Source organism: Jaculus jaculus, chromosome 15 (genome assembly GCF_020740685.1).
Source record: "Jaculus jaculus isolate mJacJac1 chromosome 15, mJacJac1.mat.Y.cur, whole genome shotgun sequence".
Classification (NCBI taxonomy): domain Eukaryota; kingdom Metazoa; phylum Chordata; class Mammalia; order Rodentia; family Dipodidae; genus Jaculus; species Jaculus jaculus.
In genome coordinates this window covers 36,410,061-36,551,546 of record NC_059116.1, presented here as the reverse complement: position 1 = coordinate 36,551,546, position 141,486 = coordinate 36,410,061, and the positions used below count along the sequence as shown (strand labels likewise).

The following is a 141,486-nucleotide window of genomic DNA, read 5'->3' as shown; positions in this document are numbered from 1 at the left end:
CCATCTCTCCAGCCCCAAGTCCAATAATTTTAACCAGCAACAAGTCTCTGGCATTCCAATTCTGCTCCTCTAGCTAGGCTGCTCACAGTCCCAGAAAACTTCATTGGGGTCGGCAGCTTTCCTTAGCATCCATCTCATGGTCCCGGCATCTCCACTAGGTCTCCACTGCAACTCATGGTTCATCCTCATGGCTCCAGTGGGTCTCCATGCAGGCATCCAGCAAACCTGCATCCCACTGCCCATGGCTATTTCCAAAACACAAGACCGTGTTGCAAACTCAATGACCCTCTATTTCCTGCATTTCTTATACTCCACAATACCAGGTAGGGTACCAATTTGTTAGTCCAAGGGGGAATAAAGCAGATTTTGAAGAACAGGACACTTCTTGAGCACTCAGACTCCTTCAAAAGAGTCTCCATTCTTCCTGTTGCTCCAGTGCAGGTCAGCTGGCCCAGTCTCAAAGGTTGTAATCTCTCTATTGCAGCTGAACCAGCAGCAGTTCACGCAAAGATTTCTTTTCTTTCTCTTTTTTTTTTTCTGTGCCATATCTCTCTGCTCACACCAGTTCATTTCTATGCAATGCAACCGTGCACAACTTCTCAGGACATGGGCATAACAACAAGCTTCTCACACAAACTGCTAGCCCAGTCCAAGCAAAGCTCTTTCTCACCCTCATAAGTCAAACCTCACAGTCCATAGTTCTTACTGCATTCAGGTCTCTAACCAGAATAGTTCATCAAGCTGTACTTAAAACACTGCAAGGCATCTCTTGGGCCAAGGTTTCAAATCCTTCCACATTCCTCTTGAAAATCAGCTCTAAAAGACCAAAGCCACGCAGTCAGGTGTCTAGAAGCAATCCCAGTCCTCGGTACCACTTTACTGTTGCAGTCAGGTTCGCATTGCTGGTAGAAGTCACCCAACCAAGAGCAGCTTGTGGAAGATCAAGGGGTTTATTTTGGTTTACAGGCTCTAGGAGGAAGCTCCATGATGGCAGGGAAAATGATGCTTGATCTGAAATTCACTATGTAGTCTCAGGGTGGCCTTGAACTCACTGTGATCCTCCTACCTCTGCCTCCCAAGTGCTGGGACTAAAGGTGTGTGCCACCACCAGCTTGCTTGTGTATTTTTGTTGTGGACAAAAGGTCTGGTGCATGCTAGGTCAGTACTGTATCACTGGCCACGCCCCCAGCCCTCACTGTGGGTTCTAGGCTGTCACTCTACCTCTGACCACGCCCCCACCCCCCACTGTGGATTCTAGACTGTCACTCTACTGCTGACCACACCCCCAGCCCTCACTGTGGATTCTAGGCTGTCACTCTACCTCTGACCACGCCCCCAGCCCTCACTGTGGATTCTAGGCTGTCACTCTACCTCTGACCACGCCCCCAGCCCTCACTGTGGGTTCCAGGCTGTCACTCTACCTCTGACCACGCCCCCAGCCCTCACTGTGGGTTCCAGGCTGTCACTCTACCTCTGACCACGCCCCCAGCCCTCACTGTGGGTTCTAGGCTGTCACTCTACCTCTGGCCACGCCCCCAGCCCTCACTGTGGAGTCTAGGCTGTCACTCTACCTCTGACCACGCCCCCAGCCCTCACTGTGGGTTCCAGGCTGTCACTCTACCTCTGACCACACCCCCAGCCCTCACTGTGGGTTCTAGGCTGTCACTCCACCTCTGACCACGCCCCCAGCCCTCACTGTGGGTTCTAGGCTGTCACTCTACCTCTGACCACGCCCCAGCCCTCACTGTGTGTTCTAGGCTGTCACTCTACCTCTGACCACGCCCCCAGCCCTCACTGTGGGTTCCAGGCTGTCACTCTACATCTGACCACGCCCCCAGCCCTCACTGTGGGTTCCAGGCTGTCACTCTACCTCTGACCACGCCCCCAGCCTCACTGTGGGTTCTAGGCTGTCACTCTACCTCTGACCACGCCCCCAGCCCTCACTGTGGGTTCTAGGCTGTCACTCTACCTCTGACCACGCCCCCAGCCCTCACTGTGGGTTCCAGGCTGTCACTCTACCTCTGACCACGCCCCCAGCCCTCACTGTGGGTTCTAGGCTGTCACTCTACCTCTGACCACGCCCCCAGCCCTCACTGTGGATTCTAGGCTGTCACTCTACCGCTGACCACGCCCACAGCCCTCGCTGTGGGTTCTAGGCAGGAGCTGTGCTACTAAGCCATGTCCTTCCTCCACTCTGCTGCTCACAGGAAACATGACTAACCATTGCATATTTCTGCCAATCTCTGCACATCCCTGTCTCCTCTTTTTACCTTTCTCTCTTTTTTCCTGTAGTCCCACAGACCTGCAGGGAGTCAGCCACAGTGAGAGACTGTACTACATACTCTGGGCCAAACCAGTCTACTCTTCTGTTTCAGGCTCTCCCTGCCTGTCCTGGCTGTCCCTGTCTCCACTCTGGCTGCACATGCACATCCCAGCAGCCTACCAGGCACACGCTGCACAGTGGCATTAGCAGCCACTGCCTCTGGTCTCCTAAACACTGCTGCTCATGCGGATCCTCGACCAGGCCACCTGTACCAGCCAGCATGGTGATAAAGACAGGTAGGAACGTGTCACTTCATACCTGGGTGCTTTACAATGTATTTAATAAAACATACCGTTTTTTGAGATAGTGAAGGAGAAATAGGAGAAAGCTAGGTTGTTTTAGAGAGTTTCAGTTAGGAACAAAAGTTGGCAAGAGAGAACCACCATGAGATGCCATCCCACATGCCAACCTGCCTGGGCACGAATGAAACTCAGGAATGGAACTCGTATCTGATCGCGACTCATCTACATCAGCTGTGGTGACCCTTGCTGCCTGCAGTCTAGCTAACTATCTACATGGGCAGCCTTCACTACCCAGGTGGGCTGGCCCTGGGGTCTGTCCCTTCAAATCTACAAACAGGGGCTGGAGAGATGGCTTAGCGGTTAAGCGCTTGCCTGTGAAGCCTAAGGACCCCGGTTCGAGGCTCGGTTCCCCAGGTCCCACGTTAGCCAGATGCACAAGGGGGCGCACGCGTCTGGAGTTCGTTTGCAGAGGCTGGAAGCCCTGGCGCGCCCATTCTGTCTCTCCCTCTGTCTTTCTCTCTGTGTCTGTCGCTCTCAAATAAATAAATAAGAATAAAAATTAAAAAAAAAATCTACAAACAAATTGGGTCTTCCCCTTTGTATACCAGAATCTGAGGACAGAATCCACTTTCTTTTTTTAAAATATTTTATTTATTTATTTGAAAGAGACAAAGAGGCAGATAGAGAGAGAATGAGCGCACCAGGACCTCTAGTCACTGCAAACAAACTCCAGACACATGTGCCACCTTGTGCATCTGGCTTACGCGGCTACTAAGGAGGAATCGAACTTTAGTCCGTAGGTTTCACAGGCAAGCACATTAACCGCTAAGCCATCTCTCCAGCCCCCCAGAAGCCATTTTCAATCCACTATAAAGGCTATTCCGAGGCTTCCTTTGCTCTTTCTCACCCCCTTGCTTTGCTCTGTGGCCTCTGCTTGGATACATGTGAGTGGCTTCCTGTGTCACCCAGCCTGGCTGAGGGAGAGGAGAGAGAGCAGAATACTGCTTGGTCTGGGTGGTTTCTCTGCTTGCCTCTGTTTTATAGTTTGGGGTAACTTCTCCCTTTAATTACATGTATGATTTTCTTCTTGTCTCTGAGTCTACCATGGGCATATTTCCCTTACATTCCAGATTTGACCAGGTGGGTGCTTTCTCTCAATATAATATATAATCTATCCCTCTTGAATCCATTTTTATCAACTCTGTTAAAAATTGGGGTTCATAAATTTGGGGGTCCCTCCTGAACTCCAAAATCCTGCATGAATCGGGTCTCACTGTAACCCAGGCTGATTGGGAACTCCCTCTGTAGTCCCAGGCTGGTTTCAAACTCATGGTGTTTGTGGTGGTTGGAGGCCCTGGTGCACCCATTCTCTCTGCGTACCTCTTTCTATCTCTTTTAAATGAGTAAAGTAGCCAGGCATGGTGGTGCACGCCTTTAATCCCAGCAGTTGGGAAGCAGTGGTAGAATTGCCATGAGTTTGAGGCCACCCTGAGACTACATAGTGCATTCCAAGTCAGCCTGGGCTAGAGTGAGACCCTACCTCGAACAACCAAATAAAAATAAAGTAAATCTTAAAAAAAAAAGGTGGTCAGTGATTCTGAGGATGATGCCTAAGACTGTCCACTGGCCTCTAACTACATGTACATACACGTACACCCCCAACGTGAACATAGACACAAACTCATACACACAGCAGAAGTACTTAAAAAGTCTGGAAAGGAGATGTTAAAATCTGAGATGTAGGAGCCGGTGCATTCTCACCGTGACGATGTCTTTCTGTGTGCGGTGCTGTGAGTAAAACCCAGGGTCTCCCACATGCTCTTGCTGACCTCCAGCCCCAGCCTGGGAGATGTGGAGAGGAACAGTGCACACATAGCCCATGCAAAGGCCGTGGGGCAGGGTGAAGGATGGCATAGTGGAGGGGCAGTGAGGAGTCTAGGCAGTGGAGGCAGGGAGAGGATGGGGCCCTGAGGGCTCTTTATGAAAAAAAGAGAGGTTGGGTGTGGTGGCGCACGCCTTTAATCCCAACACTCGGGAGGCAGAGGTAGGAGGATCGCCAGGAGTTTGAGGCCACCTTGAGACTACATAATGAGTTCCAGGTCAGCCTGGACTGGCATGAGACCCTACTTTGAAAAACAAAATCGAAACAAACAAACAAAAATAGGCTGGATGTAATAATGCATGCCTTTAATCCCAGCACTTGGGAAGTAGTGGTAGAATTGCCATGAGTTTGAGGCCACCCTGAGACTACATAGTGAATTTCAGGTCAGGCTGGGCTAGAGCAAGATCCTACTTTGAAAAACTGAACAACAACAACAACAAAAAATTGCAAGGACAAAGAGGAAAGAGAGAGAATGAATGAGTGTACTAAGGGCCTCTTGTCTCTGCAAACTGGACTCATGTGCCACGCTGTGCATCTGATCTTGTGTGGGTGCTGGGGAATTCAACCTGGGGCTGTCAGGTTTTGCAAGGAAGCGCCTTTAACTGCTGAGCCATCTCTCCAGCCTATGTTTTTAATTTAATTTAATTTAATTTATTTATTTTTCTGTGCTGTCCACCCTGGCCTCAAACTCGTGATCTTCCTACCTACACCTTGAAAGTGCTGTGATAACAAGTGTGCACCACCATTCCTGGCAGCCAAGGGACATTGGGGATAAATATCCCCTGGAGAGAGATTCTCTTGCTCTCATTTCATATCACAGGCAATGACAGAAATGTTTTCCCTGAGCCTCCTCACGACACGGTTTCCTCTGCAGAGGACAGCTTGTTCACTGGGGAAAAACACATCATGATCTGGTTTCTGAGAAACAATCTCAAGGTGTCTCCCTCTGATTGCAGCCACCAGTGAGATTCTTCTCTTCTAGCTCAGCCAGAGCTCTCCGTGGATATCTTGGCTCCGTGCATCTGCTCAACCACCCACATCTGTGTTCCAGCACGTGTGTGCTACAGGCAGAAGAGAACCCCACTAACGCCATTTTGCAGACATGTAGTCTGATGTGGGAGATAACTCAACCACAGGTGTGGTCAGGGACAAAGGAAACATAGATTGGCCCTCACTGGGAAGGAAGAGGGAAGCTAGCAGATGCTGTGGCCATAGTGCTAAATCTTAAAGGTTGGGTGGGGACTTTTCAGTGAGGGATGTTCCAGAAGGTTTTAGGTATCTGGCTTTGTAGCCATCCTCAGACATAGCAGAATAAATAATAGGGTAAAATAATAATAAATAAATTGCAGAGTGAGTTCTAGATCAGCTTGGGCTAGAGTGAGACCCTACCTCAAAATAAAAAACACAAATAAATAAATAAATAAATAAATAAATAAATAAATAAATAAATAAATAAATAAAAACCCAGGGTATTGTTATTACTGGTGATGGGGCATGAAGGAGATTTTGCTAGTTTGTCCCCAAGAATTTTTTTTTTTTAAATTTCATGTGATCAGGTCAGATGGAGAATAGGGCTGAAGTCTTTTCTGGTAGATTGAGGCATGATATCACTGTGTGGCCCAGGCTATCCTCCTGCCTCATAACCCTAAGAACTAGGATGGCAGGTGGGAGTTTCTGAGCCTGGCCCTTGAATTCTCCAAGGACTTCAGAGGGGCCGGCAGGCTGGGAGGCCTCCTCCCAGCATGGGGGTGCAGTACCCGCGGGGAACGGCAGGGGGCAGCAGCACCACCCTTTATCACGCTATTGGGTTTACAGGCACTTGCTCCCATTCTGGGTTCTAGAGGGAAAGTCTTAAAGATGGCTCTTTCCAGGTGGGAGAAACCCTCAAGATAAGGTGTGTGTGCGTGCGCGCGCGTCAGAGCTTCTTGTCACCAATGAACGCCAGATGCTGGCACTACTTTTTGCATCTGGCTTTACATGGGTGGTTGGGGAATCGAACCCCGTGGCAGCAGGTTTTGCAAGCACTGCGCCTTTAACCCCCGAATCATCTCCTCAGTCTCTAACGTTGTCTTGAGACAAGGTCTGTCCTGGCCTTCAACTCATGGCAATCCTATTGTCTCAGATTTCCAAGTGCTAGAACCACAGGCCTGCTTGGCCCTCCCGCAGCACTGGCCATTTCTGTTCACCACTCCCTCCATGGATGGGCCTGGGTCAGGGTCGCGCTGACTTCAGCAGGGGAAACCGGGTGCTCCTGTGGTCAGGACTAGGGTCCCCTTGTGCTCCAAGATCAACCATGGAGGACTCCGTTGTTGGAGGCAGATGTGGGCTGGGGGATGAAACGCAAGTATTGCCATCCTCCTGACGGTGCTTGCCTGTTGCCATGGTAGCCAAAACCACTCTGTTCTGAAGGACCCATTAAAGGCCAGGAAGTAATCAAGGCTCTCTGGGTGGCCCCCATCCTCCCTGGAGGGAGGTGACCTCCATGGGTGCCAACAGCGCCTGTACAGGGGACCAGGTAGCCACCCCCCAAAGTAAAGCTCTCTGAAATACACATGGGGTCCCAAGCATGCAGCAGCGAAGTCACTGGGTGTGAGGTTTGTGTTAAGCTGTGGCTAGGAATGGCTCATAATGATCCCAGTCCCTTCTTATATATCAACATGGTGACATCCTACCTGGAAAATGACAGAGGGACACGTTATGGATGCTGCAGTCTAGTCAGGCTCCAGGATGCATGGCTGTCATCCCAGCACTCAGGAGGCCGAGGAAGGGGGATTGTGAGCTTGAGGCCAGCCTGGGCTACATAGTAAGACCACGTCTCAACAATAGCAACAAAGAAAAACCACATTGTGCCTGAAACTCACAGATCCTGGCTCCAGACCATGGGTTCAAATTTTGCCCCTACTGCCTGCTGTGCATTCTAGGCCACTTACTTTCCGTCTCTGGGCCTCAGCTTCCTCTTCCGTAAAGAACCTCGTAGGTCATTATGTATCTTCAGCTACTGAAGCAGTGGCTGGAGTTGGGAGATGCTCAGAAGGTAAAGTGCTTGCTGTGCAAACACAAGGGCATGAGTTTGCATCTCCGAGAAGCTGCCCCTGTGGTGTGCATCTGTGATCCCAGTGCTGGGGAGGTGGGGACCAGAGGATGCCTGGAGCTCGCTGACCAGCCAGTGCAGCTAAATGAGTGCTTGCTAGGTTCCCTGAAGGAGCCCGCCTCAAAGAGTAATGCGGAGAGTGACTGGGGAGGGTGCTCGCCATTGCCCACATACACACCTACACAAGCACCTGGACACACATGTGCATTCACACCGAAATGAGCATGCATTTACATCATATGCCACACTTACCTGTGCAGTACACATACAAAAAAGGGGGGCTGGAGAGATTGCTCAGTGGTTAAGGAGCTTGACTGCAAATCTTAAGAACCCAAGTTCAATTCCCCAGTACCCACATAATGACAGATGCACAAGGTGGTGCATGTGTCTGGAGTTTGTCTGCAGTGGCTGAAGGCCCTGACGCTCCCATTCTCCTTTTTTCTCTCTGCTTCTGTCTGTCCTTCTCTCTAAAATAGATAAATATTTAAAATGGTTTGTTTTTATTTATTTATTTGACAGGGAAAAATAAATAAATAAAAATAAAAATGAGCTGGGCGTGGTGGCACACGCCTTTAATTCCAGCACTCAGGAGGCAGAGGTAGGAGGATTGTCTAGAGTTCGAGGCCACCCTGAGACTACAAAGTGAATTCCAGATCAGCCTGGGCTAGAGTGAGACCCTATTTCCAAAGACAAAATAAATAAACAAATAAATACTTATTTGACAGAGAGAGAAAGAGAGAGAGAGAGAGAGGAGAGGGAATGGTGTTCTAGAATTTTACTGTGGAAATGGCTACAGAACACAGGGCATGTAACTTGTCAGCTTAAAATGGTTTAAATGGAAAATTTTTAAATTCATTTTTATTTCTGAGGAGAGATAGAGAGAAAGACACACACACACACACACACACACACACACACACACGGAGGGAGGGAGAGAATGGGTGCACCAGGGCTTCCTGCACTGCAAACGAACTCCAGAGGCATGCTCCACCTTGTGCATCTGGCTGTATGGGGTACTGGGGAATCACACCCTGGTTCCAGCCTTTGTAAGCAAGCACCTTTAACCCTGAGCCATCTCCCTGGTCCCTTAAATGGGTAGTTTTATTTTTGTTTTGTTAGATGGAGTTTTGGGGTGTGGAAAAGACTTCATGATGAACTTGGGGTATGAGAGTTGGAATTCAATGTCTCCCAGCTTGGAGGGAGAGAAGGCAGAACAGGTGCCATTTAGCCTTCCAGAGCTTGGGAGCATGGGGGAGCTCCTTAGAGACTGGCTGATTGAAATAAAAGCCTGTCCAGTGGCAGAGGTCTGCCTCCAGATGTTGTGTGTCACTGTGACCCAGGTGTGTGGAGTGGCTCAGGCAGCGACAGTCCCAGGAAGGAAGGAGTTGGGTTGGATATAATCAAACTACAGCCAGGCCCTCCAAGCTGGATCAGGACAGCATTAAGACCAGGCACAGTGAGGCAGGCCTGGCATCCCTGCATGTGGGAGGCTGAGGCAGGAGGATCATGAGTCCCAGGCAAGCCTGGGCTATGGAGGGAGACTACATGGTCACAGAGTAGAACGCTATGATTGCACTCTGGTGACTTCATAAGAAGCGGGAGAGACAAGTGGGAATGAAGGCTCATGCCTTAATTCTAGCTCTCAGAAGACTGAGGCAGGAGGATTGCTGTGAGTTCCAGGTCAGTGTGAACTAGAATGAGACCCTATCTTAAAAAGCCTCCCTCTTCCCCTCCCCAATAAAAGGGCTGGGGAGATTGCTCAGTGGTTAATGGCACTTGCTTGCAAAGCCTGCTGGCCTAGGTTTGATTCCCCAGCACCCACATAAAGCCAGATGCAAAGTGGTTCCTGCATATGGAGTTTGTTTGCAGCAGCAAGAGTCCCTGGCACACCCACACATGCATACACAAAAATAATAAATACCTAAAAAACAAGCTGGGTGTGGTGGCTCACACCTGCAATCCCAGTACTTGGGAGGCTGCAGCAAGAGGATCTCCATGGTTTGAGTACAGCCTGGCAGCCTGGTCTGGAGACTCTACCTCAAAAACAAGCATCCAGGGCTGGAGAGATGGCTTAGTGGTTAAGCGCTTGCCTGTGAAGCCTATGGACCCTGATTTGAGGCTCGATTCCCCAGGACCCATGTTAGCCAGATGCACAAGGGGGCGTACGTGTCTGGAGTTCATTTGCAGTAGCTGGAGGCCCTCTCTATCTAGCCTTTTTCTCTGTCTGTCTGTCTGCCTGTCACTGTCAAATAAATAAATAAAAATAAAAATAAAACATCCAAAAAAAAAAAAAAAACCCACAGAGAAATCAGAAGATACATGGACACACACTTAGGTACCCTGTCTCTCATCAGGTGGTGTTCTGACAGCAAGAAATCCATGACCTACCTTGAGCCAAAAAAAAAAAAAAAAAAGAACCAGAACCAAGAATGAAAATAAACCACTTTGATAAAGTCCCTTGGCTTCACACAAACTGTTATAGTATGGTTTAATATGGAGACTACATGTGCCTTCATCCCAGGTTGCGAGGACACAGGGATTCAAGACTCTCCCAACATTGCCTCATGCATGTTTTCTTTGGTTTATCTGACTGCAGCTGTTCTAATGTAGTTGTCCTCTGCCCAGCACTGCCCTGGGTTCAGGGGTCAGTTCCACTAAGGAACCAAGTCTGAGTAAGCCATGAGAATTCCTGAATTGTCTAGAGGTGTGGATGGCCTGAGGACTGGAAGTAGGGACTGGTACCTTTAACCTGATCACTGTAAGTGTGTAGACAGATCCCAGGGCTGGAAGACATAGTCTATGGGGAAACTTGGCAAAATGAGAGCTCCAGGGCCAGCCTCAGCATGAGGGTATGGAGGTTATTGGGGAGGGGTGGCCTTAAGTTTTTTCTTTTTTGTTTATTTAAGGTAGGGTTTTGCTGTAGCCCAGGGTGGCCTTGAACTCATGGCAATCCCCCTACTTCTGTCTCCCAAGTGCTGGGTTTAAAGGTGTGCACCAACCACACCCAGCTAGGTTTTTATTTTTATTTTTATTTTTTTTAATATTTTTTTGTTCATTTTTTTATTTATTTATCTGAGAGTGACAGACACAGAGAGAAAGACAGGTAGAGGGAGAGAGAGAGAATGGGCGCGCCAGGGCTTCCAGCCTCTGCAAACGAACTCCAGACGCGTGCGCCCCCTTGTGCATCTGGCTAACGTGGGACCTGGGGAACCGAGCCTCGAACCGGGGTCCTTAGGCTTCACAGGCAAGCGCTTAACCGCTAAGCCATCTCGCCAGCCCTTATTTTTATTTTATTTATTTATTTATTTATTTATTTATTTATTTATTTTTTGAGGTAGGGTCTCCCTCTAGCTCACACTGACCTGGAATTCACTATGTCATCTCAGGCTGGCCTCAAACTCATGGTAATCCTACATCTGCCTCCTGAGTGAGAGCTGGGATTAAAAGCGTGTGCCACCACGCCCAGCTGGAAATCTTAAAATTGTATGGGTGCCCTTTGCTGTCTCCCACCACAGATGCTGCTGCTGAATTTTCCAGAAAAATTTCCCATTATGAGACCTAACCCAGACATTGAACCCCACTCTGGACACCCCATTCATGAAGCGCCTCTGACGTTGAGGTGTCTCATAATCATACTCCCCTGCTTCCAATGGAGACATCAAAGAACTGCTGGGAGAGAGGACATTCCATTCATCCGGTGTGGAGGAGTGAGGCAGAGCCTGCTCGCACTAATGAGGGATCGAAACCTCTTGATTGTTAATTAACCAAGGCTGGCTCTCTCCTTGGGCTGTTTGCTGGCACCATCCACTGAGTGTCCAGATTTAATTATAGTCCCTCAGTAGACACCTGCCCCCAGCTCCCTCGTAGGAAACACCGAAGAGCCTTTGTCAGATGTGTGGGGAGGCTGTGGAGTCATTTATCAAGACAGTATTGCTTCATTCTCTGATGACTTTATTGAGTCAATGCACATTTATTGAGCACCTGCTGTGTGTAGGTTGTGGAGTGGACACAGCACATAAAACACTGAAAATACAAACATTTTGCAGGTGTGGGGGATAGTCATCACCCCAGCTCATCAGGAGGATCCGAGTTCAAGGCTGCAGACCAAGATCTTGTCTCTAAATTAAAGGTTATGAAAAAAAGGACTAGGGGCGTGATCAGCGGTAGAGTGACAGCCTAGAATCCACAGTAAGGCTGGGGGTGTGATCAGTGGTAATGCAGTTGCCTAGCATGCATAAGGACCTGGGTTTGATCTCTGACATTGCATGAACTGGGCCAGTGTTCACTCCTGTAATCTCAGCATTTCCAAGGCAGAGGCAGGAGGATCAAGAGTCCCAGACCATCCTGAACTACATAGTGAGGGGGAGGCCAGCTTGGACTATATGAGACCCTATTAAAATATAATGGACGCTGGGCACAGTGGTGCATGCCTTTAATCTCAGCATTTGGAAGGCAGAGGTGGGAAGATTGCCATGAGTTCAAGGCCACCCTGAGACTATATAGTGAGTTCCATGTCAACTTGGACTAGACTGAAACCCTACCTCAAACGAACAAACAACAACAACAACAACAACAAAAACCCTGGCGTTGTGGTACACGCCTTTAATCCCAGCAATTGGGAGGCAGAGATAGGAGGATCGCTTTGAGTTCGAGACCACCCTGAGATTACATAGTGAATTCCAGGTCATTCTGAGCTAGAGAGAGACCCTACCTCAAAAAAATGTATCATATATGTATATATGAATAAATTGGGTATGGTAGCACACGCCTTTAATCCCAACACTCCAGAGGCAGAGGTAGGAGGATCACTGTGTGTTGGAGGCCAGCCAGAGACTACAGAGTGAATTCCAGGTCATCCTGAGATAAAGTGAGACCCTACCTCAAAAGATAAAAAGAAAATAAAAGAGGAAAAGCAGGAAAGGAAAGGAAAATAAAGGAAAGGAAAGGAACGGTGTCCTTGGTCCTGGTCTAGGAAGCGGACCCAATTCCATCCCCTTTTTGATTTTTTTCCAAGAAAGCATCATGAGGTGGTCCAGACCTCTCATCTTAGAATTAGATTTTTTTTTTTTTTGAGATAGGGTCTTGCTGTAGCACAGGCTTACCTGGAACTCACTATGTTGTCTCAGGGTGGCCTCGAACTCACAGCAATCTTCCTACCTCTGCCACCTGAGTGCTGGGATTAAAGGTGTATGCCACCATGCCCAGCAGAATTAAGTATTTTGAATCTGTGTTCTGTAGAGTGACAGCCAACAACACATAGCAGCAGACTCAATTTGACCCGGTGTCCCTTTCCCCCTACCCACGTGTCCCATGGAGTTAGCGAGACCCCTCCCAGGTGAACACGCTGCTGCCTTATTCCCTGTGCTCACAGGTGTTTCCATTCCAGGAGATGGTCGATGGGAATCCGCGCTATGAGGCCGGCTGTGACTTGTTGTCGTGCTAGACCAGAACAACAAAATCACTAGTCTTCCACACAGCACTGGACCACGCGCCACAGGCTCCGTCTTCCTCGCGAAGCCCCACGTCTGAGATCCTCTGCACTTGAACCGAGCAAGCAAGTTGGAATCACAGTACCTGAGGCTGGATCTGTTCTCCAAGGATTCACCTTGCACTCAATAAAATGGGGTGCACGCTTGTCATCCCAGCACTTGGGGGGCTGAGTTTCAAGCCATTTTGGGCTACACAGATTCTGTGTTAGGCCAGGTGTGGTGGCGCATGCCTTTAATCCCAGCACTCGGAAGGCAGAGGTAGGAGGATCGCCATGAGTACAAGGGCAGCCTGAGACTATAGGGAAAATACAGGTCAGCCTCTGCTGACAATGAGATCCTATCTTGAAAAAGAAAAACCAAACCCACACAAATAACATCAACAAAAATATTTTGTCTTAGGGCTGGAGGGATGGCTTAGCAGTTAAGGCATTTGCCTACAAAGCCAAAGGCCCCAGGTTCAATTCCCCAGGACCCACATTAGCCAGATGCACAAAGGGGCACATGTGTCTGGAGTTTGTTTGCAGTGGCTGGAGGCCCTGATGTGCCCATTCTCTCTCCCTCTCCCTCTGTCATATATATAAATAAATAATAAAAAAATAATAAAATATTTTAAAAGATTCTGTCTTAGAATTTTGTTTTGTTTTTCAAGGTAGGGTCTCACTCTAGCCCAGGCTGACCTGGAATTCACTAAGGAATTTCAGGGTGGCCTCGAACTCACAGCAATCCTCCCACCTCTGTCTCCCGAGTGCTGGGATTAAAGGCGTGCACCACCACACCCGGCTGTCTTAGAATTTTTAAGAAATGTGAACTTTGGAGTTGAGTGGATGTGGATTTATTTACCGCTATCACATCATGTTGATGATTACTCTGTCCCAATTCAGGGACATCAACACTGTCAGGTGACACTCAGGTTACAGACATAATGCACGTGAAACACCTGACCCAGTGCTTCTCCCTGAAATCTGGAAGGGAACAGTTATGTCAGCCTCACTGAGTTGTGACGCGCACATGGCCATTTTACCCGTTGATTGTCACAGACTTCTGTGTGTACTTTTTAATCTCACCTATCCGCAATTCAGTTTTTCAATACTGTATATGAGAGAGCAAGTGTGCGGAGCCATCAGAAATCTCAGGCCACCCTTTCCCAGCACACAGTGTAGGCAAAGCAGAAACACCCCCCACACCTCCGCACCAGGGTACTGTGCACAGTACTGGCGCTGAAATCCAAGTAGTGAAGGGAATCCGCGAGGAGCTGTCCACCCACGCGTGCTGAAACAGCTCGCTACCTCGCGGGTGGCCCTTGGAGCGCTGTCCACAGCTCCGGTTCTGAAACAGGACCGACCACGGGCCCAGGGGAGCTGTCCCTGAGGCGCGTGCTGAAGCAGAGTGCTCTGCCCTCCAGGGCCCGGGGAGCTGGCCTCAGCTCTAGTGCTGAAACCGTCGGCGCTCTCGGCTCAGCCTTGGGGTTAAAGGAACCTTGCCTTGCTTCCCCCACTTCTTCATTCTCGGTCCCCTCTCGTCCTCAGCGCCTCCCCCCAATTTCTGGCCCCTTCCTGAGGAGTTTCGAGATGGCAAATGTGTGGGGACAGGTGAGGAAACTCACGCTAGCTCAACTTACCTCCGAAGTCTCAGATGCACCCTTCCTGCAAATCAGCACTGTGCCCAGGTCCCCGTACCATCTAGGCCGGTCTCCCCTTCCCCCTCCCCCGGTGCCCCCGTCCCTTCCAGCCCCAGCCGCCTCACCTGCTTCCACCCCTGTGGCCAGATGCAGGTGTCCTGAGGCTGGGGACACACGCTTTTATGCGCTCCGGGGAAGGCGGGGCGCCGGGAACCCGGGGTGTGGCTCTGCTGGCCGACCAATGGGATTCCAGCTCGCATGAAGCACCCAGGATTACCTCATGGGCTGCGGCGTCGGCTTTTCAGAATAAAAGTCCTGGCACCTGCCCAATCCAACTTGTTTCCTAGATGGGGAGAGTGCACTCCTCTGGATCACCCCCACTGCCCCCCCACCTCCGTCTCCACATGGGCCCCCTTCCTTGGGTCTCTGAGCTTCCAGAGGTCTTAGAAAGCTTCCAGCTTATATCGCTGCTGGGCCAGTGAAGCCTGTGTTAAGGAAAACTAAGGGATGTTGAGAATAAAGTCATCTGCACCTACGGAAAATGAGGATTTTTAAGAAAACTGGTGAAGGCCAACATTGAGCCTTTAATTTTGTTTTGGTTGTTTTTTGAGGTAAGGTCTCACTCCAACCCAGGCTAACCTGGAACTCACTCTGTAGCTGAGGCTGGCCTTGAACTCACCACCATCCTCCTGTTTCAGGCTCCCCAGTGCTGTGATCAAAGGTGTGCACCATAAGTTCCAGTTCAGCTTGTACACTTCCCCCACACTTCCTTCCTCCTTCCTTCCTTCTTTTCTTGACTCTCGGTCTCTCTCTTTCTCCCTCCCTCTCCTTTCTCTCGTGTGCTAGGGATTGATCTACGGCCTTGTGTTCCACCAATGACCTACTCAGATGCCTTCTCCAATTCTCTTTTTAAGTCTTTTAAATTTTTATTTATTTATTTATTTGAGTGTGTGTGTGTATATGTGTGTATGAGTGCACCAGGATCTCTTCCTCCTACAAACCAACACCTATCTGGCTTTACTTGGATGGCTGGGGAATTGAAACCAGGCAGATAGGCTTTGAAGGCAAGCCCCTTTAACCTTTGTAATCCATTCCCCCAACTCCTATTTTAAGCTTTCTTATTTTTATTTATTTATTTATTTTTTTGGGATTTTTGATGTAGGATCTCACTCTATCCCAGGCTGACCTGGAGCTCACATTGTAGCTTCACCCTGGTCTGAACTCATGGTGATCCTCATACCTCAGCCTCCTGAATGCTGGGATTAAAGGCATGTGCCACCATGACCAGATTATTTTAAGATTTTAAAAAACTGAATTCTTTTAAAAAATTTTATATTTATTTATTTGAGAGAGGGAGAGAATGGGCACGCCAGGGCCTCCAGCCACTGTAAACAAATTCCAGATGCATGTGACACCTTGTGCATCTGGTTTATGTGGGTCCTGAGGAACTGAACTGATGTCCTTTGGCTTTGCAGGTAAGTGCCTTAACTGCTAAGCTATCTTTCTAGACCCAAAAAGAAATCTTAAAACGTCTTAAAATAAGCAACTTGAGAGATGGCTTAGCGGTTAAGGAGCTTGCCTGCAAAGCCAAAGGACCCAGGTTTGATTCCCCAGGACCCACATAAGGAAGATGCAGAAGGTGGCACATGAATCTGAAGTTTATAGCAGCTGGAGGCCTGGCACGCCCATTCTCCCTCTCTCTCTCATGCTCTTTCTGTCTCTTTGCTCTCTTTCAAAACAAAACAAAACCCTAAATTTAAAAAAGAATTCTTTTTGGACTGGGGGGTACTGCTCAGGGTTTGAGTCCTTACCAAACATGTACTAGACTTTGGATTCTATTCCAGCACCAAAATAATATGACATAGAATAATAATATTTTTTCAAGTCAAGCATGGTGGCTCATGCTTGTAGTCCAGCATTCAAGAGGCTGATGCAGGAGGATCACTGTGAGTTCAAGGCCAGCCTGGGCTACACAGTGAGTTTCAGGTCAACCTGGGCTACTGTGAGACCCTGTCTCAAACATACACATACACACACTCTTCTAGTCAGGTGTGGTGGTGCAAGTATGTGATCGATCACTTGCCCCAGGGCATGGAGGCAGGAGGATCAGGAGCTGTGATAGTCACCTTCTCATTGCTGGGACAAAACAAGTGACCAGGGGCAGAATAAAAGGTTTATTTCTCACTTTCAGTTTGGAAGGGACATTCCATCCTGGCACAGTCAGGCATCACATCTCTATGGCAGCAGGGAGAGCAGAGAGTGAGCTGGGCACGGCCAGCAGAGCTGGGCTATGACACCACAAGGCTGCCCCCAGAGGCACACCTCCTCCTGCAAGGTGTTACTTCCCCTAGGATCAACCAGTTGGGATTAAGTAGGAGACTTCATTGCCAACACAGGAGCTATGAGGGCTATTTTATATTCATACCACCACTGGCATTCAAAGTCATCCTTGACTACCTAGCAAGTTCCAAGCCAGCCTGGGCTACATGAAACCATGTTTCATTAAAAAAAAATGATGGCCCAGCAGTTAAAACACTTGCCTGAAAAGCCTAACCTCTTTGGTTGGATTCCCCAGTGCCCATGTCAAGCCAGATGCACAGAGTTGTGCATGTGTCTGGAGTTCCTTTGCAGTGGCTAGAAGCTCTGGTGTGACCATTCTCTCTCTCTCTCTTTCTCTCTCTCTCTCTCTCTCTCTCCTTGCAAATAAATAAATAAATAAAACACAGGGACTGGAGAGATGACTCAGCAATTAAGGTGCTTGCCTGAAAAGCGTAAGGACCCGGGTTTGATTCCCCAGTACCCACATAAAGCCAGATGCACAGGGGGTACATGCATCTAGAGTTGATTTGCTGTGGCTATAGGCCCTGGTGCAACCATTCTCTCTCTCTAATAGACAAAATATTTTTTAATTTTTAAATTATTTATTTATTTACTTGAGAGAGAGATAGAGAGATAGAAAGAGTGTATGTGTGAAAATTGGCATGCCAGGGCCTCCAGCCACTGCAAAGGAACTCCAATGCATGGGCCACCTTGTGCATCTGGCTTATGTGGGTCTTGGGGAGTTGAACCTGGGTCCTTTGGCTTTGTAGGCAAGTGCCTTACCACTAAGCCATCTGTCCAGCCCAGTAAAACTATTTTTAAAAATCTGCTATATTCATGTGAATGCTTCAGTGTGGGTGATGGTTTTATTTCTTTTCATTTTATTTTTCTGCTCTTTTTTGCATGTGTATATGTGCGTGGTGTGCATATTCATGTTTACATGTGTGGGCACACACGTGTAAGTGTGTATGTGAAGGCTAGAGATTGGCATTATGTGTCTTTCTTTTCCTTTTTTTTTTTTTTGATTTTTCGAGGTAGGGTCTCACTCTAGCCCAGGCTGACCTGGAATTCACTATGTAGTCTCAGGGTGGTCTTGAACTCACAGTAATCCTCTTACCTCTGTCGCCCAAGTGCTGGGATTAAAGGCATGTGCCACCATGCCCAGCCCTATCTCTTCCTTACTTTTGGAGACAGGGTCTCACATTGAACCTGGAGTTCTTTGATTGGGTCAGGCTAGCTGGTCACTGAGCCCAGGCATCTTCTTGTCTCCACCTCCTCAGTGCTCAGTGTTGGGGTTATAGGTGTGCACCACCATACTCAGCACTTTATGTGGGTGCTGAAGATTCGAACTTAGATCCTCACACTTGCGTGGAAAGAGCTTTGCGCTGTGACCATGAATGGTGTTTTCCTTTCTTTCTTTCTACAGTGTAGCCCAGATTGGGTGTGCACACCTGATCCTCCTATTTCAGCCTTCTGAGGGCTGGGGGACAGGGCTGTGCCACCAGGTTTGGCCCTGTTTTCACTTCTTCAGCATAAATACCTGGGTGAAAGGTGACTGATCATGTGGTTACATACATTTAACTTTGTAAAGGAACAGCTGGGGGAGGGGCATGGTGGCACATGCCTGTCATCTTTGCACTTGAAAGCCTGAGGCAAGAGGGTCACAGGCCAGGCATGGTGGCACTTGCCTTCAGTCTCAGCACTTGGGGGAGGATTACTTTGAGTTTGAGGCCAGCTTGAGACTACATAGTGAATTCCAGGTCATCCTGGGCTAGCGTGAGACCTTACCTTAAAAAAATTACAAATCCAAGGCTAGCCTGGGCTCTAGGGTTTTAAGACATTCTATCTTTAAAAAATAGGAGGGGATGGGCTGGAGAGATGGCTTAGCGGTTAAGCGCTTGCCTGTGAAGCCTAAGGACCCCGGTTCGAGGCTCGGTTCCCCAGGTCCCACGTTAGCCAGATGCACAAGGGGGCGCATGCGTCTGGAGTTCGTTTGCAGAGGCTGGAAGCCCTGGCGCGCCCATTCTCTCTCTCCCTCTATCTGTCTTTCTCTCTGTGTCTGTCGCTCTCAAATAAATAAATAAAATATTATAAAAAAAAAATAGGAGGGGCTGGTGAGATATCTCAATGAATAAGGCAATTGCCTGCAAAACTTAACAATCTGGGTTTGATTTGCTACTACCCACTCCAAGGTGGCTCATGCATCTGGGGTTCGTTTGCAATGGCCAGAGGCCCTGGCATGCCCATTATCTCTATTTCTCTCTGCTCATAAATAAATAAAGTATAAAAATGGAATGTGTCTCTTCTTTAATTAATTAGTTAATTTGATTGATTTTATTTTATTGTATTTTATTTTTGTTTTTCAAGGTAGGATCTCACTCTAGCCCAGGCTGACCTGGAATTCACTATGTTGTCTCATGGTGGCCTCAAGTTTATGGGGATCTTCCTACCTCTGCCTCCCAAGTGCTGGGATTAAAGGTGTGTGCCACTATTCCCAGCTTTGAATAAATTTTTTGATACAAGTTCTCATGTAGCCCAGCTGGCCTCAGATTCTCTATGTATCTGAGAATGATCTTGAATTCCAGATTCTTCTGCCTCCACCTTCCCCAGTGCAGGGTGGGGAGATGGGGGTGGGGTGAGGGATGAGTGGGGTGACTCTACCCAGCTCCTAGCTGGGTTTGACATCACTCCTAAATCCATTTATTTTGCTAATTCAGGCTCTCCTGGGAACCAGGGAGGCCCCATTGTTCAGGTTTTTCCCCCTGGGATGGCCCGAAATCTGTAATCTCTCTGTCTCAGGAGAAAGGCAGGTGTGGGAGACATGAGTGAAGGAATCTCTAGTAAATGTCCCCCCAGGAAACTGCAGGAAGAGCAGTCGCTGAGGGCTGGGAGGTGGCTCGGTGGATAAGGGGACTCCCTCATCTGGATCTCCAGGTCAGACGCTGTAGCAAGTACCACTGCAGCAATGGAAAGATGGGTGACAGGGACAGGAACATCCATGCAAGCTCACGGCGAGGTAGGCTGGCGGAAGGAGCAGAGAACCATGTGGAACCCTGCCTCAAACAAGGTGCAAGGAAATGACGGGTGCTCAGGGCTATCCTCTGATCCCCACGCTTTCATACATGAGCACACATACAGACAAAAAGATTAAAACAACACTGGCTAAACATGGTGGCTAGGCCAGTGACCCTAGCATTCATGAGGTGGAGGCAGGAGGATCAGGAGTTCAAAGTCAGCCTCAGCTACATAGCAAGTTTGAGGCCAGCCTTGAGGTTACATGAGACCTGGTCTCAGAAACAAAAGTAGCTAAGTTCCCCCAAAGATTAAAAAATAGCAAATAGGGCTGGAGAGATGGCTTAACGGTTAAGCACTTGCCTGTGAAGCCTAAGGACCCTGGTTTGAGGCTCGATTCCCCAGGACCCATGTTAGCCAGATGCACAAGGGAGTGCACGCATCTGGAGTTCATTTGCAGTGGCTGAAGGCCCTGGCGTGCCCATTCTCTCTCTCTCTCTATTTGCCTCTTTCTCTGTCTGTCTTTTGCTCTCAAATTAAAAACAAAGCAAAACAAAGCCCAGAAAATAGCCAAGAGTGGTAGCACACGCCTTTAATCCCAGCACTTGGGAAGCAGAGGTAGGAGGATTGCTGTGAGTTCGAGGCCACCCTGAGACTACATAGGTAATTCCAGGTCAGCCTGGACTAGAGTGAGACCCTGCCTCAAACAATCAAAAAACAGCAAATATTGGGCTGGAGAAATGCCTTAGTAGTTAAGGTTTTTGCCTGTGAAGCCTAAGGACTCAGTTTGAAAAATTCCTCAGTACCTATGAAAGCCAGATGCACAAGGTGGCATGCGTCTAGAACTCGTTTGTAGTCACTGGAGGCCCTGGTGCACCCATTCCCTACCTGCCTCTCTCTCTCTCTCTCTCTCTCTCTCTCAAATAAATAAAATAAAATAAAACCCAGCAAATATCAATGAAAGGAAAACAAAAAATGATCTAGATCTTTTTCTTCATCTCTTGCCTGACACACACACACCCACGTACTACCAGCAGCCCCTTCCTCAACGTTGCTATGGTGACCTACCCCCCCTCCCATGAGCCTTTACAAAGCAAGTCCTCACAGATGGTGGCCTCAGCCAGCCTGCTGTTCTCTGTGGAAGCGACTGTTTCTGCAGCCCTGAGGATTAAGGAACCAGCTGCTCTGGACAACATCTGCCTGGGGCCCCCTGAAACCTGACCCTGTGCCTGGCCAGGGGAGGATTAATACACCAGACAGGTGCGGGGACAGGACAGTACCAAAGACCACCCAGCACACCTGAGGCCACCAGGAAACTCACAAGAGTCTCAGTGTCTGGACTCCTGAGGGAGGATCACTGCCAACACCAAAAGCTTCAATACTAGGACCTAAGGTGAAAGAAAGGGAAGAATTTTAGGAACTGTCCCAGCATGGTGACAGGAATGCAGGCTGGGGATACTGAGCCCCAGCTCTCTCCCAGGTGCTGTCCTGGGTTCTGTACAGACCATGAAGGAGGCAATGTTCCTCTGTCATCCACTGTGTGCAAAGAAAGGTTGAAATTCTTTTTTATTTTTATTTTATTTTTTTTGGTTTTTCAAGGTAGGGTTTCACTCTAGCCCAGGCTGATCTGGAATTCACTATATAGTCTCAGGGTGGCTTCAATCTCTTGGCAAGCTTCCTATCTCTGCCTCCCAAGTGCTGGGATTAGAGGCATGCACCATCACATCCAGCTGAAATTTTTCCCTTTTCTTTTTTTTTAATTTTATTTATTTATTTATTTGAGAGCGACAGACACAGAGAGAAAGACAGATAGAGGGAGAGAGAGAGAATGAGCGCGCCAGGGCTTCCAGCCTCTGCAAACGAACTCCAGACGCGTGCGCCCCCTTGTGCATCTGGCTAACGTGGGGTCTGGGGAACCGAGCCTCGAACTGGGGTCCTTAGGCTTCAGAGGCAAGTGCTTAACCGCTAAGCATCTCTCCAGCCCAAATTTTTCCCTTTTAATATTTATTTTTTCAAAATATTTTATTTATGGGGGCTGGAGAGATGGCTTGCCTGCAAAGCCTAAGGACTCATGTTTGACTCTAGGTCCTATGTAAGTCAGACGCATAAGGTGATGTAAGTGCGCGAGGTTGCACATGTGTACAAGATGGCGTATGCATCTGGAATTCGATTGCAGTGGTTGGAGGCCCTGGCATGCCGATTCTTACTTTATGCTATTTGCCTCTTTCTCTCTCTCAATTAAATAAAAATATTTTTGAATTTCTTATATGAGAGACACAGAGGGAGAATTGGCATGCCAGGGCTTCTAGCCACTGCAGAGTTCCAGACACATGCACCACTTTGTGCATCTGGCTTACATGGGCACTGGGGAGTCTATCCTGGCTCCTTAGGCTTTGCAGGCAAGTGCCTTAACTGCTAAGCCATCTCTTCAGCCCTATTTATTTATATGAGAGATGGAGAAAGGTGCTCCAGGGCCTCTTGCAGCTGCAAACAAACTCCAGATGTATGAGCCACTATGTGCGTCTGGCTTTAGTGGGTACTGAGGAACCAAACCTAGGCAGGCTTGCTTTGCAAACAAGCAACTTTAACCAGTGAGTGATCTCTCCAGTCCTCCTTTTCTTCTTTTCCATTTTTCTGTATGGCTTGCCGTACATCAACCTTGTGGGCCCCTACCTGTGTGAGGTCTCGCCAGCAGCTTCAGGGATGTAAATCAAGAGCCCAGGCTGTCTCAGCCAGTGACAGACACACCTGCACTCACAGTGCTACAGCCGATGCACAGGGAACAGCTTCAAGAGGCCCACAGAGGGGCTCACCAAGACTTGGGACCTCCCATTTGTGGGACTAGAGACTAAGTTCAATGAAGCTTAGAGTCTCAGCACAGCCCCTGGCTTGGGTGTGTTTACCTCATTGGGGGTGGCATTAGTCACGGTCACTCTGATGGCAGTGTGTAGCCCTCAGTGGTTCTCCCCTTGGGGCTGACTCTGCACCCCAGGCATCCTGGGTCATATGTGAAGATATGTGTGACCATCACAGGTGGTGAGGCTCCTGGGATGGGTTGATGGAGGCCAGGGATGCGTGCAGCACCCTGCAGGGCCCAGGACGTGCATATATCACATGTCAGTCACTGAGGGTGAGGTTCAAAGAGCAATGTTTCTACAGGGTTCACTTCTCGCATAGAGCACCCATAGCTTGCTCCAGCATTGTGTGCTGTCCCCTGACTTCTCAAAAGCCTCATTTGGGCTGGAGAGATGGCTTAGTGGTTAAGGCACTTGCCTGCAAAGCCAAAGGACCCAGGTTTGGTTCCCCAGGACCCACGTAAGACAGATGCACAAATTGATGCATGCATCTAGAGTTCACTCACGGTGGCTAGAGGCCCTGGTGTGCCCATTCTCTTTTTTCTTTCCTCTCTCTCTCCCTCCCTCTCTCTGCTTCTTTCTACTCTCTCTCAAATAAGTAAATAAAATATTTTTAAAAACTGTTCTCAAAAGCCCTATAGATTCAGAGTGTGATCTAGTAGAGTGCTTACCTAGCATGTAGGAAGTACTAAATTCTGTCACTATCACTTCACATAAGCAGTTAACAGATGAATTTTATTCATTTTGAATATTTGTATTTACTTATTTGCGGGGTGGTGGGGGGGCCACATCAGGGCCCCTTACTAATATAAATGGATGCATTTCTGGATTAAAGGTGTGCACTATCACACCTGGCTCCATCCACCCCCCCTTTTTTTTTTTCCCTTGTTTTTTCAAGGTAGGATCTCACTCTAGTCTAGGCTGACCTGGAATTCACTCTGTCCTTGAATTTATGGCAATCCTCCTACCTCTGCCTCCATTGCAAGTGCTGGGATTAAAGGTGTGTGCCACCATCTCTCTCTTTTTTTGGGGGGGGGGATGCTGTCTCTCATTGGCATGGAGCTCACCCATTAGACTGGACTGGCTGGCACTGAGCTCCAGGCTCAGCGTCCCAGAAACAGCTCAGTCAGTAGAGCAAGTTTACTCCCCACCACCCCATGTAAAGGTGCTGGGAGCAGAGGCACAATTCAGAAGTGGAGGCAGGAGGATCAGGAGTTCAAAGTCATCCTCAGCTACACAGGGATTTTCAGACTAACCTGTCTCACAAAGAAGAGTATGTTCCAGAACAATCCTGTACCCACATATGAGAAACAGCTGCAAGGGGCCAGGCTAGCAGAGAGCAGTGGATTGGAGTAGCATTTGTGGGGGTAAATGGAGAGTGGTTCTGGAAGGGGCCAGGTGTATCCACGTGAACCTGGGCCACTCTGACGGTTGCAGAAGTGCGCCAGGATAAAAGTGGCTTCATGCAGCCTGGAATATCCCTGGTTTCTCACAGGCCATATCAGAGAGCCCAGTGGACAGAAACCAGTGGTGGTAAAGGCCCCAGGCCCAGCTAATGCCTTTGTATGTTTGGAGGTCCCTGCGGAGTCAAGCAAGGCCGAGAAGAGTTTGGCGGACAGGGTCTTGTCTGGGCTCCGCTGCCTTTGAACACAGCCTGGGTTGAGGTGGGAGGTTCCAGCAACTGTCTGAATGAATGCATGAACAGGGTGTGGAGGCCCACACTTTTTTTTAAAAAAAAACTTTTTGTTTATTTTGTATTTATTTATTTGAGAGCGACAGAGAGAAAGCGGGGGAGGAGGGAGGAGAGAGAGAAAGAGGGAAGGAGAGAATGGGTGCGCCAGGGCCTCCAGCCACTGCAAATGAACTCCAGATGCGTGCGCCCCGGAGGCCCACACCTTTAATCCCAGTGTGGAGGCAGGGGTAGAAGCCTCCTGGGTTCCAGGCCACCCTGAGACTACATAGTGAATTCCAGGTCAGCCTGGGCTAGAGTAAGATCCTGTCACGGAAAAGCAAAATAAATCTTTTTTTGTTTGTTTTTATTTATTTATTTGAGAGTGACAGAGAGAAAGAATCAGATAGAGAGAGAGAATGGGTGCGCCGGGGCCTCCAGCCACTGCAAATGAACTCCAGACGGGTGCGCCCCCTTGTGCATCTGGCTAACGTGGTTCCTGGGGAGTCGAGCCTTGAACCAGGGTCCTTAGGATTCACAGGCAAGCGCTTAACCACCAAGCCAGATGACTGAAGTCACGACTCATAAGAGCCTCAGGGGTGTTGTCACCCACGTGTGTCCCCCTGTCCCTGTCTAGGCTTGACCTTAGCGCATCCACCCGGGTCGTGGTGGACGGCTCTTGAGTGTAGGGAGGACTCACTCGGGGTCCCTGGGCCGGAGGATGACCCCGCGGGTTGCTGGGGGAGGTGGCGGTGCTGTCCTAGCCCTGCCTGTCCTCCCTGTCGCCTCCCACCGCGTCCTGAGCCCCTCAGCGCATCTCCGGCACCAGGGGCTTGGAGACGCCTCGGAGGCACTTGTTGCCTTGGCAACGCCGGGATGCCCAGCAACAAGTCTTCGGTGCATGTCACCTGCTCGGCACTGACCAATCAGAACGCCCGTGGCGGGTCGGGTCGGCTGGGGCCAGAATCTACCTCCCCCCTCTGTTGCCACACCTCCACCGGAGCGCGCTAATTACCGTAATTACGGTGGAAAAGCGCGCTGCAGCTGGGGGCTGGGCTGAGGACGCCGCATCCCCAACCAGGGACGCACTAGGCGCCAATTGGTGTGCAACTTTTGCAGCTGGGAGAGCTTTGGGAAGGTTTGTAGTGAGTTTTCGCAGCCCTAGCCTGGGTAAACCTAGATTGGGAGCTGCGCGGGTTTCAAAAGGTCCCAGGTCTCATAGGAATGGCTTACAAACCTCACAATGAGACTTACTTATTTAGTTTTTGGCTGAGGAACTCTGGGCCTCACACATGATAGGTAAGCATTCATCACCACGGAACTGTACAGCCCCTGTTCCTCATAGGGACCGATCACATGCCTGTGTCCTGTGAACTCTTACTTGCTGGGACCGTGTTTCCCTAGGAGTAGCAGTGTAAAAGCTGACAACGTCTCTAGCGATGGAAAGAAGTGATATAAAAAAGACGCAGTGGGGCATGGGTACAGGCCTGTGGGTTCAGCTACTCCGGAGGCTGAGACAGGAGGATCACCAGTTTCAGGCTAGCCTGGGCTACAGAGACCCTTAGTTAAGAAGAGAAAGGAGAGCCAGGTGTGGTGGCACACGCCTTAAGATTCCAGCAGTCGGGAGGCAGAGATAGGAGGATCACAATGAGTTCCAGGCCACCCTGAGACTACATAGTTAATTCCAGGTCAGCCTGGGCCAGAGTGAGACCCTACCTCAAAAAACAAAACAAAACAAAACAAAACAAATTTAAAGAAAAAGAAAAAAGAAAGAAAAGATGGGGGGGGGGGAGAGAGGCAGTGGGGGAGAGAGAGAAGAAAAGAACCAAGGAAGGAAATAAATTAGATGTGTGAGAAGGGCTTGAATCTTACCTCTGCCGTTTTTCCACTGTGTGGCTCTAGGTGAGTCCCCTAACCTTGCTTAGCTCCAAAGTCTTCATTATTTATTTGATAGAGTGAGAACTCCAGATGCATGTGCCACCATGTGCATCTTGTTTACATGGGTTCTAGGGAATCAAACCTGGGTCCCTAGGCTTCTCAGGCAAGTACCTTAACCAGTAAGCAATCTCTCCAGCCTGTCCTCATCATTTATATGCAGAAATACATCATAAAAACATCACACTGAACCCCATTGTTCTGTAAAACTAATATACACCTAGGAGAATCTTAAGTGGGGTCTGTTTTCTAGGAGAATTGATGTGAAGTATACAGCAGATGCTCAATAAACCTCAGGTGGTCATTAGTTGCTCATTATGGGCTGCAAGACCTTCTAAGAGTTTGATTCTGGCACTAATCTTTCTTCATTCCTGTCAATGGATTTGGTTTCCTTACAGATTTTTTGTTGTTGTTTCTGAAGCAGGTCCTCCCTGTGTAGCTCAGGCTGGGCTGGCCTTGAGCAAACAGCCATCCTCCTGCCTCAGCTTCTCAAGTGTTGGGATTAAAGGCAGGTGTCACCATGCTGGGCTCAGATTTCTCTTTCTCTTTTTTTCTTTTTCAAGGTAGAGATTCACTCTAGGCCAGGCTGACCTGGAATCCACTATGTAGTCTCAGGCTGGCCTCAAACTCACAGTGATCCTCCTATCCCTGTCTCCTGAGTGCTGGGATTAAAGGTGTGCACCAACACACCCGCGCCCACCCTTCAGATTTCTCTTCCAAAATGAGCCCAATGACTGGGGAGCTGGCCTGTCCTGAAAACATGAGGACCTGAGTTCCTATCTCCACTATGCATGTACAAGTCAGACTGGTGGTACGCATCTGTAACCTCAGTGCTGTGGAGGGGGATACAGGTGGAAACCCTAGGGCTTGCTGACCATATATTCTAGGCGAGTCAGTGACCTCCAGGTTTAGAGAGACCCTGTCTCAAAAATAAGGTGGCAGATTGTCGAGGCCCTTGGTTTCCCACCAGGAATAGATGGTAAGACCCCATTGCTGAAGACTCCACATACTTGGGCTGCAAGGCCACTGAGAAATCCTGCTGGATCTGAGCTGATAATCTCTCCATGTAGACCAGCTGACAGAAAGCTGGAAGAAGCCATTCTGCATGCAGTTCAATGGGAGAAAGAGAAATCACCAGTGAAGATACTCAACAGTGGACACTGCAAGCCTTATAATTGGCCAGCCAGGCCAAATGAGCCAACGGGTGCAATAGTGGCATGTCTGTCATGGTAGAAACCAACTGCACTCCAATTGGACTGGAGGCCTGTTCCATGGGAGGGAATACATCTCTGATAGTGAAAACCTAAAACAGGGGTAGTCATGAGTCCTAGGGGTGTAACATCTGCTTCTGTCTGACTAAATGTATATACTATGCTTATCAAACTGCCCAGTAAACACTTCTCTTAATGTTCATACCCTTATAATAATGCTACTCTCACTTTTGGTAGAGACTCTTCTCTTTTCAGATGGCAGTGACCTTGGGATGACTCAGAAGGTATCATGGTGCTGGAAAGAAGTGACTGGAGTGCTCAGCACTGCAATATCTCTATCACACCTTCTGAAGTCCAGGGTCTAATGCGGAAGAGGTGGCAGAAAGAATGTAAGAGCCAAAGGAAGGGTAGGACTCCTTACAATGTGATCCTCCAGACACAAAATGGCCTGGATATCCATGACCTCACAGTGCCTGACACTTCCTACACAAGACCATCATAATAGGAGGAAAAGATCATGACATCAAAATAAAAGAGAGACTGATTGAGAAGGGGAGGGGATATGATAGAGAATGGAGTTTCAAAGGGGAAAGGAGCTGAGCGTGGTGGCTCACGCCTTTAATCCCACCACTTGGGAGGCAGTGGTAGGAGGATTGCTGTGAGTTCAAGGCCACCCTGAGACTACATATTTAATTCCAGGTCAGCCTGGGCCAGAGTGTGACCCTACCTCAAAAAAACAAAAAGAGGGGGGGGATGAAGTGGGGGGAGGGAGGGTATTACCATGGGATATTTTTTTAATAATCATGGAAGTTGTTAATAAAAAGAAAGTTAAAGAAAAAAAATAATAAGGTGGCAGGACAGATGGTTTAGTGGTTAAGGCATTTGGTGAAGCCTAAGGACCCAGATTCGATTCTCTAGGACTCACATAAACCAGATTCACAAGGTAGCACGTGTGTCCGGAGTTTGTTTGCAGTGGCTGGAGGCTCTGGTGTGCCCATTTTATCTATCTGCCTCTTTCTCTCTCAAATAAACAAACAAATAATAAATAAGGTGGCAGCTGGAGAGATGGCTCAGCAGTTAAAGGTACTTGCTTGCCAAGCCTGCAGAGCTGGGTTCAAGTACCCATACCTATGTAAAGCCAGACACAAAAGTAGTGGAGTTAGTTTTCAGTGTTAGGAGGCACTGGTGCCCCCCCTCACTTCAGAAATTAATAAATAAGATACTAGTAGTTTTTCTTTCTTTCTTTCTTTTTTTTTTTTTTGAGGTAGGGACTCACTCTGGTCCAGGCTGACCTGGAATTAACTCTGTCATCTCAGGGTGGCCTTGAACTCATGGCAATCCTCCTACCTCTGCATCCCGAATGCTGGGATTAAAGGCATGTGCCACCACGCCTGGCTTGTTTCTTTTTTTTAAACTTTCGATGTAGGGTCTCACACTAGCCTAGGCTGACCTGGAATTCCCTATGTACTCTCAGGGTGGCCTTGAACTCACCGCAATCCTCCTACCTCTGCCTCCCAAATTCTGGGATTAAAGGTGTGTGCCACCACTCCTGGCTTGATACTAGCAGTTTTTAAAAATATTTATTTTGGGTTGGAGAGATGTATTAGTGGTTAAGACGCATGCCTGCGAAGCCTAAGGACCCAGGTTCATTTCTCCAGGTCCCACGTAAGCCAGATGTGCATGGTGGCACATACGTCTGGAGTTCGTTTGCAGTGGCTAGAGGCCCTGGTGTGCCCATTTTTTTCTCTCCCTCACTATCTTTTCCCCCTCCCGTGTCTCTAATAAATAAATAAATAAAAATAAATCTTTAAAGTTTTAAAAAATAAATAAAAATATTTATTTTTATTTACTTATTAGAGACAGACATACACACACACAGAGAATGGGTGTGCCAGGGCCCCTAGCCACTACAAACGAACTCCAGATGCATATGTCACCTTGTGCATCTGGCTTATGTGGGAACTGGAGAATCAAACCTGGGTCTTTAGGCTTTGCAGGCAATCCATCTCTCCAGCCTTTTTTTTTTTTTTTTTTTTTTTTTTAAGTAAGACCCTATTTCTGAAGACTCCATATACTTGGGCTGCAAAGTCACTGAGAAAACCAACTGGAGCTGAGCTGAAAACCTCCTCCATGTACACCAGCTGACAGAAAGCTGGAAAAAGCTATTCTGCATGCAGTTCAATGGGAGAGAGAGAAATAACCAGTGGAGATACTTAACAGTGGACACTGCAAGTCTTATATTTGGTCAGTCAGGCCAAATGAGCCAATGGGCACAAAAGTGGCATGTCTGTTATGGGGGAAACCAACCACTCTCTAATTGGACTGGAGGCTGGCCCCACAGAAGGAAATACATCTCTGATACTGAAAACCTACAACAGAGGTAATCATGAGCCCTAGGGGTGTAATGTCTATTGGTGTCTGGTTAAATGTATATAGTATGCTCACCAAACTGCCCAGTAAGCACTTATCTTAATGTCCATACCCCTATATTAATGCTGCTCTCACTTTTGGTTAGAGAACTTTTCTTTTCAGAGAGCAGTGACTTTGGGTTGACTCATAAGGCACCATGGTGCTGAGGAGAAGTGACAGAGGAGTGCTCAGCACTTAAATATTTTTATCACACCTTCCAAGGCTCAGGGTCCATTGTGGAAGAGGTGGTGGAAAGAGTATAAGAGCCAAAATTAGGGTAGGACTACTTACAACGTGCTCCTCCAGACATAAAATGTTCCAGATATCTATGAGCTCACAATGCCTGATACTACCTACATAAGACCATCATAATAGGAGGAAAAGATGATGACATCTAAATAAAAGAGAGACTGATTGAGAGGAGGAGGGGATATGATGGAGAATGGAATTTCAAAGGGGAAAGTGGGGAGGGGAGGGAGGGAATTACCATGGGTTATTGTCTACAATTATGGAAGTTGTCAATAAGAATTTAATTAAATAAATAAATAAAACGAATGGCCAGGGACGATGTTTAAACACGTGCACATGTTTAATCCTGAGGGTTGCTGTGCATTCAAGAGTGTGGGCCTACGTTGAAAAACCAAAAAAAAAAAAAAAAAAAAGATGGATAATTAACAGAGCTAGACACCAACATTCTGGTCCAGTAAGTGTCTATGGCCTTGCATGGGCACACACATCACACACATGTGCACATGCCACATCACACACAAAGCAAATATATATATAAATAAGGTAGAGGCTTTACCCCACTCCTGTCTTCTCATGGCCTGGGTCTCTCTATATTCTCCCTTCCTTCTTTTATTTTTTTTAAAATACTATTTACTTACTTATTTGAGATAGAGAGAGAGAGAGAGAGAAAAAATGGGTGCTCTAGGGCCTCCAGCCACCTTGTGCATCTGGCTTTATGTGGATACTGGGGAATTGAACCTGGGTCCTTTGGCTTTGTAAGCAAGTGCCTTAACCACTAAGCCATATCTCCAGCCTCTTTTAAAAAAATGGTTTTAGTGCTCGCTTCGGCAGCACATATACTAAAATTGGAACGATACAGAGAAGATTAGCATGGCCCCTGCGCAAGGATGACACGCAAATTCGTGAAGCGTTCAATATTTTTGAAAGAATGTCAGAGTTACATGTTGGGTCATGATTTTCAGAGACATTTATCATACTAATAACTGGGGGCTAACTCCACAATGCACGACCCATTTTCAATAACAAGGAGGGTCTAATGGGAGGGGGTAGATCACAGATGAGCCTAAATAATGGTACCAAACTGCCTGTATTTACTGAAAAGAAAACTAATAAATTAAATTAAAAAAAAATGGTTTTACTTATTTGGAAGGAAAGAGAGACACAGAGAGAGAGAAGAGAGAAAGAAGAAAGACAGGGTGCACTAGGGCCACTAGCCATTGCAAATGAACTCCAGATGTGTGTACCACTTTGTGCATCTGGCTTTAGGTGGATCCTGGGGAATCAAACCTGGGTCATTAGGCTTTTCAGAGAAGCACCTTAACTTTTGAGCCATCTCTCCAGCACCTTCCTTCTCACCCACTCACTCACTCTCTGTCTCTCTTTTTAATTTTTTTGAGGTAAGGTCTCATTCTAGCCTAGGCTGATCTAGAAAATCACTATGTAGTCTCACACTGGCCTTAAGTGCTGGGATTACAGGCATGCACCACTGCACCCAGCCCTTCCTTCTCTTAAGCTCCAGATTCCCCATTCTGGGAATGCTGCTCCTGCCTCTTGGGCAAGAACTGTCTTCTTTTCTTCTCTCATGTTCTATTGTAATCTAATAAAACATGCAAACATAAAAAAAGACAAGGTTGTCGGGTGTGGTGGCGCATGCCTTTAATCCCAGCACTCGGGAGGCAGAGGTAGGAGGATCGCCATGAGTTCAAGGCCACCCTGAGACTCCATAGTGAATTCCAGGTCAGTCTGGGCCAGAGTGAGACCCTACCTCAAAAAACAAAACCAAAAACAAAACAACAAAAAAAAAGACAAGGTGGGGAGCTATTAAGGAAGACATCTGATGCCCACCTTTGGCCTCCACACATGCATATACATGAGTATGCATACATGCAGACAAAAATAAGATCAAATAAGCCAAAATTAGGGGCTTTCCCATGAAAGACTCCAGGAAGCATTCAAAGTCTTTTGTTTGTTTGTTTGTTTGTTTTGTTTTGTTTTGCAAGGTAGGGTTTCACTGTAGCTCGGGCTGAGCTGGAATTCACCATGTAGTCTCGGGGTGGTCTTGAACTCACGGTGATCCTCCTACCTCTGCCTCCCGAGTGCTGTGTTTGATATTTTTTGAGACAGGGTATCACTATGTAGCCCTGGCTGGCCTTGACTCATGAAAATCCTCCTGTTTGAGAATCCTGAATACTGGTGTGTGATCCTGTACTTGAGGTTGTTAATTTCTGTACAGGCTGGCCCCTTAAATGTCTTCTAGCTCAGGGCTTCATAAGGGTGGAGGGAGTGTTAATCAAAATTCAAGATGTTGTGAATAAGCCATATGGAAACCTACTTTTTTGGATAATGACTCACCCAGAAGCCACAGACTGTTACTAGAAAAATTTCAGTGCCAGGGATGAGATACCTTCCAGTAAGTTGTTGGCCAGGGAGGTCCCTGATGCCTCCAAAACATTACCAGCTCTTGTCAAGGCTCTTGGTTTCCCACCACAACTATATGGTAAGACTCTATTGCTGAAGGTTCCACATGCCTGGACTTCAGGTCACTGAGAAATCAAGCTGGAGCTGAGCTGAAAACCTCCTCCCTGTGGACCAGCTGACAGAAAGCTGGAAAAAGCTGTGCTGCATGCAGCCTTATGAGAGACAGAAGTCATCAGTGGTGAAAACAGTGGATACTACGAGCCTGAAGTTTGGTCCACCAGGCCAAATGACTTAATGGGAGCAGTAGTGGCATGCCTGTTATGGGGAAAACTAACCGCTCTCTAATTGGACTGGAGGCCTGCTCTATGGGAGGGAATACATGCCTGCTACTGAAAACCTAATCAAAAGCCTATGGAGGGAGAGTTCATGAGTCTTAGGAATGTAATGCCTGCTCTTGTCTGCCTAAATGCATATAGTATGCTTACCAAACTGCCCTCCAAGCACTTTAGTTAACGTTCATACCCATATATCAATACTACTCTTACTTTTGGTTAGAGAAGCTTCTCTTTTCAGATGGCGGTGACCACTGGGATGACCCAAAATGCACCATAGTGCTGAGAAGAAGTGACAGAGGGTGTTCAGCCCTGAAATGTTTCTTCTTTAAAATGTTTATTTATTTGAGGCACAGAGGGATAGAGAGAGAGAATGGCGTGCCAGGGCCTCTAGCCACTGCAAATGAACTCTACATGTGTATGCCATCATTTACATCTGGCTTACATGGGATCTGGAGAATTTAACCTGGGTCCTTAGGCTTTGAAAGCAAGCACCTTAACTGCTAATACATCTCTCCAGCCCCCCAAAATATTTCTGTCATATCTTCCAAGGCTCAGGGTCCATTGTGGAAGAGGTGGAGGAAAGAATGTAAGAGCCAAAGGAAGGGTAGGACTCCTTACAATGTAACATCCAGACAGAAATTGTCCTGGATAACCATGGCCTTGCAATGCCTAGCACTATCTTCACAAGACCCTCATAATGGGAGGAAAAGATGATGACATTAAAATAAAAGCGAAGGCTGGAGAGATGGCTTAGCGGTTAAGCGCTTGCCTGTGAAGCCTAAGGACCCCGGTTCGAGGCTCGGTTCTCCAGGTCCCACGTTAGCCAGATGCACAAGGGGGCGCACGCATCTGGAGTTCGTTTGCAGAGGCTGGAAGCCCTGGCGTGCCCATTCTCTCTCTCCCTCTATCTGTCTTTCTCTCTGTGTCTGTCGCTCTCAAATAAAAATTAAAAAAAATAAAATAAAAGCGAGGCTAACGGAGAGAGGGAACGGGATATGACGTAGTGTGGATTTGTGAAGGGGAAAGTGGAGGAGGGGAAGGAATTATCAGTTTATTGTCTGTAAGTCTGGAAGCTGCCAATAACATAAATAACATAAAATAAAATAAAAAAGAGGTGTCCAGTGCCTCAGTGGACAGGAGGTCTGGCCACTGTTCATTTCTCCAGTTCTGGTCTCTGCCTCTTGGCCTTAGCCCTTGCTGGCCCCTTTGCCCTCAGTGCTCTTTGCAGTCCTTCTATGCAAGACTGCCAGGCCCAGACGCCTCCCTCATGCCCAGCTACTATCCCATCTTTTGCCTCAGCTGTGGACACATTGTGCTCCACCACTGAAGCCAAGTGGAACTTTTCCTCCTGACCTGAAGAAGGATGGCCAGGGGGCAGACAGCTGCATGGGAGATCACTCAGGAACTCGCAACCTGTGTTTCTTTCCTGCGTGTATGCAGGCATGCGTGTGTGGTCACAGGACAACCTCCAGGTGTAGGTCCTTCTTTGGAGCCAGGGGCAGATTAACAGGACTGTGGGGATTGCTTTTGCAGCCTAATGGCCATGTTTTGTGGACCAGGACTTAGTTCCACTCAGGGCACAGGTACCTACCACAAAATGTGGCTGAAGGTGGGGATTGTGGTGTGAAATGGAAGCAGTCTCTCAAAGTCTCTGTGCCAGTTTCTTACCTATGTTGTACCATGGAGTTTGGTCAAAAGGGCTGGTGCCAGGCTGGAGAGATGGCTTAGTGGTTAAGCGTTTGCCTGTGAAGCCTAAGGACCTGGGTTTGAGACTCGATTCCCCAGGACCCAGTTAGCCAGATGCACAAGGGGGCGCTCGCATCTGGAGTTCGTTTGCAGTGGCTGGAGGCCCTGGTGTGCCCATTCTCTCCTCTCTCTCTGCCTCTTTCCCTCTCTGTCTGTCACTCTCAGATAAATAAATAAATAAAAATTTTTAAAAAATCTAGTGACCATTAAAAAAAAGGGAGGGGCTGGTGCCAAGAATATTCTCAGTACCTGGTGGCAGAAATGACCATTTAAGGGCTGGAGAGATGGCTGTGGTTAAGGCGCTTGCCTGCAAAGTCAAAGGACCCAACTTCAATTTGCCAAGACCTACGTAAGCGAGATGTACAAAGTGGGGCATGTGTCTGGCACGCCCACATATTCTTCCTCCCTCCCTCTCTGTCTCTCTGTCAAATAAATAAATAAAAATTAAAAAATTTTAAAAAAGATATTTTCATTTAAACAGGAAGGGGTTAATGTAGAGGATGGTGTCAAGGTCAGGGAAGTGCTAGGCTGCTGGAGAGTCTTCCTTTCCTGGCTGCAGCCAGCCTCTCTCCTCTGCTGTGACTTTACAGAGCTAGTTGCTCTCTGTATGACCCCCACCATCCAAATGGAACAAAACTCTTCACCTCTGCTCTGTGCAGGGAGAGAGCTTGACATCTTTACAGACCACAAGGAAGATTCTGGAAAGCCTCCAAATAGCCACAGACATCTACTGGGGGCTCAGTGTCTGGGTGTGTGGACTGCGAGACAGTCTGAATGGTCTAGTGTGTCAGGGCTGACATGCTGTGACCTGGAGAGAGGTGCCCTCCCTCTCTGGAATAAGGAATTGAGGGACAGGAGATCTGTAATGGCCAAGCCTCCTTTGTTCCTGTTTCTCCTAGGGCTCTGTTGGGATTGTTTTGGGAAGGACCCACGAGGCCCTGGCTTCCTTCCATCCCCAGCACCACAAACATAAGCAAAATTAAATAAAACCAGGCCTGGCGTGGTGGTGCACACCTTTAATACAGGAACTCAGGAGGCAGAGAAAGGAGGATCTCCGTGAATTCGAGGCCAGCCTGAGACTACATAGTGAATTCCAGGTCAGCCTGGACTAGAGTGAGACCCTACCTCGAAAATCCAAAATAGAAGAAGGGCGTGGTGGCACACACTTTTAATCCCATCACTCGGGAGGCAATGGTAGGAGGGGGTTGCTGTGAGTTTGAGGCCACCCTGAGACTCCATAGTGAATTCTAGGTCAGCCTGGGCTAGAGTGAGACCCTACCTCAAAAAAAAAAAGAAAAACCAACATAGAAAAAAAAAACCTGTAATGTTTGGTGGACTGGTTGGACATGTGGGTGCACATGTAGGTCAGATATGTGGGGTACAGAGACCTGGGATGTCATATAGCATGGCCACCTCCACAAATATGTGGACCCCAACATCGGGAGTGGGTCAGAGGTGCCCTGAGTTCACGACCACATCTCCATCCACAGGGGCCCCACTCGCATCAACAGCCTTTTTCAAAGACAGCTTCATGCTTCACGGCTTGTGTTTTTGTCACACATGGACTCGGCCCCTGTAGATAATTTTAAAATGACAAGCAAACAATAGAAGGAAAATACCACAACCACCTCAGGTAATTTTCTTTTCACTGCTAAAAATTTTAATATCCTACCCCAATTTTCCCCAGTGTGTCTTGTTCTCATTATTAAATATGAAAAAAATATCACCCAGCACATTATTTCCTATAATAGAAGAGAAACATCTTTTTTTTTGTTTCAAAGTTCTTTCCTATTTATGTCTACAGAAACAATTGTTTCCCAGCAGTTAAATCACAAATGTTACATTGTAGAACCATCTAGACTATTCAATTTAAGGCAACTTTGTAAAAGAGATCATTGGGATTAAAACTTTGTACACCCACACATTTCAGGGTTTAGTTAGCTTGTTTTTGGGTTTTTGAGGAAGGGTTTTACTCTAGCCCGGGCTGACCTGGAATTCACTATGTAGTCTCATCAGAGGATCCTCCTACTTCTGCCTCCAAAGCGCTGGGATTAAAGGTGTGCACCCCCATGCCAGGCACATTTCTGTTTTTAAGATACATTATTGTGATCCTCGCATTCAGGAGACTGAGGCAGGAGGATTGTTGTGAGATTGAGGCTAGAGTGATATTGTGCTTCAATCCCTTCCCCCACCAAAAAAGATACATTATTGCTAATTGGACCCATGACCATCATTTCAGGATTCAGGGGACTAAGAAAGGAGAATCACATACTGGAAACAATCCTGGGCTAAGCAGCTAGAGTCTGTTTCCAAAAGAAAAACAGTAAGACTAACATTTTCCCTTCCTCTTCCTCCTCCTCTTCTTCTTTTTTCAAATAGGGTCTCACTCTAGCCAAGGCTGACCTGGAATTCACTATGAAGTCAGTGTCAAGGAGGCCTCGAATTCACAGTAATCCTCCTACCTATGCCTTCCGAGTGCTGGGATTAAAGGGTTTGCCACAACGGCCGCCTCCTTCATTTTCCCCCCAATATTTTATGTACTTATTTGTTTGAGAGATAGAGAGAGAGAAGAGAGAATGGGCATGCCAGGGCTCCAGCCACCGCAAACAAACTTGCGCCACCTTGTGCATCTGGCTTACATGGGTACTGGGGAATTGAACCTGGGTCCATAGGCTTTGCTGGCAAGTGCCTTAACTGCTAAGCTGTCTCTTTTCAGTTCTAATGACATCAAACACCAGGGCCTATCTGAGCCTGGGGTGGCACATGGTGGCACATGTAATGGCTTTGAGGTCTGAGGAAACCTTGCCCATTCCAGGCAAAGTGAAGGAGGGTAGCCCAGTTCCAGGGTCTTGACTCTGGTCCTGGCTAGGACTAAGGTGTCCCTAGGGTAGGGGCACTGGGCTGGGGACAGAGAAAGTGAAGATACCCTGGGCCTCTTGCCTGTGAGGCTAGGTGGGTGGCAGGAGATTGGGCCAGGATGGGTCTCTAGGGATGGACAGAGCTTGGGTGTGGCTGGCTGGAAGAACCTGGTAGTGATGACGGCATGGTGCAGGGGGTAGAGGAAGTGCCCAGATGTCCACATCGTTTAGAGCCAGGCAGGGCTTGGGGACAAGGGGCCTCATGACCCAAACACCAGCTCTGAGCTTCCCTCTCCCACCAAGTCTCTTCTCTAGCTGGAACATACTTGGCTGGAACCAGGGGAGGGCTCTGCAAAGGTCATGATTGCAGGGCCTCCCTTTCTAGAACATTCGATGTGTTTCTACCTCCATTAAATCCAAAGCAGGAAAAATTTATATTGAATCAGTGACTGTGTGTGTGTGTGTGGGGGGGCATCCTTTGGAAACCATGGTGACCAGCGTGGCAGGAGGCGGGTGCTGGTGACATTAATAGAATTCTCTGTGTGGATTTTCCAGTCTGTGTGGCTGCGTGGGCAGTGTGTGTGCTCCTGTCTTGTCTGGAAGGAGGTGGGCAAGGGGGAAACCGGGCCCAGTAGATGAGCCTCTGCTACCAAGTGCTGCTTGGATCTGAAATGTCCCCACAAGCCAGGCATGGTGGTGCATGCCTTTAATCCATTCTTTGACAGGCCACTTGGAAGGGGAGGAGCAAGGGGTCCTGGGGACCTATTCCCTCTCTCTTGTCTCTTTGTCTCTGTCTCTTTGTTTCTATCTGTGTCTGTCTTGTCTCTGTGTCTCTTTGTCTCTGTGTTGTTTTTTTTTTCAAATATTTTTATTTATTTGCAAATAGAGATGCAAGAGAGACAGACAGAGAGTATGGGCACACCAGGGCCTCCAGCAGCTACAAATGAACTCTGGATACATGCACCACTTTGTGTATCTGACTTTACATAGGTGCTGGGGAATCAAACTCAGGTCGTTATGCTTTGTACACAAGCACCTTAACCACTGAGCCATCGCTCCAGCCTGGCTCTGTGTTTTTTTGTCCCTCTGTTTCTGTCTCTGTCATATCTCTCTGTCTGTCTTTCTGTGTCTTCCTGTCTCTGTGTCTCTGTCTCTGTCTGTCTCCATCCATGCTGGTTGCCATGAGGTCAGTGTCCTCCTTGGCCTCTACTCTGTCCCCAGGATGTCTAACTTCACCCCAGTCATGTTCTCAGCCTGTGGTCCCAGGACAGGATGCTGACATCACATGTGTCACTGTGTTGCTTCATGAGGGGGTGTGTGCTGGAGGATGAGGGTGCTTGGTCAGTGCACACATGCGGTGTTCTTGGGCATGCCTGTGTGTGTGTGTGTGTGTGTGTGTGTGTGTGTGTGTGTGTGCACATTTGTGTCAGCATTTGAACCTCTGAATGTACATGTGTGACTATGCATGTCCTGTGTATGTGTGACAGCAGGTCTATGCTCTGTCCACACATGGTTTTCTGAGATAGGGTCTCACTCTAGCTCAGGTTGACCTGGAATTCACTATGGAGTCTCAGGGTGGCCTCGAACTCACAGCGATCCTCCTACTTCTGCCTCCCGAGTGCTGGGATTAAAGGCATGTGTCACCATGCATGGCGAAAAACAATTTTTATTTTATTTTTTTTGGTTTTTTGAGGTAGGGTCTCACTCTGGTCCAGGCTGACCTGGAATTAACTCTGTCATCTCAGGGTGACCTTGAACTCATGGCAATCCTCCTACCTCTGCCTCCCGAGTGCTGGGATTAAAGGCGTGCACCACCACGCCCGGCAAAAAACAATTTTTAAAAAAGTATTTTTGTTTTGATTTTTCAAGGTAGGGTTTCACTCTAGCTCAGAGTGGCCTGGAATTCAAACTCATGGTGTTCCTCCTACCTCTGCCTCCCAGGTACTGGGATTAAAGGCATGTGCTACCACACTCAAGAATAAACAAAATCTTTTTTTTTTTTTTTCCCAATCTGAGGATAAATAAACTAGACATGGTAATGCTCACCTTTAATCCCAGCACTTGGGAGGGTGAGGTAGGAGGATCATTGTGAGTTTGAGGCCAGCCTGAGATTACATAGTGAGTTCCAGGTAAACCTGGACTTGAGTGAGACCCTACTTCGAAAACCCCCCCCCAAAAAAACTGAGGATAAGAAAAAAACCATTTCACACGTGTGTGTGTGTGTGTGTGTGTGTGTGTGTGTGTTTGTGTCTGCTCAAAATAAGCATAAGAAAATGGGAAAATGGCACTAGCTGGCTGAGGCCCTGGTGTGATTGTCACTGAGTGCTGGGGTCAGGGCCTCAGTGAGGAAGGTGGAGGTCCCGCCTGGCTCAGCCAGGCAGCTGTGGGGTGCATTAGGCTGATGGCCACCTGGTGACCTGAGAGGGGGCTGGGAACACTATCTGGCTGGCTGTGGGGCTTGACAGGTGGAGGTCAGGACAGCTAATCAAGGTGCCAACATCGGGGACAGTGAAAGGTGTGGGGCGTGAGGGACTAGACGGAGCAGCTAATCCTGGTGTCTGGTGACCACCTGCCACCCACCGCTGGGGCCCCAGATCTGAGGATGGGGAAGGGAAACGGGAGAGCATGGGCACCTGGAGAAGGAGGTGAGATGGGGGACATGGGACTAGGGGACAGAGTGGGACTGGGGGCCTCAGCAGAGATAGAGACAGATGGGCGCCACTTGATGTCTGGATTTTTAATGCATTTTGAGGCAGAGGATGATAATTTGTGGGAGGTTAGGTTGCAGCCAGAATCGGGCCTTACTCTACCCCTAGTGGGTAAACTCAGTCAAATGGTGAAAGGGCCTGGCCAAGGTTCTAGCTGGGCCAAGGACAGAGAGGAGAGAGGAGTATGTGTGTTGCGGGGTGGCTGTCCACCCCGAAGCGGAACAGTGGGTAATTCTGACAGTTCTGATAGGCTGAGCAGAGCCAGCCCTGAGGGACAGAGACCAGGAAGAGGCCACTGTGCTTAGGACCCCTGGTGCTGTCATGAGAAGTGTGTTCAAGAAGCAGATCGGGAAGAGGGCAGGTGTGGGCTGGGGCTCAGTGGGAAAGTGCTCCTCCAGCATGCGCGAAGCACTGGTGGCAAGCGGGAAATCAGGGGTTCAGTTACATAGCAAGTTTGAGTTTGAGGCCAGCCTGGACTACAGGAGACCTGGTCTGAAAAACAAAACAGCAGAAAAACAACACAGCAAGGCGTCTTGGGGAGATGGCTCAGAGGTTAAAGGTGCTTGCTTGCAAAGTCTGCCATCCTGGGTTCAACACCTCAGGGTCCACATGGAGCCAGATGCACAAAGTGGCACAAGTGTGTGGAGTTCGTTTGTAGCAGCTAGAGGCCCTGACACACCCATTCTCTCTCACTCTGTAGCTCTCTCTGTTTGCAAATAAGTAAATAAAAATATATTTAAAAAAAACAACAAGGGCTGGAGAGATGGCTTAGCGGTTAAGCGCTTGCCTGTGAAGCCTAAGGACCCCGGTTCGAGGCTCGGTTCCCCAGGTCCCACGTTAGCCAGATGCACAAGGGGGCGCACGCGTCTGGAGTTCATTTGCAGAGGCTGGAAGCGCTGGCACGCCCATTCTCTCTCTCCCTCTATCTGTCTTTCTCTCTATGTCTGTCACTCTCAAATAAATAAATAAAAAATTAAAAAAAAAAAAACACAACAAAACACAGCAAGAAGCCTGGCCCACGCCTTTAATCCCAAGACTTGTGAGGCAGAGCTAGGAGGACTCCATGAGTTCGAGGCAACCCTGAGACTACATAGTGAATTCCAGGTCAGCCTGAGCTAGAGTGAAACTCTACCTTGAAAAACCAAAACAAACAAACAAACAAACAAACAAAAATAACAACAAAAAACACAGCAGGCTGTCAAGAGCCTTAGTGGGTAAGGTGCTTGCCAGCAAAGCCAAAGGACCCAGGTTTGACTCCCCAGTACCTACGTAAAGCCAGCTGCACAAGGTGGCACATGTGTCTGGAGTTCATTTGCAGTGGTTGGAGGCCCTGACACACCCATTCTCTCTCTCTCACACATAAATAAATAAAATAAGTTTAAAAAACACAGCCAAGAAAAGAGAAGAAGAAGAAGAAAAGAAGAGACCAAGAGGGATGTCATTCTCATCCAATGATATCTTGTGCCCCTTGGGGAGACTGCAGAGTCCCTCCTGCAAGAAGTTCCTCCCCAGGTGTTTGTTCACACTTCATCCTGACCTCCCCAGCTGTCAGAACTGGGAACCAACTGAACCTCTCTATAAATTACCCAGTCTGTGGCATTGCATTACAATAGACACTCAAGCAGGTGCTAAGGTTTGCGGTCCAGCAGGTGGAAGGCAGAGCCTGCCAGAAGGAAGGAGTTCAAGGGACAGGTCACTAGGCACAACTGTTTCTGATCTTGCTCTCTCTTCTTCCTGATTTATGATACGAACAGCCTTGTTCCCATGATGACTTGAGACCCTCTGAAACTATGAGTCCAGAGAAAATCATTCTTTTTTTTTTTAATGTTTATTTGCAAGCAGAGATCAAAGAGAATTTTCAGGGCGTCCAGCCACTGCAAATGGACTCCAGATGCATGCGCCACTGCATGCGGCATTACGTGAGTCCTAGGGAATCGAACCCAGGTCACTAGGCTTTGCATTCAAGCATTTTAGCCACTAAGCCATCTACCCACCACAAGAAAGTTTTTTTTTTTTTTAATTTTATTTATTTATTTATTTATTTGAGAGCGACAGACACAGAGAGAAAGACAGAGGGAGAGAGAGAGAGAGAATGGGCGCGCCAGGGCTTCCAGCCTCTGCAAACGAACTCCAGACGCCTGCACCCCCTTGTGCATCTGGCTAACGTGGGACCTGGGGAACCGAGCCTTGAACCGGGGTCCTTAGGCTTCACACGCAAGCGGTTAACCGCTAAGCCATCTCTCCAGCCCAAGAAAGTTTTTTTAATTTTAATTTTTTTAAATTTATTTGAGAGTGACAGAGAAAGAGGCAGATAGAGAGAATGGGTGTGCCAGGGCCTCCAGCCACTGAACACAAACTCCAGATGCATGTGCCCCCTTGTGCATCTGGCTTATGTGGGTCCTGGGGAATTGAACCTCAAACTGGGGTCCTTAGGCTTCATAGGCAAGTGCTTAACTGCTAAGCCAGCTCTCCAGCCCCTTTTTATTTTTTAAATAGGTATTTATTTGAGAGAGAAGGAGGCAGAGAATGGGTGTGCCTGGACCTCTAGCACACTGCAAACTCCAGAAGCATGTGCCATCTTGTGCAGCTGGCTTACGTGGGCACTGGGGAATCAAACCTGGGTCCTTAGCTTTCCCAGGCAAGTGCCTCAACCACTGCCATCTCTCCAGCCCCAAGTTTAATTAATAAAGGCTGGGCCATTAAAATCATTCTTTTTTTTAAAAAAAATATTTATTTATTTATTTGCAAACAGACAAAGATACAGAAAAGAGAGACAGACAGAGAAAATGGGAACACCAGGGCCTCCAGCTGCTGCAAATGAAATCCAGATGCAAGCGCCAGTGTGCCTCTGGCTTTGCATGGGTACAGGGGAATGGAACCTCGGTCCTTAGGCTTTACAGGTAAGCACCTTAACCACTGAGTCTCTCCAGCCCAAGAAAATCATTCTTAAATTTTGTTGCTGCAGTTGTTGTTTTAGAGGCAGGGTCTTGCTCTAGTCCTGGCTGACATGGAATTCACTTTGTCTCAGTTTCATGGTGCCCTCGAACTCATGGCAATCCTCCTACCTCAACCTCCCACATGTTAGGATTAAAGGATGTGCCATCATGCCCGGCATCCCTATATTTTTGACCCCTCCATCTCTTCCACTCATTCTTTCATCAGGATCACCTCCCTGAGTCCCATCCCTCCCTGCCTCTGGTTTACAGATCTTTCCATCTGCCACTCTGTCTCCCTCCCTCCTTGTTCCTCTTTGCCTGCTCCCTGTCCCCCTTTCCCTTGGATGTTCTGTATTTCCCCATGGGCTCCTGGAGTCTCTCTTGGCTCTGTGGGAAACTTCTGTCTTCTACTGTCTGGTGTCTCTCCAGTCACTGTCAGGGCAGACAGGAAGAACTGCGGTGTTCACCCATGGTAACCAGGTGTCAGGTAAGGTGGCTGTGGGCTCATTCACACTGGGCTGCCTGGAAATGTGTGTGTGACTTATGCCAACTGCAGGTGATGGCTGGGCCTTTCTGCCTTCCTGGCATGAGCTCTTGGTCAGGAAGGTCCATGAGGTCCCCAAAATAATACAGGCCATTGCCAAAAGCACTGTGTCATAGACAGGTCCAACATTGCTGAGATGAGCATCCAACCAGACGCAGGAGGAAGGGATTGATCTCAGGCTTACAGATCCAGGGGAAGTTCCATTAATGGTGAAAGAAGCAGGCTCCCATTCATAAATCCAAGCAGAGAGACAGCACCACCACCAGCACACACACCACCCACCAGAATGCAAACCTCTGCACCCCTGTGAGGTGGACTTCAGGTTCTCCCCAGTGACATGCCCCCTGTAGTAGGAGTCTGCCTGCCAGAGGTGGAAGCTGCAAACTCAATTTTAATAAAACACCTGAGGGTGGGGGGAGGGTTAATCAAAATTCAAGATGTTAAGATGGGCGTGGTGGCGCACACCTTTAATCCCAGCACTCGGGAGGCAGAGTAGGAGGATCGCTGTGAGTTCAAGACCACCCTGAGACTCCATAGTGAATTCCAGGTCAGCCTGGGCTAGAGTGAGGCCATACCTCGAAAAACAAAAACAATAAACAAACAAAAAAAAATCAAGATGTTGTGAATAAGCCATATGGAAAACTACTTTTTGGGATAATGGCATACCTAGAAGCCATAAATTATTACTAGAAAATTTTCAGTGTCAAGGATGGGATGCCGTCCAGTTGGCCAGGGAGGTCCCTGATGCCTCCAAAACATTACAGGCCATTGTCAAGGCTCTTGGTTTCCCACAAGAACTAGATGGTAAGACCCTATTGCTGAAGATTCCACATGCCTGGGCTGTAGGTCACTGAGAAATCAAGCTGGAGCTGAGCTGGAAACCTCCTCCCTGTGGACTAGCTGACAGAAAGCTGGAGAAAGCTATGCTGCATGCAGCCCTATGGGAGAGAGAAGTCATCAATGATGAAAACAGTGGACACTGCAAGCCTTAAGTTTGGCCAGCTAGGCCAAATGACTGAATGGGTGCAATACTGACAGGTCTGTTATAGGGGAAACCAACTGTTCTCTAATTGGACTGGAGGTCCTCTCCAGGGGAGAGAATACATGCCTAGTACTGAAAACCTAATCTCTCTCTTAGGCACACTGATGCACGCCTTTAATCCCAGCACTAGAGTGGCAGAGGTAGGAGGATCACCGTGAGTTCGAGGCCACCCTGAGACTACATAGTGAATTCCAGGTCAGCCTGGGCTAGAGCAAGACACTACCTTGAAAAATAAAAACTTTTTAAAGAGCCTATGGTTGGTGAGGTCATGATCCCTCGGAGTATAATGCCTGCTGTTGTCTGGCTCAGTGCACATATTATGCTCATTAAACTGCCCTGTAAGTAAGCACTTTACCTAAGCACTTTACACATATATTTAATTTTTTTTTCGAGGTAGGGTTTCACTCTAGTCTAGGCTGACCTGGATTTCACTATGTAGTCTCAGGGTGACCTCGGACTCATGGAGATCCCCTACCTCTGCATCTTGAATGCTGAGATTAAAGGCGTATGTCACCACGCCTGTCATACCCATATACTAATGTTACTCTCACTTTTGGTTAGAGAAGTTTCTTTTTTCAGATGGGGTGACCACTGGGATGATCCAAAAGGCACCATAGTGCTGATAAGAAGTGATGGGGGGTGTTCAGCCCTGAAATACCTCTATCATATCTTCCAAGGCTCAGGGTCCACTGTGGAAGAAATGGCAGAAAGAATGTAAGAGCCAAAGGAAGGGCAGGACTGCTTACAATGCAATCGCTCAGATAGAAATTGGCCTCAATATCCATGACCTCGCAGTGTCTAGCACTACCTTCACAAGACCCTCATAATAGGAGGAAAAGATGATGACTTCAAAAGGAAAGAGGGACTATCTCTCTATCACAAGGCCCAGTAGCCAGGAAACATTGCAGAGGAAGTGAGGGATTAAACACAACTGCTAACTCTCACTGCCAGCCTGACAGCCTCCTCCAGGGAGATGGCGATAGACACTGAGGGACCTTCAAATCCATCAAAGCAGAAAATCAGAGGCTGTTGAGAGCTCAACACTAAATCTGACTTATAACACACCTGCCAAGTCTCAGGGAACATCACAGAACAGGAAGCAGAAAGATGGTAAGAGCCACAGGGTGGGAAGGAGTATCCTGAGTCATTGTTACCCCACCACACACACAGAGACTGACTGGTGCATTCGTGACCCCACAGAGAATACTAACAACCTCAGAAAAGTGGCACTGTTCTGAGCCCATCATCATTTTGACATGGAGGACGAGGGGGGCAAAAGGAATGAGGAAACAAAACAGAGAACGGACTATCTAGAAAGAGGAGGGTCTTCAGTGGAAGCAAGGCAGGGAACAGGGGACATAAGAGGATAAAGGGGGGTTGGAGAACTGGTTTAGCGGTTAAGCGCTTGCCTGAGAAGCCTAAGGACCCCGGTTCGAGGCTCGATTCCCCAAGACCCACGTTAGCCAGATGCACAAGGTGGCGCACTCGTCTGGAGTTCATTTGCAGTGGCTGGAGGCCCTGGCGAATTCATTCTCTCCCTCTCTCTGACTCTTTCTTTCTCTGTTGCTAACAAACAACAACAACAACAATAATAATAAAAGAGGACAATGGGCTAGAAACACAATTCAATTATAGCATATATGCTTAAGTTCTCAATTTAGAAATTCTCTCAAATTCTCAAATCTCAAGAGCATTTCTGCATTTATTTTAATCTTGTCTTCCTATATTTTGTAGATTTAAGTTTGGAGGCAAGTTCTTACTGTGTAGTCCAAACTAGCCTGGGACTTGTGGCAATCCTCCTGTCTCAGTTTTCCCAGTGCTTCCTATTTGATTTTCTTGTTTTCTTTGCTTGTCCCATGGTCAAGGTACAGTGTCAGTGTATACTTAGGTTCATGTGGATTTCACTTGTAGCCCAGGTTTACCTTGAACTTGGGGAGATCCTCCTACCTCAGCATTCCTTAGTGGTGCCATTAAAGATGTGTGCCATCATGGTCTGTTCTACTTTGTTAAACGGGATTTATTTTTTTTTAAGCTCTTTGAGGGAGGTTTCGCTGAACTGGAAGTCACTATGTAGTTTCAGGGTGGCCTCAAACTCACAGTGATCCTCCTACCTCTTTATGTCCCAGTGCTTGGATTAACGGTGTACAATGTACGCCACTGCGCCCGGCTAAACGAGAATTTTAAAAGCGATTTTTGAAATAATTGAATTGCACTGCTATGTCATTCAATTCTCGGGACAGGAAAATAAACTGTATTGCGTTGGCCGGGAATCGAACCCGGGTCAACTGCTTGGAAGGCAGCTATGCTAACCACTATACCACCAACGCCTTAGGAAAAACTGCCCTGTCTAATCCTTTTAAATGAATATTCTGACGTTTTTGTTGGGGCGATACCAAGAGGCACAGAGGTGTCCGTTTTCAAATTCTTTGGCGGCGAGTCTCCCCCCAGCTCCGGGACAGGTTGGTACGGGCCAGACTTTATCCAATCAGAAGCCGCCGGTTGGGCAGCTCAACTTCCGGGTCAAAGGCGCCTGAGCCGGCGGGTCCCCCGTGTCCGCCGCCGTAGCTGTCCCCCGCGCCCCGCACTTCCGGGGCCGCAGTCCGGGGCATGGAGCCTCGAGCGTGAGGCGCCGCCGGCCCCGGGGACGCCCTGCCCAGCCTGGCCGCCGCCCCGCGCCCCGGTGAGCAGCGCCCGCCCCCGCCGTCCGCCCCTGACCCCGTCCGCGACCCCGCGTCCGGGTCCCAGCCCGGCCCTGCCCAGCGGCCGCGCCCCGGAGCGTCTGCCGCAGCCCCGCATGGCGCCGGGAGCCGGGGCTGCGCGTGCGCCCACGGACCCCGCAGTTCTCCCCCGCCGGATGGCAGCCAGGTGTTGACCCCCCAGTGCTGACCCCCCAGGCTCACCCCCAATTTTGATCCCCAGTATAGATTCCCCAGGCTCACCCCCAATATTGATCCCCAATATCGATCTCCTTCTGCTTCCCATTATTGATCTCTGCCTGATCCTACTGTTGATCGTCTGGCCTAATCCCCCAATAGTGGCCCCTAATATTGATCTCCCGCCTCGTTCCCAGTATTGATCCTGCAGTATTGACGCCCCCATCCCTAATGTTGATCTTCCCAGCCTTATTCTCCATCCTTATCCCTTCAGTATTAATACTGATCCCTCTCCCCCGATGTGGATCCCCTAGACCTGCCTGACTCCCTCAACTTGCATCCCACAAGACTATACTCGGCCTGGGTCTTCTGAACTGCCGCTCCCCCTCGCATCTTTATTTCCTCCCAAAGTCTCCCACTTCATCCTCATCCTCTGCCTCGGCTTCCTGTGTTGTCCCCCCTTCCTGCCTTGTCCCCCCACTCCAAGCCTCCCCACCTTTGTTAGGGTCCCAAGCCTTAGATCCACCCTAGCCTCAGCCCAGTTTCTTATGCAGTGGTCCTCTCCTTCCAACCCCCCCATACCATCCCCCTTGAGAGGGAGGGGTGAAACAGTCCCTGCCTCAGTGGCAGACACTAACCTGCTTTCTAGGAGCTGGGACTAGTGCCCAGGAGGTGTGGCCCGCAGTCACCACATTTTGGCTGTGGCCTGGAGAGACTGGGCATCTAGGGACGCTTTGCTCACAAGTGTCTTGCGTATAGCACTGGCAGCCTTATGCTGGGAGGCTTAGCCAGTATCTAGCTCAGTTGACAGGGTTAGGCCCCCGTTGGCAGGACTCTGCTCCTTATGGCTAGTGCCTAGCCAGTCCCTCTGTCTAGCTGCTGCCTTAACGACACGTTTGTTCAATCAAGGTCTGTGCCCCTCGCTGCTGCCATGGACACCGCTTGGACTCTCTAGAAGGTCAGTGATCCTGAACACAGTGGGCTGGGGGATTCAGTCTTGTGCTCTGGAATGAAGAGGTTGAAAGGAAATGGCTTTGTGTGGCCTGGAGTCACTGACCCTGGGTGATGGCTGCCACGACTGCCTTTTCCTTCCACAAATTGTCTTCCTCCAACTGCTCCTGTTAAGAGCTCCCTGAGGGATCCCAGGGGAAGAAGGGGACAGGGGCCATCCAGTGGGTTTGAGGCATAGCTGGTCCCTCCCCCACTCTGACTCATGTAACTTAGTCGCCCATGGGTGTGGTAGAGACTGTCTCAGAAAGGGACTTCTGTTCAGATATCCCGTGGTGGGATTTTAAATAGGCTTGTTCAGCTGACAGCATTATCTGTCGTTTGTTTCCAGTATCATTGTAAATGTTTTATGTGTGAGGTCCTGTTTAGTAGCCCAGGTGTTGGTACTGTAGTTCCTTTGGGAGACTGAGGCACAGAGAAGTTCTATGGCTTCCCCAGGGTCACACAGCCCAGAAGTGGCCAAGCTGGGGTTGAACATGGGAGCTCACACATTTTGGCACTGGCCTGAAAACACAGGCCACAATCATGTCCTTTCTCCTATTATGACCCATAGTGTCCTTTTCTGTGTCCAGGTGCTACCTGGCTAGGTAGAGGCTGGGCAGTGACGGTCAGGGTCTCTGTGACTGTGGATCATCTTCAGGAGAGGACAATGCCTGTGACTTTAAGCTTAGCATTGTGGACACAGGGCCGGGTCATTCTCTGTAGGATGTCCTGGGTTCAGGAGCTCCCAGAATCATGATAGCCACGCATGTCCCAGGGTCCCTTGATGACAGAGCCATCTGCTTGGACCCTCCCTCTCAGGGGGAGGTTGGCATGAATACCCCTTTGGGTTGGTGTCCATGGGGTCGTTTGTAAGAGAAAGCAGGCTGGGGCACAAATCAGTGCAGAGAGCTTAAAGAGCATGCTCACGGCCCCAGGTTTGATTACTAGCACTGCAGGAATTAAAAATATAAAACAAACACAGGGCCGGGGAGCCAGCTCAGTGAGAAGAATGCAAGCATGAGGACCTGAGTTTGGATTTCTAGAACCATGTAGGAGCCAGGTGTGGCTGTGGCACCTGTGACCCCAGTGCTGGGGAGGTGGAGACAGGAGGATCCCTGAGGCCTGCTGGCCAGCCAGTTTAGCTGAATCAGTGAGCTCCAGGTTTAGTAAGACTTGGTCTCAAAAAAATAAGGTGGAAAGTGATTGAAGAAGACCCTGACGTCAACCCCTGGCTTCCATGTGCACATACATGTGCACCCTCATGCATTTGAACATATATGTACATGCAAAAAAAGTTACGAAAAGAAAGGCTCTGTGAAAGCTGTGGTTTTCCCATGGGTTTGTATAAGGACCTGGCTCCTCTAGCAGGATGGGTCCTGAAGCTCTGGCCCCATCAGGATGCAGTTGGCACCAGGCATGCCCAGGAGCCATGTCCCTGAGCCCTGATTCCATCTGGAGACCAGAAAGGGGCCGAGGCGAGAGCTGTGGGAGTTGCAGCCCCATCTCCGCCCTGTGCAGGCCCCACTGCCCGCCCGAGGTCCACTGTGCAGTTAATGCGGAAGGTTAAGAAACTACGCCTGGATAAGGAAAACCGAGGAAGTTGCAGAAGGTAAGGGTGGCCTTGGGGTCCCTGAAGGTTGGGGTGCATCTCAGATCCCCCAGTAGATCCCCAGGCCCAGTGGTGCTGCTCACTGTCTTTGACCCAGTGTTCTATAGTAATGGTGCTCCCAGGGGGGGGTCACTGTAGGTGTTGATCCCTGTCCCTGGCTTCCAGCTGCACATGGTACAGACTGAACACATGTCTGCTAGAGACCAACTTGCTGTGAGGTGGGAACCCCTGGCCTGCTGCCTATGGAATCCAACCAGGGTGCCTTCCTCCGTAGCCAGTCTCTAGTCCCTTATTAAGGGGACCTCAGAAGTGGCCCCTCAGGGATGCTATATTACACCTGGCACTGGATAAAAGGACCCTGTGAACATCCCCTTGCCCAGGGACCTGACCCAGCATCCATGTCTGATTGGTGTGAAGGGAGGGTCCCCTGTCTGTGGGTAACTGGGGGAACTAATGGCTGGGGGCTCACAGGGTTCTGGGTGGGCACAGGCTCCACTGAGGGTCCAGGTGGCCATGAGGGCAGTTCCAGTGGGAAGGTGGGGTGCTGTTTCCAGAACACTCCATTGTACCGTCCAGCGCCATGTATGGCAGTGTCTTGGCTCTTTCTATCCCTCCCACCCCACCATGGGTCCCTTGCAGTGGTTTCAGGCAGGCAGACACCCAGTGGGGTGGCTGGTCCCCACCCTGGAAGCAACAGCTGAGCTTGACATTGGCCACAGAAGTTCAGAACTGGCCGCTGGTGCCATCAGGTCATGAAGGCGAGTGCAGATTGGTGGGCAGCAGGTGTAAGTGGCCTGGGTTAAGTGGCCTGAAGTCTGTTCTCGTCCCCAGCTGTGTAAACTCCAGTGGGAAGGCTGGCACGGGCGGAGGCCCTGCCTGTCACCTGGTCACCTGCTCTTCTCCCCAGCCTCTCTCTGGGTCCAGCTTGGTCTCTGGCTTAGCAGAGAGGCCAACCACGCAGCCAGGCAGTAGCACCCGGCCTCAGCCCGGCCAGAGCTCACGCTGGAAGGTTCTAGACGCATCCGGAAGCTTGCTGGAGGTTCCTCCGATGTCTCAGTTCACGTCCCGCCTCCTGGACCGTGTTTCTGCGGCCTGGGCTCTCTGCGGGGAATCGAGGCAAGACCATTTCCTGTGGTTCTTGGCTGTGGAGTTACTGGGGGGCTTTCAAAGGGCTTGTGTGTGGCTCTTAGCCCTGGGTTCATTTTGGGAGTGTTCCAGGTCACCGTTTGTGTTGTACCATGAGCAAGGCTGGGACTGGGGCCCAGTCTGGGGGCACTTGAGCTGTAGATGGCTCTCCAGCTAGGTTTTCTGGGCTTTGTGCCAGCAGGATTTGGGACCACATCCTGGGCCCAGCCCCTGTGGGGCTCCCCACTACTCCCGGCCAAAATGTCTTAAGGACCCTTGGCAGGCCCCTCATCCTCTCAGGTTAGCTGTGTGATTTATGGGCCCTGTGCAGTTGACATGGCTGGCCCTTCTGGTGGAGGGTGGACACATCAGCTGGCTGTACCTTCCCAAGCCCTACCTGCTGACAACTGAGGAAAGGGATGTGTGTCCCCTTCCTTGGGGTGCTCATCCTGTAGTGCGTGTGCTCACAAGCTACCCACCAGGGGTCATCTTCCTGATGGCTCTGTGTTCTCTGTTGCCAGGGAGCCCTCTGGGAGTGTCCTTTGGTGGCGGCATTCTGGAGACTTCTTGTAACAAGGTGTCATGCAGAGTGTGGTGTAGGTGGCCTGTCACACAGTATCTTATTGGAGGTCAGAGCCAGGCACCTTCATAGAGGCCCTGTTTCTCATTCACTTGACTCTTGCCCCAGCCTCAGGTTCCCCATCTGTACACTGGGCTGTTGGGAGACAGGTAAGGTAACAGGTGCAGTTGACAGGGCCTGGTTTCTCAGAGGCATGTGGTGCCGGACTTCTCTCCAGCAGGCTAGGGTCCTTCCTCCTACAATGGTCACTGTGGGCACTTTTCTCTGGTTTTTATTGTTTTCTTTCCTTGTGTATGTATGAGTGTGAATGTGTGCTTGGGTGTGGAAGGGTATGTGTAGCCCATGTACCTGTGTGGGAAGGTCTGAAGTCAATGTAGGGTACAGGGTATCCTCATTTGCTGTCTTTTTAATTTTTGTAACATTTATTTATTTGAGAGGGAAAGAGGCAGCTAGAGAGGAATGGGCGTCAGGGCCTCTAGCCACCGCAGCAAACGAACTCCGGATGTATGCATCATCTTGTGCATCTGGTTTTATGTGGATACTGGGGAGTTGAACTGGGATCCTTAGGCTTTGCAGGCAAGTGCTTTAACCACTGAGGTATTTCTCCAGTTCCCTGTCTTATTTATTGAGAGAATCTCTCATTGGCCTGGAAATCACTGCTTCTGCTTGACTTGCTCGTCATTGAGCCTTAGGGACCCTCCTGTCTTCACTTCTCCAGGGATGAGTTACAGGCACTTGCCACCACATCTGGCACTTATCTGGGTGCTGAGACTCCAAACTCAGGCCCTTATGCTTTACTCACTGAGACATCACCATAGCCCTATTTTAAAAATTTTATTTTGATTGATTCATGTATTTGAGAGAGAGAATGGGTGTGCCAGGGCCTCCAGCCACTGCAAATGAACTCCAGACACATGTGCCACCTTGTACATCTTGTTTATGTGGGTCCTGGGGAATCAAACCTGGGTCCTTTGGCTTTGCAGACAAGTGCCTTAACCCTTAAGCCATCTCTCCAGCCCCAATAGGCCCATTAAACAAACACACACACACACACACACACACACACTCACACACACACATTTTATTTACTTATTAGAGAGAGGCAGATAGAGAGAATGGGTACTCTGGGGCATCCAGCCACTGCAAATGAACTCCAGATGCATTTGCCACCTTGTGCATCTGGCTTTATGTGGGTACTGGGGAATTGAATCCAGGTCATTAGGCTTTTCAGTCAATCACCTTAACCACTGAGCCATCTCCATTTCCCCTGTTTTTGGCTTTTGCTTTTTGGTTTTCATTTTTTGAGACAGGGTCTCACTGTAGCCCAGGCTGCCCTTAAACTTACAGTCTTCCTGCTTCAGCCTCCCAAGTGCTGGGGTCACAGGTGTGTGCTTGGTTGGCAAGGGCCAGAGGAACAGAGTTAAGGGACCCACCTGGCTGTGCCCTGAGCAGGAGCCTGTGCTGGGGCCAGGAATGGCCTGACTTGCTGCTGGGATCTCAGTGCCCTAGCTTGCTCCTCCTCTTCTACCACTGTGGTGCTTCTAGAACTGGGTCACTGCAGGCTAGGTGGCTGTTTAGATCTCCTTAAAGCAAATATTTGCCTGGCTGGCCAGGTCAGTCAAGCAGTGTGCCTAGTGCTGGCAGCCAGTGGGGGAGGGAGCAACTGGGTGTGAGGGACCACAAAGTGGCCTCCGGGAGGACCTGTGCACTTAGCCCTCCCCTGGGTGATGTTCCCTGTGGCTGTCCCCTACAGTGCTCGGAGCCCTGTGGTGAGGTTAGGATCCTCTGAGCACAGTGTATGGGCTTAAGGTTGGCTTTTCATCCGGAAGCCTTAGACCTTTTTTCCACGGCTGAGCAAGCCTCCCAGTAGTTTGGCAAGGGCTGCAGAGTGCTGGGGTCCCCTCAGGGACTGTGGACACCACTGTGAAGGAGGCTAACATAGCAGAGACAAGCGGTCAGCAAGTAACTATGGTGATCAATGCTTGGAGGGGAACAACCAGGAGGCATGTGAAAGATTATTGGAGGGACTAGCCTCAAGATGGATGGCTGCAGGAGGTTCTTGAGGACCTGTCACATTTTGGTTTGTTGTCACCCTGGGTGCTGTGCTGCTGATCATGCCCCCAGCCCTCACTGTGGAGTCTAGGCTGTCACTCTATCTCTGGCCACACCCCCAGCCCTCACTGTGGAGTCTAGGCTGTCACTCTACCTCTGACTACGCCCCCAGCCCTCACTGTGGGTTCTAGGCTGTCACTCTACCTCTGACCACGTCCCCAGCCCTCACTGTGGAGTCTAGGCTGTCACTCTACTGCTGGCCACACCTCCAGCCCTCACTGTGGGTTCTAGGCTGTCACTCTACCTCTGACCACGCCCCCAGCCCTCACTGTGGGTTCTAGTCTGTTACTCTACTATTGACCACACCCCGAGACCTGTGGATTCTAGGCTGTTATTGTACTACACTGATCACGCCCTGCCACCGCTGTGGGTTCTAGGCTGTCACTCTACTGCTGACCCAGTCCTAAATGCTGGGTTATATCCTCTGTATTGTGGGTACTAGGGAGGGTTTAAAATGAAGTGGGGGCATCCAGGCTTCTCTCAGAAGTGTCTTGGCCTTCAGAAGTGGTGACAGAAGTTCAGCACTTAAGGCGTATTTATGGAGACAGGCAGGCTGTTTGGCAGAGCTAGTCTGGAAGAGTCGGGTGGGAATAGCTCAGTACCTAAGTCACCCCTTCTCATGCACCCCTTCTGCCTCTTAGCTTATCGCACTCCCAGGGCCCTGAGAGGATGTCCAGTGGGGTCCCGCTGACTGAGCGGCCTGGGGCAGGTGACATGGATGACTCGGCCGCACGCTTCCGTGTGCAGAAGCACTCATGGGACGGGCTTCGCAGCATCATCCACGGTAGCCGCAAGTCCTCGGGCCTCATCGTCAGTAAGGCTCCCCATGACTTCCGCTTTGTGCAGAAGACGGACGAGGCTGGCCCCCACTCCCATCGCCTTTACTACCTAGGTGAGCTGTCCCCAAACCCGCTCCTTGGAAGGCTAGTGGGCCCTGTGTGGTGGAAGGTCACAGAGGCGACCTGCATGGAGTGTTTTCTCTCAGGGCTGAGACACCTGATCACCAGGGAAGGCCTGGTGTGGGTCCCCTCAAAGCTCATCTGGTCAGCTCAGGGCTGACCAGGTGGCTCTGAACCTTGAGATTGCTTCTGGCAGTCAGCTTGGTCACTTTGAGCCACCTGGTCCTTGCTGGTGGGGCTTGAGCAAACAGGACATAGATCTCCACAGGGCATATGCTACTCTGATGTGCACATGGTATGTGAAGGAGGACCCTGAGGCCAAGGAGAAGAAGTATCCATGTGTCACTCTGCCTGCCGTGGGCCGCATGTTCAACAGACCTGCTGTGGGTCCCCATGAGCTTGCTGCCTAGTGTTATGCCTTGGGTGGGTGAGGCCTCAAGGTCCCCACAGCCTGGGCAGCCAGGCCAGTATCTGGCCCCTGGCAAAGCCAGGAGCACTCCACAGTCAGTGGATTTTGCCCTGCTTGCCTCAGCGAGCTGGAAGAGAGCCTTCTCGAGGTGGGCCGGCTATTCTGTGGGAGCAGTGTGGCAGATGGCTGCTGAGCAGCGTCCTAGCCTCCATTCACTCCGTCCTTTGGGAGGCAGTGTCTTGGGAATAGGGTGGTGGTAACATCATTCTCCATGACAGTCTTTTGTCCAAGTGGCTTGCCGTGGCAGCTTCTGCCCCCAAGACTGTGAGCCCACGCCTGGCCCTCATAGCGCATGATGAGGGGACAAGTGTCATCCGCTGCTGATGATAGGGACCATCATGGATGTCAGGTGGCCATCCTTGTCCCGTAGTCCCTGCTCTTCTCCTTCAGCAGGTGATTTGGTAAAGCACTGAATTTAAAACAGAATGATTGAGAATGCAGTCCAGTGTGCATTTGCCCTGTGCCCATAAAGCTGCCACAGCAGCAGCAGTGGGGTGCCAGGCAGCCATCTCCCTGCGTGGCCTTCTGCAGACTGAGGCTTGTCCAGAAGAAAGCAGGCTTGGAGAACCTTTAGTTCTGTTCAACAGAGAGCAAGGCTGGAAGAACGAGGAGCATCCCAGCTGGGGCAGTGAGCCGAAGCCTAGGGCTTAGCCTGAGCTGTGTGCTTGCCACCTTTCTACAATGGCTCAGCCACAGACCCTGCTTGTCTGGCCTTGCATGCCACCATCCTAGGAGAGTGGTGTGACCCAATTTAAAGTGTCCAGTCTGGCGGCAGGATCCAAGGCTTCCTGCACCTGACAGAAAGCAAAAGTTGCCACTTGGCTGTTTGCCCTCCCCCCACCACTCTGGAGAAAACATCCTGCCTCTTCGAGTTTGTGGTGGCTGTGGTATCCTTGGCTTTTGGCCACATCTCTCCAGTCTCTGCCTCCATCTTATGAAGACGCATGGGGACAACTAGATCACATCCTAACTTGGAAACTTAACGTAGTCACCTGTAGAACCTGTCTTATAACCAGTGTACAGGGTGCTGATGTCCCTGTCAGAGGGTGCCGTTTTCGTAGCTTCCATAGGGCCATGGAAGGGGACAGATGCACTCTGAACTGTTCTAACCACGAAGAGCAAAACAGGATTCAGGCTTCCTTCAAGCACCTCTGCCAGGATTCCCGGCTATTACAGACCACCTGCCCCCAGCACTGCCTCCAGCCTCCAGCCAAGAGGACCAGCCCCTACAGACTGCCAGGAGGAATCTGATTAGTCACCACAGGTCAGCTGTTCCAATCAGCTGGGCTTGTGTGGTCTGAGTAGGTGGGTGGGGTCTTGCCATAACTGTGGTCTGCTGAAGGTCCTTATGGTGGACAGAGGCGGCCACCAGACGGGTGCATTTCAAACCTCAAAACATCTAGAGCAGTGGGTATGGATGTTACCAGCTGTCCCCAGCCCTTGCCTTGAACACCAGGTATTGTTAGCACTTGTGGACAGCAGCTCATCCAGGGACATGTTGCCCCTCCCCCATGTGATCACTCATTACTTAGCTGTGGGAGAGGGCACACCCATGACCCTGGGAGACCCTGCCTTGGACTTCCTGTATGGAAAGCCAGGCTCATCCAGCGGTGCTGTAAATGGCGCTATTATCCCCAGTGCAGGCCACCGCTGGGGAATAGCCTGCCCTGCATTTCTTCATCTTGTTACAGCTTGCTTTCCATCCACAATGTCACATTTGGTTTTTAAATTTTTTTTCCTTACTTCTGAGGTGGGGTCTCTGTAGCCCAGGCTGACTGGAATTCACTATGTAGTCTCAGGCTGGTCTTGGAAGGCAGCTATGCTCACCACTATACCATCAATGCTCAGGCTGGCCTTGAGCTCATAGCAGTCCTCCTACCTCAGCCTCCCAAGTGCTGGGATTAAAGGCATGCGCCTCCTTGTCCAGCCAGTATCACACTTCAGTGTGTAGGACCTAGTGGATTCTGGTAGTATAGTCAAAGAGTGGGGCAGCTGTCTATGTAGTTCTGTAACATTCTCCTCATCTCAATAAAGAACCATGTGTTCATTACCACACCCTACCCTCACCCATCACCATCGCACCTACCTCTTTCCCTGTACCCACCTGGTCGTCCTTTCTCCAACCCCCTCCCCATCATCTCCAGACCCTCATACTCTCATCCCCTTCCTCTCCATCCTTCCTCCAATCTCTCCCTGTCCAGCCTCCATCTTCCACCCTCCAAGCTGCTGGCAACCACTCACCTGTTCTCACTTTTCATGTCTGTGGAACCTTCCACATGTGCTTCCCACCTCTGCTTGACCCATGAGCCTAGAAAGAAAGGCTCGTGTGGCCTGGTGGGAAGGGTTGAGTCATGTCAGACTGCAGCAGTTCAAAGGATCAAAGGATTACAGGAGCCAGACACCCAGGCACACACCATCTTTCCCAGCTGCTTGGGAGGCAGAGGCAGGAAGGTCACTTGATGACAAGAGTGCAGGGCCAGCCTAGCCAACAACCACATCCTAGTTTTTAATTTAATTGTGTGTGAGAGGGGGTCAGATAGAGAATGGGCATATCAGGGCCTCCAGCCACTATAGATGAACTTCAGATGTGTGTGCTACCTGTGCATCTGGCTTACGTGGGTTCTGGGGGACTGAACCTGCGTCCTTTGGCTTTGCAGGCAAATACTTTAACTGCTAAGCCATCCCTTCAGCCCACACACCCTAGTTAAGAGTAAGCAGTAAAAGCCATGGGTCCTTAGTGACAAAGCTGGCTTCCCTGCACGTGGGGTCCTGTGCCTTCCACGCCTGTGTGCATCAGAAGTGAAGTTGGGTAGCTAATTAGCTTTGCAGTTTTCTTAAATCCACTTGAAAAGGAGTCCTTGTAAGGACTGCCTGAGTTTTCATGAAGTCCATCCTCTTAGCTGAGTGCGGCACATCCGCCACATATACGGAGGATGTACAGCCACTGGCCTTCAGGATGGGCCAGTTGGCCTGCCCGTCCTGCCCTGCCCTTTCTCTCCCCTGGTCTAAACCAGGCTTCTGTGCTTCTTCCCTGAGAAACTGAGGAGGAAGAGAGGAGCTGAGGCAGCAGACAAGGTAGCACACACCTGACATTTGAGCATGTCGGAGGCTGAGGCAGGAGGATTGCCATGAGTTGGAGGCCTGCCTGGACTAAAGATGGAGACCCTGTATCAAATAAAGCTGGAGCACAGCTCAGTGGTAGAGTATAGCCCTGTCATTCAGGAGGCCACGCGTTCAGTCCCCAGAGTTCCAGTGTGATGGGATTCATTCTAGGAAGTGTCATGTTCATAGGCCACTGCAAAACATCCCACATGCTGTTGGCAGTTCTGTCTAGAAGGAGCCTTGTCCTGGTCCCTGACCTGGTTGGCCAGATAGGGGAAACTGAGGCATATTGTAGCTAGCTGTCACACTGTTTCCGCCAGTAGTCAGTAGTACCACCAGTAGTACCCACAGGGATGCTGTCCATCAGACCTAAGGCATGCCCAACTGGGAGAACCACTTACTGTCAGCGTTCTGTGGCCAAGGCTTCCACTGTCTCAAAGGCAGCCAACCACAGATCCGGCTAATCAACCACAGCTCCTGCCGGCCACAAATCCAACCACCCACAGATCTAGCCAACCACAGACCCAGTTTACCACAGATGCAGCCAACCACAGATTCAATCAACCACAGGTCAAAATATTCAGAAAGCTAGGTATAGTTGTATACATATCTGCCATTTTAGCATTTAGGAAGCAGAGCCAATAGGATTGGATGTTCAGGGCCAGCCTGGGCTGTACAGGAGGCCTGTGTCAACAATAAGGCAGGAAGGGAGGGAGGGAGGGAAATGGGGAGGGACTGGAAGGCGACTCAGCACTTATGAGCACTTACCACACAAGTATGAGGACCTGTGTGTGATCTCTAGCATCCACGTAAAAGTCAGGAGTGAAAAGTCGGGCGTGGTGGCACACACCTTTAAAAACCAGCACTTGGGAGGCAGAAATAGGATTGCCATGAGTTTGAGGCTCCCCTGAGACTACATAGTGAATTCCAGGTCAGCCTGAGCTACAGAGAGACCCTACTTTGAAAAACAAAAAAAGGAGGAGTGACTGCACATCTGTAACACCAGCGCTTAGGGGGTCAGAGACAGGAGGATGGCTGGGGTTCACTGTCAGCCAGTCTCAGTCTCAAAATGGGGAGCTCCAGGAGCAAAGGACATTCTGTTTCAGGGAACTAGACAGGTGATAGTCTACGGGAACAAGAACTAAACTGGCACCCTTGGGATCTCTCCGTGGATGTTGTCACCCCAAGATCTGCACAGTTCCAACAGTGCACTCAGGACCTGTCATGGATGTCACCCCAAGATCTGCACAGTTCCAACGGTGCACTCAGGACCTCTCCATGGATATCACCCCAAGATTTGCATAATTCTCTGTACAATTCCAGTGGCACACTCAGGACCTACAGTGGATGTTGTCACCCCAATACCTGCACAGTTCTGAGGCCCAAAACATTTTGACATAGAGGACAGAGGAGGCTGGAAAGAATGAGACATCTCAACAGAAGGACTGCTTGAAAAGAGGAGGGGGCTCTGGTAATAGGGGCTGGATGTGCTGGCATACACTTTTAATCCCAGCACTTGTAGGGAGATTATTTTTGTGAATTTGAGGTCAGCCTAGGACTAGAGTGAATTCCAGGTCAGGCTGGTAGATTGAAAGCCTTCCTAAAAAAGAAAAAAAAAAAAAAAATTAGGGCTGGGGAAATTGCTCAGTGATTAATGAAACCTCTCTCTGTAATAAATAAATTAAAAAATATATATTAAAATAGGCTGGAGAGATGGCTTAGCAGTTAATGCACTTGCCTGTAAGGCTGAAGGATCCAGGTTTGATTTTCCTCAGGACCCATGTAAGCCAGGGGCACAAGGTAGTGTGTGTATCTCAAGTTTATTTGCAGTGGCTAGAGGCCCTGGTGCACCCACTTTTTCTCTGTAATAAATAAGTCAAAACTAAAAACAAAAACTGAAAAATAAAGATTCTTGCTTGCAAAGCCTGTCAGCCTGGGTTCTAATTCCCCAGTACCCATGTAAAGCCAGATGGGGCAAGAGGCACTGGAACATCCATACATTCACTCACTTTCTTTCTATCTGTTGCAAATAAATAAAAATTATTAGCCAGGTGTGGTAACTCATGCCTTATTCCTAGTACTTGCAAGGCAAAGGTAGGAGGATTGCCAAGAGTTCGAGGCCGTCCTGAGACTACATAGTGATTCTAGGTCCGCCTGAGCTAAAATGAGACCCTACCTTGAAAAACCAAAAAAATGAATTAAAAAAATGATAATAATTAGCCGGGTGTGGTGGCACATGCCTTTAATCCCAGCACTCCAGAGGCAGAGGTAGGAGGATTGCTGTGAGCTCAAGGCCACCCTGAGAGTATGTAGTGAATTCCATGTCAGACTGGGCTAGAATGAAACCCTACTTCAAACTGCCCCCCCCAAAAAATTTATTATTAAAGAGAGAGAATGGGCCCAGCAGGGCCTCTAGTCATTGCAAACGAACTCCAGATGCATGTGCCACCATGTGCATCTGGCTAACATAGGTTCTGGGGAGTTGAACCTGGGTCCTCAGGCTTCACAGGCAATACCTTAATTGCTAAGTTATCTCTTCAGCCCTAAATAAAAAGTTTTTTTTAATAAAAACTTTTAAAACATTTTAAAAAACAAAAAAAAAAAAATATTAAAAACCAAAAAAAAAAAAAAAAAGGCATGGTAGTACAAGTCTTTAATCTCAGCACTCCTAAGGCAGAGGTAGGTTTGCCATGAGCTTGAGACCAGCCTTGAGACTACATAGGTTAGCTTGGGCTAGAGGGAGACCTTACCTGGGAAAGACAAAAAAAAAAAAATTTTTTTTTTTTTTGAGGTAGGGTTTCACTCTAGCCCAGGCTGACCTAGAATTCACTATATAGTCTCAGGGTGGCCTTGAACTCATGGAGATCCTCCTACCTCTGCTTCCCGAGTGCTGGGATTAAAGATGGGCACCACCATGCTCAGCAAATTTTTTTTTTCCCAGCTTGGGCCCCTTCCTGTTTCATAGGAACTTTGCCTTCTTTCCTAGCTTTAAGTTCCACAATGTTCTATAATAAAGTCTTTCTAAACTTTAAAAAAACATTTTAAAGTCAGGCATGATGGCATACACCTTTAATCCCAGTACACAGGAGGCAGAGGCAGGGGGATCACTGTGAGTATGAGGCCAGCCTGAGACTACATAGTGAATTCCATGTCAGCATAGGCTAGAGTGAAACCCTGCCTTGAAAAACTGGGGGAAAACATGTAGATAGATAGATAGATAGATAGATAGATAGAGTACAAGTGTAGCTGAGTATGGTGGTGTACACCTTCATCCCAGCACTTGGGAGGTGGAACCAGGAGGAACAGGTGTTCAAGGCTAGCTTTGGCTACATGAGCCCTCAAAACAAGAATCAGTGAAGCCTGCAGGAGGGTGCTTTTGCAAACGGGGCCCTTGCACAGAAGAGACTTGCGTATCTTCGGGGACCAGCCCCCAGTGGGTACTGAAGGATGACTCTTTCATCACCTCTGAAGAATCCTAGCCTCAGATGAGGAAACAGGAAGCTGTCAGCTAAATGATAGGGTCTGGACTCAGTGTGACATTTGCACCAGGTGACAAAAACTCTTTTTGCGCCCACACCATTCGTTCTCAGCATCTCCTGTCACCACTCACATGTTGCAGGCATGGTTGGCCCAAATCAGGGGTGATGTTGCCCTTGAGGGCCACATGGTGGAGGTTGTGGTAGTCCCATGTTAGTGGCTGGATGCTAGGGTCAGGGCAGCGCTCAGGGTGTCTTCTCTCAGAGCCTTCCGCAGGCGTCATTGGTAAGGTGGGAGATGCTGATCACAGCACACTTGGACCTTTGCCTCCGTGTTCTTATTTTGGCCTAGCCACCTCCTTGGCTTTGACCTGGAAGGACTTTGAAACCTAACCTGCCAGGGGAGAGCGGGGTGTCTCTCTTCCTCTTGGGGTCAATTAGGCTGTGGTATATCTGCTAGCAGTATCTTAGGGGCAGGGACATGGCCACAAGCAGATGGAGCTGGCTGGGAGTTTCCCACTCTGTCTTTTCTCCAATTCTCCTAGGAATGCCATATGGTAGTCGGGAGAACTCCTTGCTCTACTCTGAGATCCCCAAGAAGGTGCGCAAGGAGGCGCTGCTGCTGCTGTCCTGGAAGCAGATGCTCGACCACTTCCAGGTGAGCACTTGTCCCTGAGGCCCTCGTGGGAGCTTTCTGAGGATTGATGAAGGGGTGCCTGTTGTATGGGTTATCCTTTTTGGCATGTCCATGTGTGTGCATGTATGTAGGGGCTAGAGGTGGGTATCACGTGTGTTCCTCCACCTTGAATGTTGAGGTGGGTCTCCTGAACCTGGAAGTCAATAGGATGGACTGGCTGTCAGCAAGCCCCAGGGATCCTCCTGGCTCCACCTCGCTGGTGCTGCATGCATAGCATTTTACATCGCTCTGGGAAGCAGAATGCAGGTCCCCTGCTGGTGCAGCACTTTTACCTGGTGGGCTGGAGTGTTGCTCAGTGGTGAGTGTCTGTCTAGCATGTGGAAAGGCCCTGGTTCCACCTCATCGTAGGGAGGGCAATAAGGCCAGCAGAATGACATACTCAGTTGGGTCATCTCCCTTACAGGGTAAATCACAGTTGATTGACTACTCGGCTTTATGCATGTCTGGCTCCTCTTCTTATTTTTGTCATTGTAAAAGATACTTTTATTTATTTATTTGAGAGGGAGAGCACCAACTCCAAACACATGCACCACTTTGTACATTTTTTCTTTTCCTTTTTTTTATATTTATTTGAGAGTTGCAGAGAGAGAGAGAGAATGAGAATATGGGTGCACCAGGGCCTCCAGCCACTGCAAACTAACTCCAGATGCTTGTGCCACCTTGTGCATATGGCTTACATGGGTCTTGGGGAATTGAGCCTTGAACTGGAGTCCTTAGGCTTCACAGGCAAGCACTTAAGCGCTAAGCCATCTCTCCAGCCAGTTTTTTTTTTTTTTTTAATGAGAGAAAGAGAAAATTGGTGTGCCAGAGCCTTCAGCCACCACAGTCGAACTCTAGCTGTGTGTGCCTCTTTGTGCACATGCATAACCTTGCACTTGCATCACCTTGTGTGTCTGGCTTACGTGGGATGGAGGAGTGCCTTAACTGCTAAAGCATCTATCCAGCCCCTGGTTATTTATTTTATTTTTCCCCTGAGGCAAGGTCTCATTTTAGCCCAGTCTGGCCTTGAACTCATGGTGATCCTCCTACCTCATCCTCTCGAGTGCTGGGACTAAAGGGGTGTGTCACTACACCTGGTCTGTATATCTGTTTGTTTATTTTATTTATTTATTTGAGAGAATGGGTGCATCAGGGCCTTTAGTCACTGCAAAGGAACTCCAGATGCGTGTGCCACCTTGTGCATCTGCCTTATGTGGGTACTAAGGACTCAAACCTGGGTCCTTACACTTCTCAGGCAAGTGTCTTAACTGCTAAGCTATCTCTCTAGTCCGTGTATGTCTGATTTTATGTGAGTGCTGAGGAATTGAATCCAGGCCAGCAGGCTTTTCAGTCAAATGCCTTTAATTACTGAGCTATCTCTTCTGTCCCTGGCTTTCCTTTTTAAGTGATTTTGCAGTACTGAGGATAGAACCCAGGGATATAACCCAGGTTAAGTATGCTCTTGCCACTGAGCCACACCCTAGCCTAGGTCTCCCTTTATTTTTCTGCATTAGAAGGCAATAGAAAAAGAATGCGCACTCGGGCCTCCTGCCTGTGCAGATGAAGTCCACACGTGCATTTTGGTGCCGAGTAGTCAATCAACTGTGATTTACCCTGTAAATCCACTGGCATTTGGCTTTATATGGGTGCTGAGTAATAGGTAAGAAGTGCCTTTAACTGCTGAGCCATCTCCCCAGCCCCATTCTCCCTTTAAGACTGTATTTCATGGAGCTGGGGCTGAAGAGATGGCTCAGTGGTTAACACACTTGCCTGCAAAGCCTAACAAACTGGATTTTGTTCCCCAGTGCCCATGTCAAAGCAGGTGCACAGTGGTATATGCATCTGTAGTTTGTAGCTGCTAGAGGCTCTGGTGCACCTATATTCATCCATTGATTCTCTCTCTGTCTCTGTTTTTATACTTACAAATAAATAAATAAAAATATTTTTAGAGCCAGGCGTGGTGGTACACGCCTTTAATCCCAGCACTTGGGAGACAGAGGTAGAGGATTGCCATGAGTCTGAGGCCAGCCTGAGACTACATAATGAATTCCATGTCAGCCTGGGCTAGAATGAGACCCTGCCTCGAAAAACTGACTGACTAAATAAAAATAAATGTATTCTATGGAACTGGGGCTGGTTACCTGTCCACACTCCAATGTGAGGCATTGGGGTGGCAGGTGTTCTAGAACTTGTATCCTTCCTTCCTCTGCAGAAAATGTGAATGTGTGGGATTGGGTGGGTTTAGGCAGGAAGGGGCTATGAATGGGGTGTGTGTGGGGGGAGACAGGGATTGGTGCAGGGAACTGGAGAGGTCCGTGCAGTCTGATACCAAGGATAGGTTTGAGAGGGTCCAGAAGGAAAGGGTTCAGGGGGGGACAAGGCTAGTTACAGCCTATCTGGAGGCCTAGACCAGAGGAATGTGAATTCTGGGCCAGCATAGGCTACTGGATAGGACCATGTCTCAAAGTCAGAAGGAAAATCAGGCTCAGGGTGGCGAAACTACATTGAGCTGGTGGCACCAAGTCTCCCTGTGTGTTTCCAGGCCACTCCCCACCACGGTGTCTACTCACGGGAGGAGGAGCTGCTCCGGGAGCGCAAGCGCCTGGGAGTGTTCGGCATCACTTCCTATGACTTCCACAGCGAGAGTGGCCTCTTCCTCTTCCAGGCCAGCAACAGCCTCTTCCACTGCTGGGATGGTGGCAAGAATGGCTTCATGGTGAGCCTCGACCCTGGCTGTGGGCACTTCTGGGCAAGGGGACCATGCCCTGATCTGTTCCTTGTCCTTAGGTTTCCCCCATGAAGCCACTGGAGATCAAGACTCAGTGTTCAGGACCCCGCATGGACCCTAAGATCTGCCCAGCTGACCCCGCTTTCTTCTCCTTCATCAACAACAATGACCTGTGGGTGGCCAACATCGAGACAGGCGAGGAGCGGCGGATGACCTTCTGCCACCGGGGTGAGGTCCTGCATTACCGGGTGGGTGGACACTGAACACACCAAGCCTGTGGCCTTGTTCATCCAGCTGGCCAGCACCTCCTGGGATGCTGTCAGGCTTCTAGAAAGCTCTCTGCTCCAGTGGACTGAGCAGAGGCCAGTGACACTACATGGTGACCCACAGAGTAAGCTCCCACCATACAAGGTCCAGCCACCACACTTTGGGCTTGGCACTGAATTCCAGGGTCACTCCTCATCATTAGGAGGCTGTCTCTCACCATGCTTGCTTTTCTCCAGGTTCAGCTAATGTCCTGGATGACCCCAAGTCTGCAGGTGTGGCCACCTTTGTCATCCAGGAGGAGTTTGACCGCTTCACTGGTTGCTGGTGGTGCCCCACTGCCTCCTGGGAAGGTGGGTTCCCTTCCCTATGTTCTTTGTTCATTTGACCTCCTGATAACCCTGCCTGTCTGTCATGCCTCCAGTTGAACCAGTTTTGCATCTCAGGAATAGCCTCAGGGGCACCAGTGAGACCCATGCAGGGGTTAGTATAAGGCAGTGGCTTCCTGTCCAGTGATGACAGGAAAGCATCAAATCAGGAGCCTTCTCCATGTTTAGAAGGGACCATGTCCCCATCCTCACTGTGGGTTCTAGGCTGTCACTCTACCGCTGACCATGCCCCCAGCCCTCACTGTGGGTTCTAGGCTGTCACTCTACTGCTGACCACGCCCCCCAGCCCTCACTGTGGGTTCTAGGCTGTCACTCTACTGCTGACCACACCCCCAGCCTTATTGTGGTTTTACTATATTCCATGGCCATGTCATGTGAGTGTTTGCTCAGACCATCATAACAAAAATGGCCATGGCTGGTTTCATTGCCTGTGGCTTTGGATGCTGTAGTTGTAGACAAGGTGTGATGGAGCTGTGTCTCCCTGAGCCTCACATGTCCCTCTTACGTAAACTGTGTTCTGACCACCTGTGACAAGGACTCTGGTCCACTGAACTGAGACCGCTCCCCGACCTCATCTTACCTGAGTCGTCCTCTCAAACTTGGTCCCCGGTACACGTACTCACATTCCAAGGCCCTCTAGCTGAGCAGTTTAATGCCTGATTGTATGCACAGCTTGGTATGTTATACTTTATCCAGCATTTGTGCCAGGTGGGCTTTTTTCTTCTGTGGTTTTTTCTTTTTATTTTTTTTGGTAATTTTTTTTTTTTTTTTTTTAATGAGAGCGTGTGCGCCTGAGAGAGAGAATTGAGAGAATTGTCATGCCAGGGTCTCCCTGCAATCAAGTTTCAGATGCGTGTGCAACCTTGTGTGCTTGTGTCACCTTGTCACTCTACTCTGACCTGGAACTCACTGTGGAGTCTCAGGGTGGCCTCAACTTACGGCCATCCTCCTACTTCTGCCTCCCAAATGCTGGGATTAAAGGCATGCGCCACCACACCCGGTTTTTTTTTTTTTTTTTTTAATATTTTTATTTATCTGAGAGCGACAGGCAGAGAAAGAGGCAGAGGGAGAGAGAGAGAATGGGCGCGCCAGGGCCTCCAGCCACTGCAAACGAACTCCAGACACGTGTGCCCCCTTGTGCATCTGGCTAATATGGGTCCTGCGGAATCCAGCCTTGAACTAGGATCCTCAGGCTTCATAGGCCAGCCCTGTTTTTTGTTATTGTTTGTTTGTTTATTTAAGTTTTATTTGAAAGAGGCAAGACAGGGTGAGTATGGGTGCACCAGGGTTTCTGCCACTGCAGATGAACTCTAGACACATGCCACTTTGTACATCTGGCTTTTTTTTTTTCTTTTTTGGTGGTTTTTATGTATTTATTTATTTGAGGATGAGAGAGAGAGAGAGCAGAGAGGGGGTATAAGAATGGGTCTCCTAGGGCCTCTAGCCACTGCAAATGAACTCCAAACCCATGTGCCACCTTGGGCATCTGGCTTTACATGGGCACTGGGAAAACAAACCTAGGTCCTTTGGCTTTGCAGGTAAGCACCTCAACTGCTAAGCCATCTCTCCAGCCTCCCCCCCCCCCCCTTTTTAATGAGAGAGTGAGAAAACGAGAGAGAATTGACATGCCAGGACCTTAGCCACTACAAACTCACTCCAGATGCATGCCCTGCCTTGTGTGCATGAGCCACCTGTGCGCATGTGTCACCTTGTACACTTGGCTTAAGTAGATTCTAAGGAGTCAGACTTGGGTCCTTAGGTTTCATAGGCAACTGCCTTAACTGCTAAGCCATTTCTCCAGCCCCTGTTTTGTGGTTTTTGAGAAAAGATCTTAATCTAATTCAAGTTGGCTTGGAGCTTATTCCGTACCCCAGGCTGGCCTCGTACTCTAGGTAATCTTCCTGCCTCAGCCTCCCAAGTTCCAGGATTAAAGGCGTGAGCTACTATGTTTGGCTTAGGATGGCTTCTTTTTCTCAGACAGCAGCCTGCCATCTGCTCTGAGTGCTAGGCCCAGCATGATGGGTGGCATGTGCATGTAGTGTGGGCCGAGGCCCAGCCCCTCAGCAGCCCTTTCCCCTCAGGTCCTGATGGCCTCAAGACTCTGCGCATTCTGTATGAGGAGGTGGATGAGTCTGAGGTGGAGGTCATTCATGTCCCATCACCCGCCCTGGAGGAAAGGAAGACGGATTCCTACCGCTATCCCAGAACAGGTGGGTCCTGGCTGGGCAGACAGACTGCCTCTCCAGAATGACTCCTCCCTCCTGACAGACTCCTCTCCCCAGACAGACTCTTCTCCCCAGACAGACTCCCCTCCCCAGACAGACTCCCCTCCGAACAGACTACCTCCACAGACAGATTCTCTCTCTAGACAGACTCCCTCCACAGACAGACTCCCCTTTCTGGACAGACTCCCTCCACAGATTCTCTCTCCAGACTGACTCCCTCCCCAGGCTGACTTCCTTCACAGACTCCTCTCCATACATAGACATACTCCCCTTCATAGACAGACTCCCCTCCCCAAACACACTTCCCTTCCTCAGCAGTGTCCTCCCCCCCACCCCCCCCAGACATAATCCCTTCTCAAGACAGACTGTTCTCACCAGCCACAGACATGGTGAGTAGATGTGTGGCTGTTCCAGCAAAACTATTGTAGTTATCTAGATGTGGTAGCACAAGCTGTCACCCCAGCTTTTGAAAGGGCTAGCTGGTTAGACTAGTGAAATCAGTGAGCTCTGAGTTCAAATGAGAGACCCTGTCTCAAACACAGAGGTGGAGGGTAATTGAGGAAGACATGATGTCAACCTCTGGCCTCCACAGAACACAGAGCTGGCTGGGGCATGGTGCCCTGAGGAGCCTTTACCATCTCATGCTGGGCCTCAAGTGCATACCCAACACCCTAGGAAAGCAGAGCCAAGCACGGTCTGGCCTTTCAGAAGTGGACATGGCAGGGCTGGGGAGATAATAGCATGAGGACCTGAGGTTGGATCCCAGCACCCATGTCAAAGCCAGGCATGGTGGTACACACCTGTAGTTCCAGGGCTGGGGAAGAGAAGATGGGGGAGTCCTCAAGGCTCGTTGGTCAGAAAACCTAGCTGCCTCAGTGAGCTCCAGGTCTACTGAGAGACCCTCTCAAAGAGTAAGGTGAAGCATGATCAAGGAAGACCTCAACATCGAACTCTGGCTTCCACATGTACAGGAACAACAGAACAAAAGAAAGGAAGTGTCGGTGACAGACATCCCAACCTTGGTCACCACCTCCAGTACTTAGCCCAGGTCACTGCCACCACCAGATAGACCTGTTACCTTGTCCATGGTGTGGGCCCTTTCTCCACCATCTCCACTGCCCAAACTCTCAGTTCCAGGCACAGGCCTGTCCTCCTGCACTTTCCAGTCACTAGGTCTCATCCCAGCCACGAGTCAGTCCCTGCCTAAAGGATGTTGTGCCATGCCAGGGAGAGGACAGGCCTGCAGACGGACCTTCAGCCACCTGCAGTCCCTTCCCCCCACTGTCACACTGGCCATTCCTCCTTTCCACAGGCATCACCCTGCATGTCAGCCTGAGTTGCCAGCCCTGCCCTCAGTTGTCCCTTCTTCCCCACAGGCAGGCATCACCCTGCATGTCAGCCTGAGTGGTCAGTCTGGTGCTCAGCTTACTCTTGTCCTCACAGGCAGCAAGAATCCCAAGATCGCCTTGAAGCTGGCAGAGTTCCAGACGGACAGTCAGGGCAAGGTAGGAGCCAGGCATGAGTGGGAAGTTTCTAGATGGGAGGAGGGGCCAGTGAGAGCTCCGGGGACTTGGGCCATTCCCAAGTGTCATAACACAAGTGGAAAGCTACCAAAGCCAAGGTCCTCAACTTCACAGAGAGTGGGCAGATTCCCATAGTAACTACATTGGGGCTGTCAGGGGTTGGGACAGGGCAGTGTTCCAGATGCTTCTGTATCCCTTCAGCAGTATGAGATGTGGAGGCCTCATCATCTGGGAAGTCATGAGCAGGGGCCTTGCAGCCACCATGGGGCATGAGGCAGCCAAAGGCAATATGGTCCCAGAGCTAAGAGGTCACTGGCGAGTACCCCCCATGCCCATGTCCCCCTCTGCACCCCCTCCAGCTGGATGTGTCCCTCTTGTAGGTACTGCCTCCCTAAGTTGAGAGGCTCTGCTGAAACTGCACTTCCCTCCATCACAGAGGGGTTGGTGACCGGCCAGTCTCTGACAGGTTTGGGGTGTAGAAAAGGGTGCTTACTAGCTTTGGGGACTCTAGCCATCCAGAGCAACCCACATCAGAGGCCCAGGAGGCCTGGCAAGGTTTTGCAACTGCCATTAGTGTTCAGGGAGAAGTCATCCCAGCACTGAGGAGGTGGAGACAGGAGGGTCAGCAGTCAAGGTCATCTCCTGGATACTAGTGAGTTCAAGGCCAATGTGGGCTACAGGAGACCCTGAAGAAAAATGAGACCAAAGGTGCATTTCTTTAGGTCTGGGGCTGGTTTGACTTTGGGGGTGTAGAGTTTTCACTCACCAAGCTGCTTTTATACAAACTTCCTTCTTTGTGTGTGTATGTGTACGTGTGTGTGCATGTTTATGTGTGTACATGTGTGCATGCATGTATGCAAGCATGTGTGTGCATGTGTATACATTTGTGTGTACATGTATGTGTGTATAAGCACATGCGTGCATGTTTGTGTACACATGTTTTTGTGTCTGCATGTTGCTATGTATATGTGTGTGCATGTTCATTGCATGTGTACACACAGGAATGTTCACATGTGTGTGTGCATTTTGTACACATATGTTCATGTGTTGGTGGACACACGTGTTGCAGGTGGAGACTGGAGACAATCTTGGGTGTCATTCTTCAGTTGCTCCCAGCTCCCTTTGAGACAGGCCTCACCCTGGTCTAGAGCTCACTGATAGGCTCAGGCAGCCCAGGATCATCCTGTCTCTACCTCCCCTGTGCTGAGATTACAGGTGTGCGCATCCATGCTGGGGAACTAAGCCAGTTTATCACACTTATGTGGCAAGCACCATACCCACTGAGCTATTGCTCCATCCCCCCTTTTGTCCAGAACATCCCTCAGACTGCAGCTGTGCCCTAAGCACCTTTGCCAGGGGTCCCAAGGTCACTGCCCACCACACTGTTTTTCTTTTCTTGGTGTCTCACCTGTGTGATGTGTGGAGCCCTGAGTTGGGTGTGACCTTTGTTTCTTAGATAGCCAGTTGGTGGATGCTGGCAACTCCTAGGGTTGGGGCTCACAGCCCTCCTCCCTTTCTCCTCGCTGTCCCCTGTAGCTAAGGCCAAGCTAGCTGAGACCCTTGGTTCTGTAAGGATAGCCCAGAACCTTCTGGGTGGGTCACTGGACTCAAGCCACCTTCTTTTTTTTTTTTTTTTTAATTTTTATTAACATTTTCTTTTTTTTTTTAATTTTTATTAACATTTTCCAATATCCCATGGTAATTCCCTCCCTCCCCACCCCCACACTTTCCCGTTTGAAATTCCATTCTCCATCATTACCTCTCCATTACAATCATTGTAATTACATATATACAATATCAACCTATTAAGGTATCCTCCTCCCTTTCTTTCTCCACCCTTTATGTCTCCTTTTCAACTTACTGTCAAGCCACCTTCTTGCTCCATTAAGTAACTCTCTCAACCAGCTAGGACACTACAGCAAAGTGCTACAGGCTGGCAGCTTAGATTCTGGAAGTCTGTTGTCCCCAGGCCTGCAGGCTGGAAGTCCAGGGACAGCTATAGGTGGTGTCAGTCCCTTGGTCTGTTCCTGCCCCTCCCTGTATCCTGAAGCTGTCCACAGGGCTCTCTGAGTGTGTGTGTTTCGCTATGCTTCTTCCATCTGAGGACACCTTGTGTTATATTCTCCTTTTCAGTGTAACACATGACATCTGCAAGGGACCTCATTTCTGAGGCCCTGGGGTGGTGTGACATTTGAGCTGGGAACACCAAGCCCCCCAGTGGGCGGGCAGGTAGGTGCAGAGGGAGTGTGATCACATCTGTCTCTGCAGATCGTCTCGAGCTGCGAGAAGGAGCTGGTGCAGCCCTTCGGTTCCCTCTTCCCCAAGGTGGAGTACATCGCCCGGGCCGGGTGGACGCGGGACGGCAAATTGTGAGTGACACTAGGGACCGGGGTGGGACTGGTGTGACCCTGTGCCTCAGTCAGAGCAGACCCCACCTCCCCACACTGCCTCCTCCAGTGGCAGGGGACAAGGAGCCACCTTTTTCAGTGACACCAGATCATTTTGACCCAGGGTCTCAGACTGGAACTCCAGTCAGGTGACTCTGGAGGGAAAGAAAGGTCACTGAGTCATGACAGGGATGTCTCTCTTTTTTTTTTAATTTATTTTATTGACAACTTCCATAAGTATAGACAATAAACCATTGTAATTTCCACCTTCCCCTTTGTAGCTCCACTCTCCATCATATCCCCTCCCTCGCTCAATCGGTTTCTTTTTTATTTTGATGCCATCATTTTTTCCTCCTCTTATGATGGTCTTGTGTAGGTAGTGTCAGGCACTGCGAGGTCATGGATAAGGGATGTCTCTTAAGTCGCGTGTAATGCAGAGCCCGCTCAGGTGTTGTGAGCCCAGCGTAGCTATGCTGATCAGTGACTTCTTCCTCCATCCAGTCCTTTATTCCTTCCCTCCCTTCTCCTCCTCTTCCCTTCCCCTCCCTCTCTCCTTCCTCTTCTCTTTCTCTCCCTCCCTCTCACTGTGTAGCTGAGGCTGGCTTAGAACTCCCTCCTGCCTCAGTTTCCCCAGTGCTTTGAGTTCTAAAGAGGGAGATTTGCTCCTGTTTGGTGTCAGTTGGAAGCATGGTTTTCAGTTACCCTGTGGACCAGCCCTGGCTCTACAGGTTTGAAGGTGTTTGCTCTTGTACCCTGTTTGCTCAGAATATCTATTTTGTCGCCTTGGGCCAGGCCAGCACTTCAGTTACTGGGACATCATTCTCTCATTTTGTCTTTTTATGCCAGCTTTCCATTTATGGTAGAAGTTAATAATTGTTCACTTAATGCTGAGCATGGTGGTGTACACCACTTTTCTCAGGCCATGGAAGGCGGGGATCATGAGTATGGGGCCAGCTTGGGTCATTGCATGAAACCTGCTGCTTGGTTTCTTTTTTCTAATTTGGTTTTTAAGATAGGATCTCATGTAGCTCAGGCTGGCTTGAAACTCACTATGTAGACAAGTTATTCTTGAACTTCTGATCCGCTTGCCTCTACCTCCCCAGTGCTGGGATGGTAGGAATGTGCTACCACACCTGAGAAGACTGTTTCAAAATAAAAATAAAAAAGAAGCTGGGCATGGTGGTGCACGCCTTTAATCCCAGCACTTGGGAGGCAGAAGTAGGAGGATCACTGAGTTCAAGGCCACCCTGAGACTACATAGTTAATTCCAGGTCAGCCTGGGCTAGAGTGAAACCCTACCTCAAAAAACCAAAAAAAAAAGGGACTTGGTGTGGTGTCATACTCCTTTAATCCCAGCACTCAGGAGGCTGAGGTAGGATTACTATGAGTTCAAGGCCAACTTGTGCTGTAGAATGAATTCCAGGTCAGCCCAGGCTAGAATGAGACTTGGCCTCAAAAAAAGGAGTGAGAGGTAGGCTTGGTGGCACACGCCTTTAATCTCAGCACTTGGAAGGCAGAGGTAGGAGGATCCCCATGAGTTCAAGGCCACCCTGAGACTACATTGTGAATTCCAGGTCAGCCTGGGCGAGAGTGAAACCCAATCTCGAAAAACCAAGGGGGAGAAAAAAAGGAGGGGTCTCTGGAGAAATGGCTTAGCAGTTAAGGTGTTGGCCTGCAAAGCCAAAGGACCCAGGTTCTATTCCCCAGGACCCATGTAAGCCAGATGCACAAGGGGGCGTATGCATTTGGAGTTCATTTGCAGCAGTTGGAAGCCCTGGCACACCCATTCTCTCTCTGTCTCTCAAATAAAATAAAATAAATAGGGGGGCAGAAGCCAGGCATGGTGGTGCACTCCTTTAATCCTAGCACTCAAGGAGGAAGAGAAAATCTCTATGAATTTGATGCCACCCTGAGACTACAGAGTGAATTCCAGGTCAGCCAGGGTAGAGTAAGACCCTACCTTGAAAAACCAAAAAGAAAAACTAAAGTAACAAAAGAGGCAGAGCTGGACATGGTGGGTGCTTGTGTTCAAAGCTCCTGGGTGCTGGACCTGGCAGCACTATTTGTTTCATCTGTCTCAGACTGTGTGCCAGCTTGTCCACCACTGTCCCCTGAGAGGCCTTGTGCCCACACCAAGGCTGGCTAGGAAAGCACCCCGTGAGGTGTCCCCACACCCGTCCTGAGGCCCGTTGTCCTGTCCTCGCCCACAGTGCCTGGGCCATGTTTCTGGATCGGCCCCAGCAGCGGCTACAGCTTGTGCTCCTGCCCCCCGCCCTCTTCATCCCTGCCCCTGAGAGTGAGGCGCAGAGACTGGCCTACGCCAGGGCTGTCCCCAAGAACGTCCAGCCACACGTGATCTACGAGGAAGTCACCAACGTCTGGATCAATGTGAGTGAGGGGATAGCGGGGATGCCCACTGCCCCTCCTGGATCCCCAGCAGGACAGAGAGCAGCTGGGCTGTCCTGCCCAGAGCCTCACAGGGACCACTCCAGTGCGTCTCTTGTCCCACACAGGTCCACGACATCTTCCACCCGTTCCCCCAGGTGGAGGGCCAGCAGGAATTCTGCTTCCTCCGCGCCAATGAGTGTAAGACAGGCTTCTGCCACCTGTACAAAGTTACTGTCACTCTCAAAGCCAACAGCTACGATTGGACTGAGCCCCTCAGCCCAGCAGAAGGTGAGCAGAGCCCGGCCATTCCCTGAGGCCACTACTAGGTGTCACCCACCAGCCAGTTAGTCTCTTGCCTTCACAGGAGGGGCAGAGGAGAGTGCACCTACCCCTTCCTACCCCATCACTGGCAGTGGTCAGCGGGTTCAGGGCCTTTGTACCACCAGAGGGCGGCAGAGCCTGGCCCATCAGTCACTTCTACCCACCTGTTTTTTTTTTTTTTTTTAATTTAAAAAATATTTTACTTTTATTTATTTATTAGAGAGAGAAGGAAAGAGGCAGGTAGAAAGAGGGCATGCCAGGGCATCCAGCCACTGCAAACAAACTCCAGACATATGCACCACCTTGTGTATCTGGCTTATGTGGGCCCTGGGGAATTGAACCTGAGTCCTTTGGCTTTGAAGGCAAGTGCTTTAATTGCTAAGCCATCTCTCCAGCCATTTTTTAAAAAAATATCGTATTTTTATTTATTAGAGAAGGAAAGAGGCAGTTAGAGAGAAAGAGGTTTTATGTGAAAGATCATCTCAGTATGTGGCCTCACTTACTCATTTGTGTTCCTTACGCTCTGAGCCTCTGTAGAAGTGGCTTTAGGGACAAGAATATAATCCCATGAAATCAAGTGCCTGCCTGGCGTCCCAGTACTTAGCTGCCTGGCCTGTCTCAAATGAAGACAGCAGAGGTCCCAGTGTTGTAGAAGGTTCTAGTGGAGCTGGCAATCATTTGAACAAGTAAAGATGGTGTCTCAAGCTTGAGGTACATGGAGAAGGTGAACACAGCAGAGGAAGAGGGAGAGAATGGCTTCGTTGTGATGCAGGTCAAGACACTTCTGGGGATGTGCCACAAAGGAGAGCACTGGCCGGTTGCTAGGGGGCCCAGAGCATAGTGCAGGCAGAGGCACAGTCTGTGCAAAGGCCCTAGGACAGCCTGTTGGCGGAGCTGAGAGGAGGCCTTTGTGGCTTGAGCAGAGGGCCGAGGGGCAGGTAGGGGAAGGTGCAGGGTAGAGAGGGCCTGGTAGGCCTCAGGGAGGAAGGGGCTTTGACTCAGGGAAGCAGGATGTGCTTGGTCTCACACTGATGTGAAATAACTGCTTGTGTTTCTGTGGGGCTCCGAGTGAAGGCAGAAGAGTAGGGGTGGGGCCAGGTGACAGTAGCCTGAGCTGTCCTGGTCCTCTTGCTTCTGGAGGTGTTCCAGTGACTTATAAGGGGCCAAGTTGGAGACAGACAGACTTGTTCAGGAACCACATTAGGGGAGAGGAGTTCCACACTGGAGCTTGGGGTGGGGGTTGCATTTCTGCACCAGACCAGCTGCTCAGCCCAGGGACAGCAAGAGTGAATACACAAGTGTGTCTGGGGACCTGCTCAGCCTGTGGCTCTGTATATAGAGGTTACCCCCCCACCCCCCGCTCTGGGTGCTGGGGACATGTGGTAAGGCATTCTCTGTGATGTCCTGGGCCCGCAGGGTACACAGCAACCTCCCCAGCCTCCACCCTTTCGGTACCAAGACCTCCCCATTTGTGACAGCCACGTGTTCCCAGCCCTGGCCCGGGATTCCTGGGGGTTGGCTCAGCCTGAGCAAGTCCCACAGACCCCAGGCAATGCTCTCCACTAAACATAGACTGAGAGGGGTGATGGCTGTGGCCAGGAGCCTGGTGGTTCCCTGGGCCCGTGTGTGGACCTGGGTGAGCTAAGGGTTAGGTTTCTGTCACTGTTGTTCCTTGTGGCGTAACACACCATCCCAGTGTATCTCCAGGGATGCTTCTGGACTTAAATAGTTGATTTTAGGTTTTGCTGGTTGGACTGTAACCAATGAAGGCACAGGCAGCTTTTTTTTTTAAATTTTTTTTTGGTTTATTTTTATTTATTTATTTGAGAGCGACAGACAGAGAAAGAGGCAGAGGGGGGGCGGTGAGGAGGGAGGGAGAGAGAATGGGCGCGCCAGGGCTTCCAGCCACTGCAGACGAATTCCCGACGCGTGCACCCCCTTGTGCATCTGGCTAATGTGGGTCCTGGGGAATCAAGCCTCGAACCGGGGTCCTTAGGCTTCACAGGCAAGAGCTTAACCGCTAAGCCATCTCTCCAGCCCACAGGCAGCTTTTTTCAAGAACCTTCATTCCAGCTCTTAGGCAGTCTGAAAGCTGTACTCCACATGACTGGTACCCCTCAGGTCAGATGGCAGCAGGTGTCTTGTGGGCCCAGGCCTCACCAGGTTCTACTGTGCCCCTACGGGCACCTCAGACATGTAGGCCAGTGCCCAGCTGTGTATAAGGGTCAGTGTGTGCCTTTCATCGTGGGGCTGTGGTGTGTGGCTAAGGTGACATGCTAAGGGACATGGCCTCAGAGCAGAAGCTGGGACTGGGCCTGTTGCTCAGTGGATAGAGCACTTGCCTAGTACCAGGGAGCCTGGGTTCCAAACACAGCAACATATAAATGGGCATGTTGCTGCACTGTCATCTCAGGAGGATCAGGAGTTCAAGGCTATCTTTGGCTACATAATTAGTTTAAAGCCAGCCTGGGCTACATGAGACCCTGTCTCAAGATGGAATCTAAAGGGTGGAGGATGACTTGGTAGATGACATCAGGAGTGGGCAGAGGGTGTCTGCATGTGCCTCACAGTCAGCTGAAGGACAGCAGGCAGGAGGGTCAGGGTCAGTGGGCCTGAGAACTGTGGTCTCTTATGGGGGGTCTGGGAAAATGGATAGAGCACCTCTCAGTGAGGGTGACAGCTCCTCCACATGCCAGAAGTTTCCACCCCCTCTAGGTTACTAGGCTAGGCATTTTGCCCTCACAGAGGTGCACCATTGTCATGATTACCTTTAGACCTAGAAGGCACAAAAGGATAGCTGGCCATCCCTCCTAAGTTGTCATGGTCCCCACCTAATGAGCGCCAGCAAACACCCTGGGTCACTGCCCATCTGACAGGCTTCAGGAGCCACTGTCACCAACATATAAAAAGCCCAGACCCAACATGGCCTATACAGTAGCACATGTGGCTGTAGCATGCCCAGTGTAGTCTTGGGGTGGGTGCACATGGGGCAGTGGCCACTTGTCAGGGCCAGAATGGGGAAATGCCCATAAAAGGCCAGAATCTTGGATTTTCTGGAGAATCTCTGGGCCTCTCACCCACCAAAGAGGAAGTAGCCTGTTGTCCCTTTGGCAGTTCCCCACCCCAGGCCCAGTCACTGGAACATGGCTGCAGTGTCACTGGGTCCCCATCACCATCTGTCCCTTCCTTTCTTCCAGATGAGTTTAAATGTCCCATCAAGGAAGAGATTGCTCTGACCAGTGGTGAATGGGAGGTTTTGGCGAGGCATGGCTCCAAGGTACCAGCGTTCACCCGCAGCCCTCCTTTCTACCTGCTGGGGACCCTCTCCCCCTCCTCACTTTGTTCCCTGTTTCCCCATTCAAGCACCCAGGGGCTGGGGATGGGTGCAGCACACCAGCAGGAGATAGAAACTTGGGACTTCAGGCCCCTATCATCAGATCTTGTCTCAGCCAAGTCACTAATGGAAGGCCTAGTCCATCCCCACTGCCACCTGAAGAGACAGGCAGCCTCCTTCACTCTCTAGAGCCTCCTCTCCCCAGAAAGCAGCTCTGTTGGGACAATTTTTCCTATGGCAGAATTGAGGGTGTCAGGCCAGGTGTGGTTGTATATGCCTGTCATCCTAGCACTCAAGCTGAGACAGGAGGATTGCCATGAGTTTGAGCCCAGCCTGGGCTGTAATGTGAGACCCTGTCTCAAAGTAAAGCATATGAGGCTGGGGTTGGGGCTGGGGCTCAGGTGATAGATACATGTCCTGTGTGGCATATCCAAGGCCCAGGGTCCCATCACCACATAAGTGGGTAATGGCACATACTTGTCATCCCAGCACTTGGGAAGCCAAGTCAGGAGGGTAACAAGTTCCAGGCCTGTCTGAGCTACATAAGTGACACCGTGTTTCAAAAGAAAACCCAGAGCTGAGCATGGTGGCCCCCACCTTTAATCCCAGCACTTGGGAGGCAGAGATAGGTGGATCACTGTGAGTTTGAGGTCAGCTTGAGACTACATAGTGAATTCCAGGTCAGCCTGGGCTGGAGCAAGACCCTATCTCAAACAAACAAAACAAAACAATTCAGTTTGCCCATCTTCATCTGTCCTCATCCCCAGTATGCTGGAGGCCTCGCAGATGGCTTCCTGGGCTCAGTACCCTGTGGCCAAGGCCTCAAGGCTGCGTTGTGGCTTCTGTAGGGTGTTTTCCTCCTGGGGTACAAGGTCAGTCCCAGACAGTTGACTGATGCTCACTTTCTGTTCCAACCCCAGGCCTGCCCTTGTCCCATGCCTCTACCTAGGTGATCATGCTTCCTTGGCCTTCTTGTCCTGGGTTCTTTGGTCATCCCAGGAATCAGAGACTCCCTCCACTTCTCAGGGGGGGGGTATAGGATGGCGCCTCCCGTCTATACAGGAGAGCAGGAGTGTGTTCTTGATCCTGCTGGACTCTAACCTCTTATTCATGTTTGAGCCAATCCCCTTAGAGTTTCTGGAACAGTCTTCTTGTAGATGGCAGGTGCCTGCTGTTTCGAGTAGCACAGCTTCTGGCTGTCAGTCACGCAGGTCTCCTGCAGGCCTGGCACTGCTTTACCCTAAGCGCCAGGGGGTGGCTGAGCAGGACAGGATCTGGCAGTCTCTGTGGTTCCTGCGGCCGATCCCCCAGGTCCTACCCTCAGGACACAAGGAGCTAGGAGCAGTGGTGACACTGGTCCTGGGATCTGGCTCACGAGGAATCGGTCTAGCAGTCTGGCTGAGTCTGGGCTGTTCCATGGAAGCAACCTTGTCTCTGCAGATCTGGGTCAATGAGGAGACTAAGCTGGTATATTTCCAAGGCACCAAGGACACCCCGCTGGAGCACCACCTCTATGTGGTCAGCTACGAGTCAGCTGGTGAGATCGTGCGCCTCACCACGCCCGGCTTCTCCCACAGTTGTTCTATGAGCCAGGTGGGTGCTGTTAGCCCCATGAGCACCTGCCCTGATGGCTGGGTATCTATGCTGTGCCCACCCTTGACTCCCAGGGAAGGGAGCATGTACATGTGACAAAACCACTCTGAGCCCATTCACAGGACCTTGTTTTGCCAGTCTGGTGACTGGGATGTGGCTCTTAGCCTTTCAGAACATCCCAGCACAACAGTGAGTGGGCACTGGGCCAGGGTGGCAGTTGATGTGTTTGCTAGATATGCAGCTCTGATGCCCGGGGGATATTCTTCCATCAGTGATGAGCCCTGGGTACCTGGCCACTGACTGTCCTCTCCCAGCCTCAGTTTTCCTATCTGTATGATGGTCCTGCAGGCGGCAGGATTGTGAGGTGTCAGGGAGGGCACTGAGGAGGGAGAGCTGCCATGAGCCGAAGGCTGGCACACCCACCCGCACCCTCAGCGCTGCCCCTGCCGTCCACAGAATTTCGACATGTTCATCAGCCACTACAGCAGCGTGAGCACGCCACCCTGCGTGCACGTGTACAAGTTGAGCGGCCCTGACGACGACCCCCTGCACAAGCAGCCCCGCTTCTGGGCCAGCATGATGGAGGCGGCTAGTGAGTACTGTGGCCCAGGGCAGACACACAGCTGAGGCTCAGGGTGACTGGCAGACAGGGACAGACATCCTGCTCTGGCCAGCACAAAGCGGGCCCAATGCCCAGTGTCTCTGCTCTGTCCTTCTGTGACTGCGGGGGGAGGGAGGATGGGGGGGTTGTGGCCGTGCAGCGCGGGTTGCCGCGAGCACTGCAGCCAGCCTTGCAGCAGCCTCGGTGACAGAAGCTATAGTTAGGTTCGTTTGTTTTTCATTTTTATTCATTTGCACCTGTGCACCTGTGTGCGCGCATGTGTGCGTATTACCCATACACATTATCACTGCAAATGACAGCCAGATGTTTACATCACTTTTTTTTGAGGCAAGCCCAACAGACTGGGCCTTTTTTTTTTTTTTAATGGGAGAAAAGAGAGAGATGGCATGCCAGGGCCTCCATCTATTGTAATCGAATCAAACTCCAGACACGTGTGCCACCTAGTACACATCTGCGACCTTGTGTACTTGCGTCACTTTGCATCTGGCTTATGTGGGATATGGAGAGTCAAACAGGTCCTTAAAGCTTCCCAGAAAAGTGCCTTAACCATTAAGCCATCTCCCCAGCCTTATACCACTTTTTGCATCCAGTTTATATGGGTGGCTATGGACTTGAATCTGGGTCAGCAGGCTTCGCAAGCACATACCAACCCCAAAAGCTGAATTTTTTTGTTGATTTGAGGTAGGGTCTCACTGTAGTGCAGGCTGACCTGGAACTCACACTGTAGCCCAGATTGGCCTTGAACTCCTGGAGATTGTCTTATCTCAGCCTCCTGAGTGCTGGGATGAGAGGTTTGTGCCACCATGCCTGGCAGAAGCTATAGTTTTGGCAGAGCACTGTGGTTGGTCACCAGAGGGGACCCAAGGAGACATGCTCTGACTGCCTGTCCCACCAAGACTCTGCACAAGTGGTCTTGGCTTCAAATCTGGTTCCATACTACATCGTCCTGAAATGTGTTTGCTTCACAGCAACGGATTAAAAACATTACATTCAATAACAACAAAAAACTGGCACTCAGTAAACAGGCCCTGACTGCCATGCTTGTAGTTTCCAGAACATTCTAGAAACTAAGAACCTCTGGCCTGCAGGGGGTGTTTTGTGGCCTGGAAAATGTTTTATTGTCATCTCAGCCCCCAGGAGGCAGAGGCAGGAGAATTGTGAACTAGAGGCCAGTCTCAGCTATGTAGAGAGACCCTGTGTCTAAAAAGAAAGCCCTTGGTTTCATAATGGCAAATGACATTCAGAGTTGCTTGGCAAAAGTCAGTGAAAACCAGACCAAGAAATGAGCTGTTTGGTCATTTTCCACAGGTGGTGTCCCCTCAATAAGCATTAGGCCATCGGCAGAATTCCTGCCACCTTTAGCTTTTTGGGGGGAGTGCCAGGGAGAATGGAGGAATGTTGGGAGGTGGCCTGAGTGTCAGTACTCTTTCTCCTTGATGGTGTCCCTCATGCCATACAGCCCCCATGGGGTCTTCTGGAGGACCCTGTCTGGCTCTTTGGCTCTTATTGAAGCTTCCAGAGCCACCTCTGAGGCTGGGTTTTGACAGATCCTGGGTGTCAGCCAGGTGTGGCACCCTCAGGTCACGTGATCACAGCCTGTATCTTCCACAGACTGCCCCCCAGATTATGTGCCTCCAGAAATTTTCCATTTCCACACGCGGTCTGATGTGCGCCTGTACGGCATGATCTACAAGCCACATGCCTTGCAGCCGGGCAAGAAGCACCCCACCGTGCTCTTCGTGTACGGGGGCCCCCAGGTGTGTGTGTAGACCTGGCCCTGTCCTGTCCCTTGGCATCTGGTCTGACCTTGCCCTGCAGCCTGGGCTTCCTATCTCATTGTCCCACCCGCCTCCCAGGTGCAGCTTGTGAATAACTCCTTTAAAGGCATCAAGTACCTGCGGCTGAACACGCTGGCATCCCTGGGCTATGCAGTGGTAGTGATTGATGGCCGGGGCTCATGCCAGAGGGGCCTTCGATTTGAAGGGGCCCTGAAAAACCAAATGGTGAGTTCTTGGCCTAGTCACTCTCAGGCTTTCCCACAGTAGACAATCTTGCTGGGCTGGTGCAAGTGAGGTGACCATTGGGGAAGATCAGGGGAAGTCCTGTGAGGTGTGGAGGTTCACCTCAGTTGGACCTGAGAACACAGGGGTGCTCTGTTAATCCTGTGCCTGAGAACACGCAGGGGAAGGATGGGGTCCCTGACGCAGCCCACATTGCTGTACCTGTCGGGTCTACAGGAAACCCAAGGACTGGGTCTGATAGGCATCTGGCCAGAGAGTGAGGCTGTAGTCAGGGTTATGGTGATAATGGTAGTGATGATGGTGAACATGATGGTGAGCATGGTGGCAAGGGTGATCATGGCACTGGTGTTAATGGTGAACAGGGTGATGGTGGTGAACGTGATGCTGGTGTTGAACTTGGTGATGGTGAACATAATGAACAGGGTGGTGATGGTGAACAGGGTGATGATGGTGAATGTGGGAGTGAACATGGTGATGATGGTGAACATGGTGATAGTGAACATGGCAGTGGTGGGAGCTGTACTTGCCTCCTTACTCTGGGACAAGACAGAGACCAGAAACAACTGCATAAGGAAAGTGTTTCATCTCAGTTTTAAGGGGGATCGTCTATGGCAGGGAGTGCATGGAGGAGCAGGAAGCTGGCTCACATTGTTACGTGTCAGGTTGGGAGTAGCAGACACACTTCTCACACTGGAAGCCGGGCTAGATTATCAAATTCCAGGGTCCCGCTGTGACACACCTCCTCCCAGAGGCTTCATCAGCTAAGGATCAGCTGTGAGGCCTGATCACAAACACATGAGGCTGTGGGCCCTCCAGATTCCAACCTCCACAGTAGGGTGTTGTTGATGGCAGTGGTGACGGTGACAGTGCCCCGGTGCATGATGACAGCAGGTTAAGTTGTACCAGGAAAGAGAGGAGCTTCCCAAATACTGCGTTCAGCCCAAGAGGAAAAGCTCACAGGGGACCCAGGGCTCTCTGGGAGGTGGTCACTGAGAGTGCCCGGCCTGTCCCCAGGGCCAGGTGGAGATTGAAGATCAGGTGGAAGGCTTGCAGTTTGTGGCAGAGAAGTACGGTTTCATTGATCTGAGCCGCGTCGCCATCCATGGCTGGTCCTACGGCGGCTTCCTCTCGCTCATGGGGCTTATCCACAAGCCCCAGGTGTTCAAGGTGGGCCTCACCCCTGGCCAGCTGGCTGGCTGCCATCCCCTACCCCCACCCTGGATCCCCACCCTGGAGGAGGCACCTTGGCAGGGGCCTTGCCACCTGGCTGTTTCTCCCCGCAGCAGCCCCGCGGGCCGAGCCCAGGATGGCATCCATCAGCAGCTCTGTGTGGGAGGCTGAGCCCGGGACCCCCGCCTCGGATGGGCAGAGGTGGGGCATGGCATCGGGGGGGCCCAGGCCCTGGGACTGGCAGGGCACTGCGGGGCGGCAGCCATGAGGAGGCGGAGGAGGCAGGAAGGTGGGACGGGCCCTCCCTCCGTGTCCTGCCCGCCCCACACAGCTTAAGGCCCACGGGGACACTTCTGAGGGCCCCCTGCCAGCCCCCACCCGTGTGCATGACCACTCCTCGCCCTCCACAGAGGCCTGGAACCACCAGCTGAGGCCTAGCTGTCAGACCAACCCCTCCTCTCTCCCTCTCTCGCCCTCTGCCCTGTCCATCCCCTATGCCCTCCAGGTGGCCATTGCAGGTGCCCCAGTCACCGTCTGGATGGCCTACGACACGGGGTACACAGAGCGCTACATGGACGTCCCTGAGAACAACCAGCAGGGCTATGAGGCGGGCTCTGTGGCCCTGCACGTAGAGAAGCTGCCCAACGAGTGAGGCTCCACCGCCCCCTCAGCCTGGCCCAGCATGCATGCTGCACCCTCCTGCCACCCCACCCACAGCGCCTCCCACCCCTGCTGGCTCCCCAGGCTTTGTCTCCTCCCACATGTGCACCCCGGGCAAGTGAACATCCAGGGTGCTTGTCCTGGGGTGCAGGAAGAAAGGAATCAGGGCCACACACCTTGTCACACCCAGTCCTTCCTGGCTCCCTGAAGTGGCCACATTGAGTACTTGCATCTCCCCTTGGACCGTCTTTTTTCATCAACAGCCATTGTGTGGCTCATGCCACTCTGTTCTGGGACATGCATGTCCACAGAGTAGCAGCACTTTCAGATACCTTGTGTCCACAGTGGCCCTCATGTGGCTAGTGCCCTAGGTTTGAGCAATCCAGCCAACTCCTCCAGGTACTCAGAGAGTAGCCTGGGTTTCCTAGTCTGTGAGAATCCACACCCATGGCCTGTGCCACCCACTTAGACACCTGTGTTTAAGTATGCCTTGCCACTCACTGAGCTAAGGCACCATGGATACAGAACAGCAGGGGCTGGGAGCCGCTGCTGCTACATGCTGGTCTTCCTCTGAAGTGCTGGAATGTTCTGGAACTAGAGTTGGATGGCTTCACCATGGTGTGAAGGTGTAAAGACTCAAATACCACCAAGTTGATCACCAGAACCATTACCTTTGCAAGTTATAAAATTGAAATAAAAGTCCTGGGGCTCAGTGGGTGGAGCACTCACCTAGTATCCCAGCACCCAGGAGGTGGTGGCAGTAGGATCAAGGCCATCCTTAGCTCCATAATGAATATGATTTTAAATGTTATGTATGTATGTACAGTGAGATTTTAATTTTTTTTTTTTAGTGTTTTGAGGTAGGGTCTTACTCTAGCTCAGGCTGACCTGGAAGTCACTGTGTAGTCTCAGGGTGGCCTTGAACTCATGGCAATCCTCCTACCTCTGCCTCCCAAGTGCTGGGATTAAAGGCTTGCGCCACCAGGCCCAGCTTATAATGAAATTTTTTAAAAAATGTTTTTATTATTTATTTGCAAGCAGAGAGAGTAGAAGAGAGAAAGAATGGGCACTCCAGGGCCTCCAGCTACTGCAAACGAACTCCAGACATGTGCCACTTTGTGTATCTGGCATTATATTGGTACTGGGGATTTGAAGTCAGGTTGTCAGGCTTTGCAGGCAAGTACCTTAACCTCTGAGCAGTATCTCCAGCCCTGTAATTAAAATTTTAAGAACCCACTTCCTCAAGGACTTCCATCACTCTGCACATATTGAGGAACCACAGGTGGCCAGTGTTGATCATGGATGGGTGGTATGCTTCTAGAACATTCCACCATGCCAGAGTACCTGGGCATGGGGCTACTTCAGAGCACCCCTTCCCCTCTGCTTCTGTGCTCTGTTGCTCTAGGGCTGGGAAGGGCCTCTGCCGGGGATGTTGCCTGCCTGTCCCCAAATAGGGACATAGTCTCATTCCCCTACCCACTGCTTCTCCTCCAGGCCCAACCGGCTGCTCATCCTCCATGGATTTCTGGATGAGAATGTGCACTTTTTCCACACCAACTTCCTCGTCTCCCAACTGATCCGAGCTGGAAAGCCTTACCAGCTGCAGGTGAGTGGCTCCTGGGGCCTCATGGCCACACCCCCATGACGACTTCCCCTGCCTCCTGCAATATGGTTGCTCCAAGGGTTCCCATGTTTGTCCAGTGTTCATTGGGCTATCGTGTATTGATGGCCACCTAGTCCCATACCCCCTTGGATGCTGGTATCACAGAGCAGGAAACCAGCTATGGCCTAGTGAGCAGATGCCCTGCTGAGGTGGTCACACGGGCTCACATTTTATCCCACCTGGGACCCTTGCTTTTTTAATTCCCTCTGTGCTCCAGACAGCTGGTAGGGTGTTAGAAATGAATGATCTAAGGTATCCCAGAAGAGAGGACAGACACTTCAGAGTGCTGGAATGAGAAGAGACTCATAACTGAAGTTAGCCTATAGAACTGATTCCTCCCCACTGGGTGGTGGGGTCTTGGCATTGGAGTGGGGCTTATCAAGGAGGGTGAGGTATCCATAGTGAGGAAGTCATCAGCCCTTGGCCATGGAACCTCTGCTGTGAGGTTGTGGCTTTGGCAGTAGAGGGGCCTCTGGTTGGGGGTGGGGCCTTGGCAGGAAGAGCTTGGGTCTCCATGTAGGGGAGCCTGTGTCTCTGTTATGCTGTGGCCAGTTTTTAGATGGGAGACGCTGAGGGTCATGGGCAAGAAGATGAGCTTCTGTGGCCAGTACAATCCACTGTCCATGTAGGATGGGAGAGCACACAGCTTTAAGGGAGGGTTGATGGGTACTCCGTCATTGCCAGCAGCCCCAGGACATGGGCTGACATGCTGAGCCCTTGCCAAGGTCTGGGCAGAAGAGGGTGTCTATGGACTCATGACCTGTCCAGAGATGGATTATAAAAAGCAGAAATAGAGGAGGGTAGCTAGAGGCAGCTGTATCTACTCCATGTCCCTGGCAGGGGAGGTGAGGTGTGGCACCTGGCCCTTCAACTAGGTGCCAGTATGGACCTGTTTAGACCCAGTGCTAAACACTCTGGAAGAGTCTGACACAGTCTTCACAAATGTCCCTTCAGCCTAGGCAGTAGGGGGCCGGTGAGGAGAGTGGCTTCATGGCCAGAGAAGCAAGGCAAGAACCCATTCTCCATCCATCCTATTACCCCAAGGTCTGGACATTGGCTGGCCTGAGTACCAGGTTGAGATTGCTCCATAAATGTGACTGTGTCCCCTCCTCCATCTTGGTCTTCTCTCAGTCAGCTGTCAGTGGATCAAGAAAACAAAGCCTAGGGTCTAGAACTCAGCCCATGACCACTGGGTAAAGCAGCAAGGCCCGGCTCATAGTCCCAAGTGTGGATCTGGGCCTAGGAGCCACAACCCACTCCCAGGCATCAGTCACACACCAGCGACCCCTCCTGAGCCTCACATGCCTGGGTAGGATGTGGGTAACCTGAGGTCCTGGGGACCCTCTCTTCACCCTCTTCCAGAAACTCAGGGCTATAAGGCAAACAACGTGGAATCCATACCCAGGCCCAGTCCTCTGCTCTGTGCCTTCACTGGGCATCCCTGGAGGGCTGTCAGACTCTGGTACCTGAGAGAGGGGCTCTTGGGGTGTTGGACAGCACCCAGCCTGTCCTGCCTGTCTCTGCAGATCTATCCCAACGAGAGACACAGCATCCGCTGCCCTGAGTCGGGTGAGCACTATGAGGTCACTCTCCTGCACTTTCTTCAAGAACACCTCTGACCACCGCGGGGCCCCGGTCCTCCATCAGAGCACAACTGGCCACCAGGGGACCAGGCGGGAGGGACCAACTGGCCCTGCCGGACAACCCTGCGGCCTACCAGCTGCCGCCTTCGCCGCCCTGACGCCTTTCATTTTTTAATTTTATTTTATTATTTTTGATGCTTCTGATGTTTTTGCTTGCTGCTGCTTGGTGCCAGGACAGAGGGTGGCGGGTCCCCATGGGCACCAACTCCTGCCAGCCCCTCACAGCCCCTGACCGACAAGAGGAGGCCACCCTGGGCAGCTGCGTGCGTCAGCCAGAGATGAGGAGGACCTGGGCGCTGGAAAGCACCCGCCATGTATGGCTCACTATGGCCTTGGGGTCCTCGGTGCAGGAGCATGTGCTGCCTGTCCCCTGCCACCCCCTCATCATAGTCGTATTGTGTTTGGGGAGCATTTTAAATAATTATTTCAAAAATGGAAAGCAAGGGGTGCTTCAATATAGAATTGGGGTCTGCCACTGGGAAGTGGGGGCCAGCCCAGCACCAGGTGTCCCCAGCGCCACCTGAAATACAGACAGCATGGAGCTGGCCCAGTGGGAACGAGGCCAGAGCCTGGCATGGGGACACCTGTGGTGAGACAGTGCTTAGATCCTGTCTGTCCCCATCTGACAGGCAGGCCTGGAAGTGTGCCAGCTTGGCTGTGCGGGTCAGTGGCTGCTGTCCCCTCCCAGCCTGGCTGTCCAGCCACATGTCTGCCTGGCCCTGTGTCCTAGGGCTACAGGGTTGAAAGTAGGAACCTTCCCCACCTCAGGGTTCTAGCCCTTTTCTTCCCTTCTCACCAAGAGGTCGGACATAAAGAAGTCAAAGGAAAGAAGAAAGAAAAGGAAAAAAAAAAAACAAAAAAAAAAACACCTCTACATATTATGGAAAGAAAATATTTTTGTCAATTCTTATTCTTTTATAATTATGCGTGTATGTAGACTCATTAAAATGTTCCAGTGGAAACTGTCCACCTGCCTGGCACAAATTGGGGATGGTGTCACGCAGTGGTGGCTGAAAAAGGCCCCGGGTTAGTCTGCTCTTGTCTTTTATCCCAGCACTCAGGAGACTGTAGCCAGGAAATGGCTGTGAGTTCGAGGCCAGCCTGGGCTAGAGTGAGACTTTGCCTGGGGATGTGGTTCAGTGGTAGAGTGCTTGCCTGGAATGCCTGCGGTCCTTGGTACAATCCCCAGTACTATGTGAACCAGCCCTGGGGCCACACACCCACCTCACAAGGCAACCCAGGACTCAGGAGCTCAAGGTCAACCTCCTTGGCCACATAGTAAGTGAGGTCAGGTTGAATCACATGAGATTCCATCACAAAAAGTTTAGCCAGGTGTGTGGTGGTGCACATCTTTAATCCAGCACTCTGGAGGCAGAGGTAGGAGGATCACCTTAAATTCAAGGCCACCCTGAGACTACATAGTGAATTCCAGATCAGCCTGGGCTAGAGTGAGACCCTACCTCGAAAAACTAAAAAAAAAAAAAAAAAAAGTTTAATCTAGTCAGGCATGATGGAGCACACCTTTAAACCCAAGTGTTTGGGAGGCAGGGATAAGAGGATCACTGTGAGTTCAAGGACAGCCTGAGACTACATAGTAAATTCTAGATTAGCCTGGGCTAGAGTGAGACCTGACAGGCTTCTGCCATCACACCTGGGCCTGTAATCTCAGCTCATGTGAGGCTAAGGCAGGAGGATTGCCTGGATTCTGGGAACTGGACCATGCATTGAGATCTGTGTCAGAAATAAAGCTCAATGCACACAGGAGACTTTGAGGTAGTGCTCCCACAGCCTTGGCCATATCCTTGCAGCAGTCATGACACGTCCACAGCCAGGAGCATGCTGGAATCTTGATAACTCAAACTGACCCGCCAAGTACTGCTTTACTGTGCTAAGATTCAGGGTGAGTCTGGGCTACAGAGACCCTGTCTAAAAAAAAAGCCTGGGAAGTTACATCATAAAGAGCTGGAGAAAGCCAGGTGTCCTGGTGCATGCCTTTAATCCCAGTACTCAGGAGGCAGAAGTAGCAGGATCACTGTGAGTTCCAGGCCAGCCTGGTCTACAGTGAAAGCATAAGGGGAGTGGGGGAGCCTGAAATGATGATTCAGCAGTTAAAGATGCTTGTTTGCAAAGCCTGACAGATTGGGTTCAATTCCCCAGTACTCATGTAAAGCCGGATGCACAAGGTGGCATATACATCTGGAGTTGGTTTGCAGTGGCAAGAGTACCTGGCATGTCTATTCTCTCTCCTGTTATCTGCATGCAAATAAAAAAGGGTAAAGGCGTGGTCAGCAGTAGAACTACTGCCTAGAAAGATGGAGGCCGGGTTTCCATCCCCATAACCACAACAAACAGAACTCTAAATACACTGTAAGTCTCCTGTTCCCTTCACCCAGCCTCCCTGAGGCCAACTTCCTTCACCAACCATAGTCCATCCTCAAGACCCGGAAGCTGCTATTGGCATACCATAAATAACCAGAATTGGGAACTTGACTGGATTTTACGGGTGTGTGCAAACATTGTTTTTGTTTTTCCGAGGTAGGGTCTCACTCTAGCCCAGACTGACCTGGAATTCACTATGTAGTCTCAGGCTGGCCTTGAACTCATCGTGATCCTCCTACCCCTGCCTCCCAAGTGCTGGGATTAAAGGCATGCATCACCCGTACCCACTTTTCTTTATTTTTAGTTTTTAATTTTTAAAAATATTTATCTACTTATTTGAGAGAGACAGACACAGAGAGAGAATGGGCACGCCAGGGCCTCCAGCCACTGCAATCGAACTCCAGACGCATGCACCCCCTTGTGCATCTGGCTAACGTGGGTCCTGGGGAATGGATCCTCGAACTGGGGTCCTTAGGCTTCACAGGCAAGCGCTTATCCACTAAGCCATCTCTCCAGCACTGTTTTTTTTTTTTTTTAATTTGAGAGAGAATGGGTGCACCAGGGCCTCCAGCCACTGCAAACAAACTCCAGATGCGTGTGTCCCCCTTGTGTATCTGGCTAACATGGGTCCTGGGGAATCGAACCTGGGTCCTTTGGCTTTACAGGCAAACGCCTTAACTGTTAAGCCATCCCTCCAGCCCCCGTACCCACTTTAAAAAATACTTGCACATATAGGTTGTGTGTGTGTGTGTGTGTGCTGTGCTCCTGAGTCTCAAGCTGCTGCAAATACACTCCAGATGCATGCACTACTTTTGTGTCTGACTTTACACGGGTGCTGGGGAATTGAACCCCAACCATCAGGCTTGGCAAGCAGTGCCTTTAGCCACTGAGCCATCTCAGCCCAATGACAGCAATCTCATACTTCCATTGTGATATTTGTATTTAATTGAAACACAAACGAAAAAGAACCAGGGTTTGAAGGTTGTTTAGACAAGAACACACAGCTTGGAGCTGAGGTACATGCCTGTCATCCCAGCCCTGGGAAGTTGGAGGCAGGAGGATCAGGAGTTTGAGTCCATCCTCAACCACACAGCAAGTTCAAGACCAGCCTATGCTACATGAGACCCCCTTCCAACAACAACAAAAAGATAAATTTATTTACCTAATGGGGCAGGACAGTTGAAAACCCTGAACTTGTCTGTTAAGTGCCCCTGCTACGGAGCCCCCCCACCCCCAGCACGTCCTGCCACCTGTATGCACATCTGGCAGGTAGAATCCTTGAAGTTCCCCAACTCAAGTTCCCCCTGGCTCAGACCAAGAATACCAGTGTAATGGCCCTCAAAACCTATTGTTTCCCTGATGGAATAATTTGAGAATTTGGCATTTCCTAACAGGCCTGTAAATGACACCAGCAGCAGCTGTTTAGACTTGTAGCTTTATGCCAAAAGCTGGGGGAGGTACTTTCCCTGGATGTGTCACGTCCCGAACTCCATTTTAAATTTTATTTGAGAGAGAATTGGCAAGCCAGGATCTCTGGCTACTGCAATTGAACTCCAGAAGCATGCGCCATCTTGTGCGCATGCGCGTCCTTGTGTGCATACGCGTGGTTTAGGTCGTACGTCCTGGGAGAGTACAGTGGTCCTTAGGGCAAGGGCCTTAACCGCTAAGCCCGCGCCCCAGCCCTAATTTTCTATTCCTTTTTTTTTCTTTTGTGGTAGCGGCTCACTCTAGCCTAGAATGACCTGGAATTCACTAAGTAGTCTCAAAAGTGGCCGAGAACTAAAGGCAGTGTTCCTGCCTCCGCCTGCCAAGGGCTGGGACTAAAGACCTGCGCAACCAAGCCCCTAACCCCCAGTCAATCATTCTTAAGCACCAGTCAGAAGAGCAGTAGGGCCGTCACGTGATACGGGAAGCCCCACCCCCCAAAGGGACGGGTCTCGCAGATCACGCCTGCGCCCTATGCTGAGGCTCCGTTCCAAGATGGCGGTCGCGAAAGGGTAGGGGGCGGGGCGTCCACATTAGTGTACTGGCAAACGCCACGTGGTGCGAGGCGCGCGCCCCACGTGTCCCTCGCCGCGCCCCGTCCGCCCTCCCTGCGCTGAGGCCCCGATCCTAAGATGGCGGCGCCCAGCGGATGCAGCGGCGCAGGCTGGTGGGCCGCATTGCTCCTGGCAGCGGTGGCGCTGGGGCTGGCGGAGGCGGTGTCTGAGCCCACGACCGTGGCATTCGACGTGCGGCCGGGCGGCGTGGAGCATTCCTTCTCCCAGAACGTTGGACCCGGGGTAGGTGGAGTCGACAACCGCGGCGGCTGAGTCGGAAGGGGGCGCGGCCAAACGGCGGGTGGTGGGGGCGTGGTCTCGCCAGGGCGGGGCCACTTGGATGAGGGAGGTTACGAGACCCCGCCTCACCTCTACCCATCCACCCGACCCTGAAGCTGGGTTGCTAATGGCCGAGTGCAGGGGCGGGGACTGATCTGTCCACGCCCATCAGGGGGCCTGGAGCGTGTGTGACGTGGAGCCTGGGTGGACGTATGTCTTCCCTTGCATGGGGAACCTTCTCGGCTCTGAGCCCCTCCCCGCAGCTTCCCCCACCCAGCCTGAAACCGTGATGACAAGCACAGGATAGGTACTTCCTTAGACATGGAGGGATCCTAGATGCCCCTGCCTCCCATGCCAGCAGCATCCCCAAGGGGTGGTTGATGGAGTGTGAACTTCCCCAGAAGCCAGAGCCCATGGGTCATAAGAGGAAGGAAGCCATGGCAACTGGAGGTGGATAGTCCCAGAGGATGCATGTGGGACTCACCTCTGGTGACATGATCATATTGGAGAATATTTAAAAATGTATTGTTATTACTGGAAGATGAAATTAAGGGCTCAGGCGGGGCTCTCATTGTACCTCTGACCACGCCCCTAGCCCTCACTGTGGGTTCTAGGCTGTCACTGTACCACTGACCACGCCCCCAGCCCTCACTGTGGGTCCTAGGCTGTCACTACCACTGACCACGCCCTCAGCCCTCACTGTGGGTTCTAAGCTGTCACTCTACCACTGACCATGCCCTGGCCCTCACTGTGGGTTCTAGACTGTCACTCTACCTCTGACCACGCCCCCAGCCCTCACTGTGGGTCCTAGACTGTCATTCTAGTGGCCACACACACCCTTTTTTTAGATGGGGTCTGAGTTGCTAGCCTGGCCTTGAATTCACATAATCCTGCCTCAGGTTTCAGATTCCCTAGTATCTAATGAGAGGCCTGTCCCATTTCTCCTGCTACCTGGGGTGGTCATTCTGGACACTTCCAAACCCTGAACAAAGCTTTACCCCTTAGTATTACTGCCTACCAAGCCTATGTTCCTTCTCTCCTCTAGGGCAAGTTTACATGTATGTTCACATATGCTTCCCAAGGAGGCACTAACGAGGTGAGTCTTCCCATTCCCACTCTTCTTGTCATATATGTTCTCCAGGGATAGTGGCTGGGGTGGGCTGGGCTACCTCTGCCTCAGTTCCTCTCCTCTGCTCCAGCCAGTAGAAACAGTATGCAGATTCAGGCCTTGCTTAGTTTTGAGAATGTCCTGGAACTCACTCTGTTAGCCTCAGAGAGCAATCTTCCTGCCTCTAGCTCCCAGTTGTTTAAATGACAAGCTACCATGCCTGACTGGGTGTGACACTTAATACTGTGTGTTGTTGTATTACTCAGTGCAGTGATGAAAATGAATGGTGGGGGCCGGAGAGATGGCTCAGCAGTTAAGGTGTTTGCCTACAAAACTTAATGACCTGAGTTTGATTCCCTAGTACCAAAGTAAAAAGCCAGATGCACAAAGTGGCATATGCATCTGGAGTCCATTTGCAGCAGCTGAAGGTACTACTGTACCCATTTTCTCTATCTGTTTTTCTTCTATCTCTCTGCTTGCAAATGAATAAATAAAAATATTTGGAGCTGGGCTTGGTGGCATACACCTTTAATCCCAGCACTTGGGAGACAGAGGTAAGAGGATCACCATGAATTTGAGGCTACCCTGAAACTACAAAGTGAATTCCAGTTCAGCCTGAGCTAGAGTAAAAAACAAACAAAAAAATTGGGAAAAAAAATGGAAAATGAACAGTGGCCCACCCAAATTACAGAGCCATTGGTGGGCAGTTATTTAGAAATGGAGGGCAGGGCTGGGAGATGGCTCAGCCTTTCAGGCACTTGCTTATAAAGCCTGATGGCCCAGGTTCAATTTCCCAGTACTCACATAAATACAATGCACAAAGTGGTGCATGTATTTGGAATTCATTTGCAGCAGCAAGAGGCCTTGGCATACCTGTACTTACTCTCTCTTTCTCTCTGCTTGCAAATAACTTAAAGCATATTAGGGCTGGAGAGATGGCTCAATAGTTAAGGCACATGCCTGCAAAGCCTAACAATCTGGGTTCGATTCCCTAATACCCATGTAAAGCCAAATGCACAAAGTGGCACCTGTATCTGGAATTCATTTGTAGAGGCTAGAGGCCTTGGCATGCCCCTTCTCTCTGTGTCTTTCCTTGTCCCTCTCTGCTTGCAAATAAATATGATTAAAAAAAAAAACATCACTACAGATGATTGGGCTTCTACATGAGAAGGAAAATAGTTGGTAGCAGAGGCCAGTAAGTTAAAAAGGAGACATAAAGGGAAGAGAAAGGAAGGGAGGAAGATATTTAATAGGTTGACATTGTATATATGTAAGTACAATGATTGTAATGGGGAGGTAATATGATGGAGAATGGAATTTCAAAGGGGAAAGTGTGGGGGTGGGGAGGGAGGGAATTACCATGGGATATTTTTTTATAATCATGGAAAATTTTAATAAAAATTTAAAAATTAAAAAAAAAAAGAAGTAAAAAGAAGTCTGGAGATACAAAAAAAAGAAAACATTTTAATGAAAATGGGGTACTGGAAAGATGGCTCAGCAGTTAAAGGTGCTTGATTGCAAAGCCTGATGGCCTGGGTTAAATACCCTAGGACCCATATAAAGCCAGATACACAGGCATCTGGAGTTCTTTTGCAATGGCTGGAGACCCTAGCATGACCATTCTGTCTGTTTACTGTATCTCTCTCTCTGCTTGTAAATATATATTTTTTTAAGTTAAAGAGCTGGGTGTGGCGGTGCACACCTTTAATCCCAGCTGTGAGTTCAAGGTCACCCTGAGGCTACATAGTGAATTCCAGGTCAGTCTGGGCTAGAGCAAGACCCTACCTCAAGGAAAAAAAAAAAAAAAAGTCAGGTATGGTGGCGCACACCTTTAATCCCAGCGCTTGGGAGACAGAGGTAGGATTGTCAGAGTTTGAGACTACAGAGTGAATTCCAGGTCAGCCTGGGATAGAGCAAGAGCCTACCTCAAAAAGGAAAAAAGAGAGAGAAAAGATGCAGCAAGGATGGCTTGCCAGTTAAGGCAGTTGCCTGCAAACCCAAAGGACCCAGGTTCAGTTCCCCAGGACCCATGTAAGCCAGATGCACAAGGTGGCACATGCATCTGGAGTTCTCTTACAACGGCTGAAGGCTGGTGTGTCCTCTCTCTCAAATAAATTTTTTAAAAATTAAAAAAAAAAATTAGAGCTGGGTGTGGTGGTACATGTCTTTAATCTCAGCACTTGGGAGGCAGAGGTAGGAGGATCACTGTGATTTAAGACTACACAGTGAATTCCAGGTCAGCCTGAGCTAGGATGAGGGCTGGGACTGGGGCTGGAGGGATGGCTTAGCAGTTAAGGCGCTAGGCTGCGAAGCTAAAGTTCCCCAGAACCCATGTAAGCCAGATGCACAAGGTGACGCATGCTTCTGAAGTTCATTTGCAGTGGCTGGAGGCCCTGGTGCACCCATTCTCTCTCTGTCCTTTCTCTCTCCCCCATTCTCTAAAATAAAAATGAAAATAAAATATGAAAAAAAATTTTTTTAAGGGCTGGAGAAATGTCTTAGCAGTTAAAGCACTTGTCTGCAAAGCCTAAGGACCCAAAGTTCTTCTTCTTTTCTTTCCTTCCTCCCTCCCGCCCTCCCTCCCTTTCTTTCTTTCTTTTGGTTTCCTGAGGTAGGGACTCACTCTAACCCAGGCTGACCTGGAATTCACTATGTAGTCCCAGGGTGGCCACGTAGTCTCAGGGTGGCCTTGAACTCTCGGTGATCCTCCTATCTCTGCCTCTCGAGTACTGGAATTAAAGACATGCACCACCACATCCAGCTCGAGACCCAGGTTTGATTCCCCTGGACCCATGTAAGCCAGATACACAAGGTGGCACGTGTTTCTGGAGTTTGTTGCAGTGGCTGGAATCCCTGTCATGTCCATTCTCTCTGCCTCCCTCTCAAATAAATAAATATTTAAAAAAGAAAAGCGAAGCTGGGCATGGGGGCGCACACCTTTAATCCCAGCACTCGGGAGGCAGAGGTAGGAGGATCACCGAGAGTTCAAGGCCACCCTGAGACTACGTTGTGAATTCCAGGTCATCCTGGGCTAGAGTGAGACCCTACCTCAAAAAAAACAGAAAACAGGGCTGGAGAGATGGCTTAGCGATTAAGCACTTGCCTGTGAAGCCTAAAGACCTTGGTTTGAGGCTCAATTCCCCAGTTCCCACGTAAGCCAGACGTATCTGGAGTTCGTTGCAGTGGCTGGAGGCCCTCGTGCACTCATTCTCTCTCTCTCTCTCTCTCTCTCTCTCTCTCTGTCTCTCTCTGTCTCTCTCTCTCTGCCTGCCTGTCACTCTCAAATAAATAAATAAAATAACCAACAAAAAAAAAAATCACCAAAAATATTTTAAGCCGGGCGACCTTTAATCCCAGCACTCAGGAGGCAGAGGGTAGGATCACTGTGCATTCAGGGCCACCCTGAGACTACATAATGAATTCCAGGTCAATCTGAGCTAGAGTGAGACCCTACCTTGAAAAAAATAAAAAATAAAAAAGTGAAGGGACCTTGTCATGAAGACATTAACCTGGAAGTGTCCAGCAGGCTCTAAACTCAGTGACTAGTAGCCTTGTGATAGATAGATAATAGGCTCAGTGGGTAGAATGCTTGCCTGGCATGCATGAGACCCTGAGTTCCAGCCCCAGTACCTCAGAAACCAAGCTTTGTATCACATGCCTATCATCCCTGTACTTGGGAGATAAAAGTAGTAGCATCAGGAGTTCAAGGTCATTGTGAGTTCATGGTCCAAAAAAAAAAAAAAAAAAGGAAAAAAATGGAAAGCTTTTGAAGTAGTATTTCACAGTCAGAAGTTTTTTGGGTGTCCAGAACCACCAGAGCCTCGAGCTGTGGACAGGTGTTTGGAAATGGAAGAAAATCTGTTGAGTCAGCGGGACACCAGGAGCTGTGAGCTGACCCTGTCATCTGTGTCTAATTGGGTTGCACATATGTGCTCCTCGGCGCCATGTATCTTTCAAAGAATATGGTCTTGTTCCTAGGGGTGGCAGAAATTCCTCCTGAGTCCTGGAAAGCCAGTTATTAGAGTCCCTTAGATCCTTGAAATAGTTCCAGAAACTGTCATGTTATCAGTGAGAATTGGCTGGGCTGGCTGGGGCCTGGGGTCAGAGCATCATAGGCCATCACAATTTGTTTGAGATTTTAAAAACTTTTTATTTATTTATTTGTTTATTTGTGTGTGTGTGTGTGTGTGTGTGTGTGTGTGTATACATGCACCATGATATCTTGCTGCTTAAAATGAAAGACCATCTAACCTTATGTGAGTGGTTGAGGAACTAAACTTGCACCAGCAGGCTTTGCAAGCAAGCTTTAACCACCAAGCCATGGTGGGAGTTACCTTTATGTGAAAGAGAACGAGAGAGAGAGGAAAGACAGAATTGGTGTGCCTGGGCTTTGGCCACTGCAGTAGAACTGCAGATGTGTGCACTGCCTTGTACATCTGGTTTATGTGGGACCAGGAGAGTCAAACATGGGTCCTTATGCTTCACAGGCAAGCACCATAACTGCTAAGCTATCTCTCCAGCTCTTTTTTTGTTTGCTTGTTTTTCGAGGTAGGGTCTCACTCTAGCTCAGGCTGTTGTGGAATTCACTGTGTAGTCTTACGGTGGCCTTGAACTCATGCTGATCCTCCTTCCTCTGCTTCCCAAGTGCTGGGATTAAAGGTATGCACTACCTCACCTGCCCCCGCTTTTTAAAAAGATTTTATTTTTATTTATTTATTAGAGAGAGAGAATGGGCGTGCCAGGGTCTCTAGTCACTGCAAGCTAACTCCAGACACATGCATTACCATGTGCATCGGGCTTACATGGGACCTGGAGAATCAAACCGGGGTCGTTAGGCTTCGCGGGCATGCACCTTAACAGCTAAGCAATCTCTCCAGCCTCACTTTTGTTTTTTTGAGGCAGGGTCTCCTGTAGCCCAGGCTGGCCTGGCACTCACTATGTGACTTTGGCTCAACTTGTACCCCTCATCCTCTTGCCTCCATCTCCCGAGTGCTGGGATCCCGGCCTGTGCCACCATATCTGACTGTTGGTTTTGGTGAAGGTTTCACTGTGTTGCTTCAGCTGGCCTGAAAGCATCAGGAGAGGCCATGTTTTATGGCTCTAAATTGAGGTGGGTGAGGTCCTTGAGCATAGATAGCACCATCCCATTGACAGGGAAGGGTATTTGGCAGGGCGGTCTGAGCAGAGGGTGGCAGGCCCCTGTCTGGAGGAGGGAAAAGGATCTCTTGCTCTGTAAAATGGGAGACAAACAGGACTCCAGGTGATCCTAGGCAGAGGGGTTCCAAGCCTCAGACCTACTTAGTGTCTCCAGCTGACCACATGTCCCTGCTGACCCACACATCTCCTCTCTTCCCAGCAATGGCAGATGAGTCTGGGGACCAGCGAAGACCACCAGCACTTCACCTGCACCATATGGAGGTGAGCTCTGGTGCAGTCCCCCCTGCTGCTGGCTTCACCGGGCAGGCAGCCCACATGCTTCCTGGGAGGCAGGAAGGAGAGGGGACCGGTGGCCCTGTACCCCTGAGCCAGAGGGGGCCAGAGTGTGTGCTGACATCCAGGTCAGGATGGGGAGGGCAGGGAAGAGCCAGGAAGGAGCTGGAGCAGTGGAGTTCCATCTTTGAAAGAATAAGGTTGCACGGCATTTAACACATTGAGAAAGGTGACTCCAGCACTGAAGAGATGTAGACAGAAGGATTAGCCTCAAGCTGCATAGTGCATTTGAGGCAACCTGGACTGCATGAGGCCCTGTCTCAGAAGAAAAGTGGGGTATGCACGTAAGTGCTTTTAACTGCTGAGGTATCTCCTCAGCACTCACATGGCTGAGGCAGAAGGATCACTATGAGTTCCAAGCCAACCTGGGCTTGAATGAGACCCCGCCTCTATAAAACCAAAAATCAAAGGGGGGGGGTGAGGCTGGGAGATAATTCAGCAGGTTTCATTATTTGCTGTGCAAGCCTGAGGCCCTGAGATGGATACTTACTCCTGTGTCAAGAGCCAGCATGGCCAGGCTTGCTTGAACCTGAGCACTGAGGGGTGTGGAGACACACAGGTTGGTCAGCCAATCTGACGGACAATGTCAGCTTTGGGTCATGGAAACCAGAAGCCATGCAGATGAGCTGTAGGGGACATCAGGCATTTTCCTCAGGCCTCCACATGCACACACAGGGCACACACATCTGCACACATGCATGTACACGTCACATACACCAAAAGCACAAAACTTGTATGGCCATCACCAGTACCCACTTCCAGAAGAGTCCATCCCCCAAAGGGAAGCTCCATTTCCATTGAGCCACCATCTGGTCCCCTCCAATGCCCACAAATGCACTTCTGTCTCTGGATTCACATTTTGTATCCTGGACTTCTACTCAGGGCCCTAGGCCCAGGTTCTGCCTGCACCTGACTTCTTGCCCTCCTCACAGGCCCCAGGGGAAGTCCTACCTCTACTTCACCCAGTTCAAGGCTGAAGTTCAGGGTGCCGAGATCGAATATGCCATGGCCTACGTGAGTACTGGCGGAGTGGGGACCGTGACACTCAGGTGGCACCCCTGCCACCCCCGACCCATGTGGCCCCCACCCGAGGGGTTCTTGTCCAGAACCACTAGAGGATGCCTGGCCATTCCCTCCAGAGCCCCCCCTACGCCAGGACCAGAACTGGCCATGTGAGGGCCGGGGAGACAGCTCAGAAGCGCAGCCCTTGCTGCACACGCGTGAGGACCAGAGTCCATTCACAGCTCCCATGTGAACTGGGTGTGGCCGTGCATGCCTGTCATCCCAGTGCTGGGGAGGTGAGACAGGATGATTGCTGGGGCTCCCTGGTCATCCAGTCTAACTAAAAATAGGGAGGCAAGTCCAGTGAGAGATCCTTCCTCAGGGACATAAGACAGAAGAGCAGTAGAGGACACCGATGTCATCCTCTGGTTTCCACACAGGATGTACACATCTGCACACCTGGAGCCAGAAACACTGGTTGTCTTCTGCAACCAGATGGTCGACTCACAACAGGTCCCTCCTGTCCCTTAAGTGAACTGGTGACAGATGGTAACCTCAGTTTCCAAATACTGTTTAATTGGGGGGCTGGGCACAGTGGCCATGCTGAGGGAACAGTTGACACACTATGGAGTGGTGCCTTTTGGCCAAGATGAAGAAAAGGAAATGTGAGGTAATGTTAGTCTGTGCACATGTGTGTTTCCACCAGGCTGGGTTGGGCTGGAGCCAGGGAGTGCACATGCCTACAATCCGTGTGCCAGGGAGTCCATCATAGCCCCTTTCTGATGGTCATGTTAGACTTACAGGGGGATGTGTTGGTGTCAGTGCTGTGAGTTACCTAAAAGTTACCTTTAAACTGTGAAAGATTCTTGTTCAAAAATTGGGCCAGGGCTAGGGAGATTGCTCAGTGGTTAAAAGTGCTTGCTTGCAAAGCCTATCAACCTGGGTTCAGCTCCCTGACACCCATATACACTGGATGCAAAAACTAGGACAAGTCTCTGGTGTTCGTTTGCAGCAGCAAGAGACCCCGGTGCACCAACACACACACACGTGTGTGAAAATTTAAAGATGAATAGAAAGCTAGGCTTAGTGGTACACACAGGTCATCTCAGCACTCAGGAGGCTGAGGCAGGAGTATCAAAAGTTCCAGGCAGCAGGCTGGAGAGATGGCTCAACAGTTAAGACACTTGCCTAAGAGTTCATGAACAAATCTCCAGGTCCCACATAGCCAGATGCACAGTGCCGCAAGCATGCAATGTTGCATGTGCACACAAAGGGGCACACACATCTGGAGTTTTTTCCCAGTGGTGGCTGAAAGGCCCTGGTGTGCCCATTCTCCCTCTTTGTCTTTCAAAAAAAATAATAAGTTTCAGGTAAGAGGCCAAATAGATTGCTTAGTGGTTAAGGAGCTTGCCTGCAAAACCAAAGGACCCAGGTCTGACTCCCCAGTACCCACATAAGCCAGATACACAAAGTGGTGCATGCATCTGGAGTTTGTTTGCAGTGGCTGGAGGTCCTGGCACACCCATTCTTTCTTCCTCTGTCTTTCTCCCCTCTCTCTAAATAAATAAATGAAAAATTAAAAAATAAACAAATTCCAGGAAGGCCTAGACTACAAAGTGAGGTCCATCTAAAAAGAAAATTATTGGGCTGGAGAGATGGCTTAGCAGTTAAGTGCTTGCCTATAAAGCCTAAGGACCCTGGTTCGAGGCTTGATTCTCCAGGACCCATGTTAGCCAGATGCACAAGGGGATGCATGTGTCTGGAGTTCGTTTGCAGTGGCTGGAAGCCCTGGTGTGCCCATTCTCTCTCTCTCTCTCTCCCTCTCTCTGTCGCTGTCAAATAAATAAAAATAAAAAAACTTTAAAAAAATAAAAAGAATATTATTTAAAGAATTTTAAAGTGTTTTTTAAGATATATTTTTAAATATTTTATCTATTTATTTGACTGAGACAAAGAGGCAAATAGAGAAAGAGAGAATGGGCTCACCAGAGCCTCTAGCCTCTGCAAACAAACTCCAGACACACGCGCCACCTTGTGCATCTGGCTTGTGCGAGTACTAGAGAATTGAACCTTGGTCCTTAGGCTTTGCAGGCAAGTGCCTTAACCACTAAGCCATCTCTCCAGCCCTATTTAAAGAATTTTAAAAGCCAGATGTGCCAGTGTGGTGGCGCATACCTTTAATCTCAGCAATCTGGAGGAGGAGGTAAGAGGATTGCTTTTTAAGGCCAGCCTGAGACTACAGAGTGAGTTGCAGGTCAGCCTGGGCTAGAAGGAAAAGCTACCTCAAAAATAAATAAATGGGCTGGAGAGATGGCTTAGCAGTTAAGGCATTTGCCTGCAAAGCCAAAGGATCCCAGTTCGACTCTCCAGGACCCACGTTAGCCAGATGCACAAGGGGGTGCATACATTGGAGTTCGTTTGCAGTGACTGGAGGCCCTGGTGCACCTATTCACTCTCTCTCTCTCTCTCTAATAAATAAAATATATTAAAAAAATAAAAATAGGGGCTGGAGAGATGGCTTAGCAGTTAAACACTTGCCTGTGAAGCCTACGGGCCCTGGTTTGAGGCTCGATTCCCCAGGACCCACGTAAGCCAGATGCACAAGGTGGCACATGCATCCAGAGTTTGTTTGCAGTGGCTGGAGGCCTTGGTATGCCCATTCTTGCTGGCTTTCTCTCTCTCTGCCTCTTTTTCTCTCTCTGTTGCTTTCAAATAAATAAATAAATAAACAATAAATAAATAAATAGCCAGGCATGGTGGTGCACATCTTTAATCCCAGAACTCAGGAGATAGAGGTAGGAGGATCACAGTGAGTTCAAGGCCACCCTGAGACTACACAGTTAATTCCAGGTCAGCCTGGGCTAGAGTGAAATCCTACCTCAAACAACTAAAAACAAAGAAAAGAAAAACCAAAAATAAATAAATATGGTGACACACACCTGTCATTCCAGCACCGGGAAGGTGGAGGCAGGAGGATCAGGAGTTCAAGGTCATCCTCAGCTATAGAGTTAGTTTGAGGCAAACCTGGTGTTGCAGTCAGGTTTGCATTGCTGGCAGAAGTCACCTGACCAAGAACAGCTTGTGGGAACAAGGTTTATTTTGTCTTACAGACATGAGGGGGAGGCTCCATGATGGCAGGGGATGGCATGAGCAGAGGGTGGACATCACCTCCCAGCCAACATCAGGTGGACAACAGCAATAGGAGAGTGTACCAAACACTGGCAAGGGAAAACTGGCTGTAACACCCATAAGCCCGCCCCCAACAATACACTCCCTTCAGGAGGCGTTAATTCTCAAATCTTCATCAACTGGGGACCTAGTAGTCACAACACCTAAGTTTATGGGGGACACCTGAATCAAACCACCACACTTGGGCTACCCAAGACCCTATCTCAGAAGACTAGAAGGCTGGGGAGACGTTACTGTGTAAAGCACTTACCTCTACACACAAGATCTAGGGACCTGAGTTTGGATCTGTAGAACTCATGCAAAATACCAGGTATACCTGTGCTCCCAGCACCTGGGAGATGGAGGCAGGAGAATCTGTGGGCTCACTGGCCAGCTGTCTCACCATGTCATTGAGCTCCAGGGTCAGTGAGACCCTGTCCCCCAGAATAAGATGGAAGGCAGCTGCCCAGCATTGACTTTGGGTGTCTACCTACTTACACCTGTGTGCATGCACACAAACATACATCCACACCCATGCAGACGTGCGTACACACAAAAAAGACCAAAAGAAAATAAATATTGAAGTCAGTAAGACTAGATTACAGCTGGGCATAGTGGCACACACCTTACTCTCAGCACTCTAGAGTCTGAGGTAGGATTGCTGTGAGTTCAAGGCCAGCCTGGGCTACAGAGTAAATCAGAGTGAGTTACAGGTCAACCTGGGCTTAAAAAAAAAAAAGTCAGTTATGGTGATCCACATCTTTAATCCCAGCACTCAGGAGGCAGAGGTAGGACGACTGCCATGAGTTCGAGGCCACCTTAAGACTACAAAGTGAACTCCAGGTCAGTCTGGGCTACAGAGAAAACCTACCTCAAACAACAACAACAAAAAAGATTTGATGAGATGTTTCTGCTCAGGACACATCCCCCCACCCCAGGACTTGGATGAAAGGTCTTGAAGTGATGTGGTGCAGCTGGGGCCCCTGCTGGCCCGCCAGCCCAGGATTGGCTGGGACAGCGGCGGAATGCAGGTGGCTTTGTTTCTTGATGGTGGTCGGGTACTAATGAAGCACTCACCTATTCTTTCAGTCCAAGGCAGCATTTGAAAGAGAAAGTGATGTTCCCCTTAAGAGCGAAGAGTTCGAAGTGACCAAGACAGCAGGTAGGTGATCCTGGAGTTGGAGGCGTGAGGTGAGGTGGGCCTATCGTCACCGTCAGGGTGATGTGTGGAGGGGAGGCAGCCCGAGGGTCCTCATAAGTGCAGATCACGTGCCATATGCTGAGCACACTCTGCTGTGGGACGTGAGTCATGGCCTCTGGGCTGGTGCAGGACCAGCCATGGCTACTGCTGCAGGTTGGTCAGTCACATTTATTTTCTGTGGCTGTGACGACAGCGCAAGGCTGGCTGCTCTGATGATGTGCCCATGGCTGGCTGCCTTGTAAAGCAGATGGTCACAGCCCAGTGCGAGGCCTGAGGGCACCGAGTTATCAGTCTGCTCTGAGAAGCAGGCAGATGGACAGCAGGAAGGAAAACCCCAGTGCCAGGTCCAGCATGAGAACTGCAGCCACAGTCATGTCACGTTCCTCATGTGCGTGTGGTGTGCATACATGTGTGGACATGTGTATGTGTGTGAGTGCACATGCATCTCTGTGTGCATGTGGAGGTAATTGCTCTCTGCCTGGATTTTCTTTTCTTTTTTTTGTTTTCTTTTTTTTTCGAGGTAGGGTCTCACTCTAGCCCAGGCTGACCTGGAATTCACTATGGAGTCTCAGGGTGGCCTTGAACTCATGGCAATCCGCCTACCTCTGCCTCCCGAGTGCTGGGATTAAAGGCATGCGCCACCACGCCCGGCTTCTTTTCTTTTTTTTAAAAAAAATTATTTATCTATTTTACTTATTTATTTGAGACAGAGAGAGGGAGAGTGAGAATGGGTGTGCCAAGGCCTCCAGCCACTGCAAACGAACTCCAGACGCATGTACCACCTTGTGTATCTGGCTTATGTGGGACCTGGAGAATCGAACCTGGGTCCTTAGGCTTCGCAGACATGTGCCTTAACCGCTAAGCCATCTCTCCAGACCTTTTCTTTTTGAGGCAGGGTCTCGCTCTAGCTTAGGCTGACCTGGAATTCACTATGTAGTCTCAGGGTTGCCTTGAACTCACAGTGCTCCTCCCACCTGTGCCTCCCGAGTGCTGGAGTCAAAGGCGTGTGCCACCACGCCTGACCACGTTTTCAGTTTTTGACACAGTGTCCCTCTAAGTTGCTCAGGCTGACCTCAACCTCCAGAGAAGCTGGAGTAAGAGGTTGCACCACTGCTTCCAACTCCCGGGGCTCTCTCCACACAGCACCCTTCCTCACCTTGCATCATGTCTTGCAGTGGCCCACAGACCTGGGGCCTTCAAGGCTGAGCTGTCCAAGCTGGTGATAGTGGCCAAGGCTGCCCACTCGGAGCTGTGACCCCCCCCTTGCCTCAGCGTTCCTCAGCGTCTCCTGAGAAGCTGCCACCTGGAACACTGCTGCCTGGCTGCTTGTCTGGGGACCCTCGGTTTGCCACTGGAATCCACACTGACCCATGCAGAGCCACCAGCCCACTCCACAGAGCCCTGTGCCTCCATGTTCTCTGAACTCGGGTCTGAGGTACCCCAACTTATTAACCAGTGAAGGCACTTAATACATGGGGGTGGGAACCGGGGAGCAGCTAGACTTTTCTGAAGCCACCAGGTTGTCCCTTTTGTCCAAGCCGGCATCCCCAGCTCAAGGACCACTTTCATAGTTGCCCTCACCCAGGGGACCTCCTTTCACAGAAGCCAGGAGGACATGAAGTCTTTTCATATTTAAATAAACAAAAGACAACCTCAGTGTGGGCCTGCCTAGGGTGTGGGGACTTGACACATGTCACATCTCCTGAGTGTCACTGGCAGTGAAGCAAGGCTTTCATGGAACTTGGGCCCATGGAGGGAACTGACACTCACCCTCTCAAGCCACCACCACCACGTGGTGGCTTCCCTCCCTGTCCCCCAGTTTAAGGTTCCCCAAAGGTTTGAAGTTGAATTACAGCAAGACATCTTTAAAAAACAGTGATAGTTCACACCTACAACACCAGCCCTTGGGAGGCTGTGAGTTCAATGTCAGCCTGGGCTCCAGTGAGTCCTTGCTTCAAACACCACTACCAACAAAACACTGCAAATGCAGCAGCCACATGGAAGGTGGCCCAGAAGCAGGCCCCCAGGTGGCCTGACCTCTGTCACTAGCCACCCAAGTGGCCCAGAGGTCACTCCCCAGGTTCCAAGTGCCCACTGCCAGGCAGGAGTGAAGAGATAGTACTATCCCTATGGGTGGCAGAGTCCTGCAGGTGGCGCTGCTACCCTGTCCCAGAACCCTGGGTATACCAGCCTGGCCATCTGAGGCAGGGTGGGAAAGAGTAACTGGAAGGGATCTGAGCCTGAGGTCCATCAGAGGAAGGAGGAAGGAGGGAGTCACGTCACCTCCAGCTCCCAGCACAGGGTTTTGTGATGGGATAGCAGAGGCAAATGCAAGTCGGGGGGGAGGGACCCACCATGGGTAACTTGGGCCACTGGTGATTTTAGGGACCCTCCTGAAGCCAAGAGTCTGAGGCTTTCACTCTAGCTCAAGCTGATCTGGAATTCACTATGTATTCTCAGGATAGCCTCGAACTCTTGGCAATCCTCCTGCCTCTGCCTCCCGAGTGCTGGGATTAAAGGCATGTGCCACCACGCCCCATCTGACTTGGGTTTTTGAATGTTTTTAATTAATTGCAAGCAGAGTGAAAACGGGCATGTCACCACCTTTTGCCACCGCAAATGAACTCCCGACATGTGCCACTTTGTGCCTCTGGTTTTACGTGGGCACTAGGGAATTGAACCCAGGCTATCAAGCATTGCAGGCAAGTGCCTTTAATCACTGAGCCATCTCTCCAGCCCCCTTTCATGCTTCTTTGACATTGAGCCTCAGGTACCCTAGGCTCACCTCTATGTATCCTGTGTACCTGAGAATGGTCTTGAACTCCTGATCCTCAATCTGGGTATTGGCATGGTGGGGCATGCACCCCCACACTTGACCTAGTGCTTTGGGATTTTGTGGTGCTTGGGAGAAACCATGGGCCTGAAGCATCTAGGCTGGCACCTACCTCTGAGCTACACCCTTAATGAAGCTTTCTACAAGCGTGTCACCTGGGGGCTGGGGAGATGGCTCAGCTGTTATGAGTGCTTTCTTGGAAAGTCTAACAACCTGGGTTCATCTCCCCAGTATCCACATGTCTGGAGTTTGTTCAGGGGCAGGAGGCCCTGGTGTACCCATACTCACTCACTCTTGTCTCTCTCAAATAAATACTTTTTTTTTTTTTTTTTTGAGGTAGGGTCTCACTCTAGCCCAGCAAATACTCTTTTTTAAAAGTGATCTGAGCCAGGCGTGGTGGCGCATGCCTTTCATCCCAGCACTTGGGTGGCAGAGGTAGGAGGATCACAGTGAGTTCAAGGCCACCCTGAGACTACAGAGTGAACTCCAGGTCAGCCTGGGCTAGAGTGAGACCCTACCTCAAAAAACAAAACAAAAAACAAAAAAAAAGGTCTGGAGCACTGGGTATGGTAGCACACACCTTTAGTCCCAGCACTCAGGAGGCAGAGGTAGAAGGATGGCTGTGAGTTTGAGGCCACCCTGAGACTACAGAGTAAATTCCAGGTCAGCCTGAGCTAGAGTGAAAACCCTACCTCAAAAAACAAAACAAAACAAAATCCCACAGGGGAAAAAAATGGGTTTGGGAGATGGTTCAGTGGTTAAAGGCACTTGCTTACAAAGTCTGGCCACTAGGATTCAATTCCCCAGCCACCCATATAAAGCCAGATACACAATGTGACACATGTGTCTAGAGTTTATTACATGTGTCTAGAGTTTATTTACAGCAATAAGAGGTACTGGTGTGCCCATTATCTCTCAAAAGTTTTTAAAGAGAGAAAGTTGATTTTTCAATTATAAAAATGATAATTTAACATGTTCATGTCTCAGGAGTCTTGTCCCTGGCTCCCAGCAGGCACTGGGAACTGGCCACATGGCAGTGTCCAGGGTTGGAACCAATTCCCCCACTGAGGGCTTTGCATTTCCAGTCACATGAGGGCCCCCTTGCTGTCAGGGCCACACTGACCTCCGGGCTCCACTCCTTCCTTTCCTGGGGTCAGAACAGCATTTGTCCCTGTTCTGAGGGTGGAAGACTATGAGTGAGGTGGGTGCAGGCCTGAGAGGCCATCTGAAGGCAGCCAAGGTCCCTGCCAGGTTGGCTCCCTGCAAGGCCTCAGGGAGAACTCATGCCAGGTCCAGCAATGGCTGAGGATCCTCTGCCTGTGGAAGCACCGCCCCTTCTCCACCTCCAGCTTAACGTGGCCCTCACCCCATGTGCCTGTGTCCACATCTCCTCTTCCATAAGGTCCTTGTTCATGTGGGATTCCATGTCTGTCCCATGCTGCTCTGACGTCATGCAAGAAATTCCACCTACAAGTGTTGCCATTTCCAAAAAAGGGCACTTGTGAGTCCCTAGGGATTCAATTGTGAATATAGCTGGGGGGGAGGTCACAATTCAGTTGACCACATCCCTTTTCTCCTAGTTTTCAGTGACCTTGTTTGAAGGAATGAAGTGTCCAGATGGGCAGGCATGGTGGTCCAGGCCTGTCACCCCAGCATTTGAGATGCTGAGGCAGGAGGATTGAGAGTTTGAATCCAGCCTGGGCTACACAGAAGTCCCACCTGGTCCATCCTGGGCTACAGAGTAAGACTGGGTCTCAAAGAGAAGAATTAAAAGGAACAAGACAACACTGGGCGGGAAGGAGCAGGATGAGGAGGCAGGGGCAGGATGTGAAACCTAGAGGCCACGCTGGTGTTTGAATCCATAGGTGCGGTTTGGCCCAAGTCCTATGAACCAGAGAGAAGAAGGTGCTGGTCCCCCATCCCTGGGTGGTATCGGGCAATCAAATGCCACCCTCATCCAGCATCTGGCCAAGCCCATCGCATATCCGCCGCAGGTGGGAGCGGTAGGGCTCAGCAGGGCTATAAAGCGCGGTCAGGAAGTCCCCATTGGCAAAATGGCTGAACACGTGGTTGATTCGGCCATGGGACTTGGCAGTGAGGTGGGCACCAGCCACTTGGTGCAACAGGTCCCGGCACTCCAGCAGCCCGGCGATCAGCACACGGCGGTCAAAGGTGAAGTCCACCTGGTAGAAGCTGACCGCAGTCATGGCCAGGCTGCGCGCCCGCCTGCGGAAGCGGCCAAGGTGTGCCAGCTCGTCGCCACCCAGCTGCCCAGCCCGCAGCAGCACAGCCAGCTTGGCAGCTACCTTCACCAGGTCCTTCACCACCCTCTGTGCCTCCTTGCGGCTGCGCGTGAACTCCTTGCTGGCCCGGTACAGCTCGTCCAGCACCTCACTGCTCGTATCGTCTGCAAACACCGCCACCATGGCCTTGGATGCCATCTTGCTCAAGAGCTTCTTCTGGGCCTGCAGGGCCAGGCTCTTGGTGCTGAATGTGTCCATGTCCCTGCTGGGGCGACACACATGGCTCATCACTGCTCATGGCAAAGACAAAGGAATGAATGTGTGACAGCACCTATCCCCTCTCCAACGGCTCTGTCCAAGAAAGACCTGGGCCCTGGAGAGATGGCTTAGTGGTTATGACATTTGCCTGCAAAGCCTAAGGATTCATGTTTGACTCCAGGTCCCATGTAAGCCAGATACACAAGATGACACAAGCATACAAGGTTGCACATGCACGCAAGGGGGTGCACGCATCTGGAGTTCAACTGCAGTGGCTGGAGCCCCTGGTGTGCCAATTCTCACACATACATAATAATAATGTGTGTGTGTGTGTGTGTGTGTGTGTGTGTGTATTAAGAAGAAGGAAAGACCCAAGACCTTGGAGGTAGCTAGCTATAGGGAGAGGCACACCTGTGTGTGTGTGGGGGGGTGGGCACTGACCAGGCATCTGTGGCTCAGAGGCCATCCAGCATGTATTTCATTGTTTATCCTTCCTGGCCTGGCCGACTCTGGAGCCTCCTTCCTACCACCTCATTCAGGGATCTTTAGAAGGACCCATAGATAGTTTTGGAGGGCCTCTGAGGACCATGCCTCACCTGATTAAACCCCCTGCCTCTTTCCTGACAAACACCTATGCATCCTTCAAAGCCCTACCCCCAGGCCCTTGATTCTTCCCAGGTGAACTCTTACACACCCTACAATGCCCAGGATCCATAAGCCCCTGGTCTCTCAGCAAAGTCATCACTCAGCCTGGGCACCACCTCCTCCAGGAAGCCATATCTTAAGTCCTAAGCTGAGCTGTGTGCCTAGCCTCCTCAGGTCCACAGAGTAGGCATGGGTCACCTACCTCCAGGTTACAGGGGAAGACCCTTATGTGGAGTCCAGAACAAAAGAAGAACTCAGCAGAGAGCCATCTGAGACCCACCCCTGGGCTTCAGCTGCTGCCCCAGGACTCAGGCCAGCATCCACCCTCACCCAGCCTTGATGGCCAGGCCAGGAATGCCTTACAGTGCCCACTCACCCCCAAAATCCCCCACAAAGCTTGCCTTTGTGTAAGCTCAGACTCCAGGAGGAGTCAGTCCTCTGCCGCCCTCTCGCCTGCCCTCTTGGGTCAGGGTGGACACAAGGATGACAGACAGGCTTCCCTGCCCCCCACCCAGTCACCAGGCAGAGGCTACAACAGGGTTGTTGACACAGGGCCACGTGGCAGCATGGTGCCAGCAGCATGTACCCATTTCAGCATTCCTGCCACGACTATTCTGTAAGGAATGCAGGCTTGGGCGGTGGAGAGATGGCTTAGTGGTTAAGTGCTTGCCTATGAAGCCTTGGTTCAAGGCTCAATTCCCCAGGACCCACGTTAGCCAGATGCACAAGAGGGCACACACATCTGGAATTCGTTTGCAGTGGCTGGAGGCCCTGGCACGCCCATTCTCTTTATATCTGCCTCTTTCTCTTTCTGTCACTCTCAACTAAACAAACAAAAAAAAACCTTAAAAAAAAAGAATGCAGGCTTGGAGAGGCCCAGTGTGAACATGCAACAGTGTGAACTGGGCTGGGCACAGCACCTAATGTCTCCCTCCTAGTCCCACTGGATCCCCAAGGCCACATAATGATAGGTCACTTTCACCACTCAGCACCCTGTAAGGTGCCCGGGGTTTCTAAGCATGGGTTCTGTCACCCTGGCCAGAGCCAAGCTCTCATTGAATGCTTCCAGCACTACCTCATTGCCTTCCTGGTCAAACGAGGAAGATGGAGCACTGGAGAGATGGCTTAGTGGCTAAGGCACTTGCCTGCAAGGCCTAAGTGCCCAGGTCCAACTCCCCAGTACCAACATAAGCCAAATGCACAAGGTGGCACATGCGTCTGGTATTCGTTTGCAGCAGCTACAGGCCCTGGCGTGCCCATTCTCTCTCTCTGCTTCCTCACTCTCTCAAATAAATAAATAAAAATAAATAAATTTATTTTTAAAATGGGGAAGATGGGGGCTGGAAAGATGACTTAGCAGTTAAGGCATTTGCTTGTGAAGCCAAAGAACAAAGGTTTGATTCCCCAGGACCCACGTAGGCCAGATGCACCAGGGAGCACATGTGTCTGGAGTTCATCTGCAGTGGCTGGAGGCCCCAGCACACCCATATATTCTGTTTCTCTCTCTCAAATAATTTTTTTTTAAATGGAGAAGATAGGAATAAGTTGATCCAAACACCAAGCCTTCCAGAATGCTGGCCAGTTTCTCTTCTAGAATACTCTGCACTGTCCCACCCACCTGGAATTTGGCATCTTCCACAACAAGAGCCATCTCCACCCCCAAGGTTTAGACCCCAGAAGTGTTTGCACCAGACAAAGGACCTGAGCAAACAGGGGCCCCAGAGGCCAGCGGGTCCCCAGAGGGCCATGGCCCTCCAAGCCCCAAGCTGTGGGCTCCTGATTTCCAGCAAACAGGAGCCCAAATAAGAATGGCCTTTGTCACAGCCCCAGAGAAAGGTCCGGAACCAGGGCTGCCTGCCCATTCCAGATGCTGGGTGACCCCAGAGAACGTGCTGCCCCTCTCTGGGCTCAACTTCCCCCATGCAGAGCTGTAGTTGGTTCACAAGGAAGCTGGTCTTGTTGACAGGATTCTGGAAGCAGGAAGAGGGGCCAGGGACAAGGCAGCTTCATCCTCTCCAGGCCTCCTGGGCCAGCTGACACCTGGGCAGCCACCTCCCCAGCCTCCCCTGCCTCCTCCTCCTCTCAACCCATTGTTCTGCCAGAAACTCCACATACAGGCAGCCAGAGTAGTATGGCCTTCCCGGGGGAGCTGGGGGGACCAGGCCAGAGACCAAAATAAATGCCGGCCTTCCTTCCTGCAGGGGCTGACGTGGTGGCAATGTGAGGCCTTCAGGCTGGGGACTTTATTAAGGACAAGGAGTCATGGCCCTGGTCATTGATGACTGACTGCCAAATAGCCCACTCTACATCAGGCTCACGGCCCCAGCCTGCATTCGTCACTCAGCAAGCATTAAGGGCACCCACAGCGGCCAAAACACCCAGGATACAGCAGTGACTTCCTGTGTGCGCCGTTCCAGGGTCTCCAGACTCAATGCCACCTTCTGAGTACAAGATAATTTGGGTGCCACCTGCCACTGTGAGTGGAATCCACAGTCTATGTCATGTCTTCCTGTACCCCAGTTTTTAAAAGTTTGTCTATTTTTTTATTTATTTGAGAGTGACAGAGAGAGAGAGAGAGAGAGAGAGAGAGAGAGAGAGAGAGAGGATGGGCGTGGCAGGGCCTTCAGCCACTGCAAATGAACTCCAGTCACGTGCATCCCCTTGTGCATCTGGCTAATGTGGGTCCTGGGGAATTGAGCCTTGAACCAGGGTCCTTACGCTTCATGAACAAGCGTTTAACTGCTAAGCCATCTCTCCAGCCCTCTGTTCCCCAGTTTTTTTTAAATATTTTTTTTGTTTTATTTTTATGTATTTACTTGAGAGCGACAGACAGAGAAAGAGGCAGGGAGAGAGAGAGAATGGGTGCACCAGGGCCTCCAGCCACTGCAGACGAATTCCAGATGCGTGTGTCCCCTTGTGCATCTGGCTAACGTGGGTCCTGAGGAATCGAGCCTCGAACTGGGGTCCTTAGGCTTCACAGGCAAGTGCTTAACCGCTAAGCCATCTCTCCAGCCCTGTTGCCCAGTTTTTTTAAAAAAAATTAAATTGTGCACACATGTGCATGCTTGTGTGTGTTCACACCAGGGTGTCTTGGTGCTTCTGGTGAACTCCGGAGTCAGATGCCACTTTGCATCTGTCTTTATGGGTGGCTAAGGAATCAGATTCACTCTTAGCAAGCTTTGCAAGCAGTGCCTTTAACCTCTGAGGCACCTCTGAGGCCCCCAATTTCCCTGCCCACCCAGGTAGAGTCTCACTGTAGCCCGCACTGACCTGCAATTCAATCTGTACTCTCAGGCTGGCCTCAAACTCACAGCAGTCCTCTTACCTCTGCCTCTGGAGTGCTGGGATTAAAGGCAAGTGCCACCATGCCTGGCAAAATTTCAGACAGGGTCTCACTGAGTAGGTCACTGACGTGGAACTCACCGGGCACTGCCTCAGCCTCCCGAGTGCTGGGATGACAATTGTGGGCCAAATGTGTCTGCCTGAAACACTGTGTTGTTATGGTAACCAAAGCCAGAGAAACCCTCCAGTTCACAGGGACACTGTCAACTGGCTGACAAACAGAAACAGGACAGCCAATAACCCCCCCCCCAAAGTCATTTCAGGGAGGGATGGGGTGACCACTTTGCAGAGTGACCCTAGGGCCCTGGGGGGTAAAGCCTGTAGAGGAAGTAGTATGGCAGGGTCTTCTTGTCAGCTGTATTGGAGACTGCAGTCCCATCCTGAGCTCTGAGGGTTCCTCTCTCACCCTGAACCTAAACTGCCTGCACACCCCTGGGCAGGGGGCAGCTTTCCCATGTCTAAAACCAACCTTCAGGGCTAAAAAGATTGCTTAGTGGTTAAGGCACTTGCCTAAAAAGCCTAAGGACCCAAGTTCAATTCCCCAGTACCCACATAAGCCAGATGCACAAGGTGGCACATGCATCTGGGGATTGTTTGCAGTGGCTGGAAGCCCTGGCACACACATATTCTCTCTCTCTCTCTCTTAAATAAATAAACAAAACTGGGCTGGAGAGATAGCTTAGTGGTTAAGTGCTTGCCTGTGAAGTCCAAGGACTCCAGTTTGAGGCTCAATTCTCCAGGACCCATGTTAGCCAGATGCACAAGGGGGCGCACACATCTGGAGTTCGTTTGCAGTGGCAGGAGGCCCTGGCGCACCCATATTCTCCCTCTCCCACCCTCCCTCCCTCTCTCTCTTTCTTGCTCTCAAGTAAATAAATATAAGTAACAAAAAATTTAAATAAATAAATAAACAAAACCTTCAGCCATGCGTACTCTTGTCTGTCTACCCCCTCCCACCCCCACATCCTGCCCAGGTCCTGGTCTGGGCCATGCCTCACCCAATCCCGGCTTCATCTTTGAGCTCTGAACTGTCTCTGTGTTGCCATGTTGGAAAATTTTGCTCCAAGGCACCCTGAAAAAGACCCTGAGCACTCCCTAGGACCTCAAGGTCTCTGCTGGGTGCCAGCCATGGCCGTGTCTGAGCCTCCTCAGGGAGGAGGCACGTGCACTGCCTTGTCACTCTCCCTAGGCGCCTTCTTTGCCCTCATCCCTTTAGGCATGATGTCTCCCCAGGACAATCCCCACCCCCCATCTCCAGCTGCCAGGTCCACAGTCCTCTGGGTCCCTGCAGCACAATGGAAGCTCAGGATACACTTGCTGCACAGAGGTCCCATTTACCAGGCTCTCTCTTGAGAAAGGCCTTCATGTAGCCCAGGCTGACCTCAGACTTGCTATGTAGCCAAGACGGCCTAGCATGCACAAAGCCCTGGGTTCCATTTTCAGTGCTGCATAAACCAGGCAGTGGGTTACACCTACCATCCCAGCACTTGGGACGTGGAGGCAGGAGCTCAGGAGGGCAGAACCTAAGACAGGAGCTGAGGAGATGGCTCAGGGCACAAAGCACTTGCCACACAACTGTCAGTATGTGAGTTCAGCTCCCCAGGCCCTAGATAAAAGCCAGAAGCTCTTGCAGGCTTTTGTGATCTGGGTGTCTGTGGTGAGAAGGGAGGTAGAGACGGGGTTTCCCAGAAGCTGGAGGAAAGCTACCAATGAATAAGGAAAGACAGATTCGGTCTCAGATGAGGGAGCCAAGGACTGACGGAAAAGTTGAGCACACACACACCAACACCATATTGAGGAGAAAAAAAAAAAAAATACTTGATGGGCTGGAGAGATGGTTTAGTGGTTAAGGCATTTGCCTGCAAAAGCCAAAGGAACCAGGACCCATGTAAGCCAAATGCACAAGGTGATGCATGTATCTGGAGTTCATTTGCAGTGGCTGGAGGCCCTGATGTACCAATTCATTTCCCCTATCCCCCTTAGGTAAATAAATGAAGTATTTAGAAAAATACTAGAACTGGGCATGGTGGCACACGCCTTTAATCCCACTACTCAGGAGGCAGAAGTACGTGGATTGCTGTGAGTTTGAGGTCACCTTGAGACTACATAGTGAATTCCAGGTCAGCCTGGGATAGAGTGAGACCCTATCTCGAAAAACCAAAAGTTAAGTAAAAAACAAAAGAGTAAAAAAAGGAAGACTGGGGCTGGAGAGATGGCTTAGCAGTTAAGCGCTTGCCTGTGAAGCCTAAGGACCCTGGTTCGAGGCTCAGTTCCCCAGGACCCATGTTAGCCAGATGCACAAGGGGGCGCACGCGTCTAGAGTTCATTTGCAGTGGCTGGAGGCCCTGGCGCGCCCATTCTCTCTCTCAAATAAATAAATAAAAATAATTTTTTAAAAAAGGAAGACTGTCAAGTTCAAGCTCTGGTCTACAGAATCAGCAAGCAATGATAAATCTTGACTGGTGTTGGCATGGGATAGTTGCCAAGTGTGACTACAGCTGCACCTGCCACCTTTGAGAAGAATATGTGTAGTTGGGAAGTACCCCAAAAGTTCCAGGATAAATTCCAAACCACAGAAATACTGGCCAGAGAAGAGAGCCCAGCAAAGTAGTCAGTTCCTAAAATCAACTCCTCATCCCAATCAGCATTTCCTATTTCCTTCTGTGCAGGGCTGGGAATGACACCAAAATCTCCAGCAAGGCAGGCAGGTGCTCCACTACTGACCATGACCCCAGCCTTTACTGTGGATTCTAGGCTATCACTCTACCACTGACCACGCCCCAGCCCTCACTGTGGGTTCTAGACTGTCACTCTTCTTTTTTTGGGGGGGAGTAGGGTCTCACTCTAGCCCAGGCTGACCTGGAATTCATTACGTAGTCTCAGGGTAGCCTGGAACTCACAGTGATCCTCCTACCTCTGCCTCCCGAGTGCTGGGAGTAGAGGTGTGCGCCACTGGCTCTGTCATTCTACTTCTGACCATGTCCCAGCCCTCACCGTGGGTTCCAGGCAGGTACCAGCCCCCACCTTTGGAATAAAATTTTGTTTTCTAGGTAGATTCTCACTCTAGCCCAGGCTGACCTGTAATTAGTCTCAGGCTGGCCTCAAACTCATAGAAAGAACTCATATTCATTTTATGTATGTGAATACTGTCTCAGTACAATTGTTATTCTAGCCAGACGTGATGGAACATGCCTTTAATTCCAGCACTTGGGAGGCTGAAATAGGAGGATCACTGGGAGTTCAAGGCCATCCTGAGACTGCAAAGTAAATTCTAGGTCAGCCTGGGTTAGAGTGAGACCCTACCTCAAAAAAATAAATACAGTTCTTATTTTTCTTTTTGGGGTTTGGGTTTTTTTGTTTTGTTTTGTTTTGTTTTGTTTTTCGAAACAGCATCTTTGTTTTGTTTTGAGACAGGACTGGTCTTGAACTCACTATGTAACTGAGGATGACCTTGAACTGAACCTCTCTATTGTACTTCCAGAGTGCTGGGATGCCAGGCCGGCACCGCTATGTCTTATATCCTCTTTATTTTAAACATGATTTACTTAGCTATGCACACACACTCCGTCCTGTTTAATTCTGGCTCTGTTGAAAAGCCAGATGGCAGAATTCCCAATAGCACAGGCATGTTTTTTTTGCGAGCTATAGCTCGTCACCAGCCCCCAGGCTACCCCACCCCTGTCCCATGAATTCTTCATGTCCCACACAAAGGGCTTCAATAATTGATAGGTCACTGGGCAGCGGGAAGCCACCACTCATCTCTGCTCTTATGTCTGGCTGCAATGTCTTGGGACGGCTTGGCAACTGGTGCCCACAAGTCCTTGTCTACCCCGCGCTCTGGAACCCCCACAGCTCTAGCCCTTTAGTTCACCAACGCGGGTGTCACCAGCCAGTACCCACTGTCATTCTGGGAAATTGGAGAGAAGGGACTCAGCCGGCTCAAGTTTGTGCAGGCAACAGTGGCTCTCAAACTGGGTTCCCCTAAGAACTCTAAGGTACCACCCCAAGGATGGCCAGGGCCCAGCTGCCTGTTCCGGGCTGTGTTGTGAAGCAGGACAGTGGGCACTGTGGCCAGGCTTCCACAGAATGACGGGGGACAAACATGAGCATTGGGAAGCCCCCAGCCAGTGACCTGCTGAGGATGAAGCCACAACTCAGCTCCTCCTCCTGAGATACTTGTTTGGTCATTAGGTCTTTTGAGGCAGAGCCTCCCTCTAGCCCAGGCTGGCCTTGAACTCACAGCAGTCTTACTGTTTCAGCCTCTCTAGTTCTGGGATTAAGACATATGCCACCACACCTGGCTTTTCACTGGAGTTTTTTTGTGTGTGTGGTTTTTTTTTTTTTTTTTTTTTTTTTTTTGAGGTAGGGTCTCACTCTAGTCTAGGCTGACCTGGAATTCTGAAATTCACTATGTAGTCTCATGGTGGCCTCAAAATCACAGCGATCCTCCTACCTCTGCCTCCTGAGTGCTGGAATTAAAAGGCGTGCACCACCACGCCCAGCTGCTCATTGGAGGTTTTTAACAGCAACGGGAAGAGTGTCACAGACCTGAGTATGCAGGTCCTCTACATGTCCATTAGGGTCGTCTATACCCTGGGCTACAGCTCCTCCACGACCCCCCATAGTCCATCCTCCACACAGTCGCCAAAGGACACCATGACCCCAAGTCTGCACCCTTCCTCCTCTACTCATAGCCCTCCAAGTCTCCCATCTCCCAGGGGTCAGAGCCCAAGTCCTCCTACAGCCACCAAGCCCTGCCCCGTCCTCCCTCTCACCTGTCCCCACTCTGCTGCAGACACCCAGGCCTCCTTGCTACTCCTCCATCACCCAGGTTTGTCCTGCCCCAGGGCCTTTGCACAGGTTGTGCCCTCCCCTTGGCTGTTTCTTCCCAGATCTCCTGTCCCCAGAACACACGCATTCCTCAGCTCTGTCATGGTCTTCATGCATTACAACTCCACAGAACAGTTTTAGGGATGACTGCATCCAGCTGTGCCAACCACAGTATGAGACGGGAGGGCGGGCATCACATTAGTTTTCATTTTTGTGGCACCTATGCACCAGGCATGACTTACTGTTGTGCTCAGAAGCTGGTTGTTGAATAACTGAACAACCTTCCCCCTAGGCTATGACTGCTGAAACCCCCGTCAGGGAAAGCCAGAGCTCCCTTATGTGCCTACAGCAACCGTGGGACCAGTCTAGGTCCTAACCCAGCCCTCAGTCAGAGCTCACCTCGCCTCACTGCAGCCCAGTGCCAATTTGGGGTTTAAACCTCCCTCTCCCAGAGCCCATCCCCAAAATGGAGGATCCTGAGAGCTCTTTTAGGAAGCTAGAAGCCAAGTGCCCTGTTCCACAGTGTCCTCAGGAGGCCTTTGATACTAAGTACCCTTACTTTCCCCAGCCTGTGTCTAGATGAGGAAACTGAGGCCTGAAGGCTCTGCCCCCAGATGATGAGGGGGTGGGCCCACAAGGAACTGCATCAAGTCCTGTCCCTGTGTACTGCCCTGGAGTGACATCCACTTGCAGCAGGGCCATTTCCATGACAACCATAGATACACTGGCTTCAAGATACCCTTTGCTGTGGCGCCATTTGACAGGGACACAGCCCTCCTCACCAGTGTTAATTCATCTCCCCCTTGTGGGCTGAGCCTTGGCTTACCTTGGATGCAGATGGGAAACTGAGGCACAGGGCTCAGACCCCTCCACACCCATCCAGGCTGTGGCACTCGCCTAGGAGGACACTCCTAGTTCAGGCTGCATGTGATCAGCCAGGGAGGGAGTGGCCCTGCCAGGTGTGCTGGTGGCTGAGACGCCTCCTCCCGGTTTCCATGGTATCAGCGTCCCTGGCCAGCCACTCCTCCATCCACTCCCACCGCCTATGTCCTAGGTACGCCCCAACAGGCGCCTTGTTATGTTTTAAAATTGGCGCCCAGTGAACCTGCCTTAGCTTAGAGGGCACAGCACATGCAAAGGTCCCCAGGCTGAACCTCGCCACACCTAAACAGTGGTGGGCACTGAGGACCATCGTGAGCCCAGCAGAGGGCAGGGAGCCCATGGTCCTACTTTCTCTTCTCTTCCTCTCTCTTTCCCTCCCTCTTTTTGTTTTGGTTTGTTGTTTTTTTGAGGTAGTGTCTCACTGTAGCTCAGGCTGACTTAGAATTCACTACGTAGTCTCAGGGTGGCCTCAAACTCAAGGACAATCCCCCTACCACTGCTGGGATTAAAGGCGTGCGCCACCACGCTCAGCTCTGTTTTCATTTTTTTAAACAAGATCTAAGATTTCATTATGTGGCCCAGCCAGCTTGGGCTCAAACTTTCATCTATCCTCCTGCCTCAGCTCCCAAGGGCTGCACATTAGAAGCATTTAATTCCCTTCCCATTTGTCAACAACCCCAGGGAGTCTTGATCCTTCCTGTCTTTCTCATGGGGAAAGTAAGGCTTATAATTAAATAACTTGTTCGAGGGAGCCAGGGCCTTTGCGCAGTCCAGATGAGCCCTGGCCAGCTTCAGGGCTCTGGGGGCATCCCCTGCCTCCAGCGAGCTCCGGAAGCGACCACGGGTCCTCTCCTTGGCTGCGCTGTTTACAGCTGGGCTGTCCCTCCTGCAAGTCCTCCCAGAGATATCAAGGCATGTGGGAATCCTGCCTTTGTGTACCCTGGCTATCTCCTTACCTCAGTTTATCCTTCAGGCCAGCACAGAAAGGGCCAGGAAGCAACAGATCCGGGTCAAGTCACCTGCTAATTATCGTGGCGGCGACTGTCCCAGCTCAGAGCTGGTAAAACTGTGCCCAAGGCCTGGGGCCACGGAGAGCTTGCTCAGGGTACCATTTGGAGGGAGAGGTCCTGTCCCTGCCAGATCCCTGGACCAGCCACATTCGGGTCCCACTTCCACGCTTTCGGCCCCGCTTGGACTATTCAGGACTTTGGAATCAGGCACTTGTGTCCTGTTAAAGGGGTGAGGTACATCAAAGCCCCTTTGAATCTGGACGCTCATGCCAGGGTAGGGTGAGCCATCCACATCTAATCTGTCTGTCTGTCCCCCAGTACTGCACTGCCCAGAGAGTGACAGACACAGAGCAACCGAGGCAGGAGCAAGAGCGTGACAGACACAGGAACCTGAACAAGAAATACAAACAGGCAGACAGGGAGGTCTCTGGGGACAGAAGGGGTCGGGAGGGTCACAGGGCAAGCCAGCTGGAGGGCTGGATCGTCTCACCTGCTCTCGAGGATCCGCCCCGCAACCAACCGGTGCACTAGCCCCCAGCCGCCAGAGCCTTTGCAGCCGGGGGCAACAGCGCAGAGGCCGAGGCGCGGCCCCGCCCTCGCCTGACCACGCCCCTCAGAACTAAGCCACGCCCATATCCGACTCCGCCCCACCTGCCCTGGGAGCTCATGGACTCAGCCAATGGCAGCGCGGGCGATGTACGAAGGAGCCAATGGGAGCAGTCTCTGTGCGCAGCGAGGGGTGGGCGGGGCTAGAGGAGTGGTGGTGGGCGTGGCCTGGTGCTAAGGGGGATTCCTCCGGAATCTCGAAGGCACCGGATGCGAGGGCGTGGCAGGCGGCGGAGTGTGGTGGGGTTGGGCGCGGGAAAAGGACGGGAGGGGAAAAAGGTGGGGGACACACGCGAGAGCCCGCCGGAAACAAAGCCCCCCTCTCCGCGTGTACCTGCACAGGCCCCTGCTTTCCCCCGCAACTGGGCTGCCTCAGTTTACCCACTGGGCAGTCGGGGGTGTTTCTCAGTTACCTGGAGCTCCCTTCCACATCACAGCCCCAGGGCGTCCGGGAGCAGGTGTAGTCTTCTCCCCGCTGACGTTTGGAGGACTCTGATCCCCACCAGGGCGGGAATCTGAGGATGATTTTGGGGGGTCTGAGAGAACAGGCCCGGGTCATAGACCCCCCTCGATGGGTTTCCGTGGGAATGAGGGGGACACGCGGAACTGGTCAGGCTGCCCGTGGGCGGGATGCAGGGCCAGCTGGGTCCCCAAGAGGACGCAGCTGTGAGTCCTGGGAACCGAGCCCTGGAGCGGCTCCCAGCTCTTCGGGTCTGGATTTCCTCCGGCTGCCTGGACTGAGCTTTGGGGCCTGGGGAGATCCTGGCAGCCAGCGCCTCCTGCAGGAAGCCAGCGAGAACAGCCCTGACACAGGCTCTACACCGGAAAATAAAGCACAATGTCTATCCCACGAGGAAGATAAAAACCATGGCCCAGACAGACCCAAGGAAGAGAGGCAAGATTTGAATTTAATATGTCTCAGCCTGCAACTCCCCCACACCGAGCCTTTCCCATCTCACCCCAACCACGACCAGAAGCCTCCCTTTTCTCAGGTTTCGCCTCCTAAAATTTGGGGCCAGTATTTCTAGTGTATTAGCCAGCCTGGGCTCTTCAGAGCATTGGTCTTGGCCTTCCCCCATTCCGGCCAGAAGCGCCTGTAGTCGCTGCATCTACACATGACCCCGCCCCTTAAAAAGGGACCAATGTCTCCTGGATGAGAATCGCTGTTCTAGACTGAGTTTTTTGTTTTGTTTTATTTTGTTTTTCGAGGTAGGGTCTCACTCTAGATCAGGCTGACCTGAATTCACTAGATAGTCTCAGGCTGGCCTCGAACTCACAGCGATCCTCCTACCTCTGCCTCCTGAGTGCTGGGATGAAAGGTGTGCGCCACCACGCCTGGCTAGACTGATTTATTTTTTTCTTGTGCCCCAGACCTCAAACTATGCAGCAGGATAGCTTACACCAATCTCTTGCAAAGGTGGGCTGCTTTAGGCACTTGGTCACCAAAGCAACTTGATTCAAAAAATCTGGAATAGGAGGGATGGCTCGGTGGTTAAGGCGCTGGCCTGCAAAGTCTAACAACTGGCTCGAGTCCCCATACCCACATATAAAGCCAGGTGCACAGTGGCACATGTGTCTAGAGTTAAATTGCAGTGACTAGAGGCCCTGGTGCACCCATTCTGTGTGTGTGTGTGTGTGTGTCGCTCTTCTCTCTCTCTCTCTGCTTGCAAATAAATAAATAATTTTAAGTCTGCAGTAAACATGAAAAGGAATAGTGTGACAAGGAGAGGGGTTTCAACCAAGCCTGGCTGGTTCCAGTATGACTCCTGTCTAGAATCCAGTGAGCCCTGGGGGCATGGCCAGCGTAGAGTGACAGTCCAGACCCCACAGTGAGGGCTGGGGCCGTGGTCAGAGGTAGAGGGGCAGCCTAGAATACACAGTGAGGGCTGGGGGCGTGGTCAGAGGTAGAGGGGCAGCCTAGAACCCATGGGGGGAGGGCGGAGGGGGGTCCTGGGGTGGGCGGTAAGCTGCAGCACGCCTGACACCCTGGGTTCCATTTTCTTTCTTTTTTTTTTTTTTTTGAGTTACAAATTCTGTGCCATTTAATCCATGCATTTAAAGGGTACAATTCAATAGTTTTTTTTCTTTTTTTCTCAATTTTTATTAACATTTTCTATGATTATAAAAAGTATCCCATGGTAATACCCTCCCCCCCCCACTTCCACTTTCATCACTGCAATAATAATGGTGGTGAATTTGGAAAGTGCCAGTGAGAATGGGGACAAACCCGAGCCCTTGCACACTCCAGGGATAATGTAAGATTGTGAAATTCCCGGGAAAACAGCACTCACAATCAAAGCATGGTTTAAGTACTCCTAGATATGGCCAAAGAGACTGAAGGGAAGCACTCCGGCAGTGTTGACAGCGTGCTTCACAGGCCAGAGGTGGAAAGACCATCCGTGGGGGAATGAAGATACAAGATGCCGTTCCTCCATCCACATAAAGGAATATTACTCAGCTAGGTAAAGGACACCTGTTCTTGAATCGTGATGCTCATTGACATGTGCCAGACACAGAAGGGTACGTCGCTGCAGGATTCCCTTGCCACAAAGACCCACAGAAACAGGAAGTGGATGGTGGGGGCTGGGGATGGGGTGGGAATTTGTGTTGGATGGGGACACAGCTTCAGTATGGGGAGCTCATGGATGTGGCGATCTGGGATCTTGACACCCGGCAGTCCCCGCCTCTGGCTCCTGGTCCTTGGGTCGCCGCTGCGCTGACCGACGCTTCCTGGAGTGCCCGGCAGGGGGCGCGCTGTACCCGCGGCCTCGCTGCTCTCCAAACAGGTCAGTGTCTGCAGTGAGGTGCCCCAGGGCTTGTCACCCCAAACCATCGAGACCCAGGCCTTGCACCCCACGGTTCTGTGTAAGCAACCGCCGTTTCTTCTCTGGGACTCCGTCTCATGCCAGCCTCTTGTGGCCAGGATTTGGGGGCAAAGATGGCATGGGGTGTTTATTCTACAAGGGTCTCAGAGCTGCCCATCTCAGACTACAGGTTTGGGCATAGGCCTTGGTGCACAGAGCTCTCTTCCCCACCCACTGCATGCCTCATTCCCAGGGTAACACCCACACACAAGGACCCATCTGTCCCATCCACATGTCCATCAGGGAAGGACCCTCCTAGCACATTGGGTGGGTGGGCTTCCAAGAGGGACAGGAGGATAGAAGCCAAGTTTGAGTCCCCCAAGCCTGCCCCAGCCCAGGGGGTCCCAAAGGCGCCAAGGTGGGAGGGAGCACCTTCCTCTCCCTAAGGTCAGGGGCTCTGTGTGGAGTCTGGGACTCCTCTGTAGACAGTCCTAAGACACTCCATGTTCCTGTGCTGCCAGCAGGAGGGATTATGAAAAGAGTCACCACAGTCGCTAGCCAGCCGCCTGCGTGTGGGAGGCGATGTCTGGGAGATAAAAAGGCACGTGTGTGAAGTTTGGATGCATGTGCCTGGAGGTGGAGCTGAAGCCCCACCACCCTGGAGGAGGGGGAGTCATGGGTAGAGATTTGTAGAACATTAAGGACAGGGGCTGCAGCTCAGTGGGTAGAGCTTTGCCCAGCATGCGGTAGGCCTAGAGTCCATCCCCAGCACCTCATAAGCAGGGTGAGTGGCCCATGCCCGTCATCTCAGAACATGGGGGGCGGAGGCAGGAGAATCAGGAGTTAAAGGCCATTTTCACCTAAATAGTGAGTTAAAGGCCAGCTTGCACTACACGAGACCCTGTCTCAAAAAATAATAAATACAAGCCACATGTGGTGACACACACATTTAGTGCCAGAACTAGGGAGGCTGAGGTAGGAAGATGGTTGTGACTTTGAGGCCAGCCTAGGCTACAAAGTAAGTTCCAGGTTAGCCTAGCTAGCATGAGACTCTATAAATACACCAATCAATAATGGGACTGGAGAGATGCCTCCGTGGTTAAAGGTGCTTGTTTGCAAAGACTACTGGCCTAGGGTTCAATTCCCCAGCACCCACATAAGGCCAGACATTTGTTCACAGCAGCAAGAGACCCTGGGGAACCTACACACACATACACATGCCAGCCTCTGCACAAACACACGTGCAAATAAATAGAATATTTTAAAAATAAAAATAGGGCTGGAGACATGACTCAACAGTTAAGATGCTTATCTGTAAAGCCTAATGACCTGAGTTCGATTCCCCAGTACCCATGTAAAAGCCAGATGTACAAACTGGTGCATGCATCTGGAGTGCAGCATCTGGAAGCCCTGGCTGCCCATTCTCTCTATCTCTCTTTGCTGACACGCCTTTAATCCCAGCACTCCTGAGACAGAGGTAGGAAGATCACTGTGACTTCCAGGCCAGCCTGAGACTACATAGTGACTTCCAGGCCAGTCTGGGCTAGAGCCAGACCCTACCTTGAAAAACCAAAAAGTACAATAATAAACAAGCAAGTAAATAAATCTTTAAGGACATATGCAAGGCTGTCACCAAGCTACTCTGGCAGGTGTCGTGGGATGTTGTCCACCCAGAAAACAAGGGAGTGAGAGGGTGCCAAAGAGAAACTCCCTGGGGCCTTCCGAGGAACCAGTGAGATGGAGAAGCATCAGCGGAAGGTGACAGGTGGGTCCCCTGAATGCAAACACAGAGGAAGGTGTCTGTGCTGAGTCCTGAAAGCAAGTGGAATTCGGAGGCACCTCAGTTTCTATGCCTGGGTCCCTGGACTCCATATCTACCGCAAGCGAGGCGGGTTAGGAGCACAAGAGTCTTTCTTTCTGGTAGGCAGTCATCGAAGGACTGGCCTGCTGACACAGGATGCCACCTTGCCCTCCCAGGCAGAACTAAAATCTGCATCTGACCCAGGCTCAACCAAGGTGGCTGCGAACATCAACCCCTGCTTCTTCCTGAGTCAATGTCCCTTCCCAACCACCCTGACACAGCCCAGCCTGTGATGAATCTCTTTCCCATTGAATGTCGGTTCCTATAAAGGGACCCCCCCTCCCTGCAGCCGGAGTGTTGAGCTCCAGGCACCAGAAGGGTCAGCTCCCTGCCTCCCCATCCTCTCTTCTTTCCCTGGGGGTGTTCAGCTCCGGCGCCTACCTAGACGGTTTCTTTTGGCTTGGGCTTTTCTGCTTGCTTTCCCTCTTTTTTTTTTTTTAAACTTTATTTATTTGTTTGAGAGAGAAGCAGATAGAGAGAAAAGATGCATAAGGGCACCTAGGCATTACAAACTCCAGACACATGCACTACCCTGTGCATCTGGTTTATGTGTGTACTGGGGAACTGAGCCTGAGTCCCTAGGTCTCACAGGTAGATGCCTTAAACCACTGAGACATTTCTCCAGCCCCTTGCTTTCCCTCTTAATCCTAACTCTCCCTGAAACAGAATTTCTAATTTACCCTCTGAGTCTGCCTTCTCAATTCTTTGTTGATGTGGACTGCAAGGGAGCTGCAACTCCACAGAGAGCAAGCCTGCATCGCAGCCCAGGTTGGTTCCTGCCCTCTCTCTCTCTCTGTCCTCAGAGTCTCATGTAGCCCAGATTGGCCTTAAAACTCACTGTGTAGCCAAGCATGAACTGCTGATACTCCTGCCTCCACCTCTCAGATGACAGGCATGTGCTACCATAACCACCTTATTCGGTTCTATTTTTGTTGTTGTTGATGTTTGCTTTTAATTTTTTTTTAAATTTTAACTTATTTATTGGGAGAGTGAGAGTGAGAATGAGCACACAAGGGCCTCTAGCCACCACAGACAAACTTCAGATGGGTGAACCACCATATGCATCTGGCTTACATGGGCTCTGGGGAGTCGAACCTGGGTCCTTAGGCTTTGCAGGAAAGCACCTTAACTGCTAGGCCATCTCTCCAGCCTAATGTTTGCTTTTTGATGTAAGATCTCACTCTAGCCCAGCCTAGCCTGGAATTCAGTATATAGTCTCAGGCAATCCTCTTACGTTGGTCTCCCGAGTGCTGGGATCAAAGGTTTGCACCACTGCACCCAGCCATCTCTTGAATTTTTAAAATTTATACATTTTTTAATTTTACGTTTGATTTAATGTTTTTTTTAAAATTTTATTTATATTTATTTATTTATTTGACAGAGAAGGAGGGAGAGAGTGAGAGGACGCGCCAGGGCCTCCAGTCACTGCATATGAACTCCAGACACATGAGCCCCGTTGTGCATCTGGCTAACGTGGGTCCTGGGGAATCAAACCTGAGTCCTTTGGCTTTGCAGGCAAACGCCTTAACCACTAAGCCATCCCTCCAGCCCATAATGTAATGTTTTTTTTAGTTTATATATTTGAAAGAGAGAAAATAAGTGAACGAGGGCATGTAGGTACTGCAAATGAACTCCAGACGCATGTCCCATCATGTGTATCTGGCTTACATGGGCCCTGGGGAATCAAACCTGGGTCCTTCGGCTTTGTAGGCAAGGGCCTTAACCACTAGACCTATCTCTCCAGCCCATCTCTCATATTTTGAAACAGGGTCTTGCTATGTAGTCCAGGCTGACCTCAAATTTATCATCCTCCTGTCTCCACCTCTGGAAGCACCCAGTATGTCTGGGTGTGAACAAGCTCTCTGTCACCAAGTCCCCAAGGTCCCCCAATACCTCAGCACCTCCCCAGGCTCAGGTAATCCCTGAGGTCTGCATGGCAGAAGAGGCTGCCTCTCCTCCTCTGGAGAAGCCCTGGAGTTTCACTCACTGGCACCTCTCAGAAGGCACAGGGCACAAAATGTGGCACCTGTTTCCTGCTGCTATCCCTATGGGTGACATCACTGGGGCTGCACTGGGACTGTCGCTGACTTCATTTTCTCACCCCGGAGGTGTGAGTGGAGTGATTAAGGAATAATGTGGTAGGCCCACACTTCTTTGAATCGAGGGCAACACACAACACCTAATGTATTCTGTATTCTGCCACAGCCCAGAGAGGGAGGAGCCAGGACGGTCTCAGTCAACAGATAGGGAAACTGAGTCCAGGGAGGATGTCCCTGAAATGCACAGCACGTGAGACCGAGCTGGGACTTGTCAGCCCTCTAACTCCCCTCCTTGTGCCTGCTCTCTGCAGCCACCAAGGGCACCTGGAGCCCTGAGTCCACACCTTCCCGTTTCTGCCCACAGCCCGCCATGGCTCCACCTTCCCGGGTCAGAGCCAAGTCCTCCTGTAGCCACCGTCCTCCCTCTTCCCTCTCTCAGACACGGGGCCTCCTTGCTGCTCCACCATCACCCGAGTTTGTTCTGCCCAGGGTCTTTGCATGGGCTGTGCTCTCCACCTGGAACACCCCACCCCACCCCACACCCCAACTCCATGGTCAGCTTCCTCTCTTGTTAAGGTCTCAGCTGGAAGCTGTCACTTTCTCCAAGAGGCCGTCACTGGGTAAAATAACACTATGCCCATCTCCTGCAATGACATCTTTTTTTTTTTTTTTTTTTTTTTTTTTTTTTTTTGAGGTAGGGTTTCACTCTAGCTCACGCTGACCTGGAATTCACTCTGTAGTCTCAGGGTGGCCTCGAACTCACAGCGATCCTACCTTTGCCTGTCAAGTGCTGTGATTAAAAGCATGAACCACATTGCCCAGCGTCATCTTCTTGTAAAAATTCCAATACTTGCCAGGCATGGTGGCGCACACCTTTAATCCCAGCAATCAGGAGGCAGAGAGAGGAGGGTCACCATGAGTTTGAGGCCACCCTGAGACCACATAGTTAATTCCAGGTCAGCCTGGACCAGAGTGAGACCCTACCTCGAAAAACCAATAAAATAAAATCAAATCCCCCCCAAGAAATAAATAAAATCCCAATACTCAATGTCTATCTCATCCATTCTCTGACTCTCTTCCCTCCCTAAAGTCTTCCTTCTGCCCCCGTCTTGACCCTCCTAGTCAGTGGCCAGCTACCTCCCCATCACCTCAGGGCCCCTCTTATACAAAAACATAGCAGAGATCTTTTAGGGCTCCAGTACTGTCTTGTCATTTATTATTTATTTATTTAGTGTGAAAGAGGCAAAGAGAGAGAATGGGTGTGCCAGGGCCTCTAGCCACTGTAAATGAACTCCAGATTTATATGCCACCTCGTGCAACTGGCTTTATGTGGGTACTGGGGAGTTGAACTCAGGTCCTTAGGCTCTGCAGGCAAGTGCCTTAGTTAGCCATTGAACCATATCTCCAGCCCCTATGATTTTTTTAATATATTTGTGGGGGGGTGGAGAGATGGCTTAGCAATTAAGGCACTTGGTTATGAAACCTAAGGACCCACATACAACTCCCCAGAACCCACATAAAGCCAGACATACATGGTGGCTCATGCATCTGAAATTCTTTTGCAGTGGTTAGAGGCCCTGGCATTCCCCTCTGTTTCTCTCTCTCTCTAATAAATAAATTAATTATGACTTCCAGGTAAGATGGCGGCATACTAGCCACACCAAAGTAGCCTAGGGAGGGAAATAAAGAGAAACACAGCAAAGCCGGGCATGGTGGCACACACCTTTAATCCCAGCACTCAGGATGCAGAGGAAGGAGGATCACTCTATGAGTTCGAGGCCACCCTGAGACTACATAGTGAATTCCAGGTCAGCCTGGGCCCAGCAAAATACACTCTTCTACCTAAAAGTGAAGGTGTATAAGTTATTATCAACCACAGCAGAGAAGCAGGAGAAACCAAGATCTTCCAGAAAGGAGGAAACCAGCCAGAATCCCACTGAGGCACCAGTTGCCACAATTCATGAGCCTGTCAGCCACCTGCCCACTCAGCAGCCTACTCGCCAACCCACCCACCTGGCAGCACCAACAGCAAGAGCAGAAACCTGGTGAAGGGATTTTCCACTCACATCAGCCTCTTCACGAAGTCAAGTAACCTGATGGAGAAGACAGCAGGGGCCAGCTGAGCGGCTCCAGTACAACTCCAGCTGCCTTGCAAAGCCTCCCATCCCCCAACCATCAGGGTGGTGAATGCCTGGAGAACTCATTCACCCCTGGCCACCTGGCACTGAGAGAGATCAAGGTGGGCACTTAGCTTTGATGAGATTGGAAGCCATCCCAAAATGTAACAGAGCCTACTTATCCAAATCCAGATACATTAACCTGTACTGGAAGTGCTAATCTCTCTTTCCATGTCAAGAAAGGTTATGTATTACATTTGAATGATATATTCTTGCTTTACCCTTTTCAAATAAGCTGGTGTTGACTATTATTGCCTTTGATGTTTCCTAATTTTTAAGACCTTTGTCTTTTTCTTCTGTCATTATTGGAGGCAGAGACTGACTGGCCCCAGGCTGACTTTGAACCCATTTCAGATTAGAACTCTCAACCTTTTGTTGACATGATTAAGTGTGTGGAGCAACACATACCCTTAGGGACTTTGGCTTTATTAGATTATCTGTTTAGTTTAATTCCCATGTTTGTATAAATACTCCGTGTTGGTTTTGATTGAATGTCTATATTACTCAGTTGAATTTTAGAATTTGCCAGTAATTTGCTTCACCTAGTCTACTACAATACTTGAATAGCAGGCAAACTCAACACCTAGGGTCATTTCTGTTATTTTTCTTGGGGTATAAGAGCTACACTTGACACCTAAAACTCCTACACTGAATATATGTAAAGTTGGATCTATATGGCTAAAAACACTGCAGATAATTAGAAAACCCAAGCATCAAATTAACTTGATGCAAAAATCTCTATATTATAATACAAGAAGCACAAAGAATCAAGACAATACTATCCCACCAATAATTAGAAATCCATCAGAAATGACCCAAGTGAGAGTGTTTTAGGTGAAATGTCTAATAAAGATTTCAGAAAAATGATTTTATTTGCGCTCAAAGAAATCAAAGGAATCAAAAAAAGAAAACACAGGAGTCAAGGAAACAAACTCCTGAAGGAGAACACAGGAAACCAACTTAATTAAATAAGGAGATCATTACAAGACATGAATAAGGAAATAGAAATAAGGAAAAAAAATACCAATCAGAAATACTAGAAATGAAAAACAGAGTAAGTCAAATACAAAACTCTGTAGAAAGTCTCACCAGTAAGATGGATCAAGGAGAGGACAGAAAATCCAAACTAGAAGACCAGGTGGCAGATCTAATACAGTCTAACAAAGAGAAAGACAAACTAATAGGAAGGCATGAGTTGGAATTTCAAGACATTTGGGACACTATGAAGAGATCAAACATAAGAATTCAGGGCATAGTAGAAGGAAAAGAATTTCACTCTAAAGGCATAACAGGTATTTTTTTTTCTTTCTATTTTTAAATTTTTATTAACATTTTCCATGATTATAAAAAAAAAATCCCATGGTAAATCCCTCCCTCCCCCCTGACACTTTCCCCTTTGAAATTCCATTCATAACAGGTATTTTCAACAAAATCATAGAAGAAAACTTCCCCCAAGTAGGGAAAGTGATGCCAATACAGATACAGGAAGACTATACAATGCTAAACAGACAAAATCAGGAAGAAAATCTCACTGTCATATTACAATTAAACTACAAAACAAACCAACCAAAGAAAAAATTTTTTTTTGGTTTTTCGAGGTAGGGTCTCAGTCTAGCCCAGCCTGACCTGGAATTCACTATGTAGTCTCAGGCTGGCCTCAAACTCATGGTGATCCTCCTACTTCTGCTTCCCAAGTGCTGGGATTAAAGGCATGTGCTACCACACCCAGCTAAAAAAAAATATATTGAAAACAGTTAGAGAGAAAAATCAAATCACATACAAAGGCAAGCCCATCAGGATAACAGCAGATTACTCAACACAAACTTTAAAAGCCAGAAGGGCTTGGAATGATATATTCCAAGTTCTGAAAGATAACAACTGTCAGCCAAGGTTATTTTAACCTGAAAAGCTATCCATTCAAATAGAAGGAGAAATAAGGACATTCCACAACAAAAGCAGGTTAAAGGAATATTTGAAGTCGAAACCAGCTCTACAGAAAATACTTCACAGGATCCTCCATGCTGAAGAGGAACAAATCACACACATAAGGAACCTGGGAAAAACAGACCATGCTCAAACACTAGTTAATACAAGAGAGCAAATGTAAAACCAAAAGAACTACAAACTAAGAAAAATGGCAAGAATACATACATTTCAATAATAACTTTTTTTTTTGAGGTAGGGTCTCACTCTGGCCCAGCCTGACATGGAATTCACTATGGAGTCTCAGAGTGGCCTTGAACTCATATTGATCCTTCTACCTCTGCCTCCCAAGTGCTGGGATTAAAGGCATGCACCATCATGCCCGACTTAATCAATAATAACTCTTAATATCCAATGGCCTCAATATACCAACCAAAAGACACAGGTTTGTAGACTGGGTTAAAAAGCAGGATCCTTCAATTTGTTGCCTCCAAGAAACTTACCTTTCCACAAAAGATGGCCACTATCTTAGGGTGAAAGTTTGGAAAATGATGTTGCAAGCAAATGGGCCTAGAAAACAAGCAAGTGTCACTATTCTAATATCTGACAGGGTAGACTTCAGATCAACATTAGTTAGGAAAGATAAGGAAGGTCACTTTTTAAAGGAACACTCCAACAGGAAGACATTACAATCCTAAACATATATGCACCTAACATGGGGGCTTCCAATTTCATCAAACACTATTAGAACAAAGGTCACAGATAACATCAAACACAATTGTAGCAGGTAACTTCAACACCCCACTTTCATCAACTGACAGGTCATCCTGGCAAAAAATGAAACAGAGATGCATCTGTATTAAATGAGGTCATATAATAAATGAACCTAACAGATATATACAGAACATTTCACTCAAATAATGCACAATACACATTCTTTTCAGCAGCACATGGAACATTCTCCAAAATAGACAATTTATCAGGACACAAAGCAAATCTTAACAAATACAGGAAAATTGAAATAATTCCTTGCACTCTCTCTGATCACAATGGGATTAAACTACAAATCAACAGCAAGAAAAGCTACAGAGCATACACAAAATCATGGAAACTAAACAATACACTACTAAATGATGAATGGGTTGATGAAGAAATCAAGAAGGAAATTTAAAAATTCATAGAGTCAAATGATAATAAGAACACAACATACCAAAACCTTTGGGACACAATGAAGACAGTTCTAAGAGGGAAATTTATAGCTTTAAGTGTGTGCCTATGTTAAGAAATTAGAAAGGTCACAAGTCAACAACTTAATGCTCCACCTTAAGGCCTTAGAAAAAGAACAAGGCAAACCAAAAATCAGTATACAGAAAGCAATAATAATAATGATCAGGGCAGAAATTAATGAAATAGAAACCAAAAAAACAATCCAAAGAATCGATGAAACAAAGAGTTGGTTCTTTGAAAGGATAAACAAGATTGATAAACCCTTAGCAAGTCTAGCCAAAAGAAAGAGAGAAGAGACACAAGTTAATAAAATTAGAGATGAAAAAGGCACCATTATAGCAGATACCAGATTAATTCAGAAAATTATAGGGACGTAGTACAAGAACATATACTCCACTAAGTTTGAAAATCTGAAAGAAATGGATGATTTACTTGATTTATATGACCTAACAAAATTAAATCAAGATGAGATTAACCACTTAAATAGACCTATAACAAGTATAGAGATCCAAGCAGTTATCAAAAGTCTCCCAACTAAAAAGAAAAACCAGGCCCAGATGGATTCACTAGTGAATTTTACCAGACCCTCATAGAATATCTAATGCCAATGCTTCTCAAAACTTTCCACAAGATAGGAAAGGAGGGAATCCTACCAAACTCCTTCTACGAAGCCAGCATCACCCTGATACAAAAACCAGACAAAGATAGAACAAAGAAAAAAGATGACAGACCAATCACCCTCCTGAACTGTGGTGGATTGATTCAGCTGTCCTCCATAAACTTAGGTGTTCTGAATGCTAGGTTCCCAGCTGATGGATATTTGGGAATTAACATGTCCTGTTATTGTTGGGGGCAGGCTTATGGGTATTATAACCAGCATCCCCTTACCAGTGTTTGGCACACTCTCCTGCTGCTATGGTACACCTTATGTTGGCCAGGGGGTGATGTCCACCCTCTGTTCATGCCATCGTTTTCCCCTGTCATCATGGAGCTCCCCTCAAACCTGTAAGACAAAATAAACTTCTTTTTCCACAGAAGCTGCTCTTGGTTGGGTGATTTCTACCAGCAATGCAAACCGGACTGCAACAGTAAAGTGGTACCAAGAGTGGCTTTGGACTTCTGGAGCTGATTATCAAGAGAATTGTGGAAGGATTTGAAACCTTGGCCTAAGAGATGCCTTGCAGTGCTGTAAGTACAGCTTGATGGACTATTCTGGTCAGAGTTGAAAGACCTGAATGTAGAAAGAACTATAGACTGTGAGGTTTGGCTTATGAGGATGAGAAAGAGCTTTGTCTGGACTGGGCTAGCAGTTTGTGTGAAGCTTGCTGTTATGCCTATGTCCTGAGAAGCTGTGCAGGGTTGCTTTGTGTAAAAATGAACTGGTGTGAACAGAGGGATATGGCACAGAAAAAAAAAAATCTTTGGGTTAACTACTGCCCATTCAGTTGCAATTGCGAGATTACAACCTTTGAGGCTGGGCCAGCTGACCAGCACTGTGTCAACAGGAAGAATGTAGACTCTTTTGAAGGGGACTGAGTGCTCAAGAAGTGCCCTGTTCTTCAAAGTCTGCTTTATTCCCCTCTGGATTAACAAATTGGCACCCTACCTGGTATTGTGAAGTATAAGAAATGCAGGAAAGAGAGGATCATTGAGTTTGCAACATGGTCTTGTGTTTTGGAAATGGCCATGGGCACTGTGAAGCAGATTTGCTGGATGCCTGCATGGAGACCCCATAGGGCCATGAGAATGAACTGTGGGTTGCAGTGGAGACCCAGTGGAGATGCCAGGGCCATGAGATGGCTGCAAGGAGAGCTGCCAGCCCTGATGAAGTTTTCCAGGACTGTGAGTAGCCTAGCTGGAGGGGCAGAATTGGAATGTGAGAGCTTTATTGCTGGTTAGAATGATCAAACTTGGCGAGTTGTCACTGGCTAGAGGCGCTGGACTTGAAGCTACAGAATTTGATGTTTGCCCTGGTTGTTTTAAATCTTGTGTTGGTTGAATATTTCTTTGCTATACCTAAATTGCCATTGTTTGTAGTGTATTTATTCTGTGTCATTATGGGTTTGGGGGGTTTGGTATTATGGCTCAGTTAAAAGATCTTAGACTATTAGGGATGTTTGAACATCATTAGGATTGATAAAAACTATGGGGACTTTTAAAGTTGGACTGAATGCATTGTATTTTACATCATGTGAGAATATCAGTTTATGGGGACCAGGGGCGGAATGTGTGATGGTTTGATTTAGGTGTCCCCCATAAACTTAAGTATTCTGAATGCTACGTTCCCAGCTGATGGAGATTTGGGAATTAACACCTCCTGGAGGCAGTGTTATTATTGGGGGCGGGCTTATGGGCATTATAGCCAGCATCCCCTTGCCAGTGTTTGGCATACTCTCCTGCTGCTATGATACACTTTATGTTGGCTAGTGGGTGATGTCTGCCCTCTGTCCATGCCATCATTTTCCCAGCCATAGTGGAGCTTCCCCTAGAGCCTGTAAGACAAAATAAACCTTTTTCCCACAAGCTGCTCTTGGATGGATGATTTCTACCAGCAATGCGAACCTGACTGAAACACAAACATATATGCAAAAATTCTCAACAAAATATTGAGCAAATAGAATTCAAGAATATATCAGAAAGATCATTCATCCTGACCAATTAGGCTTTATCCCAGAGATGTAGGAATGGTTCAACATACAATAAATGTAATATATTATATAGATGGACTGAAGGACAAAAATCACATGATCATCTCATTAGATGCAGAAAAGTATTTAACAAAATCCAATATCCCTTCATGATAAAGAGCCTATAGAAACTGGGAATAGAAGGAACATATCTCAGCTGGGCATGGTGGCACATGCCTTTAATCCCAGCACTGGGGAGGCAGTGGTAGGAGGATCACTGTGAATTTGAGGCCACCCTGAAACTACATAGTGAATTCCAGGTCAGCCTGAGCTACAGTGAGACCCTACCTCAAAAAATGAAGAAGAAGGAGGAAGAGGAGGAGGAACATATCTCAATGTAATAAAGGCTATTTATGACAAACCTACAGCTGACATAATACTAAATGGAGAAAAGCTTGAAGCTTTTCCATTAAAATCAGGACCAAGACAAGGGTGTCCACTGTCCCCACTTTTATTTAATATACTACTAGAAGCCTTAGCAATAGCAATAAGGCAAGAAACACACATAAAAGAGATGCAAATTGGAAGGGAAGAGATCAAATTATCATTATTTGCAGATGACATGATTCTATCCATAAAGGATCCTAAAGACTCTACTAGCAAACTGTTACAGCTGATAAACAACATAGCAGGATACAAAATAAACACATAAATCAGTAGTAGCCTTCCTATATGCTAACAACAAACACACAGAGGATGAAATCAGAGAATCACTCCCATTCACAATTTCAACAACAACAAAAAAAAGTAGGGGAGAAAATCTGAAAGAAATGGATGAGTTCCCTGATCTATATGACCAACCTAAAATAAATCAAGATGAGATTAATCACTTAAATAGACCTATAACAAGCATGGAGATTTGAACAGTTATCAAAAATCTCCCAACTAAAAACAGCCCAGGCCCAGATGGATTCACTGCTGAATTTTACCAGACCTTCAAGGAAGAGCTAACACTATTGCTTCTTAAGCTTTTCCATGAAATAGAAAAAGAAGGAATTCTACCAAACTCCTTCTATGAAGCCAGCATCACCCTGATACCAAAACCAGACAAGGCAGAACAAAAAAGAAAATTACAGACCAATTTCCCTCATGTAAAAATTCTCAACAAAACTTTGGCAAACAGAATATAAGAATATATCAGAAAGATCATTCACCCTGACCAAGTAGACTTTATCCCAGAGATGCAGATGTGGTTCAATATACACAAATCTATAAATATAATACATCATGGAAATGGATTGAAGGATAAAAATCACATGATCATCTCATTAGACACAGAGAAAGCGTTTGACAAAATCCAACATCCCTTCATGATAAAAGTCCTACAGAGACTGGGAATAGAAGGAACATATTTCAATATATGACAATTATGACAAGCCTACAGCCAACATATTACTAAATGGGGAAAAACTGGAAGCTTTTCCACTAAAAGCAGGAACAAGACAAGGGTGTCCACTGTCCCCACTTTTATTTTATATAGTTCTGGAAGTCTTAGCCATAGCAATAAGGCAAGAGACACACATAAAAGTGATACAAATTGGAAAGGAAGAGATCAAGTTAGCATTATTTGCAGATGACATGTTTCTATATATAAAGGACCCTCAAGACTCTACTAGCAAACTGTTAGAGCTGGTAAAAACTTATAGCCACGTAGCAGGATACAAAATAAATACACAGAAATCAGTAGCCTTCATATATATTAACAACAAACACACAGAGGATGAAATCAGAGAATCACTCCCATTCATAATTGCATCAAAAAATAAAATAAAATAAAATAAATAAAGTACCTTGGAATAAACTTAACCAAGGAAATAAAGAATCTCTACAATGAGAACTTTAAAACACTCAAGTGAGAAATTGCAGAAGACACTAGGAAAAACATCCCTTGTTCCTGGATTGGAAGAATCAATATTGTGAAAATGGCAGTTTTACCAAAAGCAACCTACACATTTAATGCAATCCCCATCAAAATTCCAAAGGCATTCTTCATGGAAATAGAAAAAGCAGTCCAAAAATTCATTTGGAATCACAAAAAATCTCGAATATCTAAAATAATACTGAGCAACAAAAATAAGGCTTGTGGTATCACCATACCTGATTTTAACCTATACTACAGAGTCATAGTAACAAAAACAGCATGGTACTGGCACAAAAGCAGACGTGTAGATCAATGGAACAGAATAGAGGACCCAGATGTAAGTCCAGGTAGCTATAGCCACCTGATATTTGATAAAAATGCCAAAAATACTCATTGGAGAAAAGACAGCCTCTTCAGCAAATGGTGTTGGGAAAACTGGATATATATCTGTAGAAGGATGAAAATAGATCCTTCTATTTCTGCATGCACAAGAAGTAAGTCCAAATGGCTTAAAGACCTTAACATCAGACCAGAAACTCTAAAACTGCTAGAGGAAAAAGTAGGGGAAACCCTCCAACATATTGGTCTTGGCAAAGACCTTCTGAATACAACCCCAATTGCTCAGGCAATAAAACCACAGATTAATCACTGGGACCTCATGAAATTACAAAGATTTTGCACTGCAAAGGACACTGTTAATAAAGCAAAGAGGCAACCTACAAAATGGGAAAAAATCTTCACCAGTTATATATCTGATAGAGGATTAATATCTAGGATATACAAAGAACTTAAAAAGTTAACTAATAAGGAATCAAACAAGCCAATCAAAAATGGGCTACGGAGCTAAATAGAGAGTTCTCAAAGGAAGAAATACGAATGGCATATAAGCATCTAAAAAAAAGTTCTACGTCACTAGTCATCAGGGAAATGCAGATTAAAACTACATTGAGATTCCATCTCACTCCTGTCACATTGGCCACCATCATGAAAACAAATGATCATATATGTTGGCGGGGATGTGGAAAAAGAGGAACCCTTCTACACTGCTGGTGGGAATGCAATCTGGTCCAGCCATTGTGGAAATCAGTATGGAGGTTCCTAAAACAGTTAAAGATTGATCTACCATATGACCTAGCTATAGCACTCCTAGGCATATATCCTAAGGACTCATCTCATTTCCTTAGAAGTATGTGCTCAACCATGTTTATTGCTGCTCAATTTATAATAGCTGGGAAATGGAACCAGCCTAAATGTCCCTCAACTGATGAGTGGATAATGAAGATATGGCACATTTATACAATGGAGTTCTTCTCAGCGGTAAAGAAAAATGAAGTTATGAAATTTGCAGAAAAATGGATGGATCTGGAAAGGATTATGCTAAGTGAGGTAACCCAGGCCCAGAAAGCCAAGCGCCACATGTTCTCCCTTATATGTGGATCCTAGGTACAGATGATTGGGCTTCTATGTGAGAAGGAAAAAACTCAGTAGCAGAGGCCGGTAAGTTAAAAAGGAGATATAAAGGGAAGAGAAAGGAAGGGAGGAGGGTACTTAATAGGTTGGTATTGTATATATGTAAGTACAATGATTGAGATGGGGAGGGGATATGATGGAGAATGGAATTTGAAAGGGGAAAGTGTGTGAGGGGGGAGGGTATTACGATGTGACATTTTTTATAATCATAGAAAATGTTAATAAAAATTGAGAGAAAAAAATAAATAAATAAAATTTAAAAATTTTAAAAATGCAGGGGACTTCCAGATAAGATAGAGGCATAGGGACCATGCCAAAGCAGCTTAGGAGAGAAAAAGCCAAAAACAAACAAACAACAACAACAACAAAAAAAAAAAACAGCAAAATACACTCTTCAACTAAAAAGTAGGGAGTTTAAGAAATTATCAACTGCAGCAGAGAAGTAGGAGAGATCCAGAGCGTCTAGAGCCCACAGAAGCAGGCAGAAGCGGCTCCAGCAGCGGAGGCACCAGGTCCACATGGCCACAGCTGTAAGGCTCAGCTTCAGCTACAGGAAGAACCAGGTAAGGGGATTCCCACCAGCCTGCGGGAAAACTCAAGAAACATGAAGGGAGGACGGCAGGGACAACAGAGCAGTATGCGAGGAATAGGATCCAGAGGACCAGCAGGAGAATTTCGGCCACCATTCAGAGCCTCCCCTCCCCCCCCCCCACCAGCACAAGCGCCAGCAAGTACCAGAGACCTGGGGAAGGGAGCTCACCCACACAGCACCCGGCACAGGTGACAAGAGCAGCGACCCAGTGACCCAGCCAGCCTACCGGAACCCACAGCACAGCAAAGAGAGACCCATGCAGGAGCACAGCATAATTGAGACCAAAACCATCCTAAAAGGTAACTGAGATTACACCAGCTCAGTACCCACCCAATAAGCCTGGTATATAGGTTTGAATTGAAGTGCTGATTGCACCTTCCATGTCAGGGTAAATTATATGTTAAATCTGATGGATGGTCAGATTTGCATTCTTTTTTAAAAAATAATTTTTATTTATTTATTTATTTGCAAGCAGAGAGTGAGAGAGAGATATAGAGAGAAAGACAGAGAGAGAATGGGCTAGGGCCTGTAGCCACTACAAACCAACTCCAGATGCATGTGCCCCTTGTGCATCTGGCTTATGTGGGTCCTGGGGAATCGAACCTGAGCCCTTTGGTGTCATAGGCAAATGCCTTAACCACTAAGCCATCTCCCCAGCTGCCTATATTTGCAATTCTTAAATAAGCTATATTTTAGGCTTATCATTTGTTTCTTCCTGATTTATAGTGCCTTTGTTTCCTCTTCTGTCATTCATTATGGAAGGGTCTCACTTGGTCAAAAGCTGACTTGGAGCCCTCAACAAACCAAAAATCTTAGCCTCCCAGTTGACAGGATTAAGGGTGTGGGGCAACACACATCCTTAGGGACTGTGACTTTGTTAGAGGATCTGGTTGTCATAATACCTACTCTTGTATAAATACTCTGTGCTATTTTTCATTGATTGTGTACATTGTTTAGTTAAATTTTAGAATCTGCCTGTGTTTTGTTCCACTCAGCCTACTTGAATACTCTCATAGCAGGCAGACCCAACATCTAGGGTCACTTTTGTAGATACTCTGATAGTCTTAAGGGCCACACCTAGCATCTTAAGCTCCTACCCTGAAGATATATAACATCAGATTGATTAGTACATATAATAATACTACAGATAATTAGAAAATCCAAGCATTAAATTAACCCAAGATGTAAAAATCTCTAAATTGTAATATAAGAAACAAAAAATCAAGACCATATAAATCCACCAAAAATTATTAATGCATCAGAAATGACCTCCAGAGAGACTGATTTAGAGGAAATGCCTGAGAAAGATTTCAAAAGAATGATTATAAATATGTTCAAAGAAATCAATGAGGAAATCAAAGGAATGAAAGAGGAAATCAAAGAAGACACAGGAAACCAATTTAATGAAATAAGGAGGTCAATACAAGACATAAATAGGGAAATAGAAATGATAAAGAAAAGCCAGTCAGAAATATTAGCAATTAAGAACACAGTCATTGAAATAAAAATCTCTGTAGACCTGGGTGTGGTGGCTCACACATTTAATCCCAGCACTTGGAGGCAGAGGTAGGAGGATCACTGTGAGTTCAAGGCTGCCTTGAGACTGCATAGTGAGTTCCAGGTCAGCCGGGGCTAGAGTGAAACCCTACCTCAGAAAACAAACAAGCAAAAAATAACTCTAGAAAATCTCACCAGTAGAATGGATGAAGGAGAGGACAGGATATCACAACTAGAAGACCAGGTGGTAGATCAAAAACAGGCCCAACAAAGAGAAAGACAAACTAATAGGAAAGTATG

General features: G+C 49.5%; 3 protein-coding genes and 2 non-coding genes across 9 annotated transcripts; 3 read left to right on the top strand and 2 right to left on the bottom strand.

Moving 5' to 3' along the window:
- The first annotated feature begins 31,119 nt into the window (after window positions 1-31,119).
- LOC123455248 lies at window positions 31,120-31,226 on the top strand. The gene has a single exon (XR_006633785.1). It is a non-coding gene; the product is annotated as a U6 spliceosomal RNA (small nuclear RNA).
- A 15,920-nt stretch (window positions 31,227-47,146) lies between these two features.
- Window positions 47,147-47,218, bottom strand: Trnag-ucc. The gene has a single exon. It is a non-coding gene; the product is annotated as a tRNA-Gly (tRNA).
- A 302-nt stretch (window positions 47,219-47,520) lies between these two features.
- Window positions 47,521-88,172, top strand: Dpp9 (dipeptidyl peptidase 9). Of its 4 annotated transcripts, XM_045134919.1 has the most exons (23): window positions 47,521-47,571; window positions 48,674-48,722; window positions 50,273-50,363; window positions 51,195-51,479; window positions 54,822-55,072; window positions 62,672-62,784; window positions 65,345-65,518; window positions 65,590-65,758; window positions 66,034-66,147; window positions 68,265-68,393; window positions 69,852-69,913; window positions 72,200-72,300; window positions 74,529-74,706; window positions 74,832-74,994; window positions 78,225-78,304; window positions 79,802-79,954; window positions 80,411-80,546; window positions 82,188-82,333; window positions 82,433-82,579; window positions 83,612-83,764; window positions 84,273-84,415; window positions 85,922-86,033; window positions 87,617-88,172. In XM_045134919.1, the coding sequence occupies exons 3-23, from the start codon at window positions 50,308-50,310 to the stop codon at window positions 87,707-87,709; spliced, it is 2,958 nt and encodes a 985-aa protein (XP_044990854.1). In that variant the 5' UTR covers window positions 47,521-47,571; window positions 48,674-48,722; window positions 50,273-50,307; the 3' UTR covers window positions 87,710-88,172. The 4 variants fall into 4 exon arrangements, 3 of the variants coding, with proteins under 3 accessions (XP_044990854.1, XP_044990856.1, XP_044990855.1); XM_045134921.1 differs by lacking the exon at window positions 51,195-51,479; XR_006633666.1 differs by lacking the exons at window positions 47,521-47,571; window positions 87,617-88,172 and adding an exon at window positions 83,881-83,968 and having other exon boundaries at window positions 48,525-48,722.
- Window positions 88,173-92,218: 4,046 nt separating this feature from the next.
- On the top strand, window positions 92,219-106,055 carry Mydgf (myeloid derived growth factor). Its single transcript, XM_004654965.2, has 6 exons — window positions 92,219-92,394; window positions 93,476-93,526; window positions 98,895-98,956; window positions 99,961-100,042; window positions 104,288-104,360; window positions 105,575-106,055. The coding sequence occupies exons 1-6, from the start codon at window positions 92,230-92,232 to the stop codon at window positions 105,652-105,654; spliced, it is 513 nt and encodes a 170-aa protein (XP_004655022.1). The 5' UTR covers window positions 92,219-92,229; the 3' UTR covers window positions 105,655-106,055.
- A 2,030-nt stretch (window positions 106,056-108,085) lies between these two features.
- Tnfaip8l1 (TNF alpha induced protein 8 like 1) lies at window positions 108,086-121,047 on the bottom strand. Of its 2 annotated transcripts, none has more exons than XM_045135304.1 (2): window positions 120,933-121,047; window positions 108,086-109,740 (listed from the first exon to the last, which is right to left on the bottom strand). In XM_045135304.1, the coding sequence occupies exon 2, from the start codon at window positions 109,731-109,733 to the stop codon at window positions 109,173-109,175; it is 561 nt and encodes a 186-aa protein (XP_044991239.1). In that variant the 5' UTR covers window positions 109,734-109,740; window positions 120,933-121,047; the 3' UTR covers window positions 108,086-109,172. The 2 variants fall into 2 exon arrangements, with proteins under 2 accessions (XP_044991239.1, XP_004655021.1); XM_004654964.2 differs by having other exon boundaries at window positions 108,086-109,737; window positions 120,933-121,041.
- Between the last annotated feature and the right edge of the window lie 20,439 nt (window positions 121,048-141,486).

Excerpts from the sequence above, each read along its gene's own strand:
- Mydgf (XM_004654965.2), top strand. The coding sequence starts at position 92,230 with ATGGCGGCGCCCAGCGGATGCAGCGGCGCAGGCTGGTGGGCCGCATTG. Across the intron at positions 93,527-98,894 it reads CCCAAGGAGGCACTAACGAG|CAATGGCAGATGAGTCTGGG; the intron begins GTGAGTCTTCCC and ends CTCTCTTCCCAG. Across the intron at positions 98,957-99,960 it reads TTCACCTGCACCATATGGAG|GCCCCAGGGGAAGTCCTACC; the intron begins GTGAGCTCTGGT and ends CCCTCCTCACAG.
- Tnfaip8l1 (XM_045135304.1), bottom strand. The coding sequence starts at position 109,733 with ATGGACACATTCAGCACCAAGAGCCTGGCCCTGCAGGCCCAGAAGAAG.
- Dpp9 (XM_045134919.1), top strand. The coding sequence starts at position 50,308 with ATGCGGAAGGTTAAGAAACTACGCCTGGATAAGGAAAACCGAGGAAGT. Across the intron at positions 82,580-83,611 it reads GGGCCCTGAAAAACCAAATG|GGCCAGGTGGAGATTGAAGA; the intron begins GTGAGTTCTTGG and ends GCCTGTCCCCAG. Across the intron at positions 86,034-87,616 it reads GAAAGCCTTACCAGCTGCAG|ATCTATCCCAACGAGAGACA; the intron begins GTGAGTGGCTCC and ends CTGTCTCTGCAG.